General features: G+C 44.9%; 1 protein-coding gene across 2 annotated transcripts; it reads right to left on the bottom strand.

Moving 5' to 3' along the window:
• Window positions 1-62,782: 62,782 nt before the first annotated feature.
• Window positions 62,783-128,197, bottom strand: LOC129700839 (alpha-synuclein-like). Of its 2 annotated transcripts, XM_055641592.1 has the most exons (5): window positions 127,788-128,186; window positions 126,731-126,772; window positions 113,920-114,065; window positions 68,267-68,359; window positions 62,783-63,614 (listed from the first exon to the last, which is right to left on the bottom strand). In XM_055641592.1, exons 1-5 carry the CDS (start codon window positions 127,906-127,908, stop codon window positions 63,582-63,584), a joined length of 435 nt encoding a protein of 144 aa, XP_055497567.1. In that variant the 5' UTR covers window positions 127,909-128,186; the 3' UTR covers window positions 62,783-63,581. The 2 variants fall into 2 exon arrangements, with proteins under 2 accessions (XP_055497567.1, XP_055497576.1); XM_055641601.1 differs by lacking the exon at window positions 126,731-126,772 and having other exon boundaries at window positions 127,788-128,197.
• Between the last annotated feature and the right edge of the window lie 15,982 nt (window positions 128,198-144,179).

Below are 144,179 nucleotides of genomic sequence, written 5' to 3'. Positions count from 1 at the left end.
GTTTCATGTATTTTGTGTTTTGTGTGTTGTGTGTTTTTTTTACTGTTGGAAGATCAATTTCCCTCCTGGGATAAATAAACATATTGTAACGTATTGTATCATAGCTGCAGATGCTGGTTTACATGGAAGATACGAAGTGCTGGAGTAACTCATCTTGTCAGACAGCATCTCTGGAGAACATGGATAGGTGACATTTTCATTCAGGACCCTTCTTTAGACTGAAGAAGAATTCTGACCCAATGCCACCTATCCATGTTCTCCAAAGATAATGCCTGAGCAGATGAGTTATTCCAGCACTTTGTATCTTTTCTTCTGCTCTTAAACTTACCAGGCTCCCAGGAAAATAAATTATGTGTAATTTAATGGAAAAAAGGCAATTTAAAAGCATGTTGGGTATTAATAAAAACAATATCCAATAATGTGGAAAATCTGTCAGCCCATGGTGGTTTTACTGAGTTTGGCAATGACTTGCAGGATGTGAGGAATGGAAAAGAATATACCTTACTTTGGAATATCTCCCCCTGCACCTGCCTTCTGAATTCACAGCCCATTCGTAAAGCAGAAGATGTCAGGTGCATTCATACAGTGGTAGAACATGTCTTCTGCTGTCATCGTACATATGAATGTTAGTTTGATCATCGTTTTCCTGCTATCGATAAGAATCATTTGCCACTCTTTGTACAATTTGACCAGTCGTGAAACCTATTGCCACAAGGGGGCAGTGCCTACCCTAACGGGACTGACTGAACCACTAACTCACTTCACACAGTGGGTGGTGGGTGTATGGCATGAGCTACCAGAGGAGGTGCTTGAAGCAGGTACTGTAGTAACATTTCAAATACATTTGGACAGCTACATGAATAGGAAAGGTTTAGATGGACATGGTCCAAACGCGGGCAAGAGGGCCATGTGGGCCATCCAGCGCCAGAGACCCGGGTTTGATCCAGACTACAGATGTTGTCTGTATGGACCTGCTGTCAATGAAGTTAGATTTGTCGATAATAAAATCATAAGTTCATATGTTCTAGGAGCAGAATTATTCCATTCGGCCCATCAAGTCTACTCTGCCATTCAATCATGGCTGATCAATCATTCCATCTCAACCCCATTCTCCTGCCTCTACCCATAAACCCGGACATCTTTACTAGTGAAGAATCTGTCAATCTCCGCCATATCTATCATGTTTAGTTTAGTTTAGTTTGGAGATACAGCACAGTAACACACTCTTCTGCTCACCGAGTCTACACCGACCAGCCAAAACCCGCACATTAACACTAATGTACACACACGCTAGGGACAATTTACATTGATACCAAGCTAACTAACCTACAAACCTGTACGTCTTTGGAGTGTGGGATGAGACCGAATATCTTGGAGAAAACCCATGCAGGTCATGGGGAGAATGTACAAACTCCGTACAGACAGCACCCGTAGTCGGGATCGAACCTGGTTCTCTGGCATTGTAAGTGTTGTAAGGCAGACAGACACTTTGTGCCGGAAGGCAGCAACCCTACTGCAGCAACTCTGCCACCGTGCTGCCCTATTTCTATTGACTCGGCCTCCACAGCCATCTGTGGCAATGAATTCCACAGATTCACTAAAGAAAATTCTCCTCATCCCCTTTCTAAAGGTACGTCCTTTTATTCTGAGGCTGCGCCCTCTGGTCCTAGACTCTCCCACTGGTGGAAACATCCTCTCCACATTCACTCTATCCAGGCCTTTCACTATTCCATAAGTTTCAATGATGTTCCCCCTCATCCATCTAAACTCCAGAGAGTACAGGCCCAGTGTTGCCAAACACTCATTATATGTTAACCCAATCATTCCTGGGATCATTCTCGTAAACCTCCTCTGGACCCTCTCCAATGCCAGCACATCTTTCCTCAGATATAGTGCCCGAAACTGCTCAAAGGACTCCAAATGTGGTCTGACCAGTGGCTTATAGAGCCTCATCCCTGTTTTTATATTATAGTCCACTCAAAATAAATGTTAGCATTACATTTGCCTTCCTTACTACCGATTTGACTTGAAAATTAACTTTTAGTGTATCCAGCACCAGCACTCCCAAGTCCCTTTGCTCCTCCAAATTTTTGAATTCTCTCACCCTTTATAAAATAGTCTATGCCTTTATTCCTACATGAATCTATTCTTGATTAAATAATAATCATTTTAATCTGTAATTGAGACCTAGTTTGTTACCCAATTAAGTATTTCTGTAAACCCCATTCGGTAATCAAGACCTTGTTTTACTGTTAAACAAGTTTCTGTGTAATCTTGTCAGCTGAGAATTCAAAAGCTGTACCAAAGTCACGCTCAGCAGACCAGATTTGACCGGTCTCCTGGTGCACACGGGTTTTAATAAATCACCCATTACTTCAAACACCAACACCACGGCCTTTCCATTTGCTCCGATAACATTGGTGATTATTTGCATTATGGGCTCAGATGCCTTCAATGTGACTTCAAACTAAAAATGCTCTCATTCATAGAACTTGTGCCAACCCAAGTCTGACACTGGTTCAGATGGAACAGTGCAGCACAGGAACACGCCCTTTGGCCCACAATGTTAGTGCCTGCTTAAACTAATCTCTTCTGCCTGTTTGTGATCCATATTCACCCGTATTCATGAGGCAATCTTAAAGCCTCATAAACACCACCATTGTATCAGCTTCCACTGGCAGCCCTGGCAGTGCACTACCAGCAACATCCTTTCAGAATGGCAGGCAGTAACTTTCAGAATGGCAGGCAGTGACTAGTGGGGTACCGCAAGGCTCGGTGCTGGGACCGCAGCTATTTACAATATACATCAATGATTTGGATGAAGGGATTCAAAGTAACATTAGCAAATTTGGTGGCAGTGTGAACTGTGAGGAGGATGCTATGAGAATGCAGGGTGACTTGGACAGGTTGGGGGAGTGGGCAGATGCATGGCAGATTAAGTTTAATGCGGATAAATGTGAGGTTATCCACTTTGGTAGCAAAAACAGGAAGGTAGATTATTATCTAAATGGCGTCAAGTTGGGAAAAGGGGAAGTACAATGGGATCTGGGGGTCCTTGTACATCAGTCTATGAAAGTAAGCATGCGGGTACAGCAGGCAGTTGTACAGAGCCCTAGTGAGACCACACCTGGAGTATTGTGTGCAGTTTCGGTCCCCTAATTTGAGGAAGGACATTCTTGCTATTGAGGGAGTGCAGCATAGGTTTACAAGGTTAATTTCCGGGATGACCGGACTGTCATATGCTTAGAGAATGGAGCAGCTGGTCTTGTACACTCTGGAGTAAAGAAGGATGAGAGAGTATCTCATTGAAACATATAAGATTGTTAAGGGCTTGGACATGCTAGAGGCAGAAACATGTTCCCGATGTTGGGGGAGTCCAGAACCAGACGCAACAGTTTAAGAATAAGGAGTGAGCCATTTAGAACGGAGACGAGGAAACACTTTTTCTCATAGAGAGTGGTGAGTCTGTGGAATTCTCAGCCTCAGAGGGCGATGGAGGCAGGTTCTCTGGATGCTTTCAAGAGAGAGCTAGATAGGGCTCTTAAAAATAGCGGAGTCAGGGGATATGGGAAGAAGGCAGGAATGGGGTACTGATTGGGGATGATCAGCCATGATCACATTGAATGGCTGTACTGGCTTGAAGGGCCAAATGGCCTTCTCCTGCACCTATTGTCTATTGCGTCTTGTCTATCCTCTCTGAACCTCCCCCGCTCTGTACATAAAGCCATTTCCTCTTTGACGTTTCTATCCTGAGAAAAAGGTTCTGACTGTTACGAACTTCTATTAGGTCTCTCCTCAGCTTTCGATGTCCAAAGAAAAAAATCACGTTTGTCCAACATCTCCAAATAGCTAATATTATTATTATTACACTATTATTGTATTTGTTTGTTTTATGTGTGTGTATGAATATGTAAAATGTGTATCATTATGAATACATATATATACATATATGTATGTGTGTATGTATAACAAAACAAAGTTCAGTATACACATATATATATAGATATATATACAGTATATGCAGTATATATTGAACTTTCTTTCATCTTTTTATTGTTTACAGAACATTGTTTGCATGTTCGGTTGCGCTGCAGCAAGTACAGTAAGAACATCATTGCTCTGTTTGAGACATATGACAATAACACACTCTTGATTCTCAATAAACTCCAATCCAAGCAGCATCTTGGTAAACCTCCTTTGTGCCCTCCCTAAATCGTCCAAATCTTTTCTGTAATCAGGTGACCAAAATGACACACAACACTCCAAATACAGCTTAACGAAAGTCCTATAAAGCTGCAACATTACTCTCTGACTTAATACACTGATTGATGAAGACAAGCATACCAATATGCCTTCTTTACTGCTTTTTTTATCGTGTTTAGTTGCCAGATTCAGGAAGCTATGGACTTGGACCCCAAGATCTCACTGTACATCAATACTGCAAGGGGTCCCCATTTACTGTATATGTAATTAAGATGATTATGCAGGCAAATTAAAACGAGGCCTGAGAGAGGCGATAGTAAAGATGGGGAAGGTATATGACTGGAGTGAAAATACATTGGGTTGAGCAGCTAACTCATAAATAGTCATACTAGGCTCTCAGGATTACATTCAGAGAGTTTTCCACTCATCTATGGGCAGTGTGCAGGTTGAGTCTCCTACTTGGATTCAGTCCATGACTAGCTATCACTGGTTTGATTAAATTACATAAATAAAGAAGACAGGAAGATTATTGCTCCCAATAAACTGTTCTAGTGTTTCAGTTCCTGACAGATTCACTGCAGTGCTAGTTTGAGAGACAGCCCAAGAGTTTCTCCTGAGATATCAACATGTAATATCGTGTTAAGAGTCATACATTGTGGAAAAGAGACCCTTCGGCCCAACTTGCCCACGCCAATCAACGAGTTCCATATACACTAGACCCACCTGCCTGTGTTTGGTCCATATCCCATTAAACCTATCCTATCCATGTACTGTACCTGTCCAAATGTTTTTTAAGTGTGATTGTACCTGCCTCAACTACTTCTTCCGGCAGCTCATTCCATACACCCACCACCCTTTGTTTAAAACGTTTGCCCCTTAGGTTCCTATGAATAGGAAGAGAACAAGGATGGCACAGTGGCGCAGAAGGGGCAGCACTGTGGTGCAGCAGTAGAGTTGCTGCCTTACAGCGCCAGAGACCCAGGTTCCATCCTGACAATTGGTGCTCTCTGTGTGGTGTTTGTACGTTCTTCTTGAGACCACATGCATTTTCTCCGGGTTCTCCGGTTTCCTCCCATACTTCAAAGATTTACAGATTTGTAGGCTAATTGGCTATGTTAAAATTATAAATTGTTCCTGTTGTGTGTAGGATAGTGCTAGTATACGGGATGATCGCTGGTTGACGTGGACTCGGTGGACCGAAGGGCCAGCTTCCGCACAGTATCTCAAAAGTCTGAAATCTGAGGGATGGGTTATACATTATTGGATGGCCAGTCAGCATGGTTTTACAATAGACAATAGACAATAGACATTAGGTGCAGGAGTAGGCCATTTGGCCATTCGAGCCAGCACCGCCATTCAATGTGATCATGGCTGATCATCCCGAATCAGTACCCCGTTCCTGCCTTCTCCCCATATCCCCTGACTCCGCTATTTTTAAGAGCCCTATCTAGCTCTCTCTTGAAAGCATCCAGAGAACCTGCCTCCACCGAGGCGTATTTACAAAATCATTAATGACTTAGATGAAGGGATTCAAAGTGACAATAGCAAATTTGCAGATGACACAAAGCTGGGTGGCAGTGTGAACTGTGAGGAGGATGCTATGAGAATGCAGGGTGACTTGGACAGGTTGGGTGAGTGGGCAGATGCATGGCAGATGCAGTTTAATGTGGATAAATGTGAGGTTATCCACTTTGGTAGCAAAAAATAGGAAGCCAGATTATTATCTAAATGGTGTCAAGTTGGGAAAAGGGTAAGTACAACAGGATCTGGGGGTCCTTGTTCATCAGTCAAAGAAAGTAAGCATGCAGTTTACAAACCCACACATCTTTGGGATGTGGGAGGAAACCAGAGCACCTGGAGGAAAACCACGCAGTCGCAGGGAGAATGTGCAAACTCCACACAGACAGCACTCCAGATCATGTTCGGAGCTGTGACTCTGTTGTTGTGAGGCAGCGGTTCACCAGCTGCACGACAGCATTGCCTAGGTTGAAAGTGATGTGATTTCATAATGTTTATTATATGTTTTCTCACCTTGTCCACCAAAGATGGGAACAATGTCAACAGAATGTTAACACAAGCTAACACAACGCTGGTTTACAAAAAAAACTAAACAGATCAGGCAGCATCACAGGAGAACATGGATAAGTGACGTTTCTTCAGACTGATTGTGGTAGTGGGGGAGAGAGCTGAAACAGAGGAGGGGTCTGGACAAAGCCTGGCAAGTGCAGCACGGTGGTGCAGTGGTAGAGTTGCTGGCTTACAGCACCAGAGATCCGGGTTCAATCCTGACTGCGGGTGCTTGTCTGTACAGAGTTTGTACGTTCTCCCTGTGACCTTTGTGGATTTTCTCTGGGAAGCTCCGGTTTCCTCCCACACTCCAAAGCCATACAGTTTTGTAGGCTAATTGACTTGGTATTAATGTTAAGGGCCTGTCCCACTTGGACGACCTAATCCACGAGTTTAGAAGACCCTAGACGAGTTTTAAAAAAAGGTCAATGTCGTGTTGACTCGCCGAAGTAAAAGGCCTCCTGCGACTATATCTACAACCTTCTTTGACTGTGTCTACGGCCTCCTACGACTATGTCTACGACCTCCTACAACCCTCCTCGACCTCAGTCTTCCACACCTAAGACCAGTGGCGGATTGGGTCTAAAAATATTGGTTGCCAGGAGACAAAGGGGGCCCACTTCATCAGGGGCCCACTTGCCATCAAGCAAGCTGACACTCTGGCTAGTCCGCCACTGCCTAAGACCAACTACGACTCGCTATGAGTGGAAATGATCACATCATAAAATGATGTCATGTTTGCATTTTTTTCTCTGGCCAGTTACCGACCTACGACTACCATCACGACCTACTACGACCGACCTACGACCTACCTACAAGTAAAAAGTGTCAATTTTTTCCATATCGACCTTTTTTTTACTCGTGGACATTTTTTCATCAGGGCTGGAAAAAAACGCCGCGACCTACTTGAGGCCACGAGTACGCGGAGACCACTCACGAGCACGAGGAAGAGTTATGAAGACCTCCTACGACCTCGTGGTGACCATGCTGCGAGTATGAGTCAAGGGCAAACTCGGCAGAGGTCGCCAATTATGATGTGAAAGTGGGACAGGGGCTTAAATTGTCCGTGGTGCGTGTAGGATAGTGTTAGTGTGCGGGGATCGCTGGTCGCGTGGACTCGATGGGTGAAGGGCATGTTTCTTCGCTGTATCTCAAAACTAAACTAAACTTAAAAAGGTGATAGGTGTATGCAGGTGAGCTGGTCTTCCACCTATTCCAGCTTTCTTCCCCATACTGGGGGCAATCAGTCTGAAGAAGGATGCCGATTTGAAACATCACCTATTCATGTGCTCCACAGATGCTGTCTGACCCGTTGAGTTACATCCGTACTTTGTGCCAATAAAATGTTTACTGTCTGCTGTTTAGGATTATTTCTGTTGTCCTAACAACAAAGCTTCATTCAACAATGATAAATTGCCAAGGTTTTTCCACTCTCCCACTCACCCCTGAGATCACTGAACCACGACATTACATTGCGCTAGTTTCCCTCTCATTATCTTAAGCTGAAAGCAGTTTGTTTTACCTTTGACAGCTTTGTGCAGCCTTCCAGGAGAAGATTACAACATACCCGTGTCTGATTATAATCAGTCCAACATTAGATTTAATATCCTTGTCAAATCCACAGCAGTAAATCATGCAGAGCAGAAGAGATCAATGGTTCAATGATAGGAACAAAGAGCTGCAGATGATGGCTTATACCAAAGATAGACCAAAGATGAGTAAACCAAGGAGTTGCAGAGGGAGCAGTCCCTGCGGAAAGTGGAATGGGGTGGAGGTGGGAAGATGTGATTCGTGGTGGGATCCCTTAAGAGGTGATGGAAATGTTGGAGGACAATGTGTTGGGTAATGGGTAACCCTGGGCACTAGGAGCAATTATGAGTGACCAATTAACCCACAGATCTGTACGTCTTTGGAATTCGGGAGGAAACCGGAGCACCCATCAAAACCCACATGGTCACAGAGAGAACGCACAAACTCCACACAAACAGCAACGGAGGTCTGGATCCAACCTGGGTCTCCGGCACTGTAAGGCAGAAGCTCTACCGCTGCACCACTCTGCCACCTTGAAAGGTGAATGGGATGTAGCAACGGGTATCACATTGTACAATATTCTTGCTCAAGGTCTTAAATGGGTTCTAGAATAGATTCTGGCCCAAATTCACCAGATCATCTCCCTCCAGAGGAGGGTATGCCATAGAACCTCAGAGATGTGTTAACATTGAATTGTTTTCCAGACAGGACACATAGTGTAGATAATAATTTAGTTGGAGCAGCCTGAGAATGGTATACCATTAAACATGTTGCATCATGGACCTGATCTCTGACCACTGTAATCTGAAGCCACTGTAATCTTTCCTAAATAAATGAAACAAAGACAGAAACTGCAGATGCTGGAATCTTTAGCAACGTACAAAGTGCTGGAGTAACTCAACGGGTCGGGCAGCATCCCAGGAGGATATGGATTGGCCACGTTTTGGACGGGACCCTTATTGCTGAAGGAACGCTGCAGGTTAGGCAGCATCTGTGGAGGGAATAGAAAGAGGACATTACGAGTCGGGACCCATCATCAGGAAAAAGGCTGATGATCTACTGGTTGTAGGATCTTGCCCAGGGAGCTCACTGGAAAAGTATTCCTCCGTTTGTGCCGAATATGATGCCAAGTTGAACTGATCTCATCTGCCAGCATACGATCAATTTCCATCTATTCCCTGCACTTCCATGTGCCGATGTAAAAATAACGTAGATGGCACTATCGTATCTGCCTCCACCACCTCCCCTTGCAATGTGTTCCAGGCCCCCACCACGCTCTATAAACAACTTGCCCCACATATCTCCATTAAACTTTCATCCTCTCACCTTATAGCTATGCCCTCTAGTGTTGGACTGGGGAAAAAGTTTCTGAGTATCTACCCTATCTATGCTTCTCATCATTTTATTTACTTCTGTCAAGTCTCTGCTCAACCTGTGATGTTACATAACATCCAGGACCTCATTGCCGGTAGCATTAATTCCTGAAACTCCCTTCCTATGTACACTCTGAAAGCCCATTCAGTGGAAATACAGTGGCACGGTGGCGCAGTGGTAGAGTTGCTGCCTTACAGCGCCAGAGACCTGGGTTCGATCCTGACCTCGGGTGCTGTCTGTGTGGAGTTTGTATGTTCTCCCTGTGACCGTGTGGGTTTTCTCCGGGTGCTCCGGTTTCCTCCCACACTCCAAAGACGTGTTGGTCTGTAGGTTAATTGGCTTCTGTAAATTGTTTCAAGGTGTAGGGAGTGGATGGGAAAGTGGGATAACATAAAACTAACGTATAGGTGATCGTTGGTCGGTGTGGACTCAGTGGGTCGAAGGGCCTGCTTCCCTGCTGTATTTCTAAACTAAACTAAATTAAACTACTACACCTGTTCAAGAAAGGTATTCGCCTTCTGCTTCTCCCCAATGCAATTGGGGATGGGAATTAAATGTTGGTCTTGCCTGTGGCACCTAGATCACAACAAACAAATGAAGGCAAAGAAATCCATGGTATTGAACGTTTTTTTCAAAGTGGCAGCATAGTGGCGTAGCGGTAGAGTTGCCGCGAGACCCAGGTTTGATCCTGACTATGGGTACCATGTGTAAGCAGTTTGTACGTTCTGCCCGTGACCACGTGGGTTTTCTCCGGTTGATCAGGTTTCCTCCCACACTCCGAAGATGTACAGGGTTAAACGCTTAACACGATTTGGTAAAATTGTAAATTGGCCCTAGTGTGTAGGATTGTGCTAGTGTACGGGGTGATCGCTGGTCGGCACGGACTCAGTGGGCTGAAGGGCCTGTTTCCACGCCATATCTCTAAAGTCTAAAGCCATATTCTCCTGTATAATTGCTGGAGTGAATTATCCAGGAGAGATCAATCCATTAAGGAACCTTCATTAACAAGTTGTTGTTGCCAATGGTGTGAAGTTAATGAACCTGACAGCAGGGGAAACGCGAGTTGATGGAGAGCTGAAAGAACAGGATATCCAATCCTCCTGGATTGAACACAATGTTAATATTAATTAAAACAGGGCTGAGTAACTTGCCCCAGCTGCTTTTCCCCTGAGACTTACAATGTCCGGCACACACAAAAGGTCAAGTTGTGCTTCAGGCAGACCTGATCTCTAGCAAAACACAAAGTGCTGGAGGAACTCAATGGGTCAGGCAATATCTTTTCGGAATGGACAGGTGACGTTTCAGGTCGAGACCCTTCTTCAGATTTATAACCATAAGAATTAGGCCATTTGGCCCATTGTCTGCTCTGCCATTCGATCATGGCTGATCTAATTTTTCCCTTTTAACACCATTTCCATTGCTTCTCCCTGTAACCTTTGACGCCTTACTAATCAAAAACTTATCAACCTCAGTTTTAAAAATAGCTCCTATTATTGGAAACATGATTGTAGATTCAGAGCAATTGATCTTTATGTGGAACCAAATGTAGATTTGTAAATGTTAACTTTCTCAAAAAATCTGCAGCTTCATCACAGACCTGGGTGCACGTAGAGCTACTGCCTTACAGCGCCAGAGACCTGGGTTCGATCCTGACTAAGGGTGCTTGTCTGAACGGAGTTTGTACGTTCTCCCTGTGACCTGCGTGGGGTTTCTCCGAGATCTTCGGTTTACTCCCACAGTCCAAAGATGTACAGGTTTGTAGATTAATTAGCTTGGTATCAATGTAAAATTGTCCCTAGTCTTTATGGGGCAGTGTTAATGTGCGGGGATCACTGGTCAGCACAAACAGGACCGAAGGGTGTGTTTCTGTTTCTGCGCTGTATCTCTAAACTAAAGTAAAGTAAACTAAACCTTGGATGTAAAGATGCTGAGTTTTGTACACAGAATATGCACGAGGAAATAAATGGAGGTTTAAAATTCAGACAAACGTGTTATAAGATTGCATTTTGTATAATTTAGTTTAATTTAGTTTATTGTCACGTGTACCGACGTACAGTGAAAAGCTTTTCTGTTGCGTGCTATCCAGTCAGCAGAAAGTCTCAACATGTTCACAAAGAAGCCGTCCACAGTGTACAGATACAGGATAAAGGACATGATGTTTAGTGCAAGATAAAGTCCAGCAAAGTCCAATAAAATATAGGTCGAGGGTCTCTAAAATGTTGGTTGGTCAGGACTGCTCTCGAGTTGTGGATGGGACAGTTCAGTTTCCAGATGACAGCTCAAAAGAAATGCCCCTGTCCCACTTAGGAAACCTGAACGGAAACCTCTGGAGACTTTGCGCCCCACCCAAGGTTTCCGTGCGGTTCCCGGAGGTTTTTGTCAGTCTCCCTACCTCCTTCCACTACCTGCAACCTCCGGCAACCACCTGCAACCTCCGGGAACCGCTTGGAAACATTGGGTGGGGCGCAAAGTCTCCAGAGGTTTCCGTTCAGGTTAGCTAAGTGGGACAGGGGCAAAACTGTCCCTGAATCTGGAGGTGTGTGTTTCACACGTCTATACCTCTTGCCAGACGGGAGAGGGGAGAAGAGGGAGTAACCGCGGTGTGACTCATCCTTGAATGTGTTGGCGGCCTTGCCAAGGCAGCGTAGATGGGACAATGGAAAGCAGGCTGGTTTGCGTGATGGTCTGGGCTGCGTCCATCATTCTCTGCAATTTCTTGCGGTCTTGGATGGAGCTGTTCCCAAACCATGCTGGGATGCAATCCGATAAAATGCTTTCCATGACGCATCTGTAGAAGTTCATGAGAGTTTTTGGGGACGTGCCGAACTTCCTAAGCTTTCTGCAAACTTCCAATAATATCCTTAAATGGCAATGCACATGTAAGGGCTGGTCAACTCCATTTGTAAAAGTAGGACAAGATTAGAGGACTTCCTTTCTCTTGCTCGGGGTCCTGAGCAACTGATGAATCCTGCTCAACTTGAAGAATCAAAGTGTTTAATTGTCATATGTACTGAAAACAGAATAATGAAATTCTTACTTGCAGCAGCATAACAGATCAGTAAACACTCAATGATAACACAATAAATAAAAGAAAAATCAATGTCTTGAAAATAAATCCTACCATTAGTGCAAAACAAATGTTGGTGGCACAGTGGCAGAGCTGCTGCCTTCCAGCGTCAGAGACATGGCTTTGATCCTGACTACGGATGCTGTCTGTATGAAGTTTGTACATTCTGCCACGTGGGTTTCCTCCGGGTGCTCCGGTTTCCTCCCACATTCCAAGGACATGCAGGTTTGTACATGGACTTCTGTAAAATGACCCTAGTGTGTGGGGTGGAACTAATGAACGGGTGATGGTTGGTCGGTGTGGACTCAGTGTTCCAAGGGGCCTGTTTCCATGCTGTATCTCTAAACTCTAAACTCTAAACTAAACTAAACAATAGCCCAAAGTCCCTAGTGCAACCAAAACAGTATGTAGAACAAAGTTTAGTTGGTAGACACAAAATGCTGGAGTAACTCTGGAGAGAAGGAATGGGTGAAGTTTCAGGTCAAGACCATTCTCTCGATTCAAAACGTCACCCATTCCTTCTCTCCAGAGATGCTGCCTGTCCCGCTGAGTTACTCCAGCATTTTGTGTCTATCGTCGATTTAAACCAGCATCTGCAGATCTTTCCTACAAGTTTAATTGGTGTTTGTAGTGTTCAAGAGCCTGGTGGTTGTTGGGAAGAAGTTTGCCTGAACCTGGAGGTCATGGTTTTCAGACTCCCATACCTTCTTCCTGATGGCAGGAGTGAAATGAAAGCATGGCCAGGGTGGTGTGGGTCTCTGATGCTGCTGGCTGCCTTATTGAGGCAGCGTCGACTCCTATTGGTCCATTCGACGGTGGGGTGATCAGTACCTTTGTTGAGTGACTGCTTGGCACATTTTCTCCCTGGATTATTTTTGACACTGTGATGCTAGATTGGTTACTTATAGACTTTAAACTTTACTTCAGAGATGCCGCGCCAACCAGCGATCATCCCGTACACTAACATACTAGGAACAATTTACCAAAACCAATTACAGGGGTGGCACGGTGGTGCAGTGGTAGAGTTTCTGCCTTACAGTGATAGAGACCCGGCTTTAAAACTGACCACATGTGCTGTCCATATGGAGTTTGTATGTTCCCCCCATGACTGCATGGGTTTTACAATAGTCAATAGACAATAGACAATAAGTGCAGGAGTAGGCCATTCGGCCTTTCGAGCCAGCACCTCCATTCAATGTGCTCATGGCCGATCATCCCCAATCAGTACCCCATTCCTCCCCATATCCCCTGACTCCGCTATTTTTAAGAGCCCTATCTAGCTCTCTCTTGAAAGCATCCGGAGAACCGGCCTCCACTGCCCTCTGAGGCAGAGAATTCCACAAACTCACCACTCTCTGTGAGAAAAAGTGTTTCCTCGGTTCTAAATGGCTTACTCCTTATTATTAAACTGTGGCCCCTGGTTCTGGACTCCCCCAACATTGGTTTTGACTGGATGCTCCTGTTTTCTCCCACATTCCAAAGTTGTACAGGTTTGTAGGTTAATTGGCTTTGGTAAAAATTGCAAATTGTTCCTAGTGTATAGGATAGTGCTAGTGTACAGTGGTCACTGGTCGGCGTGGAGTCGGTGGGCCTATTTCCGTGCTGTATCTCTAAACAAAACAAAACAATTAAATTAAACCCTGTATGTCTTTGGAGTGTGGGACGAAACAGGTGCACCCAGTGTGGACAAAACCCATGTGGTCACAGGGAGAACGTACAAACTCCGCATAGACAGCACCTGTAGTCAGGGTTGAACACGGGTCTCTGGCGCTGTAAAGCAGCAACTCTATCACTGCGCCACTGTGCTGCCCTTGACTTTATTAAGCAGGTTTCTGATCCATCCTTCAGCCTGTTTGCATTCTGTGAGTAGATGTGGCCTATGTCATTTAATAGTTTTAGAAAACGCACAGAAAGCAAAGAACTAAAATGTTCCAACAGTAATTTTGTAATACCATGTTGTAAAACAGGAAGCGTATAATGCTCACCTCTACCCTTATTCAATATCTGTTGATTGTTTGAGCAATAGTCAAGAGTCAAGTGTCCAGGAAGTGTTATGAGTGTTTAATTGTCATACGTACTGACAACGGAACAATTACATTCTAAAGGGCCTGTCCCACTTACGTGTCCTTGGCACCCATATTACACAACCTCGTGGCTGCGTTGAGGCGTTTGGGCATCGTATGGCCGTGCGGGGCCGGTCCCACTGAGAAGCGCGGAGGGGTATGTAGTTGTGCACGACATCGTGCGGGGCTCTGAAATTTTTGTAGCGAACAAAATCTTTGCGCGCCAACGGCCGGTCGCGGAACTGACGGCCAAAGTGGGACAGGCCCAAGACCCTGGCGTGACGCAACGTCTCACCTCCAACAGCAGCAGAAGCAGGAAAACGATCGCCGAACTCGGCCTGGGACTCAGGGCTGTTGCGGACCGGATCCGCCTCCACTTCTGCTCCCAGAGCGGGGCCAAGAAAATTGAAGATAGACACAAAATACAGGAATAACTCAGCGGGACCGGCAGCATCTCTGGAGAGAAGCAACGGGTGATGTTTTGGGTCAAGATCCTTCTTTCAGACTGAAGAAGAGTCTCGACCCGAAACATCACCCATTCTTTCTCTCCAGAGATGCTGCCGGTCCCGCTGAGTTACTCCGGCATTTTGCGTCCATCTTCAAATGACGTCACGCACTCCAGACGGCTGTGCGGGCGCATGAAGTCGCGCGCGACCTTCACGGGAACGTCGCGCCTCAACGCAACCACGAGGTCGCGTAATTAGCGTGCGAAGTGCACGTATGTGGGACAGGGGCTTTACTTGTTACAGCGTTACAGGCCCATTAGTAACACAAGAATAAACAGGGAGTAAACCCTCATTGAAGGGCCTGTTCCTGTGCTGTACTTTAGACTTTAAATTTTAGAGATAGAGCATGAAAACAGGGGCTTTGGCCCACTGAGTCTATGCTGACCAGTGATTATCCCCTGCATTAGCGCTATCCTATATGCTAGGGATTATTTACAATCTACAGAAGCCAATTAATCTTCAAACCCACATGTCTTTGGTGTGTAGGAGAAAACCGGAGCACCCAGAGAAAACCCACATGGTCATAGGGAGAACGTGCAAACTCCGTACATGCAGCACCCATTGTCATGATTTAATCTGGGTCTCTGGTGCTGTAAAGCAGCAGCTCTACCACTGCACCACTGTGCTGCCCAAAAATCTATTGATTTATTCCCAATCAACAAAGTAATAACGGATTGGTTTATCTGATTACATTAATAACCGGATAAATTATTTATGCATATATCTGCAGAAATGTCAGAACTTATGAGTGAATAGAATAAAAGATCAGTGATAATATTTGCACACACATATAATGAAACCAATGAATATTTCAGTACACTTGTTAATCAGGGATGTGCTTAGGTATGGCAATCCAATGCTGAACTATTTGTAAGAAAATAATTTCACTGTGCATATGCACTTTGCACATCTGTCAATAAAAACACCATTGAACCATTAAATATATTTGATAATACTTTGATAAATCTTTACTTTGATAATATTTCCACTTGAAGCAAATTCCTTTGATTTGATATTTTCAACTTTGATTTGATATTTTCTACTTTGATTAAAATTTGATGTATCACCACAGGGCATTTTCTTTATGACAGACATCTATTTTATATATTCCATTCACAGTTGGTTTGACATCAATGCTATGCCAAAGGTTAGTGGCTGAATACTGCTGAATGCTGCTGCTGGCATCCGGGTAAAGGAATCACAGCGACTTCGGTATAAAGCTGGGGAGCGGGTCAATTGATTGGCTTTCTCAATGGGCTGGCATGTGGCAAGACGGGCAGAATGGCCCTCGTGGCGCTGGAAGAGTGAGAATTTCAGCAGGATACTGATCCCTTAATGTGGTGAGAATGCCGCTCAACTTTAATCCCGTTGTTACCTCAGAAATAGATGTAGCTTAAAAATATTCAGAGCTCACACCTGCTTCCTGTTCGAACTGAGGAAGGGGAAAGTAATTGTTCTGCAGATCAATATTTATCCCTTTGGGAAGTCTTTTGAAAGACCTTCCAAGCTGCACAACGTACTGGAGGTGACCTTGCAGGCACTGCACATACTTTAGCCCAGAGTATTTATCTGGAGACAATTGCTCAACAGTCATATATTATTGTTCGTACATTCTGCGCAGGACATGTTTGCTTGAGAAAGCATCCTCTCTGGAGACTACTTTCTTCAAAAGCTCATATTTCAGGATACAATGACAGGCTTTGGGGTTGTTTGTCAGGGACTGATTCATTGCATCTTTCGTATTTAGATCTGAAAAGCATGAAAGGCTCAGGTGCTGGGAGCTGATGCTCATTGCTGAGGTTTCGAAGGACTCTCCCGTTATTTGTTCAATTCACTGCATTCTGTATTGTTTCTTCCGTAACCAGACTTGCCTCTCATTAACAGTCGAACCATGTCAGTGAAATGTGACACTAATATTACCTACTTCATTAGGTTGGCGTGGCCAGTGAGTGCAAAACGGCAGAATCAGAAGTAAATGTGCAGAGAATTGATTGTTAAATTGATCGAAAGACACAGCATGGAAATAGGTTCTTCTGTCCACCGAGTCCATGCCGACCATTGATCACACGTTCACACTAGTTTGAAGAAGGGTCGTGATCCGAAACATCAACTATCCATGTTCTCCAGGGATGCTCCCAAACCAGCTGAGTTACTCCAACACATTGTGTCTTGTTATGCACACTGGCTGTATGTTATCGCACTTTCGTATCCACTCCTTGCACGCAAGGGGGATTTGCAATTAGAGTAACAGTAGTGATTTGCCCAGTTGTTTAGTTTAGAGATACAGTGTGGAAACAGGCCCTTCGGCCCACCGAATAAACGCCGACCAGCAATCACTCCCTCACACTGGTTCCATGTTATCCAACTTTCACATCCGCTCCCCTCATATCAGGGGCAATTTACAGAGGTCTGTAATCCTACAAACCTGCACGCCTTTGGAATGTGGAATGGAATCGGGGAACCGGGAAAAACAACATGCAGTCACAGGGGGAACGTACAAACTCCATATAGACAGAACCAGTAGTCAGGATGGAAACCAGGTCTCTGGCACTGTAAGGCAGAAATTCTACCACAGCGCCACCATGTCACCCAGGTCTCTTTTAAGGTTTAGAATAATTGGACAGCTGGACGGGAGAAATGATTTTTATTTTTGTAGCACTGGTGACAATCTTAGAGCATCCCCAAATCCTACATAATCATGAAGTTCTTCTGGCATTCAGTCACAGTTGTCGGGGCAGGCAATGGACAGGTGATATTTTGGGTGAAGCCAAGGTTATGTTGAGTAGTGATGTAGGTATCAGGGGCCGAGGGGCTTATTACTGCTCATGTTCTATTCGGGGATGATCAGATCCCAACACAGTTCCCCAGCTGTGACCTAACTAATGTTCAAGGTAGACAAAAATTCTGGAGAAACTCAGCGGGTGAGGCAGCATCTATGGAGTGAAGGAATAGGTGATGTTAAGGGTCGAGACCCTTCTTTAGTTTAATGTAATCATTTGTTTAATGTAATCATTTGTTGACTTACTGATAACATTCATATCCAGATTGTTATAGATTTATACAAGAGTGGCACAGTGGTAGAGTTGTTGCCCCACAGTGCTAGGGACCCGGGTTCAATCCTGACTACAGATGCTTGTCTGTACGGAGTCTATACATTCTCCCATGATCGCGCAGTTTTTCTCCAGGTGCCTCCCACATTCCAAAGATGTGCAGGTTTGCAGGTTGATTGGCTCCTGTAAATTGCAAATTGTCCCTAGTATGTAGGATAGTGTTAGTGTACGGTGTCATCACTGATCGGCAGAGACGCAGTGGGTTGAAGGGCCTGTTTCCAGGCTGTATCTTGAAAGACTAAAGTCTAAATAGCTAAGTTCCCAGTACCCAGTGCTACACCACTGGTCACAGACACATAGTGAAGCCAAATGTAACTGACAATATGACCACTTCAAAGAGGGAGAAGAGGAGGGAAGAGACTGCAGACCTAAGACTTTTGCCTCCATCACAGTGAGGAGATGTTGGTGGCCTCACTGTGGTGGATGTTAATATGTGTTTATTGTTGTTTTTTATTGTATGTATGACAGCTTAAATTTCGTTCAGACTTCGGTCTGAATGACAAATAAAAGGCTATTCTATTCTATTCTATACATAATTAGCTTCATGATGCCTCAGGATGTCCTGTGGTCCTTTCATGACTTTAATGCTCAGCAATTCTGGCGGCACGGTGCAACAGCGGTAGAGTTGCTGCCTTACAGCGAATGCAGCGCCGGAGACCCGGGATCGATCCCGACTACAGGTGCTGTCTGTACTGAGTTGTACAGTTGTACGTTCTCCCCATGACCGCGTGGGTTTTCTCCACGATCTTCGGTTTCCTCCCACACTCCAAAGACGTTAAGGTATGTAGGTTAATTGGTTTGGCAAATGTATAAATTGTCCCTGCTGTGTGTAGGATAGTGTTAATAATCGCTGTTCGGCATGGCCCCGGGGGGTCGAAGGGCCTGTTTCCGTGCTGTATCTAAAACTAAAACTAAAAAACTAAAACTAAAAACAATTTGAGAGCAACTTAGTTCACATTTTTTATTTCCTGCTATTCATCAACGATCAGGTGTTTGAGATGTTGGCCGTGCACCATTTGGAGTACTGTGTTCAGTTTTGGTCACCCTGCTATTGGAAGGATATTGTTATGCTGGAAAGGGTGCAGAGATTTGCAAGGATGTTGCTGGGACTCGAAAGCCTGAACGCGAGAGTGAAGAGATTGGGAAGCTAGGACTTTACTCCTCGGAGCACAGAAGGCTGAAGGGGTGATCTTATAGAAGCGTATAAAATCACAAGGGGATTTAATAGGGTATCTGCACAAAGTATTTTACCTAAGGTAGGGGAATCAAGAACCAGAGGTTTAAGGTGAGAAGGGAAAGATTTAATTGGAACCTAAGGGACACCTTTTTCACTGGGTATATGGAATGAACTTCCACAGAAGATAAGGGTTTCGGCCCGAAACGTTGCCTATTTCCTTCGCTCCATAGATGCTGCTGCACCCGCTGAGTTTCCCCAGCATTTTTGTGTACCTTCCACAGGGGATAGTTGAGACAAGTACTATAACAACATTTAAAAGATACTTGGACAGGTACATGGATTGGGGAGAGAATATGAACTAAATGAGACTAGCTTAGATGGCACAACTTGGTCGGCATGGATGGGTTGGGCTGCAGGGTCTGTTTCTGTGCTGCATGACTATATCACCAAGATTAGTAAAGATGGAATAGCTTTGCTCCAGGTACCAGTGGGACAGTGATTGGAGTCTCTGGAATGGGCATTCAGAAGTTCACATTCATAAGTTCTAGGAGAGGAATTAGCCCATCCAGCCCCATCAGGTCTACTCCACCATTCACGATGGCTGATCTATCTTTCCATCTCCTTGCTAAAGTCATGTCCATTTATACTGAGAGTGGCCTCTGGTCCTAGACTCTCCCACAAGTGGATAAAATCCTCTCCACATTCACTCTATCCAGGCCTTACATTACTAAATACAACAGCACATATTGCTGGAAACCCTTGGATAGTCCAGCGCTGTTCAGTCAGTTCTCATTCACTGGCTCAAAGCTCTGATGTGATCTTCAAAGCCTGCTGTGATGCTAGTTTGATTCTTTGAAGCAACTGTAGGTCATGTTATCAGTCTTCATAGGACAAGCAGCACACAAGGTCCTTGGAAGCTGATCTCATGCCTTAACCGGCGGCACGGTGGGGCAGTAGTGGAGTTGCTGCCTTATAGCACGAGGGACCAGGGTTCGATCCTGGCTACGGGTGCAGACGGTACAGAGTTTGTACGTTCTCCCCGTGACTGCTCCGGTTTCCTTCAGGTGCTCCGGTTTCGTCCCATACTCCAAAGACATAGAGGTTTGTAGGTTAATTGGCTTTGATAAAAATTGAAATTTGTCCCTAGTGCGTAGGATAGTGCGAGTGTACAGGGATCGCCAGTGGGCATGAACTTGGAGGAACGAAGACTCTGAATTCATGCAGTACTTGAACTAAACTAAACCATCTAGCTGTTTTCATTTGGGTAGTGATGGAATGATGCTTTTCTGAAAAGAGGTCAGTGAGCAGTGGTGTACCGCAGGAATTGGTGTACCACAGTGCTGGAACATGCTATTTGTGATATACATTAACCACTCAGATGTTATTTAGGGGGTGTGATAAGTAAGTCTGTGGATGACAGTTGGTGGTTTAGTGGCTAGGAAAGAAAATTGTCGAAAGCCACAACAGGATAGATTGAATACAGCATGGAAATAGGCCCTTCAAACCACCGGATCCAGGCCAACCATTGATCACCCATTCACACTTAAGCCCCTGTCCCAGTTAGGAAACCTAAACGGAAACCTCTGGAGACTTTGCGCCCCACCCAAGGTTTCCGTGCGGTTCCTGGAGGTTGCAGGTGGTTGCCGGAGGTTGCAGGTAGTGGAAGCAGGTAGGGAGACTGATAAAAACCTCCGGGAACCGCACGGAAACCTTGGGTGGGGTGCAAAGCCTCCAGAGGTTTCCGTTCAGGTTTCCTAAGTGGGACAGGGGCATAACTCTATGTTATCCCACTTTCTCATCCGCTCCCGACGAGGCCATCAGAGGTCATTTCCAGAGAGCAATTAACCTACAAACCTGCACATCTTTGGGATGTGGGATGAAACCCACACAGTTACAGGGAGAACTTGCAAAATCCACTCAAACTGCACCCGAGGTCAGGATCAAACCTACATCTCAGGCGCTGTGGGGCAGAGAAGATTCATGAGGATGTTGCCAGGTCTATAGGGCCTGAGCTTCCGAATAGGGAGGTGTTGAGCAGGCTAGGCCTTACTCCTTGGAGAGCTGGAGGATGAGTGGTGATGTTATAAGATCATGTGAGGAATAGATAAGGTAAAAGCACAGAGTCTTTACCCAACATATCGATCAAAAACATAGGTTTCAGGTGAGGGGGTAAAGATTTAATAGGAACCTGAGGGCAACTTTTTTTTATTCGAAGGGTGTTAGGAATATAGAACAGGCTGTTGGAGGAGGTAGTTGAGGCAGTACTATCATAATGTTTAAGAAATATTTGGACAGGTACATGGATAAGATAGATTTAGATGGATACGGGCAACATACAGCCAGTTGGGACTGATGTAAATGGAGCATCTTATCTGGTGATAGCAAGTTGGGCTGAGGGGCCTGTTTCCACACTTTATGACTATGACTCTATTTAATGTGGACAGTGGGATTCTCTTGTTGCATACAATTCAATAGCAATCCTACTATATATTAGACAAAAATCATCCTAAATATAAGAGTGTAAGAAAGTGGATGACAACACATGAATCGGCATTGCGTAGCCTTCAAGTGTGAAAATTAAAATAAATTGTTAACGTGGACATAAAGGCCCGTTGTCCTGGTGGCAGCACTGAGTTTGAGTTGCAGGGGTAATCCAGGCAGGGTAACGTGTCGATGTCCTTCACCGCTGTTCCGCCACTATGTGCCGCTGCACACTGTGTCTGCTCCACATGCCGGTCACTTGGAGCAGTTCACGATCAAATGGAGCTGCAGGATGCTGCAGGGATCCTCCACAGGCAGCTCATCCCATGGGTGAAGCATGGGTGAAGCTCAACAGATTTTGTACTGGAGTTGGGCATTTCAATGCCAGCATGTGGAGATGGGGGCTCCACCAGAGCCCAGCCTGCGAATGCGGAGCTGGAGAACAGACATCCAACCATATCATCTCTGAGTGCCTGCTCTACCACCCACCAAATGGAGCTCAGGGCCTGGCAGACATTGACGCAGAGAAAACAACCTGGCTGCTCAACACCCGGCTTGATATCTAACTATTCCTTTGGTTTATTTATGTTTCATTCGCAAGAAGAAGATGAAGTCCCACACGCACATCACCCTTTGTGTAAAAACGTTCCCCCTCAGGCTCCTATTAAATCTTTCCCCCCTTACCTTAAACCTATGTCATCTGGTTCTTTATTCCTCTACTCTGGGCAAGAGACTCTGTGCACCTACCCAATCTATTCCTCTCATAATTTTGTATACCTCTTTAAGATCACACCTCATCCTCCTGCGCTCCAAGGTATAGAGTCCTAGCCTGCACAAGCTCTCCATGGAGCTCAGGCCCTCGAGTCCTGGCACCATCCTCGTAAATTTTATCTGTATCATTTCAAACTTAACAACATCTTTCCCACTACAGGGTGACCAAAACTTAACACAATACTCCATATATGTCCTCACCAATGTCTTCTATGGCATAAAACATTTAGTCAGGATAAACATTTCTGGCTAAGGTGGGCTGAATTACCTTGGTAAATTACTGGGATTCCAGAAGAATGATTACTTCTGAATTTGAATGCTCACTGAGTCCCGAGCACCGTGAAAGATTGTGGCGATCAGGACAGTTGGCATAGCAACCAGATTGTCCTTTGTAGTAACTCTGCTAAATCAATTCTTTTTTTTTTCCGCCAGTTAATACAATGAATGTGAGCTGTGCTGCGTATTTGTAGTTGTCATTGCCAGGGAAGAATAAGGGGCTGTAATTTTGTGAAGTCCAATACAATGTGACAACTATACTGCCAAATGCAGTGTCAGTAAACTCCCCTTGATTCTGTTCTCTTGCCCTTTCTGAAATAAACTTCTGCTGCTCGTCTGAACAAATTATATCTAAAAGGCTGCACTTGGTGACCACATGATGGTGTTGGTTTTTTATTTTGTCTCGTGTACCGAGATACAATGGAAAACTTTGTTTGCTTGCTGTCCAGTCAAATCATACGATGCATGAGTACAATCAAGCCACATCAAAATACACCAGGTAGTGCCATGGTGAAAAAAACCCATGAGAGCAGAATATAGTGTGGCAGCATTATGGCGTTACTGCTACAGAGAAAGTGCAGATGAAGAAATGGCTTCAATGTACTTGGAGAGGAAAGATGCGGATGAATCTGGGCCATCCTGGTTAGTCAACTTGGTCTGAGGCGGCGAGCATTCATTAAGGCTAAACAGCATACAGCTCGGCAATAGACCATAATTCAAAGTATTTTAATTTTATTAATGTGAACTTGATGATGACAGTAATTCCCCTACAGGCTCGATCAGATTTGTTAGTGCTGGCGACTCCACAGTATTCATTAGATGCTCATAAATTTTTAAAAATCGGTTGTTAAAAAAATTCCCTTGGACACTTTACGTTCCTTGAGTGTATGATAATTGGACATTTCTCGAGGCTTCAAACTGTCTGAAGATATTAATGCTTTGACAATCAGCCTCACGATCATTTTCTGCTGCGTATTTTTGTATGGCTTGGATCACAGCTTAAAGAAAAAATCAACATGTTTAAGAGGAATGGGGTTCCTATATCGGAGATACCGCACATTGATTGAAATTGTGTGTCATGTTGATAAATGGTGTTTACATTGGGAGCGTGGGGGCTTGAATTAAACAGCTCAAGGCATGCTGCATTGTTGGTGGACTTCTGGCTCCATAGCAACCACTGAATTCACTTTCAATCTGTTTAAGATGCAATGGTATAAATTGGACAGGAAAGCGGGCATGATAGTAAGTAAAAGCAGAGAATGCTGGAAATGCTCCGCCGGTCAGGTGGAGAGAAACGCTGCAAGTCAACCTCAAATGTGGGAAACATTAGAGATAAAATGGGTTTAGCACATACGGGAGGGAGAGAGGGGAAGAGAGAAAAGAAAGGGAAGATGGACAGGAAAGATTCAATGATAGATTTATAGATGGAGATTAATTTATTAATCAAATGATCTTCACATTTTTCTTCCCATCATGATGCGTGTGTACCTACAAGAGGGTGGGTTCACAGGTTATAGGAGCAGAATTAGGCCATGCGGCCCATCAAGTTTACTCCTTCCATTCAATCATGGCTGATCCACATTTCCCTCCTAACCCCATTCTCCTGCCTTCTCCCCGTAACCTCTGACACCCGTACTAATCAAGAATCTGTCAATCTCCACTTTAAAAATATCCACTAACATGACCTCCATAGCCATCTGTGGCCATTGAATTCCACAGATTCACCAACCTCTGGCTAAGGAAATTCCGCCTCATCTCCCTTCTAAAGATATGTCCTTTTATTCTGAGGCTATGAGCTCTGGTCCTAGACTCTCACAATAGTGGAAACATCTGTATCACGCTGTACCTCTAAACTATATATATTTTTAAAATGTAAACATAGTACTCAGTAACCATTATCAACAAAAAAAAGTTCAATATATAAAAGATTTGCCACAAAGACAATGTCGAAAGTTCCTTGTCCAGTCAAGCCAGTTTGTAGTTTTGAGTTTAGTTGGACGTCATAGTGTTTAATAGCCTGATGGTTGCAGGGAAGCAGATTCCCCTGAACCTGGACGTTACAGTTTTCAGGCTCCTATACCCTTTTCCCGATGACAAGAGTGAAATGAGAGAGTGACCAGGGTGGTGTGGGTGCCTGCATAGACACACAGGAGGATGTCATATGTTCATCAGTTCATAAATCATAGGAGCAGAATTAATCCATTCGGCCCATCAAGTCTACTCTGCCATTCAATCATGGCTGGTCTATCTTTATCTCTCAACCCCATTTTTGCCTTCTCCCCCTAAGTGCTGACACTTTCTAATCAAGAACCTGTCAATCTCCACTTAAAAAATTGACTTGGCCTCCACAGCCATCCGTAGCAATGAATTCCACAGATTCTGACTAAAGAAATTCCTCCTCATCTCCTTTCTAAAGGGGCAACCTTTTTATTCTGAGTATGTGCCCTCTGGTCCACTAGTGGAAACATCACCCTCAACTCACCCCATCTCATGCCAGACCCCAGGTCTTTCACTCGTCTCCATGACAACCATCGTGCTGCTCTTTTGCACGTGCCTTGAGAAGAGAACTTTAAGGTCTGGCAGGTTTCCTGGTGACATGCTCCTTCTTATGGAAATTGTAATAGTGGATTTTAGTGTACGATTCTGCCTGCAAACCAGCACAGTGAATGCTTCAACGTTTTTACTTCAATTTGACAAACTTGTTCTGATTTCACGTCTGACAACTCCGTCTCCTATCCTTTCCATAATTCCACGCACAGTGAATTGTCCTGCTGAGCTGTCAGATTAAATTAACACCTGCCCCTTCATGCACCATGTGCAGGGCCTGCTGGTGGGCCAATTAATGTCCCACCAGACGGATTTGGATGAAACTAAGCAACACATGGTAGATGGAGCAATATCTAATTTTTGGGCACTAGTGTCGAGGCATGTTGGCTTGCTTCAGTTGTTGCCTCGAAAGGAGCCGCTTCCCAGGTCCTGAAGATGCTACAGAGGGCGGTCATTACCTATTCACAGTTTGGGCATTTGTCACGTGATATTATTTAGTTTGGTTTACATTAGAGATAGCTAGGAAACAGGCTCTTCGGCCCACTGAGTCCACATTGACCATCAATAACAACCTGTTCACATTAATTCAATGTTATCTCACTTTCTCATCCACTCCCGACCCACTAAGGGTTAATTTACAGGGGCCAATTAACCTACAAATAAGTACGTCTTTGAGATGTGGGGGGAATAAGAACGTGCAAACACCACAGAGACACCACATGAGGTGACGATCGAACCCGGGCCTCTGGCACTGTGAAACAGCCACTCTATAAGCTGCACCATTGTGCTGCCCTTGTATCGAATATCCTCTGCTCGCCTGGCTGCAATCTCCATCGCCTTGGCAACATCAAATATCTTCCAAAATCCTCTTTTGGGAACAGGCTCCTGGGATCCAGATGCAACGAGTTTTGTTCAATATAATTTTAAGCAATGTCTAATATTAGGATGAGATGATTTTGAATCATGTCTACAGATATGTACAACTGTTGCAGAACTGTTCAAGACGTGAAGTACTGGAGTAACTCATCGGGTCAGGCAGCATCTCTGGAGCTTATGGAAAGGTAAAAGTTTTTGTTGGAAGTCTAAAGAGGGGTCCTGACCTGAAACGTGACCTATCTATATTCTCCAGAGTTGCTGCCTGACCTGCTGAGTTACTCCAGCACTGCGTCTTTTATTGTAAACCAGCATCTGCAATTCCTCGTGTTTGCATTGGATAGTTTATGGTACTTAAAACTAAGTTGAATCTTACTGTGATTTGTATACAGTATCATTGATTTTTATTATAAGAATTAAATAGTTTGTTGCTTTCCAGTTGCTCCTCACCTCTTGAGTGTTTTGTTTTTAGACAGGAGGATGTACATTGTGACATGTGCAAGGATGCCTACATCTGGGGTGGCACGGTGGCGCAGCAGTAGAGTTGCTGTCTTACAGCGCTTGCAGCGCCGGAGACCTGGGTTAGATCCCGACTACGGGTGTTATCTGTACGGAGTTTGTGCGTTCTCCCCGTGACCTGCGTGGGTTTTCTCTGATATCTTTGGTTTCCTCCCACACTCCAAAGACATACAGGTTTGTAGGTAAATTGGCTTGATGAATGTAAAACTGGCCCTAGTGTGTGTAGGATAGTGTTCATATGGGGGGATCGCAGGTTGGCACAGACCCATTGGTACCAGCAGTGGCGGACTGGCCAGGGTGTCATCTTGCCCGATGGCAAGTGGCCCCTGATGAAGTGGGCCCTATATAACAAGTGGGCCCCTGATGAAGTGGGCCCCCTATAACAAGTGGGCCCCTGATGAAGTGGGCCCCCTATATCAAGTGGGCCCCTGATGAAGTTGTCCCCTGGCAACCAATATTTTTAGACCCAGTCCGCCACTGGGTACCAGAGATCCATGTTCAATCCTGACTATGGTTGCTGACTGTATGGAGATTGTGCATTCTCCCCATGACCACATGGGTTTTTCCCAGATGCTCTGATTTCCTCTCACACTCCAAAGACGTACAAGTTTGTAGGTTAATCGGCTTCAGTAAAAATGGAAGAATTGACCCTAGTGTGTGTAGGATACAGTTAGAGTACGGGGTGATTACTGGTCAGCGCAGACTCGGGGGGCCGAAGGGCCTGTTTCTGTGCTGTATCTAAAATTAAACTAAGCTAAACTCCATGACAACCTCCTCACCACCCTGTAATTCAATTAAATATTGTATATTAAAGATGTGCTGCAGATCACAGCTCTGATCAATGAAATGATTGATGATCCTGAACTTGATATCTCCCTGGTTCTCTTTCTTTTAATGTAAGTCTCTAGCACCTTATTCTGCCAAGTACTTAGAGGTAAGAAATCTTTTTTTTCAAATTGATATTAATTAAGAGTAAAGATCCAATGACAAAATCCAAGCAGGAATGTATGCAGGTTAAATTAACGCGTTTCTTTGCCCATTTATGTTCAAGACCTGATGACCTCTACCCATTGAGAGTAATTAGATATCCATTTGTAAAAGGCCTGAAGCTTTCCCTTGTGTATGAAAGATTGATGATATTATTATAGGATCAGATAAACACATACAATTAATTTCTTTTTGTTAGAAAATATCTAATACAAATGGGCTGCCACCTTAAAACCTCTCAATCAATCAAATTAGTCTCAAAGTCTCAATCAATTTAGCTGCAAAATGATTTGGATTTTGAAAAAGGAAGACTTGATTTTTTTACTGAGTTTTTAGAACGGAGACGAGGAAACACTTTTTCTCACAGAGAGTGGCGAGCTTGTGGAATTCTCTGCCTCAGAGGGCGGTGGAGACAGATTCTCTGGATTCTCAAGAGGGAGCTAGATAGGGTTCTTAAAAATAGCGGAGTCAGGGGATATGGGGAGAAGGCAGGAACTGATTGGGGATGATCAGCCATGATCACATTGAATGGCTGTGCTGGCTCGAAGGGCCGAATGGCCTACTCCTGCACCTATTGTCTATTGTCTATTGTCATATCCCTTTCAAAATGGTTTCGTTTAGTTTAGAGATACAGTGCGGAAACAGGCCCTTCGACCCAATGGGTCTGTGGTGACTAGCGATCCCCGCATATTAACACTGTCCTACACACACACGGGACAGTTTTTACATTTACCAAGCCAATTTACCTACAAACCTGTACGTCTTTGGAGTGTGGGAGGAAACCGTAGATATCAGAGAAAACCCATGCCGGTCACGGGGAGAACGTACAAACCCAGGTCTCCGGTGCTGCAAGCGCTGTAAGGCAGCAACACTACCGCTGTGCCACTGTACCTATTTTATTTATTTATATATTTATATTTATTAACTAATTTACACTTTATTTTGTAACTAATATACATTATGACTCATCATGGTTCCAAAGTGCTGTCTGTATGGAGTTTATATGTTCTCCATGTGACTGCGTGGGTTTTCTCTGCGTGCTCCAGTTACCTCCCTAGTTCCAAAGATGTGCAGGTTTGTATGTTAATTGGTTTCTGTAAATTGTCCCTAGTGTGTAGAAGGGAACTGGTGAATGGGTGATTGATGGTCGGCACGGACATGATGGGCCGAAGTGCCTGATTCCATGCCGTATCTCTAAAAGAAAAACTAAAAAACTTTTGGGGCAATTTACAGAGGACAATGAATCTATAAACCCACATGTCTTTGGGATGTGGGAAGATATCAGAACATCCATTGGAAACCCACACTGTCTGAGGGAGAACATGCAAATTCCACACAGGCAGCAACTGATGATGGAATAGAACCTGGATCAGTCTGAAACTTTTGAGCTCAAATCTCTGAAGAATCTCTTTATGAAATTGGGATCTCCCTTCCTGAACTTTATGAATGGCAGGACAATTGATCCCTTCAGGACTAAGATTGGTTATTGTTTGTTGGAAATGGGACTTGATGGAATACTTGTGAAATAGCACAGATCATCCATTTACAAACTGAAGCACATGGAAGGTTTGAGGAAATTAAATTGTCCACACCAGTTTCTAATGTTCCAACGTGACTCTGAACCTGAAGAACAACAGATTTTTTGACATAAGCTAGTTCCATATGCCCATCAATACCAGTTCTTATTCCCAATTTAACATCCCATGTTTACAGTTTAGAGTTTAGAGATACAGCATGGAAACGGGCCCTTCAACCCACCGTGTCCGCACCGACCAGCGGGTGCTCTAGTTCTATCTTACACACTAGGGACAATTTACAGGAGCCAATTAACCGAGAAAACCAGCATGTCTTTGGAATGTAGAAGGAAACCGGAGCTGCCGGAGAATACACACATGGTCACAGGGAGAACATACAAAGTCCATGCAGACCGCCTCCATAATGAGGGTCAAACCCAGGTTGGGACATTTCTTCCGACTGATGGAGCAGAAGGGAGATAGCTGGTATAAAGAGGTGAAGAGAAGAGGTGGGGCAATGGGTGGCACGGCGGTAGAGTTGCTGCCTTACACCGCCAGAGACCCGGGTTTGATCCTGACCAAGGAGTTTGTACGATCTACCCGTGACCTGCGTGGATTTTCTCCGGGAGCTCTGGTTTCATCCCACGCTCCAAAGATGTACAGGATTGTACGTTAATTGGCTTTGGTACAATTGTAAATTGTCCCTAGTGTGTGTAGAATAGTGCTAGTGTGCGGGGTGATCGCTGATCGGCACAAACTCAGTGGGCTGAAGGGATTGTTTCTCTGCTGCACCTCTAAATTAAAATGAAAAACGAGAAAGCTGAATCCAAATGCAGAGTAGTTGATTGGCAGATGAGTCAAGTGGGTGAGAAATGTGGAGAGAGTAACCAAGGTGATGATAACCAAGGAGTCTGCAGAAGGGTTCTCATCTGAAAGGTCACGTATTCCTTCTCTCCAGAGATGCTGCCAGACCCGCTGAGTTACTCCAGCATTTTGTGTCTTTCTTCGATAACCAAGGAGATGATAAGTGGAGAAGATAAAAGAGTACAAACGGTGGATTCTGGAAATGGGAACAGTTTCTCACAAGTCAGTGTGTGTTTCCAAGAATGTTGTTATTCTTGGAAGAAACCGAAGCTTAACGTTTATTGTGGATGCATTGGTGGAAGTTTGACTCATTAGCTGGATGGTGTTCATTGTTTGTTTCATTTTGCTGCTGTATGTAACAATGGGGGATTTTGACTAAAAATAATTAAAAGCAAACTAACGCCAAAGGGATGTGAAAGAGGGAGTGGTTTGAATCAGTCGTTGGTCCATGAACAAAGGATGGCACTGATGTGAACCTTGTCATATTGACTGATCAGATAGCGACGACTAAATACAAAAATGGAATTGGAAAACTAGCATAATTAACAGATATTTAATTGAGGTATGGGGCTAACCCAAATCAAACAGCTTCTCAGGATCAGTGGCAAAAGGTGATTGATCCCTCCAATTTATTTGAATTGTTTTGGAATTTTTTGATAATGTCAAAGTCAAAGTCAAAGTAGCCTTTATTGTCATTCAGATCTTGCGGTCTGAATGAAATTTTGTTGCCTTGCAGTCCTACATATAGTAAAAATGACAAAAACACACAATAAACACAAATTAACATCCACCACAGTGAGTTCACCAGGCACCTCCTCACTGTGATGGAAGGCAGAAATCTTAAGTCTTTGTCTCTTCCCTTCTTGTATTCCCTTCACTTCTTATTCTCCCTCTGCGCCGAGGCGATCCAGGCTTCAGATGTTGTGCAACATGTCGGCGCAATGCAACATGTTGGCGCAGCAAATGGCTGATTTACACGTCGAGCGTTGTCAAAAGTCCCAAGAAGCTTAGAAAGAGAACATTTGTGAAAGATGATAGAAAGGTTCCTGCAAACTGGCTATCCTCTCCGGCCCTTGAGAAGAGAATACAGAACATAGAACAGTACAGCACAGGAAGAGGCCCTTCTAGCCACAATGTCCATGCCGAACATGATGTTAGGTTAAACTAATCTCTTCTGCCTGCACATATTCTTGATTCTTGACTAGTATGGGTGTCAAGGGTTATGGGGAGAAGGCAGAAGAATGGAATTAGGAGAGAGAGATATAGATCAGCCATGATTGAATGGCGGGGTAGACTTGATGGGCCGAAAGGTCTAATTCTGCTCCCATCACTTATTATCCATACCCCTCCAATCCCTGCATTCCTGCATCCATATGCCATATCTAAAACCTTAAATGATACTAATGTATGTGCCACCACCACCGCCCCTGGCAGCATGTTCCAGGCACCCACCATCCTCTGTGTAAAAGAACTTGCCACGCACATCACCTTGAAACGCTTCCCCTCCTACCGTAAAACAATGCCCCCTGGTCTTTGACATGTCCACTCTGGGAAAACAGTTCTGACTATCTACCCCATTTATGCCTGTTACATTTTATATACTTCTATCAGGTCTCCCCTCAGCTTCTGCCATTCCATAGAAAACAGTCATAGAGTTTGTCCAACCTCTCCTTATAGATAATAGCCTCTAATCTAGGCAGCATTCTGATAAACGCCTGGAAAAGAAAGGGACTGATGATGTTTCAATTCTCATGATCTTGGTGTGATCCTAAATGCTTTATAACACTTAGAATACCTTTTGTAGTGGCAGTTGTGTTGAGTTATGCCCCTGTCCCACTTAGGAAACCTGAATGAAAACCTCTGGAGACTTTTCGCCCCACCCAAGATTTCCGTGCGGTTCTCGGAGGTTGCAGGTGGTTGCCGGAGGTTGCAGGTAGTGGAAGCAGGTAGGGAGACTGACAAAAACCTCCGGGAACCTCCGGGAACCGCATGGAAACCTAGGGTGGGGCGCAAAGTCTCCAGAGGTTTCCGTTCAGGTTTCCTAAGTGGGACAGGGGCATTAGCCTTTAATCTTATTTTCCCATAAACATACAGATGCATGTGTGACGTAACACAACACATAAGAATTAATTTCATCAAGAAATTATGCTATTCTTGTGTACAGTAATTAATTGCACTGAGCACTTTAATCCAGACATTTTGTTGGCATTCACAGGCAAACTGACTCATTGCACAAGTTGACATTTCATTGTTTAATTAACCACTGCTAGGTCACACACTTTCCAATTTACAGTCGAGGCCAATGTGTGGGCAAAGATGTGCCCATCTGTGGTGGTTAATAGTGGATATTAACAAATGAAGAGAAGTTTTGTCAACCAGGATCTGATGTACTGCAAATATATTTGGAAACAAAGTCAGGGTTTGAAGTTACAGGAAGCAATGATGGCACATCTAAAAATTAGATTGTTTATTTTTGATTTATCTCGAATCCTCTCCAGCTCTCTAAATGTGGCACAATTGAAGCTGACATTACGAATTGAAGGAACAATTGCAATGAGTAATTATTAGACAGAGCTGGCGGGGTCAGTAAATAATGTCAAATTTATTTAATAATATTGCGTGGCATGACTGAAGAAAGATTTAAGAAAGCTAAATTGCATTTTAGCCTTTCCTGCTACTGCGTTATTGGATCTGACAGTAACATCTCTGTGGGTTCAGTGGCATTAAAAGTTGTGTGGAATGTCGGGGATTGAAGGGACCCGAGTAATGTGCTAGTGCATAGAGATCTAGGGGTGCAGGTAGATAGATTCCTGACAGTGGCGTCACAGGTAGACAATATGTGCAGGAGGAGGCCACTCGGCCCTTCAAGCCAGCACCTCCATTCACTGTGATCATGGCTGATCATCCACATCAGTACATCGTTCCTGCCTTCTCCCCATATCCCTTGACTCCGTTATCTTTAAGAGCTCTATCTAACTCTCTCTTGAAAGCATCCAGAGAATGGCCTCCACTTCCATCTGAGGCTGAGAATTCCACAGTGTCACAAGTTTTTCCACATCTTTGTTCTGAATGGCCTACCCCATTCTTAAACTGTGGCCCCTGATTCTACACTCCCCCAACATCGGGAACATGTTTCCTGTCTCGAGTGTGCCCAATCCCTTAATAATCTTATATGTTTCAATAAGATACCCTCTCATCCTTCTAAATTCTGGCGTAAACAAGCCCAGTCGCTCCATTCTTTCACCATATGACAGTCCAGACTTCCCGGGAATTAATCTTGTGAACCTACGCTGCACTCCCTCAATAGCAAGAATGTCTTTCTTCAAAATTGGAGACCAAAACTGCACACAATACTCCAGGTGTGGTCTCGCCAGGGCCCTGTAAAACTGCAGAAGGACCTCTTTGCTCCTGTACTCGCCTCCTCTTGTTATGAAGGCCGACATGCCATTAGCTTTCTTCACTCCCTGCTGTATCTGCATGCTTACTTTCAGTGACTGATGTACAAGGAACCCCAGGTCTCATTGTACTTCCCCTTTTCCTAAGTGGATAGGTTGGTCAAGAAAGTTTTTGGAACATTAGGCTTAGGAGTATTGAGTATAGAATTTAGGATGTATGTTAGACTTGTACAACACATTAGTGAGGTAGCATTTGGAGTATGGTATTCAGTTTTAGGAACGATCTTGTTAAACTGGAAAGCATGCAGAGAAGATTTACAAAGATGTTGCCAGAACTAGAGGGCATGAGCTATAAGGAGAGGTTAGGCAGGATAGGAACTTATTTATTGGAGCACAGGATGCTGAAGGGTGATCTCATATGGGTGTATAAAGTCATGAGGGGGATTGATAGGGTGAGTGCACAAAGTGTTTTACCCAGCGCATGGGAATCAAAAACCAGAGGACATAAGTTGTAGGTGAGAAGGGAAAGATTAAATAGGAACCTGATGAGCAACTTTTCACACAGAGGGTGGTGGGTATAGGGAATGAGCTGCCAGTGGAAGTTGTGGAGCCAGTTACTATAACAACAGTTAAAAGACAAATGGACAAGTACATGGATAGGAAAGCTTTAGAGGAATATTGGCCAAATGCTGGTAGGGTGGGACCAGTATAGATGGGGCAGCATGGACAGGTTGGGACAAAGGTAGACACAAAATGCTAGAGTAACTCAGTGGGTTAGGCAGCATCTCTGGAGTAAAATAATAGGTGACGTTTTTGGTTGGGAACCTTCCTCAGACTAAAAGTAGGGGGTGCAGGGGTGGGTGGGGGTGAAGAACTGGAGGTGAAAAAAGGCGTTTCTGTGTTGTATGACTGTGGAATGTAACTGTAAAAATCCAGTGATCAAGTTGCTATGTTTGGTTTGAAAGTTAGGTAGAATTACTGCCGAGAAACAGGCCAGTTGGCTCAATTGATCCGTGCTAAGTCCCACATGGGTTTCTTCACACCTTTCCTAACCTTATCTTCCTCTCGCTATCATGTACTTCCCCTTAAGTGCATCCATGCTCAAGCACTCTGGTAGTGAGTCCAGGTTTCTGCCATTCTCGAATGAAATCTTCCATCAATTTCTTTGTGGGTTTTTGTTGACAATCTCATTGAGAATAAAGGTTTTAAGGAACAAGGACCAAATGCAAGCAAATGGGACAACATTGGATGGGACATCTTGATCAGCATGGACAAGTTGCGCTGATCGGGCTGTATGACGCCATGACTCTGCCTCATAATTACGATATCTGCATTTGGTCTTTCCTTCCCATGTGGTAATTAGCTGTCATTCAGTCATTCTTTGACTGGAGTTAAGACACTAATATCCAAGTTCTATTTTCTTGCAAATACTTGCGTTGAGGGAACACTGATTATGGAAGGTGCCATCTTTTGGTTGCTTCACCAACCCAGGGACCCCATGGCCTTATTGAAAGAGGAACAGTCGAGTGTGGTGACAACAGCAGAATGTGGGGCCAACAAGTCACAGGCTTGGCAGCATTTGGAGAATAAATCACTCAAAAATAACTTTAAACTAACTGATGCCACCCCGTTAATCAAAATAGGGAAGTTAAGGAGTCAAAACAGAATACAGCCCTTGCATAAATAAAAATATTGGTGTTCCTGTCTGAATGGTGGAAATGCAACAGCTCAGCGGGAAAGATTTTTCACTAGGTTTCAGCTGAACAGTCTGCACCCAAACCACACACCAGAATAAATTGCAAAACGTTATTGGAAACGTTCGTGGAATGTTCCAGAATTTAGGCCACGATAGCTGATTGAGTTAGGAAATCTGCTAGAGGCCGGATATGAAAGAATAAAGTCGCGTGCTGCAATATCATAGAAACATAGAAACATAGAAATTAGGTGCAGGAGTAGGCCATTCGGCCCTTCGAGCCTGCACCGCCAATCAATATGATCATGGCTGATCATCCAACTCAGTATCCCGTACCTGCCTTCTCTCCATACCCCCTGATCCCCTTAGCCACAAGGGCCACATCTAACTCCCTCTTAAATATAGCCAATGAACTGGCCTCAACTACCCTCTGTGGCAGAGAGTTCCAGAGATTCACCACTCTCTGTGTGAAAAAAGTTCTTCTCAGGTCGGTTTTAAAGGATTTCCCCTTTATCCTTAACTGTGACCCCTTGTTCTGGACTTCCCTAACATCGGGAACAATTTTCCTGCATCTAGCCTGTCCAACCCCTTAAGAATTTTGTAAGTTTCTATAAGATCCCCTCTCAATCTTCTAAATTCTAGAGAGTATAAACCAAGTCTATCCAGTCTTTCTTCATAAGACAGTCCTGACATCCCAGGAATCAGTCTGGTGAACCGTCTCTGCACTCCCTCTATGGCAATAATGTCCTTCCTCAGATTTGGAGACCAAAACTGTACGCAAATACTCCAGGTGTGGTCTCACCAAGACCCTGTACAACTGCAGTAGAACCTCTCTGCTCCTATACTCAAATCCTTTTGCAATGAAAGCTAACATACCATTCGCTTTCTTTACTGCCTGCTGCACCTGCATGCCTACCTTCAATGACTGGTGTACCATGACACCCAGGTCTCGCTGCATCTCCCCCTTTCCCAATTGGCCACCATTTAGATAATATCGTCTGCCTATTTCCATCCACAAATGATGCCTGACCCGCTGGGTTTCTCCAACACTTTGTGTTTTCTGCAGAATTTCAATATCTGCAAGTCTCTTGTGTCTCCAGAGTTCTTGGAGATTTGTAAAGCCGTAGAGAGATGGAGAGGCATGGTGGGGATGCAGCAGTGTGGGGATAAAACCATGTCAACACTAATGAGAATTTTCTAATCAAAGTCATACTCGCCTGGGAGCCAATGTAGGTTAGCAAAGCTCAGTTTATTTTTTCTATACATTTGTACTGTATCTAAGATGTGCTTATGTATATTGATACATACTGAATGTATACAAAAATGGATTTCATTCTACCTCGATACGTGGAAATAAAGTACCACTTAACCATTGAACATGCACACAGACATAATCGGACACAAATTTGTATACACACATCTGAAAATGCATGTAAACTCGCACATACACACACACACACGCATGCATGCTTGTGCACGCACCGACACACACTGCAAACATATGCATACATGTGCATACACACATGCACATGCATGTAACACACACACACACATGCACGCGTGCACCTAGCATGCATGCCATGGGATATTTCAAATTATTTCCTTTGTGTTACAGCTTAGCCAGCATTGTGTCTGTGAAATGGTGATGTATCTCAATATTTATGTATTATCAATATGCATTAATATTCCCTGCTGTGATGAGTGGGACATAAACAAACTTGCCACTTACGATTGAGAAGGAATGTGTTCATATTTAGTTACCAAACTTTTAGCAGGACACTGGGCTTGAGGGCTCAAAGATATGGAATTGACTTGGGAGGAGGAGTTAAGGGATATGGAGCAAGTGGGTGCAATGGGGGATCAACCAACAAGGACATGAATGCGAGAAAGCACTTCTGCTCATGGGCAATTTCAAGCTTATTATTCACTGATGAAAGTCAGGATGCATCGCAGCTAGATTTGGCAACAACTCTGCCCTTGACTGCCAGGAATCGCAAAGAGTTGTGAACCCATCCCAGTCGATCACCCAGACCAACCTCCCTCCCCATTGATCCCACCTATACTTCACACTGCCTCGGAAATGGAGCCAACATAATCAAAGATTATTTATACCATGAGCATTCAATATTCTCCCATCTCCCATTGAGCAAAATTTACAAAAGTTTGAAAGCACATACCACCAGATTCGGAAACAGCTTCCCCCCCTCTGTTATCAGAACACTGAACAGTCCTTCTATAACCTACCACACTTTCGACCCTTTCACACTTTCTTTTTTCATTCTGTACTTCCCCTGCAGTTGTAACGGTGTAATGCTGTAGCACTATAATTCAACACTGGTTATTTTTCTCTTTGCACTACCTGTTATTCTTATGTATGCTTGATATATTCATGCAGGAAGGAGATGCTAGTTTATACTGTTGATAGACACAAAGTGCTGGATTAACCTATCGGGTCAGGCAGCATATCTGGAGGAAAGGACGGGTGACGTTTTGGGTTGGAACCCTTCTTCAGATGTGACACATGCATGTTTAGTTTAGTTCAGAGATACTACCCTTTGGTCCACTGAGTCCATGCCGACAATATTATATGTTACTAGACCAAGGGGGACCCGTTGGGTCCCGTCCCCTCAACTCGCGGTTGCGGGGGGGAGGGGGGGCTGCGGCGCCACACACACACTAACCACCCCCCACACATACAGGGGGGGATGGATGGGGGTGTGAGAGAGGAGGGGGGGGTGAGAGGCAGGAAGGGGGAAACGGGGGGGGGGGGGAGAGGGGAGGGAGGGGGGGGGAAAAGGGGAGGGGGAGGGGGAAGGGGAGGGGAAGGGGGGGGGCTGGAGGGGGGGATGGGGGGAGAGGGGAGGGGAGAGAGGGGGAAGGGGGGAGAGATTGGGGAGAGGGTTGAGTGGGGGGAAGGGAGTTGGAGGGAGGTGGAGGGGGGGAGGGGGGGGGGGGAGGGGGGGAGGGGAGGGGAGGGGGAGGGGGGGGGGGGGGGAGGGGGAGAGGGGGGGGGGGTGGAGGGGAGGGGAGGGGAGGGGGTGAGGGAGGAGGGGGGAGGGGAGGGGAGAAGGGGAGGGGAGAGTGGGAGAGGAGGGGAAGGGGAGAGGAGGAGGGGAGAAGGGGGATGTGGAGAGATAGAGAGAAGTAGCAATGTTGCAAAATTTTGTGATTTAAAAAATCAAGTCTGCAATTTAGCCCACCAGATAAAGCATGAAAAGAAGTTTAATTTGACACCTAATTCACTTTCATATCTCAAGTAATAAACAAGTTATGGCCATTTTCATACTCGGAAATTAGCATCTTGTTCCCTATTGCTTTTCCATTCATAACACAAAAGCTGTGATCGAGGACAGTCTAAAGCCCATAACTTTCTTAAAAATTAAGAGAACTGAAAGAAATGTTCAGTTATTATAGATTGAAGTATTCTGAAACAAATATGAAACAATTTTACTTGGATGACCTGAAATTTAAGCATATAATTAGTTAGTTACCTAATTGTAGCCAATTACAAAATTCAATTACTAGATCTAAACATCTATCCATTTCTTAAGAAAATATTTTTAAATACCCTAAGTGTCCAAATAACATTCACACAAGAATTCACAATGTAACATGATTTTTAAATCTCATTGTCATGAATTTATAGGCCAAATGGAAGGAATTTAGTGTTTAATTTACGGGAATTAGACAGAGGGAGAGGGGGGTGGAGGGGAGAGGGAGAGGGAGGGGAGGTGGGGGAGGAGGGGAGGAGAGGAGAGGGAGGGAGGAGGAGGAGAGAGAGAGGAGAGAGAGGAGAGAGGGGGGAGAGAGGGGGGCTGAGAGGGGGGGCATGGAAGGGAGGAGAGGGGGGGGAGGGTGGAGAGGAGGCTGGGGTGGAGGGGAAGGGGGTAGGGGATGGGTGGGGGGGGAGGGGGAAGGGGTTTTAGGGAAGGGAGGGAGGGGGGGGGAGGGGGGGGGGGGGGGGGGGGGAGGGAGGTAGAGAGAGAGAGAGAGGGAGGGGAAGAGGGGGGGGAGAGGGAGGGAGAGAGAGGGGGAGAGAGAGGGAGGGAGAGCGAGTGGAGAGAGGAAGGAGCGAGAGGGGGAGAGTGAGATGGAGAGAGAGAGAGAGGGAGAGAGAGAGAGAGAGAGAGAGGAAGGGAGAGAGAGAGAGAGAGAGAGAGAGAGAGAGAGGAGGAGAGAGAGAGAGAGAGAGAGAGGAGAGGGAGAGAGAGAGAGCGAAATGCAACTGTGTGCGTCACGCTTTTAGAATGTTCTGGGAATGAAGCGTGCGCGTCTCATGCACGAAAGTTGTCGGCAGCTCTACGGAATTCAGGGGAAATATATTTAAAAAAATCCCCGTTTCGGCATCTGGCTTTCGTGGAGACGTTTCAAATGAAAAATGAAACACACACACACACACATGCCTATCCCCCTCCCATAAAATCCACCCCTCCCTGTCCCCCTCTCCTTCAACTCCTCCCCCTCTATCCCACCTTGCCTATCACCCCAGTCCCCTTCTACCACGCTCCCTAACCCCCTCCCTACACCCTACACTCCACACCACCACTCTACCCACCCCCCTCACTCTCTCCCCCCCCCATCCCCCCATCCCTCCCTCTCCCTCCCTCCCCCGCTCATACCTCTCTCCCCTCTCCATCCCTCATCCCTCTCTCCCCCTCCTTCCCTCACCCCTCTCTCCTCTCTCCCTCCCCCCTTCCCTCCATCTTCTCTCCCCCTCATGTGCTGTGGGCCGGCCAGCGGTACTCCCTCTCTCCGTGTAACAGTGCAGTGTGTTAGGACCACTCCCGGTGTCCGCTCCCGCGGGCAGGAAAAGCTGGAGTGCTGCCCATCCCAGGACCCATGGTGTCCCTCGCCAGTGGGTAGAGAGCAGGGCTCGGCGCTGCCAACCCCCCCCTCCCATCTCCCTCTGTGTGGAAGCGACTGACAGCAATCTGCGCATGCACTGTTTTTATGATTTTTAAACCTCAATAAATTTTACAAAATACCATCGATCGGAACAAAACTTGTTGCACTCACAGCACAGGAGAACGGTGAGTAAGCTGGCAAAAAATCATAACGCTATTGCATACCGTTTTTGCGCAAATAAAAAAAAACACACACACCGGAAGAGCACAAGATCAGAGTTTTAGTTATGTACGAGATATGATATGATCATTTGACTGGGGAGCATGCAAAACAAAGTTTAGTTTAGTTAGGAGCATGGAATCAGGCCATTCAGCCCACTGAGTCTGCATTGACCAGTGATCTCCAGCAGACTTATTTCATCCTGCACAATAGGGAACATTTTACAGAAGCCCATTAACCTACAAACCTGCATGTCTCTGAAATGCAGAAGGAAACCAGAGAAAACCCATGTGGTCACATGGAGAGGCAGCATCCGTAGTTAGGATCAAACCCAGGTCCTTGGTGTTGTCGGGCAGCAACTCTACCACTGTGCCACTATGCCGCACCACAGATTTAATTGGAGTGACAATAATAAACCAATGCCAATATTGATGACTTGTATAAATGTACTTGTATAATTTTATCATGGAACTAGAGCCAACCGTGCCAGGCACCAAAACCAAATGGCATCAGGATACCACCTGCCTTATACTACCTGGAAAGCCCTAAACCGCCTACGCACTGGAGTGGGACATTGCGGACTCAACCTGAAGAAGTGGGGCTTCTCGAACTCTGACAAGTACAACTGTGAACAGACAATGGCCCAATACTGACTTGCGGTGGAGAGGCATGCACTGCGGACGATATCCGCAGAGGCACAGATGTGGCACTGGCTGTGGCAAAGCGATAGCAGAACATCGTCTGACACTCGAGCAAACGAACCCGAGCCAATTAACCTACAGACCTGTACATCTTGGGAGTGTGGGAGGAAACCAAAGCACCCAGAGGAGACCCACGCGGTCCCAGGGAGAATGAATAAACTCCGTACAGACAGCACCCATAGTCAGGATCGAACCCGGGTGTCTGGTGCTGGAAGGCAGTAACTCTACCGCTGCACCACTGTGCCATCCCTTCTTCTTCCATAGCAACACATGCAGGCACTTTATACAGGAACACATCTACCAGAGGCTGTGAAAAGGCAATTTTCCTGGAGCTAATATCAGAAGAACACCTTTTTTCAAATTAACTTATTCTTAACTCAAATATACGCCTCCTCAGTTAGAATGGGTGAAGTCAGCACTTGGTAAATTCAGTTCCTTATTGGCTTTGTTCAGGAGTAACTCACACTGCTGATGAGCAGAAACACAAAGTAATTGCGACGCAGTAGAGGGGCGATAATTAAATGCAATTTGGTAGCACGCTGCTTGCTGAAAATCTTGGCCATCTGTGATTCTGACACTCAGGTTAATCTTTGCCAAGGTGAAAGACAGCAGCGCACATGCTTGTGAGATAACCTCTGAGGACAGGAACGACTGTAGAAATGATTTCTGAGGATTTGTGCATCCATGGTTTTGTTTAGTTTAGAGGTACAGCAAGCAAACCAGTCTTTCAGCCCACCAAATCCACTCTGACAATTGATCACACGTTTACACTCATTCTACATATAAGAAAACAGTCTAATCCAGTGTTTTGGTTGATTGAGAGACACAGCATGGAGACAAGACCTTTGGACAAGACAAGTCCACACCAACCATCGATCACACGCTCACAATAGTTCTGTTATCCCTCTTTCTAATAATAATAATAATAATAATAATAATATCTTTTTATTGTCATTGCACATAAGCGCAACGAGATTTAGCATGCAGATTCCATCCGATGTCATAACATAAATAACTAATAAAATTTAGATTTAGATACCCCGAGAACATGGTTTGTGAAAGAACAGTAAAATAGTCAAAACAGTTCAAACAGACTAAAGTGCAGATGTGTCTGTGCAACGTGACCAACCGAGGGAGACAGTCCAGGGGGGGTGGGGGGCACTCAGCAGGGCCGGTTCAGAGTCGCTATAGCTCTGGGAATGAAGCTGTTCCCGAGTCTGGAGGTTCGGGCGTAGAAGGCCTTGTGACGTCTCAACCATTCTCAACCATTCCCTACATTTTACGTACAAATTCTTCTTTTTACTACTTAAGCCCTTTGCTCCTCTAGGGAGCATTGGCCATTGACAAATGTCCTTCACCTCACTCGGTTTGTTGGCAGTTTTTTCGAGATCTCCCCAGTTGAGCCCACTCTCAGACATTTCTGTTTGGACACCTCTTCTCCAGCTGTTCCTGGGGCGTCCTCTTTACCTTTTTCCTTGGGGGTTCCATTTCAGGGCTTGCCGGGTGATGTTTGTGGCAGGTTTCCTGAGGGTGTGTCCAATCCAACTCCATTTTCTCCTTCGAGTTTGTAAGTCAATGGGCTCGTGGCTTTGTATTTTTCATATTGTATTGTATTGCTCATTCATTGTATTTTAACTTATTAAGTATTGAAGCTATCTGTGGAAATGTGTGGTGTTATGTCTGTCTTGAAGCTGTTGTGGCACTGTAATTTCCTGTAAAGGATTATTAAAGGTTATTCAATTCAATTCAATTCAATTCAATTCAATTGTTCTTGTGGAAGGCACAAATTACATCGGCCAATTAATCTACAAACTCGCACATCTTTGGGATGCAGGAGGAAACCAAAGCACCCAGAGGAAACCCACATGGTCAAAGGGAGAACGTGCAAACTCCACACAGACAGCACCCGAGGTCAGGATCAAACCCGTGTCTCTGTTGCTGTGAGGCAGCACGCCTACCAGATATACAGCTCTGCAACCCATTTGCCTGCATGGTCGCTAAGACTCTGAGACTTTACTGGTATCTTTGGGACTGGAACATTAAAGGCCCTCCATGCTGAGCAACTTGGGCGAAAAGCAATGGAAACCATTAAGCATTTGCCTCAATATATTGCAATCTTCAGTGTCTTGAAAGGAAGAAAATGTGTTTATTGTGTGAAAATATTTGGGAGAGGGTCTGGAGTGATGAATTCTTCAGGAATAGAGGTGATAACTCAAACTAGCAACTGGAGGGGACCTTTCAGATGCTGGATATGAATGTCATCAAGGTTAACTCAATGGCATAAAGGTTACTACAACATAAGGAACTGCAGATACTGGTTCACAGAAACAAAATAAAGTGCTTGAGTAACTCTGCAACACATGAAGAAGGTTCCAACCCAAAACGTTATCTATTCATTTTTTCCTGAAATGCCGCCTGACCCACTGTATGTCTGTGGCACTCTGTGTCCTTTTTGACAACAAGGTTGATGGGCATCTAACTCCATATGTCCACTGTAGCCAAATTCCCTCAACACATTTGATCAACTTTAAAAGAACTTGCATGGATATATGAATAGGAAAACAAAATAGAGGGCTAAGGGTCAAATGCAGGTAAATAGGACCAGCCCAGAATACCAACTTGGTCAGCTTGGACAAGGTGGGCTGAAGGGCTTGCTTCCATGTTGTACATCTCCATGACTCTGTGACTCCATAACAAAAGTCCAACAATCTCATCAAGTTCGCACTTGACCCAAGGTACATTGCCACGCCTGGAATAGTTCCAAACTTCTGCTCTGCCTCTCCATGAAGAATTATTTCTTAACTTCCCTCTTGGAAAGCTTCATTCCAATATTTAGCATGAGCCTGTTTATCAGCTGGGAGGACAAACGCACCAACATCAACGTTTTGGAGGAAGGCAACATGACCAGCAACTCCACCACAATAATGCAGCACCAACTTCGATGGACTGGCCATGTCATCCACATGTCCAATACACGTCTCTCTAAACAAATCCTGTACTCTCAATTGAAGGAAGGTCGGCGTGGCCCCGGCGGGTCAAAGAAATGCTTCAAGGACAACATCAAGAACAGTCTGAAGAAATTCCACATCACATCAAGCAACTGGGAGTACATTGCACTAGACAGGAGCTCCTGGAGGAAATCTGTGCAGGATGGAGCTCCATGTCATGAAATGGAACTACGCCGTGTCGCAGAGACAAAGCGACAGCACCGTAAGGAGAGAGAGAAGGGGGTTTGACGATTACCAACCAAGGCCAGTCTCCATTGCCCACGTTGCACCAAGGTGTGTAGATGGAGGATCGGCCTCTACAGACATCTGCAGACCCACAACTAGACGACCCTATGGAGAGGAGAGAGGACAGTCATACTCGTTTCGAGTGACCACCGACGATGAAGTCATTACCAATCTTGGGTGACTGAGGTTTGGGGGGTATTGCATTCTTTGGGGCGATCAGAGCATGAACTGGAAGATCATGACAGGAACTTTCCCCAAACTGTGTCCACAAGCAGTGTTAATATAAAGCATGGGACATGGTTCTGGGTCAAGAGAGGTCCCAAGTGATTCCAAACCCGAGCCAACTCCATTGACCAATGGTAAGGCAACCACCGTCTCTGGCAATGAATTCCGCAGACTCACCACGCTGGTTAAAAAAATTCCTCTCACCCTCATTCTAAAAGCACGTTCTTTTAATCTGAGGCTGTGCCTTCTTGTCCTCGACACTCTCACTACTGGAAACACCCGTCCCACATCCACTCTATCTAGGCCTTTCATTATTTGGGGCTATGCACCAATGTTTTTGGATTAGGTCAGCTTTATTTCCCAATTGTAGCCAAGTAAAATTGATAGGATCACCTGAGCGACCAGAACCTGTCAGTAGGAATCTCATCACATCGGTGCTTAGAACACTTACGTGGCAAATTAGTAAAGGGCACCTGAACGTTCTGCTCCGCTCCACACCTACACCAGCCATCCACACCTACACCTTCTTGCCCATCTTCTCTTAATCCCATATGGTTCCATTTTGACTATAACCTTCAATGCCTTCTCTTTAAGTGTCTGTCTAAGTGCCTCTTAGATATAATCATTATTTCGGGCTGCACGGTAGCGTAGCGGTAGAATTGCTGCCTTACAGTGCCAGAGACCTGGGTTCGATCCTAACTACGGGTGCTGTCTGTACAGAGTTTGTACGTTCTCCCTGTGACCGCGTGAGATTTCTCCAGGTACTTCGGTATCCTCTCACATTCCGGTTTGTAAGTCAATGGCTCGGGTAAAATTATAAATTGCCCTTAGTGTGTAGGATGGTGTTTGTGCACAGGGTGATCAGTGGTCGGCATGGACTCAGTGGGCCGAAGGGCCTGTTTCTGTGCTGATGTCTCTAAAATCTCAAAAGTCTAAATATCAGATTCCAATGATAAATGGTTCATATTAATCATTGGGACTATTCTTAAGGGTAATTAAAGTTAACTGTTGAGACTTCCTGATGGGGAAAGATCTGCCTTAAATATACTGTACCACCATGGTTGACAATAGTGTGGATTATGGTGGCTCATGAAAGACGGTGTCTAATTGATTTAAGATTTACGGCAGCAGAATTAGAAGCAGCATTGAGGGAGGGAGTTGTATCATGTTCACTTCTGGGGTGAGGATGTCAAGAGTCAAGAGTCAAGAGTGTTTTATTGTTTTATAATGAAATTCTTACTTGCTGAAGCACAACAGAATATGTGAATATGTAAACATTGTATATAATGGGAAAAAAGAAAGAAAAAAGTTCAATGTGACAATTATAGGGCAAATATCAAATAATAATAGTATTTTACAGTTCAGAGCTCACTTGTTGTGTTTAATAGCCTGATGGCTGTGGGGAAGTAGCTGTTCCTGAACCTGGACGTTACAGTCTTCAGGCTCCTGTACCTTCTTCCTGATGGCAATGGTGAGACAAGTGTGTGGCCAGGATGGTGTGGGTCCTTGATGATTTTGGCTGCCTTTTTGAGGCAGCGACTACGATAGATCCCTTCGACGGTGGGGAGGTCAAAGCCAGTGATGGACTGGGCAGTGGTCACAACTTTTTGTAGTCTTTTTCACTCCTGGACGTTCAAGTTGCCGAACCAGGCCACGATGCAACCAGTCAGAATGCTCTCTACCGTGCACCTGTAGAAGTTTAGGAGAATCCTCTTCGACATGCTGAAACTCCGTAATCTTCTCAGGAAGTAGAGTCGCTGATGTGCCGTCTTTACAATTGCATCAGTGTGCTGGGTCCAGGAAAGATCTTCTGATATATGCACGCCCAGGAATTTGAAGTTATTGAACCTCTTCACCATCGTCCCGTTGATATAAACAGGATTGTGGGTCCTCATCCTTCCCCTACTAAAGTCCACAATCAGTTCCTTGGTCTTACTGATGTTGAGAGCCAAGTTGTTGTGCTGGCACCATTTGGTCAGTCGGTCGATCTCACTTCTATACTCTGACTCGTCCCCATCTGTGATTCATCCAACCACAGTGGTGTCATCCGCGAACTTGATGATGGAGTTCGGCACTATGACCGGCTACGCAGTCATGGGTATCGAGTGAGTAAAGCAGGGGGCTGAGCACACAGCCTTGAGGTGCTCCCATACTAATTGTTACTGAGGATTAAGTGGTTCCTCCAGTTTGAACAGACTGTGGTCTGTGAATGAGGAAGTCGATCTGAAGATCAGTAGATCTGAATATATAAACTTTTAATATACAAAGATTTGAGTTTTTATGACATCTTTCCCATTCCTTTCAGATCATCTCAAACATGGGAGCGCACAGGGGAAAATCCACACGGTCACGGGGAGGACATGCAAACTCATCACGTGCTGGAGGTGTGAGGGAGAAGCCTTACTAGGTGTGTTTTGGCAATGATAGGTTCACATTTATTCCTCCTCATTCGTTGCCATGAAAAAGTGGTGATGTATCATTTTCTTGAATTAGACCATAAGCAAAGGAACAGAATTTGGCTATTCGGCCCATCGACTCTACACCATCATTTAAAAAATTTTCCCTGTACGGAGGTCCCCGACCTTATCTCTGTCGATTCTCCGTTGTCATTGGGGCCTAGCACCGTGGAGTGGCCTCCAACCGGAACGATCTGGGGCTCCAGTCGCGGAGCCTGCGGCGGACCTACTACCATCACGGAGCTGGCCGAGTTTGGAGCGGGTGGAGCGGTGGTGGCTCGCTGCTGCGGTCCGACCCCGGAGATTCGGTGGATGGTAACACCGGGAGCTCGCGGGTCCCTGGTTGGAGACCGCTTTTTGGGGCTTCCGCAACAGTGACTTCTCCCGCCCGAGTTGCGGTGTTGAGGATGACCTGGAGCGGGGCCCTGCCATTGCCCGCCGGGGGCTCCAACATCAAGACCCGGAGGGTGGCCCTGCATCGCCCAGCATGGATTTAATGGCCGCGAGACTTAGTTACCATCGCCCGCCGGGGGCTTTGTCTTTGACATTGGGAGGAGAATGGGGAGTACAGGGGAGAGATAAGACTTTGCCTTCCATCACAGTGAGGAGGAGATTCGCTGTGATGGATGTTTGTGTAAATTGTGTTGTGACTTTGTTCTTTTACTTGTTTGTATGACTGCAGAAACCACATTCCGTTTGAACCTCAATGAGGTTCAAATGAAAACAAATAAATTGTATCATTATATCATTGTATCAATATCTGGCAGAGGAGGCTACAGAAACAGGCAGAATTACGACTTTTAAAAGACATTTGTCCATATATATGGATAGGAAGACTTTAAGGGGCTGTCCCACTTGGGCGACCTAATTGGCGAGTTTAGAAAAGTTTAGGAGAGTTTGAAAAAATGACATCTTCTTCGACTATGCAGAAGACCTCCTTCAACCTCCTTCGACTATGTTGAAGATTGGACGCCGAATAGTGGAGGGTGAAGACGACCTCCTTCGATCTCCTTCAACCTCCCTTCGACTACCTTCGACTACTCTCAATTACCTTCGACTAACATGCCGATCTACTACGACCTACTACAACTAAACCTACGAGTAAAAAAAAGTATTGATTTTTTTCCATGGCGACCTTTTTTTACTAGCGGGCATTTTTTAACATATTGAAAAAAACGCCGCGACCTAGCTGAGGCCTCGAGTACACGGAGACCATTCTCGAGCATGAAGGAGAGTTACAAAGACCTCCTACGACCTCGTGTTGACTATGCTCTGAGTATGAGTCGAGGGGAAACTCGGCAGAACTCGTGGATTAGGTCGCCCAAGTGAGACAGCCCCTTCAGACCGCCATGGGCCAAATGCAAACAAATGCGACGCTCAGTTTGTCAACTTGGTCCACATGGACAAGGTGAGCCGACGGGCCTGTATACATGTTGAAGGTTCTACGACTTCATAAATGAATAATTACAAAGCAAAAATGCAGCTGTAGGAAATCTGAAATAAAATGTTCCACGAGAGGACTTTGCATCTGAAGCCACAACCACCAATGGTGAAGTAATGGTGGCATGGATGAGTTGGGCCGAAGGGCCTGTTTCCATGTGGTATGGCCATATGCCTCCAATTAAATCTGGAATTGCTCAAGGGGCCAATACTGGAGGAATGCAGATATCTTAAGAGCTTACAGAGTTAGAGAGGGGTAATGTAATGGAGAGATTTGAAAACAAGAAAGATAATTTGAAAATCAAGGCTTTACTTAACTGGGAGCCAGTGGTTATAGCTTTTGAATGAGATATCAAGTACAGGCCAGTCCTTTTTGAGTTTCTTATTATCCAAATCATAGGAAACCTATTAGAAATATATCGAAGAATGTTAGGCACAGATAGGGTGAACAGAACATTTTCCCAGGGTGGAAATGTTAAAGACCAGAGGGCATAGCTTTATGATGAGAGGGGCAATGTTTAAAGAATGTAGGTATAATTTATGTACACTTTTGTTTGAGTATATGTGCCTGTAATTCTGGTGCAAGTGAGCTTTTCATTGTATCTGTTCTCCATTATACGCGCTTATGACAATGAACTTGACTTGGCTTGAAGACGTTTCTAAGTACCTCGGTTTTAATCGACCAGCCCATACTCTTGAAAATATGTCCCCTCGTTCAAGATTTTCCCGTTGAAACCATCTCAACATCTCAGCCCATCAAGCCTCCTTTGTACCTTAAACACCAAAGAATACAGACCAAACCTATTCAACCCATCTTCGCAGAGTTATCCTCTGATCCCAGGAATTATTCTGGTGAATCTTCTTTGACAGCGGGGCAAGTTTTTTACACAGGGGTTGTGGGATCCTGGGAAGTACCAAGGGTGGTGGTAGGGGCAGATACAATATTGACACTGAGGAGATGTTTAGGTGGGTAGATGGAAATGCAGGGAATGGTGGGATATGGATCATGTGCAGGCAGAGGAAGGTTAGATTAAACTGCTATTATGTTTGGCATGGACATTGAGGACTTGTCCCTGTGCTGTATCTTGTATGTTCCAATATTTTTCTGATACTGCTTTGTGGTGGTCCAATTCTTCTTAATGCTTTATCTGCCAACTATCTTGGTGATTATCTGGGTCAAACTAGGCTTTGACTTGGTGTCAGTAATTGCCTTTACTTGAACGTACACAGCCTCGGGGGTTGGGTGGAATAGAGTCTTCATTCAACCATGAATTAGTTGAATTAGTCTTTTCTTTGCCAAGGTTTCAGTAGCAAATGGAGAGGGAAAGAATGAGAGTCATTGGACTCCTTTAGAAATGTCCTCACCATCTTCAGATTGATCGACCCACTCACAGTCATTCACTGTCAGACTAATAATGATTAAACACAACAAATTAACAAACTGATTGATGCTGGTTGCCAGAACATGCAGGATAAAAATTGAATTACAATCTTACAGACAATTGAACAAATGAGCTTGGAAAGTAATTAATGCTGTGTTATTTGGTGTCTAATTTGTTGTGATTTTACTACATTTTCAAATGCTTTACCCATCAATAAATGTAATGAAAATGAATAGCCTTTTTGTCAATATTATTTCTATTGAACATTGGCTTTTCTTCCCCGTGAAAGCATTTGACAAAAACTTAAGGGCCTATCCCACTTGGGCGACCTAATTCGCGAGTTCTGGCGAGTTTTCCCTCGACTCATACTCGCAGCATGGTCAACACGTGGTCGTAGGAGGTCTTCGTAACTCTCCTTCATGCTCGAGAGTGGTCCCGGCATACTCATGGCCTCAGCTAGGTTGCGGTGTTTTTTCAATATGCCATGGAAAAAATCGATACTTTTTTTACTCGTAGGTTTAGTCATAGTAGGTTGCAGTAGGTCGTAGTAGGTTGGCATGTTAGTCGTGGGTAATCGAGGGTGGTCGAAGGTAGTCGAAGGTAGACATAGAGAGTCTTCATCACAGTTGAAGGGAGGTCGAAGGAGATCGAAGGAGGTTGTCTTCACGCTCTACTATTCGGTGTCCAATTTTCCCGAAGTTAGTCGTAGCTAGTCGAAGCTGGTCTTCAATATCGGCGAAGGATGTCGATAGAGGTCTTCAACGTCGTTGAAGGATGTTGACGGAGGTCTTCTACATAGTCGAAGGAGGTCTTCAACATGTCCTTTTTTCAAACTCTTCTAAACTCGCCAATTAGGTCACCCAAGTGGGACAGCCCCTTTACAAATGTTGGTAGGGAGAAGATGTTTGCAAGCAAAGGGATTTACGGCAAGTGGGAGGCTTTTAATGTGAGATAGGTAGAGATCAGGGCCAGCGTATACCTGTTACATAGAAACATAGATAATAGGTGCAGGAGTAGGCCATTCGGCACTTCGAGCCAGCACCGCCATTCAATATGATCATGGCTGATCATCCAAAATCAGCACCCCGTTCTTGCTTTTTACCCCTAATCCCTTGAATATCTAATTCCCTCTTGAAAACGTTAGAGTGAAGGGCAAGGCTGGAGGTTACAGGAACCCTGGATGACGTGGTATATCAAGGCACTGGTCAGGAAAGGAGGCACATATCCAGTATAGGTAGTTGGGACCAAGTAAATCCCTTCATGAGTATCAGGGATGTAGATGAGGGTGATTTTATAGAGGTATATAAAATCATGAGGGGTGTGGATAAAGGGAAGGTGAATGGTTACAGTCCTTTTGCTAGTGTTGGATACTCTCAAAGCAGGGGACGGTGAGAAGGGAAACATTTAAAGGGGGCCTTGGGGCCAACTTTTGCATACAGAGCCATAGAGTCAGGGGGTAGCGAATCTGTGGAATTCTTTGCCACAGAAAGCTGTGGAGGCTGTCAGTGGATATTTTTAAGCCAGTGATAGATCGATTTTTGATCAGTAACAGGTGTCAGAGGTTATGGGGAGAAGGCAGGAGAATGCGGTTAGGAGGAAGAGATAGATCAGCCATGATTAAATGGCGGAGTAGACTTGATGGGCCGAATGGCCTAATTCTACTATTCCTTATGACCTTATGAGTCATGCAGCATGGAAACAGACCCTTGGGCCTAACTTGCCCATGCCGTCCAACATGCCCCATCTATACTAACCTCACCTGCCTGCGTTTGGCCTATATCCTTCCATACCTCTCTTATCCATGTACCTTTTAATGCCATTTAAATGGTGTGATAATACCTGCTTTAGCTATCTCCTTCGGCAGCTGGTTCCATATACACACCGCCATATGTGTAAATTACATTGCTCCTCGATTTCCCATTATGTCTTTCCCCTCGAACTTGTTCCCTCCTCTGGGGAAAATGCTCTGTGCACTTACCCTATCTATTCCCCTCATGATTGTATACATCTCTATAAGATCACCCGTCATCCTCCTGTGCTTCGGTGGCCAAAACTGAATACAATACTCCAAACATGTCTTATACAACTGTAACATAACCTCCAAATGTTGATACTCAATACATTGACTGATAAAGGCCAATGTGCCAAAAGCCTTCTTGACCACCCTATCTACATATGACGCCACTCCTGGATCCCGCAGCTCTACAACACTACCCAGAGCCCTGCCATTTACTATGAAGATCTTGCCCTGGTTTGCGTCCCAAAATGCAACACCTCGCACTTATCTGTATTAAACTCCATTAACCATTTCTCAGCCCACCTGCCCAACCGATCAAGATCCTGCTGCAATTTTTGATATCCTTCTTTATTCTTTCTACGATGCCACACACTTTTGTGTAATCTACAAACTTGCTAATCATGCCTTGTACATTCTCATCCAAATCGTTGTTATAAACCACAGACAGTAAAGGTCGCCGCTAGTCACAGGCCTCCAGTCCGAAAAACAATTCCTGCTAAAATAATTACTTCTGATGTGTCTGTGCCATACTGATCTACAGTTACCTTTGTTAATCTGAGTCTCCTTTCATATTCAATTCTGTAATAATTACACCATCACTGACTTCCTCATGTGTATCTCATTGAAATTATTGATCAGCTTCCAGACTTTTGACTTCTCCAATTCAAACAAGTTATTGTTTCACACTTGTACATTCTTACAGTGTTCCACTTCCACATCGATCTTCCTCTCTTGGACTATCTTCTGTTCTTTGAATCATTTTTCTTTGCTGCCTCCCAACAGGTTAGGATGTCAATCACAATGTTGCTTTTGGTTCAGTTACCTTCCCTCCAATTTCCTTTTTTTTAAGAGATACTTTAGAGATTTTAGAAATACAGTGTGGAAACAGGCCCTTCGGCCCACCGAGTCTGCACCGACCAGCGATCATCCAGTACACTAGCACTACCCTACACACTAGGGACAATTACAAATCTGTATGTCTTTGAAATGCGGGAGGAAACTGGGGCAACTGGAGAAAACTCACTAGGAAGAAAACTAGGAAGAATGTACAAACTCCGTACAGACAGCACTCGGACTCAGGATCAAACCTGGGTGTCTTGTGCTGTAAGGCAGGGACTCTACGACTGCACCACTGTGCAGCCCATTTTCTCTTCCAAGCTGCCAAGCAGTAAGCTCAAACTCGTCTGAAGTTAACAATGCAATCAAATGTCCTGTGCATGGCTGCCCAGCCAGCAGCTGTCTGTCTCTTCATCTTTTTTTTAATTTTTAGTTAGTTAAAGTGTTTTGATTGGAGGTCTAAACTTTTTTTATGGGGGGGGGGGGGGGGGGGGGGGGGGGGGGGGAACTGTCCTTCAGGGTCTCTACCTGGTTGGAGAGACAGCTTTTCTCCGGGCTGCAGTTTCGACCCATCCTCGCGGCCTACCAGCGGGCATGGAGTGGCGTTTCCTGTCGGGGACCACCCAGTACCACGGTTTCGGCGGCGGCACAGCGCTGGAGCGCTAACGCGGAGCAGGCGATGCCTTGCCCAGGTCGCCGGGCTGGAACTCCGGTATGCTGGGACCGGCGATAAAAAACATCGCGGAGCTGCGGGTCTGAGGAAGGGCCAGCTGCGGGCGGCGGCGCTGACTTTACATCGGGAGCCTGGGATCTCTCGCCGAGATCACCAGTTGTGGAGCTCCACCCGGCGCGGCCTTGTTGGCTTCGGAAGCCGCGGTCTCCAGTACGGAAGCGGCCGTTCCAGGGTTCCCATGCTGCTGTGAGGATTCTCCCGACGCCGGAGCTCCATCACCCGGCGAGAACGGCCTGGAACATCGGGCCTCCGTGGAGGCAACTGTGGAGGCCTCAATGGGCCCGACTATGGGTGAACTGGGGATGGGGACTGGACTTTGTGCCTTCCCTCATAATGGGAACCATTGTGGGGGGATGTTTTTATGTTTAAATGTCTTTATTGTTATTATGTCTGTATTCTTTCTTTATGTGCTGCACGGAGAGGACGCTGGCGCTGTTTGTTCGCCGCGTCTCCGTTTGCTATTGCCTGTTACTATTGTAAAGCGAATTTGAGTCTTAGAAAAGCGTTATAAAAATTAAATTTATTATTATTATTATCAATAGGTCGTCTGAGGTGAATCCTTCAACTTTCATATTGGCGCAGCGGTAGAGTTGCTGCCTCACAGTGCCAATAACTTGAGTTCCATCCTGACCTTGGATGCGTTGGTATGGAGTTTCCACGCTCTTCCTGTGACTGCATGGGTTTTCTCCGGGTTCTTTGGTTTTGTCCCACATCCCAAAGACGTGCAGTTTTGCAGGTCGATTGGCTTCTGTAAATAGTAAATTGTCCCTCTAGTGGGATAAAACTAATGTATGGGTGATCATTGATCTGCATGGACTCGGTGGGCTGAAGGGCAAGATTCCACACTGTATCTCTAAAATAAAATATTCTGCTGTATATTACTTGAATAAAAAGTCGACTAACCAATAATTCATGATTACACTCGAACAGCCATGGAAAGCTCACCTCCGCAAGACTTTCATAAGAATACACACAGACCGGAAGTAGGGTCCCAATCCGAAATGCCACCTATCCATGTTTTATAGAGGTGCTGCCTGTTGTGCTGAGTTACTCCAGCACTTTGTGTCTATTTTTGTAAAGCAGCATCTGCAGTTCCTTGTTTCCTCATACAGACCTATTGGCTGTACCGTGTAGAAATAATGAACAATGAACATCTGATGTCTTTGCATCTCATAAAGCCCACATATGTATAAGAGAATTGTGAGTCTGTGGAATTCTCTGCCTCAGAGGGCGGTGGAGGCTGGCTCTCTGGATACTTTCAAGAGAGAGCTAGATAGGGCTCTTAAAGATAGCGGAGTCAGGGGATATGGGGAGAAGGCAGGAACGGGGTACTGATTGGGGATGATCAGCCATGATCACATTGAATGGCAGTGCTTGCTCGAAGGGCCAAATGGCCTACTCCTGCACCTATTGTCTAATTTGCATCTATTGTCTATAAGAATTTAATTGAGGTCTTTCGACAGAAATTCTTCAAACTCGTCATTTACCAAACTCAGTCTTGGCTCCTCAATTGTACATTCATCTGTCGCAGAGACTTCAGGCTTTTACATTAGGATTAATATTTAGGGTTTTAAATAATATTTTTTTGTTTTTGTTTATTATGTTATGCTTGAGTACTGTGTCTACAGACCTGTTGTGCTACTGTAAGTAAGAATGTCATTGTTCGGTTTTCGGTACAATTATTACATTTAAACACCCTTGATTCCCTCTCTTCTTTCTCTCGACTCATGACTTGATTCATGATTCCTCATGTGGCTCTTTCCCAATCCTGGAGATACTGCCACATACTCTCAGCTCTACATCATATGGATACTCTGTCATTATACGTTTTTAGTCAACAAGGCACAACAGAGGATGTACTTCCTGCAGCAGCTGAGGAAGGACAATCTGCCACAGGCAATGAAGGTCCAATTCCACACGGCCATTGTAGAGTCTGTCCTCATGTTCTCCATCATGGTCTGGGTTGGCTCAGCCACCAAGCACCACACTCGGAGGTTGCAGCGAATTGTCCGATCAGCTGAGAAGGTTGTTGGCTGCAACCGTCCCTCCATTGGCGAACTGTACACTGCAAGGGTCAGGAAGCGAGCGGGCAAGATCATCTTTGACCCCTCTCACCCTGGCCACAAACTCTTTGAATCACTTACCTCTGGAAGGCGACTCCGGACTGTCAAAGCTGCCACAGCCAGACATAAAAACAGCTTTTTTTCACGAGTAGTAGCTCTATTCAATAACCAACAATCTGTAGCCTCCTTTTGCTCTGGTATTTTATTTAATTCACATGTTTAATCAATAATGTTTTATTATTAATGTTTAATGTTTTATGTGTCATTCCTAACTGTCACTGTATGTCGTTGTCACTTGCGGGTGGAGCACCAAGGCAAATTCCTTGTATGTGAACATACTTGGCCATTAAATGTATTCATTCATTCATTCATTCAATTCAATCATTCATTCATTTAATCCTTTTGCACTACTTTGATTCTGCACAGCAATCTTGCACCATTTTGCTGTTTTTCCATTGCTGTTGTATTTATTATTACTGTATGTATACTGTTCATTCTGTGAGCATGCAAACAAGGAACTTCAATGCACCTAATGTATTCAACAATAAAATGATCTGAAGCTGAATTCTTAGGTAACCAGGGACATGGTCGGTATAGTTTACTCAGGTAATATGTTTGAAATGCTTTAATTGACCAGAGAAGAGACTGTGGAAGTTTTGCTGTAATCAACTAATGACTGAATAGGAAGAACAGCAAAGTAAAAGGTAGAAAGTAGAAAATGTTCTGATGACGGGTCACGGACCTAAAACATGAACTGTTTCTCTTTCCTCACAGATGCTGCCTGACCTGCTGAGTGTTTCAAACATTTTAATATAGTTTAATTTAGAGATACAGTATAGAAACAGGCCCTTCAGCCCACCCAGTCTACACTGACTAGTGATCTATCCTAGGCACAATTTACAGAAGCCAATTAACCTACAAACCTACATTTCTTTGGAATGTCAGAGCCAACCGGAGCACCTAGGGAAAACCCACAAGGTCACGGCAAGAACGTACAAACTCCGTGCAGACAGCACCCATAGTCAGGATTGAGCCCAACCCCTGGTGCTGTAAGGCAGCAACTCTAATGCTGCACCACTTTTTATCAGTTTTCAGTTTCTATTTCAGATTTCATGTATCTGCTATTTTTTTTTCCAATGTAAAAAGTGCGGCTGTGGAATTTTTTTGTATTGGGACAATTGAAAAGACCTATGAGTTGTAAATGGTCCTTTGATCGTACCAACAGAAAACCTTGTATCGAAGGCAAACTCTCCAAGTCAAAAATCAACGATTGGGACTCCCCAACAAGGTAGCAGATGCTGCCTGACCCGCTGAGTTACTCCAGCACTTTGTGTCTGTGGAATTCTCTGCCTCAGAGGGGCCGGTTCTCTGGATGCTTTCAAGAGAGAGCTAGATAGGGCTCTTAAAAATCAGTCAGGGAATATGGGGAGAAGGCAGGAACGGGGTACTGATTGCAAATGGCCTGCTCCTGCACATATTGTCTATTGTTTATTGTCTTTTACTGTAATCCATTGTGTGCCGAGCACTTCTGACTGCTGGAGTTGTGAAAGGCAGTGCAGGGGTACAAGTGTTCCCACCTTTTGCACTCATTGGTTTAATTACCTGTTGAAGCGGATCCAACAGATGCTACAGCAGAGCTGAGCTCATTATTTGCGTCAATCAACCTTTGAGCTCATCTTGGACACTAAAGGGCCTGTCCCACTTGGGCGTCATTAGCGCATCACGCAGGTGAGATGCGCGGAGATTTTGTACATCCCAAAATCCTGGTGGCGCCGCGCGAGACCGCGCGTCACTGCCTATGTCACCACACACCATGCGCGCGTAATGCGCACGGAATCGTGACGTGTAAATGATGTCACGTAATTTACACGCAAATTACGCCAAAATGGGACAGACCCTTAGGTGCTTGAATAAAACCCCTGTCACACGGTACGAGTTCATTCCAAGAGCTCTCCCGAGCTCTCCCTGATTCGATCTCGGAGATTTACGGTAATGGCCACTCGTCGGTACTTGGGGTTCTCGTGGACATTTTTCAAAATGTTGAAAAATCTTCATGTCTTCCCGTGCTTACCTGTCGTTAGCAAGTCTTCCCGAGTACCTGCCGTTGGCGTTACGAGCGGGTAAGAGCCGTCCCTGAGCTCCGACGTACCCGCTACGTTCATTCTCCGTGCTTCCCACGAGTTTGATTTTTTTTAAAACTCGGGAGTGCTCCTGGAATGAACTCGTGGGACAGGGCTGTAACCCAGCAGGTCAGGCAGCATCTCTGGTGTGCATGGATAAGTGACGTATCGTGTTGAGACCCTTCTTCGTACTGATTGTAAGTGGAGAGGAGAAAGCTGGAGAAGGGGCGAGGCAGGACAGAGCATGGCAGGTAATGAATGGACACAGGTGAGGGGGATTTTGATAGGCTGGTGGCTGGAACAAAGGTGAGAGATAAGAGCAGAAGTTGTGGGACAGGTTTGTAGAATTGGGGACTGTGAAGCCAGGGGGAGAAAATTAGCGAAAATGACCCAAACGGAATATGAGGTGCTGTTCCTCCAGTTTGTGTATGGCCTCGCTCTGGCAATGGATGAGGACCAGGACAGAAAGGTTGGTATGGAAATGGGAATGGGAATGGGAGTTGAAGTGGTTAGCATGGTTAGCATTTTAACTTAATATTCAAAAAAAGGTGCAAAACCTCTATCCTAAATAATAGCAGCCAGCACCTATGATATTTAGTTTTGTTTTGTGTAGTTTAGAGATACCACGTGGAAACAGGCCCTTCGGCCCACCGGGTCCGAGCCGACTAGCGATCCCTGCAGAGTAACACAATCCTACACCCACTAGGGACAATTTTTACATTTACCAAGCCAATTAACGTACAAACCTCCAAATCTTTGGAGTGTGGGGGGAAATGGAAGATACGGAGAAAACCCACGCGGTCACGGGGAGAACGTACAAACTCCGTACAGACAGCACCCGTAATCGGGATCGAACCCAGGTCTCCGGCACTGCATTCGCTGTAAGGAAGCAATTCTACCGCTGCGCCATCGTGCCGCCCTAATATATTGCCATCCTCCTTGGCTTGGTGTAGTTTTATATGACACAAACTGGAAGTAATCACAAAATTTTCCCAAAGGTTTGCAGAATGTCAAATGTACCCACAACTTTTATTTTACCTGTTAATAAGGCTGATCGTAAGACTTAAACTGGCCCCTGATGATACTTGCAATGTTGTATTGCTGGTTAGTATTCAAATATAATTGCCCTTGTTATTCGAGTTTCAAGACTGGTCTGGGGAAGATCCTTTATTAGCTGAATCTGAAAGGCAAATTAACTGCAAATATTCTACATTCAACTTTCTGACAGAATGTGGAAACAGGGAGGCAAGGAGAATAAATTACAAGGGGATTGCTTGAGAGCTAGCATGGGCTTGATGGGCCAAATGGCCTCTTTCTACAACATTAAAAAAAACACACACAGACATGATCATACAAAGGGGATATATTTTGGACACAAGGAACACTGGAGCAGCAGTAGAGTTGCTGACTTACAGCGCCAGAGATCCGGGGTTGATCCTGAGTAGACATGCTATCTGTACAGAGTTTGTATGTTATCCCGTGACCGTGCGGGCTTTCTCCGGGTACTCTGGCATCCTCCCACATTCCAAAGAGGTTAATTAACTGTAAAATTGTAAATTGTCCCCTGTGTATAGGACAGTGCTTGTGTATAGCCATCACTGGTTGGCGTGGACTCGATGGGTTGAAGGGCCTGTTTCCACACCGTATATCTCAACTAAACTAAACTAAACCAAACTACACTAAACTGAACTAAACTAAACTGTTGATGCTGATTTACAAAAAAAGACACAAAGTGCTGGAGTAAGTCTTTGGGCCAGAAATCATCTGTGGGGAGCATGGATAGGTGACTCTTCTTCAGACTGATTTGGGGGGAGGGGGGGGGGGGGGGGGGGGGGGGAAGGAAAACTGGAAGGGAGGAGAGGCAGGTCATAGAAGGAGTTAATTTGAAGTGTATTCTTATCACAATGCTGAGAAAACTTTGACATTTAATTAAATAATAATCCAAGAAACCAAGATCTTTTGAGAAATCTTGGGTGTACCAATTCCGTTCATTTTATGACTCTGTTATGCTATATCACTGCACCCTGGGGAACTATCGTGACACAAGCACAGAACCAACTTAGATTCTAGGCGGAAGCTGTAAACCGTGTCAAAATTGTAGTTTCATAAACAAGCTGGAATGATCTGGGCCGACCGGACTTTGAATAATGACGCCAAAATGGCGGTGCCTGCATGTGTAATGTAGGTAAAAATAATTTGACTGTGTAGTAGCATATGTGACAAATGAAGCACGATTTTGAATCTACTATATCTATTGAATGATTCTTACCAAACTGCTTGTTGTTTTCATACTCAGATTTGTTTACCGTGATAAGGCAATCTATATTTTCATCCCATGAGGAACAGACGACCATGGATGTTCTCCGCTGTTGCTCTGAACGGCGTTTGATTATTAGTGTGCACGTCCATTATCCACCAAATGGAAGACTGCCCCTTCACAGAATCCCAGCCAGCTGAGAATGGTACAGCTATTCATCATCCCACTCTTCGTATAACGAGCCTCAAAGACTGGAACTAACTGGATTGCTCTTGGCAGGGAGCTGGGTCAGGCCTTTTCTTCAGGTAGTCAAACTCGAAATGGTCTTCAAACTCAACTCCCATTGGTTTATAACCCAGCCCCAGGTCTTCCATTGCGGAACCATTATGCACCACCCTCCAATAAATACTCACCAATGTTTAAAGGAAGTGCTAGGATGTGGGTTTGGCTGCGTAGACGGCAACCTGGTGCCAATATCTAATTTCCAACAAAGAAGTTTGAGTTGGATAGTAATGGTTTAGTTTTGGGCCAAATGCAGGCAGGTGGGACAAAGTGTAGATGGGGCATGTTGGTTGGCGTGGGCAAGATGGGCCAAAGGGTGTGTTCGATATGACTCTACTTTAGACTTTGCAATAGACTCTCAAGGCTCATTCTTCATATGCCCCCACTTACATAGAACCCCATGGTCTATGATTTTGTACAATACTAGATGCTGTTTCCACATCAGCCCATTCCTTAACAATCTCTATTGGCTTCATATCCATAACCATAATTCTGTAAACTCCAACCCTGTGCCCTGCAACCATGGTCATCTTTGTGTCTAGAGCAACCAGGGGAATCCCACGGTGTCACAAGGAGGATGTGCATTGACCACACAGACAGCACCCGAGGTCAGGATATGTGCATGGGCTGGGCATGTTACTGTGCTCAACATACCACAATGAAATGTGCTAACCTTGCTTGTGCTCTGTCTGCAAAAAGAGTACAGAAGGCTGTTGGATTGCGATGTGTTTCCCTGCACTTTATCATTAGTTGGGGGTGGAAAAGATTACTGTCCTGGACTCCAATGGTCCCAGTTGCAGAAGGGTGGTCACGGTGGCGCAGCGGTAGAGTTGCTGACATACAGCATTTGCAGCGCCGGAGACCCGGGTTCGATCCTGACTACGGGTGCCGTCTGTGCAGAATTTGTACATTCTCCCCGTGACCTGCGTGGGTTTTCTCTGAGATCTTTGGTTTCCTCCCACACTGGCATGGTAAATGTAAAAATTGTCCCAAGTGGGTGTAGGATGGTGTTAAGGTGCGGGGATCGCTGGTCAGCGCGGACCCTGTGGGCCAAAGGGCCTGTTTCACTAAACTAAACTAAACCAAAGGTAGACAAAAATGCTGGAGAAACCCAGCGGGTGAGGCAGCATCTATGTAGCAAAGTGCTGCCTCACCCGCTGAGTTTCTCCAGCATTTTTGTCCACGTTCGATTTTTCCAGCATCTGCAGTTCTTTCTTAAACTAAACTAATGGAAGGTTTATGTTTAATTTAGTTTAGTTTAGTGTCATGTGTACCGAGGTACAGTGAAAAGATTTTGGTTGCTTGCTAACCAGTCAGCAGAAAGACTTTACACGATTACAAATGAGCCAAAGATTATAAATGCAAGATCACGAATGTTGCAGGGAAATCAATGGCAAACCATGGACATTTTGTAGCCTTTCATAACCAAGTACATAGCTATCAGGACGCAAATGTGTGTTGTAGGCCCATGAGAATGGTGATGATTTGACATAAAACAAGACAAGGAAATAAGGAACTGGGTACAGTTGCGGTCTTCAAAAACTTTTACTTTTAAAATGACTAATTTGCTAAAGACTCAGTAAAATTTCCCTCTCAAAATCTGGATTGCAAAACAAGCAGCCAGGTTTAATGGTGAAGCTTCAAGCGGGTGGGAATTGATAGGGTGAATGGGTCTTTTACCCAGGGCAAGGGAAACAAGAACCAGAGGATATAGGTTTAAGCTGAGAGGGGAATGAATTAATAGGAACCTGAGGGGCAATTGTTTTCACACAGAGGGTGGTGGGTGTATGGAACGAGCCGCCAGAAAAGGCTGTTGAGGTTGGTACTTTTCAAAATGTTTGTTCCATGGCTGAGACAGACACAAAGACACTTATCCCCACCAGAGTGCTGAGATCGATCGCCTGTCATTTATGGGATCCATCCTCAGGGTGGTTCTTAGCACTGACAATCATAGGTGAATTTTGGCTGTTCCCAGTGACACCTTCCTTCATCCTTGAGATAGATCCGGTGTCTCTAGCATGATGGGAATGTACTGAAATAGTTTAGTTTTGTTTAGTTTATTGTCATGTGTACCGAAGTACAGTGAAAACCTTTAGTTGCGTGTTAACCAGCCATCGAGCCATCCACAGCATAGTGGTACAGGATAGAGGGAATAATGCATAATGGTGCAAGATAAAGTCCAGAAAAATCACATTAAAGATAGTCCAAGGGTCTCCAATGGGGGAGATAGTAGTTCAGGACCGCTCTTGAGTTGTTTATAGGATGGCTCAGTTGGCTGATAACAGCTGGGGAGTAACTGTCCCTGAATCTAGAGGTGTGCGTTTTCACACTTCCATACCTCACGCCTGATGGGAGAGGGGAGAAGAGGGAGTGACCTGGGTGAGACTGGTCCGTGATTATGCTGGTGACCTTGCCCAGGCAGCGTGAGGTGCAAATGGAGTCAATGGATGGGAGGTTGGTTTGTGTGATGTTCTGGGCTGCAGCCACATTCTCTGCGATTTCTTGAGGTCTTGGATGGAGCTGTTCCCAAACTATGCTGCGGCTGCATGTGGCAATATCTCCTGTGGCAATATCGTTAGAGATACAAATCCATGCATCCCAATAAAATGTTCATTTGTAGACATTGGTGGAAGTTGTTCGGGACATGCAGAACTACAAAAATCCTTTTCGAGAAGTAGAGGCTTTGGTGTGCTTTTGGGTGTCGGATGGCCCATATCGAAACAAAGGCCAAGAAAGCGCACCTATGCCTCTATATCTTGAGAAGGATTAGGAAGTTTGGCATGTCCCCAACAACTCTCAGCAACATCTACAGAAATAAGCACTTTAGTGCATCAATGCTACTTGCTTAAGTTTTCACATAGCACAATGTACAGAGGTATACCTTCACCATGGTGCTCCTTCTAGTGAATTGTAGAGGGCTGTGACATTGAAACTGACTCAACAGCAGAAAATGTTTTGTACATTCCATTTAATTGGTTTCACAGAAACACCAGATATTTATATACACTCATCAAAACACCAGCACAAACTGATTTTCAGTGTCACATTTGAATACCTATGTGCATAGCTCCATGCTGGCTATTGCAAACATTGTACACAAGACAAAGTCCTCAGCAAACAGTCATCTGACATGGAGAACATAGCAATAAATAGGTTGCACAAAGTTACGCACACAGACACGGAGACGCACGCGCACATACAGACATACACACACATGCACTCACACACGCACACACACACACACGCACACACAAAGTCTTTCATTTGTAGAATTATCACAACAGACAGTTTTGTAACTTTGGAGGTCAGAAATAGTGGGGTGTAAATTCATCCTCAATTATGTGCTTTACAGTGATAAAGGTATTTTGTGTTACATGTCTGAAATCCTGTTCCATTGACTTCAATAGAACCGAATTTTGGAAGCAGGGTACAGTGCAGCTGTTAATTGACAGCATGTGCAATTGTACAAGTGACTGAGGATGGATTCTCAGCCTAATATCCACAGAATAGAGAGGCTCTCTTTACCAGATCCTCATTGCATTGGAAGATGATCTCTGGGATGGAGCCTGGCCAAATCCACAACAATCTCGAATACAGCAAATGAAAGACTTCAAAGTACACCGTGAACAAAATCACATTCGGCGGGGGATTAAAGAAATAATTTTACAACTAGTCACATCTGAATTGAAGAACTGCCACATGGAAAAAGAGTAAAAGGGGGAAAGAGTTCTTGGTGCGTCCGTTCCTTTGATACTCACGCTTCAGGCTCATACTCTTGATATTCGTCCTACAGAGAGGAAGAGATTGGAAATGGAGAAAAATATCAGTGCATTTAACATATCTACTCCCCTCATAATTTTATACATCTCTGTAAGATTTCCCTCAGTCTAAATCCTGGAACTCCAAAGTGCTTGCAACATTTGGATGGGTACATGGGTAGGACAGGTTTAGATTGATATGGGCCAAATGCAGGCAGGTGGGATTAGTGTAGATGGGACATGTTGGTCAGTGTGGGCAAGTTGGGCCGAAGGGGCTGTTTCCAAGTGGTTTGGCTCAATGACTCAATAACTCTAGAACTCCCTTCTCAACAACTCAGCCAGAGTACCTTTACCTCTAAGGCCCAACAGTTTGACTCAGTGATTCAACAACATATTCTCAGGGGCAATTATGGATGGGCCTTGCCAGTACTGTCTGCTTTCCTGGGGTGAACAAATAGAAAGTGCACCTGTCAAATTCAACACAAGCGATCAAGGCCACAGTGGTGCAGCGGAAGCATTGCTGCCTCACAGCTCCAAAGACCCAGGTTTGATCCTGACTGCAGGTGCTGTCAGTATGGAGTTTGCACGTTCTTCCTGTGACTGTGTGGGTTTTCTCTGGGTGTTCCAGTTTCATCCCACACTCCAAAACCATGCAGGTTTGTAAGCGAATTGACCTCTGTAATCTCCCCCCAGTGTGTAGGATAGAACTAGTGGATAGTACAGATTTGTACATTCATTTGGCTTTGGAAAATTGTAAATTTGTCCTTAGTGTGTAGAATAGTGCTTGCGTACGGGGTGAGCACTGGTCTGCGCTGACTTGGTGGGCCGAAGGGACTGTTTCCGCACTGTATCTCGAAAGTCTAACCATTGCCGGCAGACTGGTGAGAGGATGTTGACGGTGATTGTCCCTTCTTCATGCGTGTAGAACAAGCCCCAATGGTCCTCAGCGGAGTGGGAACCCTGCAGCTCAGGCAGCAGTTGTAGGTCCCATTCCCAGCATCCCTGCATAGTGACCAGCACTCCCTGGTTGCTCTGCATTCATCACACCCCAGGTTAATTATTGAAAGCAGGTGCTGCTTGTCTGAGCTCCCATTCATTCAAAACCTTTGCAACCATCTGCTCCGAGTCATCTCCATGGATTACAGGCCATCTGCAGAGAGTTGTACTCTTCTCCATCCGCTGCATGTTAATTGCCTCGTTCTGCCCTGCTCCCCTTTGGCCTGCTTCCTCTCCCGTAACCCTTCAACCCTTTTCTTAGCTACACCATAGAACATAGAATAAGACAGCACAGGGACAGGCCCTTCGGCCTATAATGTTTGTGTCCAAACTTGATGCCAATTTAAACTGATCCCATCTGCCTGTACTTGATCCATATAGAAACATAGAAACATAGAAAATAGATGCAGGAGTAGGCCATTCGGCCCTTCGAGTCTGCACCGCCATTCAATATGATCATGGCTGATCATCCAACTCAGTATCCTGTACCTGCCTTCTCTCCATACCCCTGATTCCTTTAGCCACAAGGGCCACATCTAACTCCCTTTTAAATATAGCCAATGAACTGGCCTCAACTACCTTCTGTGGTAGAGAATTCCACAGATTCACCACTCTCTGTGTGAACATTTTTTTTTCTCATCTCGGTCCTAAAAGAATTCCCCCTTATCCTTACACTGTGACCCCTTGTTCTGGACTTCCCCAACATCGGGAATAATCTTCCTGCAATCTTCCCTCTGTTCCCTGCATTGCCAGCTGTTGTCAGGCAACTGAACCATCCTACCCCAACCAGAGAACTACTATCAACCCTCAGACTATCTTTGATCACATTTTACAGGCTTTACCTTGCACTAAACGTCATTCCGTTGTCATGTATCTGTACACTGTGAATGGCTCGATTGTAATCACATATTGTTGTTCTGCTGTCTGGATAGCAGGCCACAAAAGTTTTTCAATGTACCTCGGTACACATGACAATTAAACTAAATTAAACTGAAACTGAACTGATTTCCATGTGACCATCTAAAAGCCTCTTAAATGCCGCTATTGTATCTGTCTCCACCGCCATCCTTGGCAATGCGTTCCAAGCCCCCACATATCTCGACTCAACTTTGCCCCTCTGGTGTTGGACATTTCCACCATGGGAGAAGTTCTGACTGTCTACCCTATCTATGTCATTGCCAAGTGTTGCAACCAAGATGCGGCAGTGGATGCTTGCAGGAGTTCTGGAACACAGAACATAGAGTAGGAACAGGCTCTTCGGACCACTATGTCTGTGACCATCATGATGCCAAGTCCATCACTTATCTACCTGCACTTAACCCATTCCCTGCATATCCATGTGCCCAAAGGCCTTTGGAATGCCACTAACAAATCTGCATCAGCCATCACCAGCAGTGGGGCACCACTCTCTGCATCTGCTGTTTCTTGTGCCTCCTCCCTGACTTAGAAAACTGAACCATTTGCACTCGTATTTCTTTCACTAGATTACACGTAAAAAATTGATGTCTGCACACAAGGACCGTTAGATACTGGAATCTTGCCAAGAACACAAAGTGCTGGAGTTACTCATCGATTCAGGCAGCATCTCTGGAGGGCATGAACAGGCCATGTTTTGCCCTATTCACCCATCTTCGGACTGATTGAGGTAGGGGTCAGACTATGACAAAGAGTATGAATAAAAGGTCCCATCTGACACGTCTGCACACTATCCATGTTCTCTAGATCTGCTGAGTTGCTCCAGCACATTGTGCTTTTCTTTGCTAGGCAGCATCTGCAGTTCCTTATTGAGTAATAAAGTTATACAGTGTTGAAACAGGCCCTTTGGACCAACTTGCCCAAGCTGACCCATATGCCCCATCTATACTACTTCCACCTGTCCACACTTGGTCCATATCCCTCTAAACTATTTTATCCATGTACCTATCTAAATGTCTCTTAAATGTTAATACAAAAATATAAAGCCAGGGAAGTAATGCTGAGGCTTTATAAGGCACTGGTCAGACCACATTTGGAGTATTGTGTGCAGTTTCGGGTCCCATATCTGAGGAAGGATTTGTTGGCGTTGGAGAGGGTCCAGAGGATGTTTGCGACAATTATCCCACGGATGATTGGGTTATTTCATGTGATGAGCATTTGATGGTCTGGGCCTGTACTCACTGGAGTTTAGAAGGATGAGAGGGCACCTCATTAAAACCTACCGATTAGTGAAATGCCTGGATAGAGTGGATGTGGAGAGGATGTTTCCACTAGTAGGAGAGTCGTGGACCAGAGGCCATAGCCTCAGAATAAAAGGACATACCTTTAGAAAGGAGATGAGGAGAAATGTCTTTAGTCAGAGGGTGGTAAATCTGTGGAATTCATTGCCACAGAAGGCTGTGGAGGCCGAGCCAATGGATATTTTTAAGGTGGAGATTGTTAGATTCTTGATTAGTACGGGTCAGGGTTTATGGAGAGAAGGCAGGAGAATGGGGTTGAGAGTACCTCAGTACACGTGACAATAAACTAAACTGAAAGAGGGAAAGATAGAGCAGAATGGTGAAGTAGACCAGATGAGCCGAATGGCCTAATTCTGCTCTTTTAACTTGAACCTGCCTGAACTATCTCCTCTGGCAGCTTGTTCCACGCACCAACCATCCTTTGTGTGAAAAAATTACCCCTCAGGTTCCTATTAAATCTTTCCCCCCCTCACCTTAAATCTATGTCCTCTGGTTCTCGATTCCCCTACTCCGGGTAAGGGACGCAGTGCATCTACCTAATCTATTCCTCTCATGAAACAGGTAGCCTGGTACCTCAGTTACCCAGCGATCATCCATAAGGGTTTGCCTCCTCTTAGCTCATCCTTGTTTAGTGTTGCACAATAAACTTGCTTTTCGATTCCTGACTCCGAACTCGAAAAACCATCCAATATCATGGGATGGATTCCTCATGAGAGCCTCTTTAGCACCTCCACTGCACAAGATCAGCCAGTGCCTGGAACTCCACTAGCTATACCGGACCACACAGTTTCATTCAACTGAGCCAACTTTCCAGCATTTAGGCGGATCAATAGAGTCAGAGTGAAGCCAAATGCACATTGGTGGAAAAGCACCTCATATTTTGCGTCTGTCCGTCTGTCTGTCTGTCTGTGGCTGTCTGTCTGTCTGTCTGTCTGTCTGTCTGTCTGTCTGTCTGTCTGTCAGTCAGTCAGTCAGTCAGTCCTCCCTTCCTTCCTTCCTTCCTTCCTTCCTTCCTTCCTTCCTTCCTTCCTTCCTTCCTTCCTTCCTTCCTTCCTTCCTTCCTTCCTTCCTTCCTTCCTTCCTTCCCTCCCTCCCTCCCTCCCTCCCTCCCCCCTCCCTCCCCCCCTCCCTCCCTCCCCCCCCCCCCCCCCCCCCCCTTCCCCCCCCCCCCCCCCCCCTCCCTCCACTCCCCAATCGTTGGTTATCCCTAATACTGGACTTTCCACTCATCACTTTAATGTCATGTTTCATGTATCTTGTGTTTTGTGACTGTTGACTGACAAATTTCCCTCCTGGGATAAATAAACTCATATCGTATCATATGAATATTGATTTCTCTAACTTCAGGTAACACCTTTGCACCCCCTCTCTCTCCATCCCTCCCCCACCAGAGTCAGCCTGCTAGTTTCACTGTTCATATCCCTTCGTTTTGACCTCCTCGAGACATAACAAGAGCAGGTTCCACTTACCCCGGGCACTGCCCCATAGGTCTCAGCATCAGGATCCATCTGCAGCGCTTCTGTGCTATCCATCACACCTTCCTGTGGGTAGAAATCTTCATCCTGTCAACAAAGTGAGTCATTATTAATACCGATGCATTCAAAACACCTTTCAGTTTTACCCCTGTTCGTTAAAACACTCACTGTCTCCAGTATCAGATTAAAATGAATGTTCTCAGACTATGTCCGTTTATTACAAAGAGCAGAAGGCACAGAAGCTTGAAAGCACGCACCACTAGACTCAGGAACAAGAGCATTAGAACACAGTGGCACGGATAGTAGAGCTGCTAACTCACAGAGCCAGAGATCCGGGTTCAATCCTAATCTCAGGTACTGTCTGTGCGGAGTTTGCACGTTCTCTTTGTAATGTGTGTTTTTCCTCCAGGTGCTCTGGATTCCTACCACACTCCAAAAATACGTGGCTCTGTAAATTGCCCCTGGTATCTATAGATCGGATAAGAAAGATGAATAACATGAAACTAATGTGTCATTGGGTAATCGATGGTCAGTGTGGACATAAACATTAAAGCCATGAAGTGTAGGAAGTGACTGCAGATGTTGGTTTAAATCGAAGATCGACACAAAAAGCTGCAGTAACTCAGCAAGTAAGGCCTTTGGAGAAAAGGAATAGGTGACATTTCAGGTCGAGACCCTTCTTCAGTCCGAGAGTCAGGGGAAGGGGAAACAAGGAATATGGACGGTGATATAGAGAGATGTAGAAAAAATGAATGAAATATATGCAAAAAAGTAACGATGATTGAGAAAACAGTCCATTGTTATCCGTTGGCTAGGTGAAAATAAGTTACAGACAATGAAATTCACCAGGACAACAGTGAAACTAGGATAATGAATAGGTTGGGAACGGATAGTGAAGAGCTGCAAGGGTTACTTGAAGATAGAGAAATCAATATTCGTACCACTGGGTTGTAATTCGTTTTCACCTCGCCCACAGCTGACCTCCGTTGCTGTCTGTATGGAGTTTGCACACTTTCCTTATGGGTTTGCTCCGCAGATTTAGTACAGAAATAATTGAAATGATAGTTGGCGAGGACTCCGTGGTCAGAAGGGCCTGTTTAGTTTACTTTAGTTTAGTTTAGAGATACAGGCCCTTCAGCCCATCGAGTCCATGTGGATCATTGATCACCCTTTCACTAGTTCTACTCTAAGCACTAGGGACCATTTACAGAAGCCAATTAAGCTACAAACCTGCACGTCTTTGGAATGTGGGAGTAAACCAGAGAACCCAGAGAAAACACATGCGTCACAGGGAGAATGTACAAACTCATTTAAGTCAAGATAAAAACTGAATCTCTGGTGTTGTAAGGCAGCAACTCTACTGATGTGCCACTGTGCCACCCTGTTAATATGCCGTATGACTTCCTAACTCTATGGCAACCTATTCTACCTCAGTTTAGAATATGGAGGAGATCTGAAACTGTGTTGCTTTAAATTCACAGGTTAAAGGGCCTTGCTATGTTATGGCAGAGTTACTAGAAAGTGAACACTATGACACCAACAACTTGTACATACATAATGCCTTCAATCAAGTGAAAAATCCCACTGTGTTTTATCAATGTTATCGATGAAATCTAATGTCCTGTAACATCAGAGCTTTTTGGGCAGAAAACCAAATATGATTGAAAGACATAGGCTTTAAGGTGTGTCTTAAAAGGAAGGAAGAGTGATATAGAGAGATTTGGGAAAGTAATTCCAGAGTTTGATGGTTTAGCAGCTGAAGGTATGGCTATTTAGTGTAGTTTAGTTTAGTTTAGGGTTACAGTAATGGAATCAGGCTCTTCCGCTCACCGAATCCATCGACCCTGACCACTGATCACCTGTTCACACTAGTTCTATGTTATCCCACTTTCACATTCACTTCCTACATATTAAAACATAGAACATAGAACATGTTGTGTGTTTTACCGTTGGGGCAATATTCTTTGGGTTAAACCCTCAAACTCACACATTTATGGAATAAAGGACATAAAGTTCTGGAGTAACTCAGCAGACCAGGCAGCATCTCTGGAAAACATGAATAAATTACATTTCGCGACAGGACCTTTCTTCAGACTGTTCATCTTTGGGCTATGGAGGAAGCTAAGGGACCCGGAGGAAACCCACGCAGTCACAGGGAGAACGTGCGAAGTCCACACGTTCAGCACCTGAGGTCAGGATTGAACATGCCTTTATCAGCTGCTCTAATGTGCTGCCCTGCTAACCGGTGGGAAGTTGAATTCAGGGATATTCTGGAGACTAGGAATGGTGGAGTGTAGATATCCCAGAGGATGAATCAATGGCAAGAAGGCATATCAGGGATGATGGAATGGAGGGATTTAAAAATTACAATGGGAATTTTAAATCCGAGGTTTTGTTTATCCGGGAACTGAAGTGGGGCACTTACGCAAGGATGGTGCGTTGAAAGATAACAAAGGCAGCAGCGAGTGAGATGACCCTAAGTTACAAAGGATGGCTCACTGAGCTGTCAAATAGAATTACAATCAACTCCCTTCTTGAAGTTGGGATTATTGTAAGCCATTCTTTGACTCGTTGGACTCCTATCATTCTTGATAATGAGAAGTATTCTAACAAACCCAATGACAATGAATTCAAAATATGCTAAATATCTTAAACTGATGTGATGTGCAAATAGTATACTTAGTTGACCCACTAAAGCTACTTTAGGAAGGAAGAGGCGGGGACAGTAGGCTTGTGGGAGAGCTAGGAAGGGGGAGGGGAAGGAGGGAGAAAGCAAGAACTATCTCAATTAGAGAAGTCAGTGTTCATACCGCTGGGGTGTAAACTAGCCAAGCAAAATATGAGGTGCTGTTCCTCCAATTTGCACTAGGCCTCACTCTGGCAATGGAGGAGGCCGAGGACAGGGCCTCCAAAAGGTCAGATTGGGAATGGTAGGTGGAGTTGAAATGCTGAGCCACCGGCTGATCAGGTTGGTTATGACCGACTGAGCGGAGGTGTTGGTCGCAGCGATCGCCGAGCCTGCGTTGGTATCATCGCTGTAGAGAAGTTGACATCTGGAACAGCGGATGCAGTAGATGAGGTTGGAGGAGGTGCAAGTGAACCTCTGCCTCACCTGGAAAGACTGCTTGGGTCCTTGGATGGAGTCGAGGGGGGAGGTAAAGCAACAAATGTAGCATTTCCTGCGGTTGCGAGGGAATGTACCCGGGGAGGGGGTGGTTTGGGTGGAAAGGAAGGAATTGACCAGGGGATATGGATAGTTTAGGTTTACAAGTTTATGGGCCAAACGCAGGCAAATGGGACCAGCTTGCACTGCCTTGGAAAAGCAGCCAATACAATGAAAGATTTGTCTCCATCACAATCATTTCGTCTCCCTGCTCCCATCCGGCATAAGATACAAAGATACAGAAACTTGAAAGTGGGCACCACCAGATTAAGGGACAGCTTCTTTCCCTCTGTTATCAGGCTTCTGAATGGTCCTCCCATATGCTAGTGTACTGTTGGATTCACCTCTTCCCCACTGAAGACATTGGACTTTGTCTGAGGAACTGATGAACTACAATGTGCTACACAGCTCAGAACTATATTCTGTACTCTGTATCTTCCTCTTTGCTCTCTCTATTGTACTTGAGTCTGATGAGGTTTTTGATTAAATTGTTAGACAAAGACCAGAGATGATTACATATCCACCAAAAAAAAACATTGCCTCTGTTCACCTGTTACTGGCCATGGCCATGCTCTGTCCAGCCCCTCTGTCCTGCCCCTGTTCCCTTCCAGATTTCTGTACCTCTACCACACCCCCCTCCCCCCATGATGTCTGAAGAAGGATCCTCACCCGAAACGTCATCTATCCATGTTCTCCAGAGATGTTGCCTGACCTGTTGCGTTACTCTAGCATTTTGTGTCTTTCTTTAGTAAACCAGCATCCGCACCTCATTGTTATTACATTGAGTTATAGATATGTCACAGTGTACATACATGACTATTAATTGGTGAAAAGTTTAGAATTTTTTAATTTACTCCATCACTAGTATAACACATTCCAGAAAGCAAAATGTAAATAAACATTAGTCACTTCTCCCTCCCACACACATTAACAATATTTTATACTAGAATCTGACCTAATTATGAAACTTTAGCTTTACGATAAACAAATTTGCATTCTGACAATAATTTGAGCATTTGTCTGGAGCTGTAATGAAAATTGCTTCGGGATAAACATTTTTACAAAATATATGGCTTCAAACCTGGCATAAACACAAAAAATATGATTGCGCAAATATTGAGCATAGGCAAATATATTCTAATTGAAGCACAAATATAAAGAAGGAAACATGAAATAAGGATCATGATATGGTGGATAGTAGCATGGAAACAGGCCCTTCGGCCCAACTTGCCCATGCTAACTAAGATGACCAACCTAACTAGTCTCCCCTGCCCATGTTTGGCACAAATATCTATATACCTATAAAAGTCTTATCTTGTATGCGTGTTGTATATGTCTGTCTGTATGTTTTGTATCTTCCTCAAAATGCTACACGCTAGCGTTTAGATTTTCACATATTCTTACTCACATTTTTCCCGTCCACGCATAATCAGGTTCACTTAAGACTTCATCCTATATTTCACAAGCTTTTAATGATTACATTTATTTTAAAAAGCCAAAAACCGCTTCCCACAGAGAACATTTTTCCAGGAGCTTCCAGTGATGATGCCGCAATGCCACTCACAGTGCACCAATCACAATAGCCTCTCAAGCTGCCGAGTGCCACAATGACATCACACTAGGGCATTGCCAATGGTAACTGCAGCTTCTCACAGAGAGCCTTTTTCCAGGAGCTTCCAGTGATGATGTTACAATGCCACTCACAATGCACCAATCACTATGGGCTCTCATGCTGCCGAGTGCCACATCCCCAATGCCCCCCCACCCACACCCCCACCCCCTGGGTTATTCATGATTAAAGTTTCAATAAAAGCCAAAACCCCACCTTTTAAAACAGCAGCTTCCAGTGCCGTCACAATGCCCCCCCCCCCCCCCCCCCCACCTCCAAATGGTAGAGTAAAACCCTGACACATCCTTTTAAATCTTTCCTATCCATGTACTTGACCAAATGTATTTTAAATGTTGTGACTGAACCTGCCTCGACTACCTCCTCTGGCAGCTCGTACCCTTGAGTGTCTCAAAATAGAGGGTATAGGTTTAGAGCAAGGGGTAGGAGGTTTAGAGGGGAAATAAGGGAGAACATTTTCACCCAGTGTGGTTGTAATCTGGAATGTACTGCCTCAATGTGTAGTGGAGGCGGACTCTCATAACAAGTATCTGGACTAGTTTTTGAATTACCAATATGTGAAAGTATGGCCCAAGTAGGCTGAATGTCACGGAGTCATAGAGTGTGGAAACAGGCCTTTTAACCCAACTTGCCCACACCGATCATCATGCCCCAACTACACTATTCCCACCTGCCTGCATTTGGCCCATGTCCCTCTAAACCTATCCTATCCATATACCTGTCTAAATGTTAAACATAGCAATAGTACCTGCCTCAACTACGTCCACCGGCAGCTTGTTCCATATACACCACCCTTTGTGTATAAAAGTTGCCCCTCAACTTCCTATTAAATCATTCCCCCCTCACCTTAAACCTATGTCCTCTGGTTCTCAATTCCCCTACCCTGGGTAAAAGACTGTGTATTTACCCTATCTATTCATCTCATAATCTTGTACACCTCTATAAGATCACCCCTGATCCTCCTGCACTCCAGTGAATAAGGTCCTGGCCTTCTCAACCTCTCCCTATAACTCAGGCACTAAAGTCCTAGGAACATTCTTGCAAATACAACATTGTGATTAATACATAATAAGTACTCATTGGTTGACATGGACATGGTGAAAGGTTACAAGACTCTTTGATTCCAGTTCAATGCAGAACCTTCTAAATAGATAGGATTTAGTTTAGTTTTTTTCCAGTTTAATTTATTATTGTCACAGGTACTGAGGGAGAGTGAAAAACCTTTGTTTGCATGCTATCCAATCAAATAAAATACCATATATGATTATAATCAGTCCAGGGTGACCAAGGCTGGGAGCTGAACATCCAGGGATATTCAATATTCAGGAGGGATAGAGAGAAAGGAAAAGGAGGTGGGGTAGCGTTGCTGATTAGAGAGGAGATTAACGCAATGGAAAGGAAGGACATTAGTTTGGAGGATGTGGAATCGGTATGGGTAGAGCTGCGAAACACTAAGGGGCAGAAAACGCTGGTGGGTGTTGTGTACAGGCCACCTAACAGTAGTAGTGAAGTTGGAGATGGTATCAAACAGGAAATTAGAAATGCGTGCGACAAAGGCAAAACAGTTATAATGGGTGACTTCAATCTGCATATAGATTGGGTGAATCAAATTGGCAGGGGTGCTGAGGAAGAGGATTTCTTGGAATGTATGCGGGATAGTTATCTAAATCAACATGTAGAGGAACCAACGAGAGAGCAGGCTATTTTAGACTGGGTATTGAGTAATGAGGAAGGGTTAGTTAGCAATCTTGTTGTACGTGCCCCCTTGGGCAAGAGTGACCATAATATGGTTGAGTTCTTCATTAGGATGGAGAGTGACATTGTTAATTCATAAACAATGGTTCTGAACTTAAAGAAAGGTAACTTTGAGGGTATGAGACGTGAATTGGCCAAGATTGACTGGCAATTAATTCTAAAAGGGTTGACGGTGGATATGCAATGGAAGACATTTAAAGACTGCATGGATGAACTACAAAAAATGTTCATCCCAGTTTGGCAAAAGAATAAATCAGGGAAGGTAGTACATCTGTGGATAACAAAGGAAATCAGGGATAGTATCAAAGCGAAGGAAGATGCGTACAAATTAGCCAGAAAAAGTAGCATAACGGAGGACTGGGAGAAATTCAGAGACCAGCAGAGGAGGACAAAGGGCTTAATTAGGAAAGGAAAAATAGATTATGAAAGAAAACTGGCAGGGAAATTAAAAAACTGACTGCAAAAGTGTTTATAGATATGTGAAAAGAAAGAGATTGGTTAAAACAAATGTAGGTCCCTTGCAGTCAGAAACAGGTGAGTTGATCATGGGGAACAAGGATATGGCGAACAAATTGAATAACTACTTTGGTTCCGTCTTCACTAAGGAAGACATAAATAATTTGCCGGAAATAGCAGGGGACCGCGGGTCAAAGGAGTTGGAGGAATTGAGTGAAATCCAGGTTAGCCGGGAAGTGGTGTTGGGTAAATTGAATGGATTAAAGGCAGATAAATCCCCAGGGCCAGATAGGCTGCATCCCAGAGTACTTAAGGAAGTAGCTCCAGAAATAGTGGATGCATTAGTAATAATCTTTCAAAACTCTTTAGATTCTGGAGTAGTTTCTGAGGATTGGCGGGTAGCAAACGTAACCCCACTTTTTAAGAAGGGAGGGAGAGAGAAAACGGGGAATTACAGACCAGTTAGTCTAACATCGGTAGTGGGGAAACTGCTAGAGTCAGTTATTAAAGATGGGATCGCAGCACATTTGGAAAGTGGTGAAATCATTGGACAAAGTCAACATGGATTTACGAAAGGTAAATCATGTCTGACAAATCTTATAGAATTTTTCGAGGATGTAACTAGTAGCGTGGATAGGGGGGAACCAGTGGATGTGGTGTATCTGGACTTCCAGAAGGCTTTCGACAAGGTCCCACATAAGAGATTAGTATACAAACTTAAAGTACACGGCATTGGGGGTTCAGTATTGATGTGGATAGAGAACTGGCTGGCAAACAGGAAGCAAAGAGTAGGAGTAAAGGGGTCCTTTTCACAATGGCAGACAGTGACTAGTGGGGTACCGCAAGGCTCAGTGCTGGGACCCCAGCTATTTACAATATATATTAATGATCTGGATGAGGGAATTGAAGGCAATATCTCCAAGTTTGCGGATGACACTAAGCTGGGGGGGCAGTGTTAGCTGTGAGGAGGATGCTAGGAGACTGCAAGGTGACTTGGATTGGCTGGGTGAGTGGGCAAATGTTTGGCAGATGCAGTATAATGTGGATAAATGTGAGGTTATCCATTTTGGTGTAAAAAACAGGAAAGCAGACTATTATCTAAATGGTGGCCGACTAGGAAAAGGGGAGATGCAGCGAGACCTGGGTGTCATGGTGCACCAGTCATTGAAAGTAGGCATGCAGGTGCAGCAGGCAGTGAAGAAAGCGAATGGTATGTTAGCATTCATAGCAAAATGATTTGAGTATAGGAGCAGGGAGGTTCTACTGCAGTTGTACAGGGTCTTGGTGAGACCACACCTGGAATATTGCGTACAGTTTTGGTCTCCAAATCTGAGGAAGGACATTATTGCCATAGAGGGAGTGCAGAGAAGGTTCACCAGACTGATTCCTGGGATGTCAGGACTGTCATATGAAGAAAGACTGGATAGACTTGGCTTATACTCTCTAGAATTTAGGAGATTGAGAGGGGATCTTATAGAAACTTACAAAATTCTTAAGGGGTTGGACAGGCTAGATGCAGGAAGATTGCTCCCGATGTTGGGGAAATCCAGGACAAGGGGTCACAACTTAAGGATAAGGGGGAAATCCTTTAAAACCGAGATGAGAAGAACTTTTTTCACACACAGAGCGTTGAATCTCTGGAACTCTCTGCCGCAGAGGGTAGTCGAGGCCAGTTCATTGGCTATATTTAAGAGGGAGTTAGATGTGGCCCTTGTGGCTAAGGGGATCAGAGGGTATGGAGAGAAGGCAGGTACGGGATACTGAGTTGGATAATCAGCCATGATCATATTGAATGGCGGTGCAGGCTCGGAGGGCCGAATGGCCTACTCCTGCACCTAATTTCTATGTTCTATGTTTCTATAATCAAGTCGTCCGCAGCGTATAGATAAAGGATAACAGGTACAACATTTAGTACAAGATAAAGTCCGATTAAAGATAATTCAAAGGTCTCCAGTAGATGGGAGGTCAGGACTGCACTCCAGCTGATGAGTGATCCGTTCAGTTACCCGATTACAACTGGGAAGACAGTAACAAAAGTAAAGCAACTGTCATTCGCAGCCAAATTGTTTGTCAATATTCTTAAGGGGAGTTGGAGGGAAAAGGATTCTGGGGATAATTCTGTTACTCTCAATTGTGGAGCAACAGCGGGGTAGTATGTTAACCAAAGGTAGACATAATATGCTGGAGTAACTCAGCGGGACAGGCAGCATCTCTGGAGAGAAGGAATGGATGACGTTTCGGGTTGAGGCCCTTCTTCAGTCTCGACCCAAAATGTCACCCATTCCATCTCTCCAGAGATGCTGCCTGTCCCGCTGAGTTACTCCAGCATTTTGCGTCTACCTTCGATTTAAACCAGCATCGGCAGTTCTTTCCTACACATAGTATGTTAATCATGTCTTGTACCTAAATTCTGTGAACACCCACATTTATATTTCACTAGACTAAGTGGGACACATTTATACTTCAACCCAAACAACCATTAGCAGTGCATTTTTACTTCAACCCAAACAACCATTAGCAGTGCATTTTACTTCAACCCAAACAACCATTAGCAGTGCATTTTACTTCAACCCAAACAACCATTTGCAGTGCATTTTTACTTCAACCCAAACAACCATTTGCAGTGCATTTTTACTTCAACCCAAACAACCATTTGCAGTGCATTTTTACTTCAACCCAAACAACCATTTGCAGTGCATTTTTACTTCAACCCAAACAACCATTAGCAGTGCATTTTTACTTCAACCCAAACAACCATTAGCAGTGCATTTTTACTTCAACCCAACCATATTTTCATTTTCAAACCACATTAAGGGCACTCACAGTTGAGTAGACATGTGTTCAGTGTCATTCAGAGCTCAGTGAGATACGACCTTCTGGCTTCCTCCATCGTGCAGAGACTGAGTGAGGCACACCACTTCCTGGTTTTATAGCCCCTCCCCCTCCCTCCAGCAGAGGCAGCAGAGAGAATGGCTAATTTTGAAAAAAACATTAATATCTCTATGCTTTTTCATCGAGTGGAAAGATCCTCTGGTCCTGGAAGGTGGAGGGGGACTCTGAGCGAGGTGGCCAAAAATGATGGCCATAGGTGGTGGCGTTCTCTCGGAAATCGCACAGTGGGCCAAAAGCGGTCAAGATCAGACTTTTAGGAATATAGATATACTGGCATGGATAGCAGGTTGGCTGGATGGCAGAAGACAAAGATTGGGAATAAAGGAGACTTTTTCTGGTTGGCTGCCAGTGACTATTGGAGTTCCGCAAGAATCGGTGCTGGGGCCGCTACTCTTCATGTTTTATATGAATGATTTGGACGAGGAGATTGAAGGCTTTGTGGCAAAGTTTGTGGATGATATGAAAATAGGTGTAGGGGCAGGTAGTGTAGAGAATACAGGGACTCTGCAGAAGGACTTGGACAGTTGGGAGAGTGGGTGGAGAAGTGGCAGATGGAATATAATGTGTAGTGTGGTGTCATGCATTTTGGTTGTGGGAATAAAGATGTAGACTATTTTGTAAATGGGATGAGAATTCAGAAATCGGAGGTGCAAAGGGACTTGGTGGTGCTGGTGCAGGATTCCTGAAAAGTTAATCTGCAAGTTGAATCAGCAGTAAAGAAAGCAATCTCAATGCTAGCATTTATTTCAAGAGGGCTTGTATATAAAACCAGGGTTGTAATGTTGAGGCTCTATAAGGTGCTGGTAAGGCCAGATTTGGAATATTGTGAACAATTTTGGACAACATATTTGAGGGAGGAGAGGGTCCAGAGGAGGTGTACAAGAATGATCCCAGGAATGAGTAAGTTAAATTATGATGAGCGTTTGTCGGCATTGGGTCTGTACTCACTGGAGTTTAGAAGATGAGGGTGAGGGGGGACCTCATTGAAACATACAGAATAGTGAAAGGCTTGGATAGAGTGGATGTGTAGAGGATGTTTCCACTAGCGGGAGAGTCTCAGACTAGAGGTCACAGCCTCAGAATTAAAGGACGTTCTTTTAGGAAGGAGACGAGGAGAAATTTATTTAGTCAGTATTCTAAAAATTTCTTTAGAATCTGTGGAATTCTTTGCCACAGAAAGCTGTGGAGGCCCAGTCAGTGGATATTTTTAAGGCAGAGATAGATAGATTCTTGATTAATATAGGTGTCAGAGGTTATGGGAAGAAGGCAGGAGAATGGGGTTAGGATCAGCTGAGGATAGGATGCAAGATATAGATCAGCCATGATTGAATGGCAGAGTAGGCGAAGGGCTGAATGGCCTTATCTACTCCTATCCCTTATGACATGACCTTAAGCCAATTAACCTATAAACCTGCATAGCTCTGGAATGTGGGAGGAAAACGGAGCACGTTAAGAAAACCCACGCGGTCACAGGGAGAACGTACAAACTCCGTACAGACAGCACCTATAGTTAGGATTGAACCCGGGTCTCTCGCGCTGTAAGGCAGCAACTTTACTGCTGTGCCACCGTGTCACTCCTGGTGTAGTTCAACTGCAGAAGTCAGGAGCACTCTTCCAGAAAACTGCCAAAGCTAAGCCAGTTATAAAATGCAACACTGGTGTTGATTTATTTGTACTTGGATAGGCTAATGAGAGCACAGACAAGGATTGAACTGACTGAAAGTTGGTATTGAGGGCTGAATGGACTATTTTTCTTGCTGTGTTTTTTTTCCTTTCAAACTGTAGCTGTGAACCATTTATTTCTGGCCACCTCTATAATCACAGAATGCAAGCAAGCCCTACATCAGTGTGGGAAGAAGCTGCAGGTGCTGGTTTACACCGAAGATAAGCACAAAATGCTGGAGTAACCCGTGGGTCAGGCAGCCTGACCTGCTGAGTTACTCCATACATCAGTGGCTGAGCTGTCCATTGAATGTTAGGAATCGGGTTTGACATGGCAAATGAAAAGATGCCGTTAGAAAGACCAAGAGCAGTTGGCTAGATGCCAGTCAATTGTAGCTTGTTCTTGAGTAAGCCTCTCAGTTGGCATGGTGCCCAGTGTTGGTGGCAGGTTGCATAGCATGATGGACAAAGTAGGAATTATCTGCTGGTGAGAAATCATTCCTGCTGTATAGTTTGTGATTATATCTCCTTTGGTTCAATAGAGAACACAATGGGCCTCACCCGAGTGGCATTTCTTGCATTAACTTTACCATTGTTGGTAGCTCCATGCAATCGAACTTGATCCTGTCATTAAATAAAGGCCTCAGTGAAAGTTGCGGATTTTACATCTAATGTTTCTCTATATTTAGAGTCACCAGCTGCTCCTGCAGACAGAACTTACATCCCCAGTGATCTTATGGGCACTTTAATCTCCTCAATGTCAAGGCCATCGACAACCCCTAGAATCACATTGGACAAACCTTACACACTACAATGACAAAGAGTCATAGAATCAACCAGCACAGAAATAGGTTCTTCGGCCCAACTAGTCCATGCTGATCAAGATGCCTATCCACATTAACCCCACTTCCCTGTATTTGGTGTTGTTAAAGAAAACTTTAAAAACACAACACTAAGATTGGGTAAGACAATCAACACTTTATTTAAGAGAGTTTAATACACTGATCACTGGGAACAATCTCGCAGATTGGTTTGCCGAACAAAGATTCACCTGCTCCTTATATCCAGTCTGAAGAAGGGTTTCGTCCCGAAACATTGCCTATTTCCTTCGCTCCATAGATGCTGCTGCACCCGCTGAGTTTCTCCAGAATTTTTGTGAACCTTCGATTTTCCAGCATCTGCAGTTCCTTCTTAAACACCTTATATCCAGAATTTTCCTTTGAAGCGTTGTTCACTGTAGCAGGCACTTAAGCATTTTTCCTTCTTCCCAATGATCTTATAACAATTAAAAAACATGCACCTCCAAAAGACACAGAAGAGTAAACACAGCCCAATTTCACGCCATTACAGATCAGCAAATGTCCCATTATCTTTTTGACCTTATTTTATTGTTATACGATTGCCATTTGTCCTCTGACCACAGAGAACAGAATCGGACTAAAGTAGACTGCAGTAAATACCAGGTACACATGTTCAGTTTCAGCTTTCCTTAAAGCACAGAATTATTGAAGTCCACGTGAACTTTAAGTATTTTTAGGCATTCTACCTATTGCCATTCCTTGCTGTCTTCTTGAAGCTTTGCATTTAACTTTTGACAGTGTAGATACGTCTATTTATTTCATATCCATGTACTCATTCAAATGCTTTTAAAACTCTCTGTGATTATACCTGCCTCTTCCATTGCTTCAGGCAGCTTGTTCCATGTACCCACCGTTCTGTATGCCATGTCAAAGAATACTCTTTTGAACTTCTACAGGTATACAGTAGAGAGCGTATTGTCCGGTTGCACAACGGCCTGCTTCGGCAACTCGAACGCCGCAGAAATAAAGAAGATTACAAAAAGTGGTCAACACTGCCCCGCCCATCACAGGTACTAACCTCCTCACCACTGAAGGGATATACAGAAGTCGCCATCTCAAAATGGCAGCCAGCATCATCAGAGACCCACACCACCCTCGCAACACACTCATTTCACTACTGCCATTGGGAGAAAGTATAGGAGCCTGAAAACTGTAATGTCCAGGTTCAGGAATAGCTTTGCCTGACACCCATCAAGCAATTAAACACTACAACCTCCAAATAGACTCTGGACATTATTTTTGACTTTGTTCTATAGCTCGTGTAGGAAGGAACTGCAGATGCTGGTTTACACCGAAGATAGAGACAAAATGCTGGAGTGACTCAGAAATGGAATCTATTTATTTGTCTGTTTTTTAATATATATATACTGAACTTTTTTGTTGTTGTTTATTATGGGATTTACGGCTGACTGGTTGGCATGCAACTAAAACTTTACACTGTACCTCAGTACCCGTGACAATAAACTAAACTCAAACTCAGAGCCTCGAGTTCGGAGACTGAGGAGTTTCAGCATGTTTTTGGTGACTCTTACAACGCCCTACAGATGCACCATATAAAACATACTGTTGGGATGCATCACAGCTTGGTTTGGGAACAGTTCTGCCCAAGGTGGCAAGACAGCTGGAAGAGAGGTGGGGTCAGGACAAAGCCTGGCAGGAAATTGGTTGATACAGGTGAGGAAGGTTTTTGATAGGCAGATGGTTAATGGTTAGGGTTTGGCCAGAGGTCAAAGATGAAGAGACAGAAGGAGTGATACAAAAGGATTGAAGAATGAAGTGTGAAGTTAGATGAAGGAATGTAGGTTGATGGGGAGGGTAATCAAATACTCATTTTTGACTCCAGGACAAACTTGAGCCAAATGTCAGGAATTTAGTTACAATGTCCCTCAATTGACATGGAACATTGGACGGTAAAATATTGGTAAAGGGAACTGTAATGAATTGGGAAAATGAACTAATTACCAACTGCAGGAGTAATATATGGCAGTCATTTATAAACCAGTTCTTTTACTGATGCAGTAAAATCCTTATCAATATTCTCCTCAGTCTTTTTGTCTGTTTGTCACCATGACGGGGTGGGACATTGCAACCTTCACGTGGTCCGCCCTGTTTCGACGAATGCAATCAACCTGGCGTGCACAATCAAATAAGATCAAATAGAACAAGTTATCCAACAACTTTAGGCTGTGCACGCCATATGCAAGAAGAAGAAGTCACCATGACAACGACACACAGTTCTGGGTATCCTTGAACGCATATAATTTATAAGAATGTTGAGTTTTTCTGTTTAGTAAGGAATTGCAAATGATGGTTTATTCAGAAGATAGACACAAAATGCTGGAGTAACTCAATGGGTCAGGCAGCAACACTTGAGAAAAGGAATAGGTGACTGAGTTTTTCCGTTGATAATTTAATGCCACAGGATCTGCAGATGGGCGGCAAAGTGGTAGAGCTGCTGTGTCACAGTGCCCGAGACCCGGGTTCAGTCCTGACCTTGGGCACTATCGGTGCATAGTTTACACATTTCCTTGTGACCGCATGGGTTTTCTTCAGGTGCTCCGGTTTACTCCCACATCTCAAAGACCTGCGGGATTGTTGGTTAATTGCCAATTGTTACTAAATTGCTACTAGTGTGTGGGGAGTGGATAAGAAAGTGGATTAATGTTTGATTACGTTAGGTAATCGATGGTCAACATAGATTCCGTGGATTGAAGAAGCTGTTTCAATGCTATATCTCTAAACTGAATATGTCATCTTTAATTATCCAAATGTTACCAAAGAGACATGCTTCTGCAATTATTGAGTTTGTGGTGTTCTGAAGTAAAACTATTGATGTAATAGAACCTCAAATATGGCTATTTCTCCGGAAGAACATCCCTTGGGAAGTTACAATGTACAAAGCCTGCTGCTTTTAGGTCTATTGGGAGCACTGATTAAGGACTAGTGGGGAAATGTTTTAAATAAATGTGTGTTCAATTCAAGCATTGCACTTTACAATTACAACAAATAAATTAGATAATGCAGACAATTATCATTAAATTTTCAAGAATTAAAAATGAATAAAGTTTCTGAAAATAAACTTTACTTATTTAAATGCTATCATTGTGCAGAATCTAAAGCAGTTTAATGCAATGCCCTTGTTTAAATATTAAAGACTTTACTTTTTTTTGGTCTAGACAGTTTCCAGAAATCAATGAATCACAAATAAGTTGAATTAATCTGCAGGATTCATTGACTTTAAAGAGTTAAGGAGATTTGTGCCCTTGATAATGACAAAATAGCCAAGTAAACGATGACACAGCTGATAGAGCTGCTGCCTCTGCGCCAGAGGCCTGGGTTCGCTCCTGAGCTTGGGTACTGGATCAAAGACCAATGCCAATATATATATTATATACACATAAAACAAATAAATAAACAAGTATATATATATATACTTGCAAACAAAGATGTATACACACACACACATATATATATGTATGTGTGTATGTGTATATATGTCTATATATGGGTATATGTATATATGTGGGTGTGTGTGTGTGTGTATGTGTGTATGTGTGTGTGTGTGTGTGTGTGTGTGTGTGTGTGTGTATGTGTGTGTGTGTATATATATATATGTGTGTGTGTGTGTGTGTGTGTGTGCATATATATATATATATATATATATATATATATGTGTGTGTGTATGTGTGAGTGTGTGTGTGTATGTGTGCATATATATGTGTGTATGTGTATATTGAGCTTATTTTTCATGTATTATATTGTTTACAGTGCACTATGTTTACATATTCTGTTGTGCTGCTGCGTAAGAATTTAATTGTTCCGTGTGGAACATATTACAAGAAAACACTCTTTACTCTAGAATAGATCACCAATTAATAGGGGTGAGGAGACGTCACTTTATAACGCCACAATAAGAGAGTGCAGAATGAAAATGTGGGTAAGAGTGAGGTTGAAATTTGTATGTGCAAATACATTTGGAGATTTCTATATTTAGTTGGAAGTAGAATCGGCCTGAAGGTTCTATGGCCATGACCGTGTCAAGTTAAAATAATTCAGCTAGTCAAGCACTGAACCTCTGCCAAATTCTTGATTCTTACTGTGGAACAGCGAATGGCAGTATAATAATGCTCTTTTGAAGTTGGAACAGATTGAAGAAACAGCAAGTGAAGGAACAGCAAGTGAAGTGAAGACTTTAATCCTTTTTTTAGATATGTGCATGGGCGGTTTTGTCTTACTGTCATCCCTTGGGCCCTGAGAGGTGAATGTCCAACCTATTGTACCAGGAAGCTACAACAGGTGAACCCTGAATATCAGGGCGATGGAAAAATAAAGAGTATTTCAGTGCGGAAACAGCCCCTCATTATCTGCAGGTACACCTCATTATCTGCATCTGGCCCTTATCCCTCTAATATTTTCCCCTCAAGATGGTTCACAAGCTAGGCGCCTCTCGGCGTGCCAATCCCAGAAATTGATCTGCAATCACTCATTACAATCGCTCCACTGTTTTAAAGCTCAACTCCAACAGCAGCATTTGTCATGTATCTGTACACGACTTGATTATAACCACACATAGTCTTTCCATTGACGGGTTAGCACGAAACCAAAGGCCTTCCACTGTACCTCGGTGGACATGACAATAAGCTAAACTAAACAAAACTATCCATGCGTGTGTCCGCAAATGCTATTGTAGTAGCTGCCTCAACTATTTTCTCTGGATGTTTAATCCATGCACCCCCAATATGTTTCTGAAGAAGACACACCATGCTGGAGCACCTCAGTGGGTTAGGTAGTATCTCAGGTGAATGATCTTTTGTGTTGGGACCTTTCTTCAGATTGAAGAAGGGTTCTGACCCAAAACGTCACCTATTCATGTTCTCCAGAGATGTGAAGGTCTTTGAAAGAATGAATGAATGAATGAATGAGTTTATTGGCCAAGTATTCACATACACGGAATTTGCCTTGGTGCTCCGAAAGATATTTTTGGTTATTGAATAGAGCTACTACTTGTGGAAAAAAGCTGTTTTATGTCTGGCCGTGGCAGCTTTGATAATTCGGAGTCGCCTTCCAGAGGGAAGTGATTCAAAGAGTTTGTGGCCAGGGTGAGAGGAGTCAGAGATTATCTTGCCCGCTCGCTTCCTGGCCCTTGCAGTGTACATGGAGGGAAGGTTGCAGCCAATAACCTTCTCAGCTGATCAGACAATTTGCTGCAGCCTCCGGGTGTCGTGCTTGGTGGCTGAGCCAAACCAGACCATGATGGATAAGGTGAGGACAGATTCTACGATGGCCGTGTAGAATTGGACCATTATTGCCTGTGGCAGATTATGCTTCCTCAGCTGCCACAGGAAGTACATCCTCTGTTGTTCCTTTTTGACTGTGGAGTTAATGGTAGCCCCCCATTTAAGGTTCTTGGAGATGATAGTTCCCAGGAACTTAAAATACTCCACAGGTGTAACTGTGGTGTTGTTGATGGAGAGTGAGGTGAGGGGATGGGGAGCTCTTCTAAAGTCTACTATCAATTCCACTGTCTTAAGAGCATTGAGCTCCAAGTTGTTGCAATGGCACCAGGCAGCTAGCTGTGTCACTTCCTGTCATAGAAACATAGAAACATAGAAAATAGGTACAGGAGTAGGCCATTCTGCCCTTTGAGCCTGCACCGCCATTCAATATGATCATGGCTGATCATCCAACTCAGTATCCTGTACCTGCCTTCTCTCCATACCCCCTGATCCCTTTAGCTACAAGGGCCACATCTAACTCCCTCTTAAATATAGCCAATGAACTGGCCTCAACTACCTTCTGTGGCAGAGATTTCCACAGATTCACCACTCTCTGTGTGAGCATTCCTATCCTTGGAATAACGATTGGCAGATTCTTCCCCATCCTGGATCAGTCCAATCAGGGTTGTGTCGTCCGCAAACTTGAGAAGCTTGACAGAGGAGTCAATGCAGGTGCAGTCATTGGTGTAGAGAGAATAGAGGAGCAGACAGAGTACGCAGCCTTGCGGTGTTCCTATGCTGAGGGTTTTGCGGGTCCGAGATGCACCAAAGGAAAGTCTTCCTTTGGTGCCCAGCAGAGGTAGGAGGCTGAAGATTGGTGTTGATGCACACACAGCACAGACACCTCTAAGAACATCCAGGTCAGAGATGCCCCTCAGTTTATGAACTCAGTACTTCCATTCTTTATCAATATCACCATAATAATCCATTTCTTCACATTCCTATCCTTGGAATAATTAGTACTACTGCTCAAAATATCCAAGTCAGGTTCATTTTCCTGGTAAGATTGCCTCTTTGGCAATCCAAAAATCAGAATACAGCAGATGTAATAAACCGGAGGTGAAAATAGAGAATGCTGAAAACATAAATACATACAAAATAGGTGCAGGAGTAGGTCCTTCGGCCCTTTGAGCCAGCACCGCCATACAACGTGACCATGGCTGATCATCCACAATCAGTACCCCGTTCCTGCCTTCTCCCCGTATCCCTTGATTCCGCTAGCCCTAAGAGCTCTACCTAACTCTCTTTTGAATGCATCCAGTGAATCGGCATGCACTGTCTGCTGAGGCAGTGAAGTCCACAAATTCACAACTATCCGGGTGAAAAAGTTTTTTTCTCATCTCAGTTCTAAATGGCCCACCGCTTAGTCATAAATTGTGGCCCCCTGGTTCTGGACTCCCCCTACACCGGGAACATGTTTCCTGCATCTAGCGTGTCCAATCCATTAATAATTTAATATGTTTCTATAAGATCACCTCACATCCTTCTAAATTCCAGTGAAAACAAGCCCAGTCGTTCCATTCTTTCATCATGTGACAGTCCCGCCATCCCGGGAAGTAACCTTGTGAACCTACGCTGCACTCCCTCAATAGCAAGAATGTCCTTCCTCAAATTAGGAGACAAATCTTCACACAATACTCCAGGTGGGGTCTCACCAGGGCCCTGAATAATTGCAGTAGGACCTCCTATACTCCGATACTCAAATCTTCTCGATATGAAGGCCAACATGCAATTAGCTTTCTTCACTGCCTGCTGTACCTGCATGCTTACTTTCAGTGACTGATGTACAAGTGGACAACCTCACATTTATCCACATTATACTGCATTTGCCAAAATCACTGGCTGCCCACTGCCCTCCCTGAAGGACATCTTCAGCTCTTGCTGCCATGGCAGGACAGCCAACATCCTGAAGGACCCTTCCCACCCTGGACACAACCTGTTCCACCTGCTGCCCTCTGGCAGACGGTACAGGTCTTTCAAAACTCGCACAAACAGACTCAGAGACAGCTTCTACCACATAGCCTTACGTGAACTTAACAATGCAAAATAAGCAAAATAACACTCACATTCAACTGAATGGTTCTACCTCAGCTGCTATTGTTATTTATCTGTAATTTTTAAATTCACATAAACACTGCTCTTAGCTTGAACTCTAATTGGTGCCACTTTGACAGCCTTTCTCATGAAAGCCATTAGGATTGAGGGTAATAAATGCAGGCGTCTCGCTGCTGCATTAGATGCTGCTCATTTGTGATTCTGCCAGCATTGAACACCCGTGACCAGGAGTAAAGTGTATGAGTTATTGCTACAAATGAGGGAACATCTCTGTGTTTGAGCCAGTTTATATCGGAGCAACCCTTCAGGAGCTGTCCAAATTAAAGACTTACCAGGGAGGGTAGTTTCATCCACAGTATAAGTAATTCATTAAATGCCAATTATTAATAAAACACAGCTCTGTGGTCTTTCTTTACCTTATCCCCGAGGAACAGTCCTTCCGTAAATGAATGATGTGATATTTGAAAGCAGATTTATAATCATAGTTTACTTTATGTGTTTTATTTTGAGTTTGGTGGAAATATTGTATTCTTCAGCTGTCCTAGTGTTCCCCTTGTCCATGCAGGGACTGGCTTGCACTTTTTCCCAGGGTAGGGGAGTCAAGAGTCAAGAGTCAAGAGAAGGCTCTGGTTCAGGGTGGGAAGAGACAGATTTAATATGAATCTGAGGGGCAACTTATTCACACAGAGGGTGGTGGGTATATGGAACAAGCTGCCAGCAGATCTGGTAGAAGCGGGTACAATAACCACATTTAAAATACATTTGGCCGGGTACATTGATAGGAAGGATTTACAAGGCGGCACGATGGCTCAGCTGGTAGAGCCACTGCCTCGCCGTAGCGCCTTTTCTGATTTTTTGCTTGTTTGCCTTGAGCATAGTCACTGGCTGGGAGGTAAATCCCTCGGTTAATTATGAGGATATTCATGTCCCAGGTTTTAATCCCCCGACCCTTGTTTGACTTTGGGAGCAGATTATTAGGGTCCCAATCCCTCGTCTCACCCGGCACACCTCCACCTCGTGGAGATACTATTGCACTCAGAGTGATTAATAAGACCCTCCCACATGCCTCTCAGAAGAGATGGTGACACCTCTGCTGTTGACCACATCCCAGTCAGGCTAGCCTTTGCTTTTCTAGTTTACGTTTATTATTGTTGTCACATGTACTGAGGTACAATTTTTGTTGTGTTCTGCCCAGTCAACGAAAAGACAATACATGATTACAACCAAGCTGTCCACAGTTTACAGATACAGGATAATGGGGATAACTTTCAATGCAAGATAAATCCCAATAAAGTCCAACTGAAGATAGTTTGGCGGTCTCCAATGGGGTACATGGGAGGTGAGGACCGCTTTTTAGGTGGTGATAGGATGGTTCATTTGTCTGACAACAGCTTGGACGGGACAGTCCCTGTTTCACACTTCCATTGTCAATCAGTCTAACGATCGAACAGAATTACATAATAATTCGGCCCATCAAGTCATCTCCGCCATTCAATCACGGCTGATCTATCTTTCCCTCTCAACCCCAATCTTCTGCCTTCTCTCTATAACCCTCGACACCCTTACTAATCAAGAATCTGTCAACCTCCACCGTAAAAATATCCACTGATGGCCTCTGTGGAAATAAATTCCACAGATTCACCTCCCTCTGACTCAAGAAATTTCTCCTCATCTCCTTTCTAAAGGTAACGTTCTTTTATTCTGTTATTCTGAGACTATGGCCTCTGGTTCTAAACTATCCCAATAGTGGAAACATCTCCTCCTGGAGAAGGATCTCGACCTGAAATGTAGACACACACGCACACGCACACATCCATTTTCAGAGATTTTTGCAAGAATCTTAGAATACTGAATCACAATAAATCCCAGAATCAAAATTATACCACTTTGAATTTTACAGCACAACATAAGATCAATGTATTGATCGTGCCTGTGCTGGTCTTTGAATGAGCGATCCAATTAGTCCCACTCTCCTGTTCTCCCTTCTTATCTGCAAGTGTTTCCTTTGCAATTTTGCAACGGGGGAGGAGGGGAAGGGAGGAAGAGAGTTGGAATAGAGGAAGGGCAGACCAAAGCCTGGCAAGTAATATGTGGATACAGATGATGGATATGTTTGATAGCCAGATGTTTGGACAAAGTCCGGAGATGAAAATACAGAAGATGCGAGACAAAAGGATTGAAGAGTTTCAAAATGAGAAGACCTATAGGATCACGGAAGGATGACTGATACAAACAGAAAAATCAAGTTATCTGAAAGAAGTTAGAATTGAATATTGAATCCAGTTGGCTGAAATGTGCCCAGATGTTAGATTAAGTCCTATCCCTCATGGAATTGGGCCTCATTTTAACAGCAGAAGAGACCAGACCACTGGATCAGAGTGGGAGTGAGATGGAGAATTAAAGTGGCAGATAAGTTCATAGGTTCATAAGTCACAGGAGCAGCATTAGGCCATTTGGCCCATTGAGTCCACTGCACCATGGGAAGGTCAGGGTTGGCTTCCATATTTGGAGAGAGCAGAATTTAAATTTACAACATTAAACAATGTGGAGTTAAAAGGGCGGTGATCGTGAATCCACTAGGTTCTTGTAAAAACCTGCATGGTTTCTTAATATCCTTGGGAAAGAAGTCTATGGACCTTACCTGCTCTGACCTACATGTAATTCTGGGCACGCCTCCTATTAACTAACTGCCTTAGGTCTGGAGTAATTAGTGATAAATAATAAATGCTAATCTCATCAATTTGTTTCTCATGAATGAATTTGAATATTTTCTTTCTAGATTGAACAGCATCACAGATTGTTTTCTTCCACTGCAATTTTGTTACAGCTGGTCCGTGGGAATATGTGGACTATAAATGTCTGTGCCGAATATGATGCCAAGTCAAACTAATCCCCTCTGCCAGCACATGATCCATAACCCCAGCATGTCCATGTGCCTATTCAAAAGCCTCTTAAATAGCTCTATTGAAAACACATCCACCACCACCCCTGGCAGTGTTCCAGGCACCCACCACTCTGTTTAAAAATCTAACAGGCACATCTCCTTGCAGATGTGAGGTTATCCACTCTGGTGGCAAGAATAGGAAGGCAGATTATTACCTGAATGGTGTCAGATTAGGAAAAGGGGAGGTGCAGCGGGACCTGGGTGTGCTTGTACATCAGTCACTGAAAGTAAGCATGCAGGTACAGCAGGCAGTGAAGAAAGCTAAAGGGTCTGTCCCACTTGGGCTGTCATTTACACGACAGGCTGGTAGCGACCGTCGCGTGTCATCATGCGTCCGCACAGCCGTCTGGAGCGCGACGTCATTTGAAGATAGACTGAAGAAGAGTCTCGACCCGAAAAGTCATCCATTCCTTCTCTCCAGAGATGCTGCCGGTCCCGCTGAGTTACTCCTGCATTTTGTGTACATCTCCAAATGTCTTGGTCACGCTCTAGGAATTAGGAGTGGGGGTGGATCGGGACCCGCAACGGCCGTGAGTCCCAGGCCGAGCTAGCCGATCATTTGCCTGCTTCTGCTGCTGTCGGAGGTGAGACGTTGCGTCGCGCCAGGGTCTTCGGCCTGTCCCACTTTGGCCGTCAGTTACACGACAGGTCGGTGGCGCGCGAAGATTTAGTGCAGGGCGAAGTCCACACTCCTCCACGTCACTCCACACTCCCCCACACCACTCCATGCGCCCGTCCCACGCTACCCACACGCTAGCAGGTCGGGTAAATGGCGCGCGTATGACGGCCAAGTGGGACAGGCCCTTAATGGCATGTTGGCTTTCATTGAGAGAGGATTTGAGTTTAGGAGTAAGGAGGTCCAACTGCAGTTGTACAGGTCCCTGGTGAGACCGCACCTGGAGGATTGTGTGCAATTTTGGTCTCCTAATTTGAGGAAGGACATTATAGCTATTGAGGGAACGCATCATAGGTTCACCAGGTTAATTCCCAGGATGGCGGGACTGACATATGATGAAAGAATGGGTCGACTGGGCTTGTATTCACTGGAATTTTGAAGGATGAGAGGGTATCTTATAGTAACATATACAATTCTTAAAGGATTGGCCAGCCTAGATGTAGGAAAAAAAAATCCGATGTTGGGGGAGTCCAGGACCAGGGGTCACAGTTTAAGAATAAGCAGTAGGCCATTTAAAACTGAGATGAGGAAAAACATCTTCACCCAGAGAGTAGTGAATCTGTGGAATTCTCTGCAGTGGAGGCCAATTCACTGGATGTTTTCAAGAGAGAGTTAAATTTAGCTCTAAGGGCTAATGGAATCAAGGGATATGGGGAAAAAGCAGGAACGGGGTACTGATTTCAGATGATCAGCCATGATCATATTTAAAGGCGGTGCTGGCACGAAGGGCCAAATAGCCTACTCCTCCACCTATTTTTCTATGTTTCCTTGGAGTGTGGGCGGAAAACGCAGCACCTGGAGAAAACCCATGCAATCACAGGGAGAACGTAAAAACTCCTTGTGGACAGCACCCATAGTCAAGATCGAACCCGGGCCTCTGGCGCTGTAAGGCACCAGTTCTACCACTGAACCATTGTGCTGCACTTTGTGTCATGTTTTTGTAAGCCAGCATCTGCAATTCCCTGTTTCTACATCTCCTTTAAACCTTGCCTCTCCTCACGATAATACTATGCCCTCTAGTCTTTGTCAATTCCATTCTGGGAAAAGGTTTTGTCTATTTACCCTATCTATGCCTCCCATAATTTAATATACTTCTACGAGGTCTTCCCTCATTCTTTGATGCTCTAAGCTACAATGTGCTGAACAATGCCAAGTGACCATTTGGTCACCTTTCAGCTCTTTGCTGAGAAATGCAGTTTCCCATTGATCACATTAGTTCATGTTCATAGCCAAGTAAATTGCCTTTACATAGATCATTAATAAGGACAACGTGCTTGCCCATGTTGTAACAGTTCTAAGTACATAAAAGGGACGTAAATTGTAATAGCCATGCAATTCTTCTGGATGACAGCATGGCTGATCTGACCAGAGGGATAAAAGGAATGTTCAGACTTTTACATTTTAGACTTCAGAGATACAGCACGGAAACAGGCACTCCGACCCACTGAGTCCGTGCCGACCAGCGGTCACCCCGTGCACTAGCACGATCCTACAAACTAGGGGCAATTTACAATTTTCTTAACCAAAACCAATTAACTTACAAACCTGTAGGTCTTTGGAGTGCGGGAGGAAACAGGAGAACCTGGTGAAAACCCACGTGGTCCCAGGAAAACGTACAAACTCCATACAGACGGCACCCGTAGTCAGGATCAAACGTGGGTCTCTGATGCTGTAAGGCAGCAACTCTACCGCTGTGCCGCCTCTATTGTTTAGCTATAAGGCGTGGAAATAGGCCCTTCAGCCTACCAAGTCCATGCTGACCCTACATCGGTCACCCACTCACACTAGTTCTATGTTATCACACTATCTCATGTGCTCCACACACATTAGGGGCAGTTTACAGAGGGCTATTAGCCTACAAACCCACACATGTTTGAGATGTGGGAGGAAACGATCACCCGGAGGAAACCCATGCGGTCGTAGGGAGAACATGCAAATTCCACACAGGCAGCACCCGAGGTTGGGATTGAACTTGAGTCTCTGGCACTGTGTCGCAGTCACTCTGCCAACTGTGCCCTCGTTAATGATTGTTTAAACCTGGAAATCACAATCAAAGCATATTGTACTCTATCTTTGCAATGAATAGTACATACAGTATGCACAAACAAAGATGAACAAAAATTATCTCAAAGTAATAAGATCATTCCTATAGGGTGATTTCACTAAAGGTCACTGGAGCGTAGATCCGCACCCACGTGACCAAAAATCTCAAGTGGAGGACATTCTAGAGTTCCGGTACATGTTAGTGGACATGAAAACACGCACTTTCCCACCCGTTAAAAACGGGAAAACACGCTGACTTTCATCAAAAGTAAGTCAATAATGCCTTACTTTTGATGAAATTCAGCGAGCAAACGCGATAATTCTCGATATTTTGGACCTTCACACCTACACGGCAAATGTCGCCTGTTCACTTCCGCTGGATTGGCACCTTCAGCTTCCTCTTTAATTTACCTTAGTTTCTATCTTTTTTTTCCCCCTGTAAATCTAGGTAGCTGTGCCTCACGGTCACCCCGACTGGCACAATAAATTGCAGATCAAAACCTGGCCGTTTTCTATGTTTTTAACGGATGGGAAAGTGCGTGTTTTCCTATCCACTAACATGTACCGGAACTCTAGAATGTCCTCCACTTGAGATTTTTGGTCACGTGGGTGCGGATCTACGCTCCAGTGACCTTTAGTGAAATCACCCAATACCAGCATCTTGAAGGCGCCATCCAACAGCCTCGAAACCTGGCTGTTTTGCTTGTGCTGATGTAAGGATCCACAGAAACTATTGTTGGTGGGTCCAGCTGGTGACAATTCTGCACTGTTCCCCAAGCCAACAGTTTGGCACTCGCTCCCATTCCCAAACCCTCCCCCATCCTTTCTCCACTGTTCCCCATCCATTCTGCTCCCTCTCTCATCCCCACCCATTCTCCACTATTCCCCACCCCACCCATTCCACGACTCTCCCATCCGCAACTATTCTACACCATGTCTCCCATCCCCCACTCATTATGCACCCTCCCCATCCCCACCCGTGCCACACCCGGTTTCCTTCCCCCACCCATTCTGCATTCCCCCAACCAATTCCCAAGCACTGAGCATGCTCCTGGAGCATGTTCTAAATGAATGAAAGATGGTTTCACAAGGATGAAGGAGAGGGTGGAGTCACTACTTCAATGTTGACATGGCCACATTGCATCTTACAAGATGTTGGTGAGGCTGCATTTGGCGCATAGTGTCCAGTTTTGGTTAACCCGCTATAGTAAGGATATCTTTAAGCTGGAAGGAGTGCAGAGAAGATTTGCGAGGATGTTGCCAGGGCTTGAGGGCCTGAGCTATAGGGAGAAGTTGGACAGGCTAGGACCATATTCCTTGAAATGCAGGAGACTGTGGGGTCTCAGGTCATGTGATAGGAGCAGAATTAGGCCATTTGGCCAATCAAGTCTACTCCACCAGTCAATCATGGCTAATCTATATTTCCCTCCTAAACCCATTCTCCTGTCTTCTCCTATAACCCCTGACACATGTACTATTCAATAAACTATGTATCTCTGCCTTAAACATATCCATTGACAGCCTCCACAGCCTCCGTGACAATGAATTCCACAGATTCACCACCCTCACACTAATAAAATTCCTCCTACTCTCCTTCCTAAAGGAACGTCCTTTAATTCTATGGCTATGACCTCTAATCCTAGACTCTCCCACTAGTGGAAACATCCTCTCCACATCCACTCTATCCAAGCCTTTCACTGTTCAGTATGTTACAATGAGGTCCCCCCTCATTCTTCTGAACTCCAGCAAGTACAGGCCCAGTGCCGACAAACGCTCATCATATGTTAATCCACTCATTCCTGGGATCATTCTTGTAATGGGTGATCTTATAGAGGTGTGTATGACCATGAGAGGAATGGATAGGGTACATGCACAGAGTCTTTTACCAGAGTGGGGGAATCAAGAGCCAGAGAACCTTGAGTTAAGGTGAGAGGGGAAAGATTTATTAGGAACGTGGAGGCAATTATTTCACGCAGAGGGTGGTGAGTATATGAAACTAGCTGCTAGCGGAGGCACCTGAGGCAGGTACTATAAAGACATTTTATCAGATTCATGAATAGGAAAGGTTTAGAGGGATATGGGCCAAATGTAGGCAGGTGGGACTAGTGTATGGGGCATCTTAGTCGGCATGGGCGAGTTGTGCCAATGGGGGCTGTTTCTGTGCTGTGTGACTCTGTGATTCTATAACTAACTTGGTGCCTTGCATTGGAATTGGAGCAGGTACACAATGGAGGGTGCGGGCAGAGAGGAGGTCACAGGTCAATGTGGCTGTGCTGAATTGGCCTCAGTACCCTCGCTCAATGAGGCAGAGAGCCAGGACTCAGAGCTCTTTGCGGTAAAGGGTCTCAGTAGTCTAACTGCAAACTGTTCCTGTTCTGCACTGAAAGCCTGACCCGCTCAGAGAATTGACAGGATTCTAGGGCAAGGGAAGGGAAATATGATCAGGGTACGGTGGCGTAACGGTAGAGTTGCTGCCTTACAGCGCAAGACACCCGGGTTCAACCCTGTTGTCTGTATGTGGTTGATACGTTCTCCCCGTGACCACGTGTGTTTTCTCCAGGTGCTCCGGTTTCCTTCCACGTTCTAAAGACGTTATTGATTTGTAGATTAATTGGCTTCTGCAAATTGTCCCCAGTGTGTCGGATAGAACTAGTATCTGGGAGCCTGCTGGTCACTGTGCACTCAGTGGGCCGAAGGGCCTGTTTCCATACTGTATCTCTAAAGCTAAAACTAAAACCATACCAATATTGATCTGGTCTGAAGGAGACATGAGCAAAGAAACATTGTGTGCTGATTATCTCAAGTTCAACAGCAAGAAAAGAACACTGTGTACTGGTGGAAGGTTGCACACGTAGAGATGTGAAACCATGGGAACAGATGGAGGTCAGGGGTTGCTGCAATCAGGCCCACAAGCTGACACTACAGCGCATCAGAGCAGCAAGTGTTTTGGTTCTGCAGTTCAACCTAACCCCAGCGCACTGGAGCAGAGACACAGCAAATAATGACTGGTAGAAAGAGACAGAAACACAATAAACTGCAGGTGCCAGGATCTTGGGAGAAAAAAACAAATTGCTGGAGGAACTCAGCAGATCAGGCAGCATCTGTGCAGAACGTGGACAGGTGACGATAAGCACAAAGTGCTAGAGGCAAAAGAAAAAAACTGGAGAGAAAAAAACAAATTGCTGGAGGAACTCAGCGGGTCAGGCAGCATCTTTGGAGAAAAAGGATAGGTGACGTTTTGGGCTGGGCACTTTCTTCAGACACTTTCTTTCAGACCTGAAACGTCACCCATCCTTTTTCTCTAGAGGTAGTGTTTGACATGCTGAGTTATTCCAGCACTTTGTCTCTCTTTGTTATAAACAAGCATCTGCAGTTCTTTGTTTCTGCATTGACAGGTGACGTTTTGGGTTGGGTCTCTTCTTCAGACCGATTCAGTGGAAGAAAGAGAGACTTTGGCTTATCTTCATCATCTTCACACAATTGCGAACAAAAATAAAACAGCCAGCCATCTTATCTCTTTGGCCACAAGGAACTATAGATACTTGTTTACCAAAACAGGACCCAAAGTGCTGGAGTAAATCAGCGGGTCAGGCAGCATCTATGGAGAACATGGTTGGGTGATGTCAAGACCTTTCTTCAGTCAGAAAGAAGGTGAAGAGCTGGAGACAAGATCAGACCACGGCTGATCAGGGTCAGCCACAAATAACCCCAGGCCAGGCATTGTTGGTTAGGTAAGGAGTGATCTAAAGAGGGAAACAACGTGGAGAACTGGAGCTGGTAAAATGACACGGGTGGAGGAGGGGGGGGGTAAGATGAAGTCATAAAATATTTGAGGATTCAATGTTCATACCATTGGGATGTAAAGGGCCTGTCCCACGAGCATGCGACCTGCATGCGGCAAGCGCGACCTAAAGGGTCGGTCCCATCAGCATGCGCCTGCATGCGGCAAGCACGACCAAACCAGAAGCGGGGGCCGCGCGGAGGTCAAGTGAGTGAAATGAAGTTCGAGCGAAGTCCGCGGAATTTTGAAACACGGTCAGTTTTTTGGAGCTCCGCGAGATGTCGGGACCAGCTCCGCACAACTCCATACGGCTCCAGCGATCGAAGTGGGACTGGCCTCGCGAGGCCGTACGGCTCAAGCGACCACGTTAGGTCGCGCTTACCGCATGCAGTCGCATGCTCGTGGGACAGGCCCTTTAATTACCCAGTGAAATATGGGGTGCTGTTCCTCCACTTTGTGCGTGACCTTCCTGGTTTGAAGAAGGGGCTTGATCTGAAACGTTACCTATTCCTTTTCTCCAAAGATGCTGCCTATCCCGTTGAGTTACTCCAGCATTTTGTGGCTATCCTCGGTGTAAACCAGCATCTGCAGTTCTTTCCTACACATTATTAAAAACCAGTATGGACTCCATGGGTCAAATGTCCTTTTGTGTTTTCACCATTCTGTGATACAAATAGTTACTTTTCTTCTTGTACCAAGCCTTTGGTCAACTGTCCGAACCATCTTTTGATTCAACTTGGTGGTATTCTTTAAATCTTATTAAAAGTGGCATAAATTCAAGAATGTTGCTGTATCTCCAATGATCTAAATGGCCTGTTTCCGCGCTGCATTTCTAAAGTCTAAAGAGTTGCAGGTGAACCATGTGTGGAAGTCAGGGCTCTTGAAGGCGGAAAAAATATCTCCGTGAGACTGAACAATTTTGAATTAACTGTCCGCCAATGCAGCATAACGTTCGATGGAAAGCAATGGAAACAGACAAATCCGTCAAAATGACTAGCTTTCAGGAAAAGGGAGAAAATGTTGTGCCAGGTGAACTTCGACTACCTGCCAGTTAAACATCACCGTGTTGCAGCTGGTAGAGTTGCTGCCTCATAGCGACAGAGACCCGGGCTCAATCCTAAGCTCGGGTGCTGCCTGTATGGAGTAGGCCCGTTCTCCCTGTGACCACATGGATTTCCTCCCATTTCATAAGATCATAAGTTACAGTAGCAGAATTGGGCCATTTGGCATGTCTAATCCACCATTCAATCATGGTTGAAATATCTTTCTCTCCTGCCTTCTCCCCATAACCCCCGACACAACGAAAGACATGCGGCTTTGTAGGTTAAATGGCCTCTGTAAAATTGCCCCTAGAGTGGAGGGAGTGGATGTAAAAGTGGAATAACTTAGAACTAGTGTCAACGGGTGATCGATGGTCGCCGTGGACTTGATGGGCTGAAAGGCCTGTTTCCATGCTGTATTTTTCAGTCAACCCATCAATTATCTCCAGGCTCTAGGAGATAATTAGAGCTCTCGGAGGATACATTTATCTAATCCCTAACAGAAATGCCGGCAAAGGTGGAGATGAGTCTGCCAAGATTACATTGCGATGGGATTAAGCAGAGCAGCAGAAAAGCAATCCAGTTAGCAGATTTACAAGAATATCACCAGGACTCGAGGGAAAGGTTGGGGAGGTCTGAATTCCTTGGAGTGCAGGAGGATGAGTGTATAAGATCATGAAGGGAATAGAAAGGGTAAATGTTCAGAATCCTTTACCCAGGTTAAGGGAATGAAGAACCAGGGGACAGAGATTTAAAGTGAATAATAGGAACTTGAGGAGCAACTTTTTTATCAAAGAGGGTGGCGGGTATGGGGAATGAGCTGCCAGAGGGGGTAGTTGAGGCAGGTACTGTAACAGCATTTAAAATATATTTGTATAGGTACATAGATAGGAAAGATTTAGAGGTATCTGGGCAAAATGCAGGCATGTGGGACTAATGAAGATGGAGCATCAGGGTCGGTAAGGGAAAGTTGGGCCGAAGAGCCTGATTTGCTGCTGTGTGACTCTATGAGACTGTAACTATAGACCACAAAGAGAAGGCAATGATCAACTGTGTAGTAATCATTGAAGAGATGATCATTCTGCCTTGCAATGTCACCCTGGCTCAGCGGGTAGTTTCTGAGTCAGAGAACCGTGAATGCGCATCCCACGCCTGTATTTAATAACATAATCTTCCATTCTTGGTGCAATGTCTGGTCAAAACATCGTTTGTCATCTTCCCAGTATGTTTAAATCGATGAGTGGAACACAAAGTGCTGCGGTAACTCAGCCGGTCGGGCAGCATCTGTGGAGGGCATGGATAGTCACTGTGCGGAAGGGGGGGTGGAGCTGGAAAAGAAGAGTGGTGGCAAGATGGAAGATGCAACGCCTGTCCATGTACATTCTTCCTTCGTCTCCCTCCAGGGACCCTGACCCGACTGCCCATTCAGGTGAGGCAGAAGTTCACTTACACCTCCTCCAATCTCATCTACTTCATTTACTGTTTTCGGTGTGGACTCCTATATATCGGCGAGACCAAGCGCAGACTGGGCGATTGTTTCCCTAAACACCTCCGCTCATTATGCTTTGGCCTACGTGACCTCCCGGTTGCCAAATACTTTAACTCCCCTTCTCATTCACACACTGACTTTTCTGAGCTGGGTCTCCTCCACTGTCAGAGCGAGGCCAAACGCAAAGTGGAGGGACTGCACCTTATATTTCGCTTCGGCAGCTTACAACCCAGTGGTATATTTGTTTCTCTAATTTAAGGAACCCTTGCATTCCCTCTGTCTTCATCCCTCCCCCACCCTAGTCGTCCTGCTTAGTTTCACTGTTCGTGCCCTCTCGTTATCACCTCTTCCACAGCCAACAATGGAGCATTGTGGGCTCCACCTTTCCTTGATCATCCTTGCTGTCCTTGATGTCCTTTTCATACCTTTCATTCTTTTGTGTTTTGTAGTTCATATGGAGTAGAATTTGGTAATTCGGCCCATCATGCCTACTCTGCCATTCAATCATGGCTGATCTATCTCTCCCTCTCAACCCCATTCTCCTGCTTTCTTCCCATAATCCCTGTAAGTTTTCATACATCGAGTGTCTCTCCTCTGACTCTCGCACCCTGAGACATCATGAATTCCTTTTCTCCAGGGATGCTGCCTGACCTGCTGAGTTACTCCAGCTTCCTTGCTGTACAGTTCTACGACTTGCATTTACCTTCATAGACCTTAAATAGAGACTTAAAAAGGGCAGCACAGTGGCGCCATGGTAGAGTTGCGGCCTTACAGCGCTAGTGACCCGGGTTCAATCCAGACTACAGGTGCTGCCTGTATGGAGTTTGTACGTTCTCCTTGGGACCACGTGGGTTTTCTCTGGGTGCTCTGGTTTTCCCCTACACTGCAAAATTGTGCTGGTTTACAGGTTAATCGGCTTTGGTAACAATTGCAAATTGTCCCTTGTGTGTAAGATAGTGCTAATATATGAGGGATGATTGCTAGTTGGCATTGATTCAGTGGGCCAAAGGGGCCTGTTTCCACTGTATCTTCAAGGTAAGGAAACAATGTGCTTGATGTATGGTGCTTCGAAACTACTGAAAATGAAATTCCCTGAAAAAGTATGAAAACCCAGATAACCTCACAAATTTCAGATGCTGGATACAACAAACATTTTCATTGAAAATATAAATCTGGTGAATCAGTAGATAGGTTATAAACATTTTAGCAGCTCTTCAAGCAGATGAAGGGTAATTGCTGAGTGCTTGTTTCTAATGTGTCTTTTCTCCCACATTGTGAGTCATCTCCTTTCCGAAGGTTGGCTCATTACTTACCAAGGGAACCTGGAGTTACAGGTAGAAGTGAATGCAAGCTGTCACAGCCAGTGACGGTGCCCTTCAAACTGGAAAATCACATTGGAAAAACACGACAAGGTGAATCTCCACTCGTCAATCCTTCTTCCCACACAGTTACCGAATTCTGATCTTTCAGACGTACCTAAAATATCCTGAACAAAACACAAAGTGCTGGAGTAACTCAGCGGGTCTGGCACCATTTATGGAAGGAATGAATGGATAGGCAACGTTTCGGGATGGGACACTTCTTCAGACTGTGTCTCCATGAAAGATCCTGCATTATGTTTTGAAAAAAAAATGGAAGGAAAATGGGAGAGTTGCCCCTGTGGTTTAGAATGAGAGTCATGCTACATGGAAACAGGCCTTTTGGCCCAACCTGCTCATGCCGACCTTGAAGCCCCATCAACGCTCGTGCGTTTGGTCCACACCCCTCTAAGCCTTTTCAATCCATGTACCTTTAGAAACATAGAAACATAAAAATAGGTGCAGGAGTAGGCCATTTGGCCCTTCGAGCCAGCACCACCATTCAACATGATCATGGCTGATCATCCAAAATCAGTACCCTGTTCCTGCTTTTCCCGCCATATCCCTTGATTCCGTTAGCCCTAAGAGGTAAATCTAACTCTCTCTTGAAAACATCCAGTGAATTGACATTACTGCTTTCTGTTGGTGAGAATTCCAGATTCACAACGGGTGAAAAGGTTTCTCATCTCAGTCCTAAATGGCTTACCCCTTATTCTTAAACTGTGACCCCAGGTTCTGGGTTCCCCCGACATCAAGAACATTTTTCCTGCATTTACCTTGTCCAATTCTCTAAGAATTTTATATCTTTATATAAGATCCTCTCACATCCTTCTAAATTCCAGTGAATACAAGCCCAGTTGACCCATTCTTTCATCAAATGTCAGTCCCGCCTTCCCGGGAATTAACCTGGTGAACCTAAGCTGTACTCTCTCAATAGCAATAATGTCCTTCCACAAATTAGGAGACCAAAATTGCACACAATACTCCATGTGTGGTCTCACCAGAGTCCTGTACAACTGTCTGGCGGACGGCGGCACCGGTAGCCCGTGGGTCCCTGGAGACTGCTTTTCAGAGCTCCCGCAACGGTGACTTCTCCCGCCCGAGTTGCGGGGTCAAAGAGCTCCTGGAGCGGGGCCTTACAGCACCGCCCCGCGCGGCTTGGAGTGGCCGCGGGACTCTGCGAGCGCACGCCGGGGGCTCTAACATCAAGAACCCGGTGTGCGACCTCGCACCACCCGGCGTGGCTTTAATGGCCGCGGGACAATTGCCATCGCCAGCCGGAGGCTTTGACTTTGACTCTGACATCGGGAGGGGGGGGGGGAGTGCAGTGGAGAGATAAGTTTTTTTTGGCCTTCCATCACAGCAATGTGATGGATGTTTATGTAAATTATGTTGTGTCTTGGGTCTATTTGTTTGTAATGTATGGCTGCAGAAACGTCATTTCGTTTGGACCTCAAGGGGTCCAATGACAAATAAATTGTATCTTGCAGTAGGATCTCCTTGCACCTAAACTCAATTCATCTCACAATGAAGTCCTTCTTCACTGCCTGCTGTACCTGCATGCTTACTCTGTGAATGATGTACATGCACACCCAGGTCTCGTTGCACCTCCTTCTCTTAATCTGACACCATTCAGATAATAATCTACCTTCCCGTTCTTGCCACCAAAGTGGATAGCCTTACATTTATCCACATTATACTGCATCTGCCATGCTTCTGCCCACTCACCCAACCTATCCAAGTCACCCTACAGCCTCATAGCATCCTACTCGCAGCTCACACTGCCACCCAGCTTTGTGTCATCCACAAATTTAGAGATGTTAAGTTTAATTCCCTCGTCTAATTCGTTAATATATATTGTAAACAACTGGGGTCCCAGCACCGAGCCTTGCGGCACCCCACTGCCTGCCATTCTGAGAAGGACCCGTTAATTCCTACACTTTGCTTCCTGTCTGCCACTCAATACCATGTGCTCTAATTTTGCACACTAATCTCTTGTGTGGGACCTTGTCAAAGGTTTTTTGAACGTCCAGATGCACCACATCCACTCTCTCCCTTATCCATTCTACTTGTTACATCCTCAAAAAATTCCAAAAGATCAGTCAAGCAGGAAATCCATGCTGACTTTGACCGATCCTTTCACTGCTTTCCAAATGTGCTGCTATATCTTTAATAATCAACTCCAGCATCTTCCCCACACCGATGTAAGACTAACTATAATTCCCCGTTTTCTCTCTCCCTCTTTCCTTAACAAGTGGGGTTACATGGGCTATCCTGCAGTCCATAGGAACTGATCCAGTTGAGAGAACATTGGAAAATTATCACCAATGCATCCAAGATTTCTAGGGCCACCTCCTTGAGTATTCTGGGATGCAGATATCTCGCCCTGTGGACTTATCTGCCTTGAGTCCGAACAGTTTACCTAACACCATTTTCTGACTAATGTGGATTCTCTTCAGTTCCTCCCTCCTACTAGATCCTTGGTCCCCTAGTATTTCCAGGAGATTGTTTGTGCCTTCCTTAGTGAAGACAGAACCAAAGTACTAGTTTAACTGTAAATTCACCCGTCTCTGAATGTAAGGGACCTACATTTGGCTTCACTAATCTTTTCCTTTTTACATATCTATAAAAACTTTTAGTCAGTTTTTATATTTCCCGCAAGCTTTCTTTCATGCTCGTTTTTTCTCCCTCTTAATTTACCCGTTTGTCCTCCTCTGTTGAGTTCAAAATTTCTCCCAGTCCTCTGGTTTGCAGCTTCTTCTGGCCAATTTATATGCCTCTTCCTTGGACTTAACACTGTCCTTGACTTCCCTCGTCAGCCACGGATGAGCCGCCTTCCCAGTTTTATTTTTTTGCCAGACAGGGATGACCAATTTCTGGAGTTCATCCATGCAGTCTTTAAATCTTTGCCATTGTATCTCCACTGTCAACCCTTTAGGTATAATTTGCCAATCTATCCTAGCCAATTCCCACATACTTCTAAAGTCTCCTAAGATTGCTAACTAATCGTTCCTCATTACACAATACCCAGTCTAGTCGGTTCCTCTACATATTGGTTTAACAAACCATCCCGTATACATTCCAGGAAATCCTCCTCCTCCTCAGCGCTGTTACCAATTTAGTTGGCCCAATCTATATGTAGATTAAAGTCACGCATGATGACCGCTGTACCTTTGCATCCCTAATTTCCTGCTTGATGCTATCCCCAACCTCCCTACTGCTGTTGGTGATCTGTATACAACTCCAACCAGCGTTTTCTGCCCTTGGCTATTTTTGCAGTTCTACCCATACCGATTCTACAGCATCCAAGCAAATGTCTTTTCTTGCTATTGCATTAATCTCCTCTTTAACCATCAATGCCACCCCATCTCCTCTTCCTTTCTGTCTATCCTTCCTGAATCTCGAGCACCCCGGCATGTTTAGCTCCCAGCCTTTGTCACCCAGGAGCCATGTCTCCGTAATTCCAATTATATCATATCGCTTAACTACTAACTGCACATTCAATTCATCCGCCTTATTTCAAATGCTTCTCGCATTAAGACTCAAAGCTCTTCTTATCTCCCTTCTACCTTTTGCTTCTGTCCTCCTTTTATGGCCCTCTGTCTCCTTGCATTGGGTCCCGTCCCCCTGCCCTGTTAGTTTAAATGTGACCTTTCCTACACTCTCTTTCCCGTTAGCTGCGCGGATACGCGTCCATGTTGTTAACTCCACCCTCCCACTTTTTATTTTAAAGCCACCTGTGTAGCACTAGCAAACCTTGCCCGATAACCATCCAATAATCAACAGTGCTAAAGCGGATGGTTCTGTCATTACCAAATCATTATTTCATGGGAGTTTACTATATGCAAATTGGCAGTCACCTCTTCCACAGCCAACAATGAACCATTGTGGGCTGCACCTTTCTTGAGACATCGGTGTCGGCTCTGCTTTGTTCTGTACCTTTTCATACCTCTAGTTTCCCTCTCCTCTGACTACCAGTCTGAAAAGGGTCTCTACCCGAAACGTCACCTATTTATTTTCTCCAGAACTGCTGAGATGCTCCAACATTTTGTGTCTTTAGCAATGTTTCATTTGTTAGTTCAGAAACTATGTCATTAGGTTGAAAGTGTGTTGGGGGTATTCTCAGGTGATGAAATGCCTCCACATGAGCACCCTGCACTTTCTGAGGATTGCCTGAGATATTTGTACATGTGAATCCAAATGCAAATGTTTGATGCATGCCAATAAAACCCCCCTCACCTGTATCCACCTATCACTTGCCAGTCCTTGTCCAGCCCCCACTCACTTTCTCAACTTTCTCCCCCAGACTACAATTGGTCTGAAGAAAGGTCCCAACCCACCTATCCATGTCCTCCTGAGATGTTGCCTGATCTGCTGAGTTACTCCATCACTTGTGCAGGAAGGAACTGCAGATGTTGGTTTAACACAAAATGCTGGAGTAACTTCAGCGGGTCAGGCAGCATCTCTGGAGAAAAGGATGTCGGGTCGGGACCCTTCTTCAAACCTAAAGATAGATATTGACAGGGGAAAAACTGGAGGTGAGAAGCTGCCCCCCATGCCTATTTTTCAGTCTGAAGAAGCTGCCTGACTCGCTGAGTTACTCCAGCACTTTGTGTCTTACTCCATCACTTTGCATCTTTTTTTGTAACCCAACATCTGCAGTTCCCCGTGTCAGCAGCGTCTGGCTGTGATCCTTTTCTGTGCCCGGCAAAGTAACCGTGAGCAAAATAACCGAGCTCTAAGATGGCATGTACATTGTAACGAGAGAGATGAAAAAAAAAGAAAATCATTTATTCAGCTGATCACCTTTCATGACCTCAGGAAATCTCAAATCACCTTAGCATGTTTTACACAGCACACAACCTTATGATTAAGAGGCAACAGTGATATAAATTGAAACAACATGAAACCGAGTCTCGTTACTTTGGTGCTTATTTGCAACTGATTTCTCTGTAACCTACCACATGGACATCACAAACTTGAATCACTGTAGTATAATCATTGCATTTCACATGGCTGCAATACTTGTCAAACTGGTCTAACTTGTCTACTGATCACCACAGATGCACAGTAGGGCATCAAAGGTTTTGGGTAGAAAGCAGCAGAATGGGGTTGGGAAGGAAAAATAGATCAGCCATGATCAAACAGCAAAGACTTGATGGGTCGAATGGCCTGATTCTGCGCCTGTGTCTTATGACTATGGCATAGAGCACCCAAACAAATAGCACCTACAAAGGTAATATTATGAAGACCAAGCACAGAAAAGGCACGCTTGAATGGATATAAAGAATTTGCTTTAAAAGCACTGAAAAGTAAAAATACTTCTGCTGTAATGAAAAAGTTGGTTTCCAAAGAACCACATCTTATCGAAAATCACATTTAGTTTAGTTTAGAGATACAACGTGGAAATAGGCCCTTCAACCCACCTAGTCCACACCGACAGACGATCACCCGAAGGCTAGCACTATCCTGCACACTAGGGACAATTTACAGAATCCAATTAACCTACTAACCAGCATGTCTTTGGAAACCGGAGCACCCGGGGAAAACCCATGATGATGCAGGGAGAATGTACAAACTCCGTAGAGACAGCACCCGTAGTCCGGATTGAACCCGGGCTGGCGCTTGCAACTATACCGCTAGTGTGGGAGGACTGCAGCAAATTGTCCGATCAGCTGAGAAGGGTTGTTAGAGAGGCTGTAACCTTCCCTCCATAAAAGTCGAGCTGTACACTAAAGCTATGTATTAATTTGTTTAATAAAGCCAATAGAAGTGATTATTCTTAATTTCAATGATCACCGACTGCGTTCTTAAGGTAAGATCATCTCTAACCTACAAACCTGTGCGCCCCGAATCTCCGATCAGCTGAGAAGGTTGTTGGCTGTAACCTTCCCTCCATTGACGAGCTGTACACTGCAAGGGCCAGGAAGCGAGTGGGTAAGATCATCTCTGACCCCTCTCACCCTGGCCATAAACTCTTAGAATCATTTCCCTCTGGAAGGCGACTCCGGGACTGTCAAAGCTGCCACAGTCAGACATAATAACAGCGTTTTTTCCCCACGAGTAGCAGCTCTACTCAATAACCAAAAATATGTAGCCTCCTTTTGCTCTGGTATTTTATTTAATTCACATGTTTAATCAATGTTTTATTAATAATGTTTAATGTTTTATGTGTCATTCTTAATTGTCACTGTATGTCATGTTGTCACTTGTGAGCGGAGCACCAAAGCAAATTCCTTGTATGTGAACATACTTGGCCAATAATCTTATTTATTCATTCAAACTGGAGTACCTGGAGAAAACCCACACAGTCGCAGGAGGAACGTACAGACTCAATACGAACCGCACCTGTAGTCAGGATCGAACCCGGGTCTTTGCCACATAAGGCAGCAACTCTAAACGCAGCACCACCCTTAATACAAGGCTCCACTGCGCCGCCCTTAATGCGTAATACAAATAGCATTTCATAATTCATCAATTGAATTATATCTGATTTGTGGTATGAAAACACATACAGGGTATTACCTAACACATTATAGAATACCAATAAATATTGCATCCAAATTGCACCCTAACAAGATACAACAAGAAGCAAGTTGATCATGAGTAGTCTACGTGATGCTCACTGAACAATAAATATTGGCTGAGACGATGCCAGCGTGCCAAGACTTAATTAGAAATGTTTTTTATCTGCCTAAATCTCAGAACAATAAGAAGAATATTGGCCAGGACACCGTGGAGAATTGCCCAGGGAAACAACAAATCTCGTGCCAATTTCCAACCAGGTTCTGGTATCCACACACATCCGGGAGTATTTATGTTCACTTCATGCACTGATTTCATGGAATCATATTTAAACTGGATACCAAGCTGAACTCTGCAGGATATGGTGTAATCATCTTCTTACCATTTCAAAGCCTGTGACTACAGGAACCCTTCAAATCCGAAGGCATTTATTGTCCAAACACCGACAGCATATTTAGAAAAACAATTTGCTGTTAGGGCAGCACAGTGGTGCAGCGGTAGAGCTTACAGCACCATAGACCCGGACTCGATCCTGACCACAGGTTCAGTCTGTATGGAGTTTGTACGTTCTCCCTGTGACCGTGTGGGTTTACTCAGGGTGCTTCTGTTTCCTCCCACACTCCAAAGACGTGCAGGTTTGTAGGTTGCGTAGAAAGGAACTCCAGATGCTGGTTTTTATTTTCAAGAAGGGTCCCGACCCGAAACGTCACCCATCCATTTTCTACAGAGATGCTGCCTGACCCGCTGAGTTACTCCAGCACTTTATGACTATCTCAGGTTTGTAAGTTAATTAGCTTCTGTAAATTGTAAATAGTCCCTAGTGTGTAGGATGGTGCTAGTGTACGGGGTGATTGTTGGTCGGCATGGACTGGATGGGCTGAAGGACCTGCTTCCACGCTGTACCTCTAAAGTCTGGTCTAAATTTCTTCCCTAATTCCAATACTTTAATCTTCAATATTCATTGTGCTGGAAAGGCAGTGGAGTATTATCTTTTTGTTTCAAGGTATGCTTGCTTTTCAGTGCCTCGATTACAGTACTTACGGTTGAGAAGGTAAGCCAAGAGCAGATCAAGCAGCAGACCATATGTGCAGACGTTCGTAAACCTACCACCGTTAGAATCTCTCAGCAGGTATCGAGATGCAGAGTTTCTTGCCATCTGTGGCAAGGGCAAACTTCTAACCCAGTGTTGATAAATATGCATTATCCTCAGATTAGGACCATGACTTGGTCCCAGTTAGCATTGCAATGGGAGCTCAAATGTGGGCACATGCACAGCAAACAATGATGGAGCCATTGTACACCATGAGCTGCCCGTTCATCTCCACTCCAGGAAAAGAACAACATTGCATTGGATAGCTTCCCAAAAGAGATGTGGAGCATTATCAGAAGAAGAGTCTCGACCCAAAATGTCAGCTATCCATGTTCTCCAGAGATGCTGCCTGACCTAATATTTTTAACACAGACGGTGGTGGGTGTCTGGAACGCACTGCCAGGGGTGGTGGTAGAGGCAGATTTAATAGTGGTGTTTAAAAGACACATGGGTATGCAGGAATGGAGGGATATGGACCATTTGCAGGTAGATGAGATTTGTTTATCTTGACATCATGTTTAGCACAGATATTGTGGGCCGAAGGGCCTGTCCTTGGGCTGTACTGTTCTATGGCATGATGGGCTTTTAGTTTAGTTTGGTTCAGAGAGACAGCACAGTAAAAGGCCCATCGACCCACAGAGTCCACACTGACCAGCGATCCCTGCACACTAACACTAACACTATCCTACACACACTAGGGACAATTTTACATTTATATCAAGCCAATTAACCGACAAACCGGTACGTCTTTGGGGTGTGCGAGGAAACCGAAGATCTCAAAGAAAACCCACGCAGGTCATGGGAAGAACGTACAAACTCCATGCAGACAGCACCCGTAATGAAGATTGAATCTGGGACCCTGGTGCTGTAAGGCAGCAATTCTATCGTTGCACCGCTGTGCCGCCCTAGTAGTTAGTAGATTGTGCCAGGGCTCTACATGGGTGAGCAGTGAATGTGAAATCAATGACTGCCAAGGAGGTGACTGTCCCTGGCTTGAAAACTTGTTTAAGAAAGAACTGCAGATGCTAGAAAAATCGAATGTATACAAAAATGCTGGAGAAACTCAGCGGGTGAGGCAGCTTCTATGGAGCATCTAAGGAATAGGTGACATTTCGGGTCAAGACCCTTCTTAAACTGGACTATCTATCCAAATCAGCGCACTAGCAGATAGACACAAAATGCTGGAAAAAAATCATTTTCTCCCGAGATGCCGCCTGAGCCACTGAGTTACTCCAGCATTTTGTGTCCATCTGTGGAGTAAACCGGCATCTGCAGTTCCTTCCTGTACATGTTGTCAGGGCACTAGCAGACAGATTTAACTTGCCCTGCTTCTAAAAGAGTGGCACCTCCTCCCACCACATCGCAGGCCCTGTAGAGAACTGTGGGGCAGACTGCCATCTGCCTGGATTGGTACAATGCCAACCACAAGCAAGGTTTTGACAGAGCCGCCGAAGATAGACACAAAATGCTAGAGTAACTCAGCAGGTCAGGCAGCATCTCTGGAGAAAAGGAAACTGTTGATGTTTCGGGTCGAGACCCTTCTTCAGACTGAGAATTAGGTGAGAGGGAAACTAGATGTGACAGAGCCAAGCTGAACTTAACCCACTGAATTTCATTGTTATCAGGTAAAGGGCCTGTCCAATGGGCATGCGACTCCATGCGGCAAGCACGACCTAAAGGGCCGGTCCCACCAGCATGCACCTGCATGCGGCAAGCGCGACCAAACCAGAAGCAGGGGGCGCGCGGAGGTCGAGTGAGTGACATGAAGTGCGAGCGAAGTCCGCGGGAAGTTCACGCGTGACGTACGGCATTGAGGTGGCTGCGGGCCGGCGGGCCGTTGCCGTGCAGAATATTTGGACAGTGTCAGTTTTTCGGAGCCCCGCGCGATGCCGGGACCAGCTCCACACAACTCCATACGCTCCGGTGATCCAGCGAAGTGGGACCGGCCCCGCGAGGCATTACGGCTCAAGCGACCACCTTAGGTCGTGCTTGCTGCATGGAGTCGCATGCTGGTGGGAGCGGCCCTTTAGGTTGCGCTTGCTGCATGGAGTCGCATGCTGGTGGGACCGGCCCTTAACTGAACCATCCTACTAACTAGAGAGTGGTCCTGAACTACTAAATACCTCATTGAAGACTCTTGAAAATATATTTGATAGGACTTTACTGGACTTTATCTTGCACTAAACATTATTGCCTTTATCATAGAAACATAGACATAGAAAATAGGTGCAGTAGTCGACCATTAGGCCCTTTGAGTCAGCACCGTCATTCAATATGATCATGGATGATCAAACAAAATCAATACCCCGTTCCTGCTTTTTCCCCATATCCCTCGATTTCTTTAGCCCTGAGAACTAAATCAAACACTCTCTTGAAAACATCCAGTGAATTGGACTCTACTGCCTTCTGTGGCAGAGAATTCCACAGATTTACAACTCTCTGGGTGAAAAAGATTTTCCTCATCTCAGTCCTAAATATCCTACCCCTTATTCTGAAACCGTAACCCCTGGCTCTGGACTCCCCCAATGTGGGGAACATTTTTCCTGCACCTAGCCTGTCCGATCCCTTAAGAATTGGACTGTATCTGTACACTGCAGATGGTTCGACTGAAATCATGTATTGTCTTTCCGCTGCCTGATCAGCATGCAACAAAAGCTTTTCACTGTACCTCGGTACATGTGACAATAAACTACTCGTAGCTCTGTCCCACGGTACGAGTTCATTCCAAGAGCTCTCCAGAGTTTGCCCTGATTCGAACTCGGAGATTTACATTAATGGCCACTCGTCGGTACTCGGGGCTGTCGTGGACATTTTTCAACATGTTGAAAAATCTTCACGAGTCTTCATGTGGTTACCTGCCGTTAGCGAGTCTTCCCGTTAACCTGCCGTTAGCGGTACGAGCCACTAAGAGACGTCCCTGAGCTCCGACGTACCCGGTACGTTCATTCTCCGTGCTTACCACGAGTTTGATTTTTTTTTAAACTCGGGAGAGCTCTTGGAATGAACTCGCACCGTGGGACAGGGCTATCAAACTCAATGCAACTCAGCTGTGGCTCTGTACCGCAGTAAATGGGTTAATGGGCACATAAGCAAAATTAGGTGATTGGGAAATAATTGGGGAGGATAGAACAGATGGTCTTGCTGAAAGAGCTGACAGACTCATTGGCAGCCTCTTACTGCGTCATAAGAAAATATAAAGAAGATGAAATATGATTTTGCATTTATGGCTCTGCTGTGTGGCTTTTTGTTTTGTGTGTGTGTGTGTGTGTGTGTGTGTGTGTGTGTGTGTGTGTGTGTGTGTGTGTGTGTGTGTGTGTGTGTGTGTGTGTGTGTGTGTGTACACACTGAAAATGTGTTTCTCGTTTGTGAGATTGTTTACAGAATACTATGTTTACATAATCTGCCGTGCTGCTGCAGGTAAGAATTTCAATGTTCTGTCTGGGACACATGACGATAAAACTCTCTTGACTTGAACCTGAATCAAAAATGACCAATAGTCACAAACCAGCCTTAAGTGACAATGTAAATTGTTTTGTGTCATTCATTCTGTGTGAGTTTCCCAATTCAGGGCACTGCAGGCATTATATTCAGTCCTGGTCAAATGCTCCCCAGTGAAAATGATCCTTGTCTGTTCCGTAGCAATTCCCTTTGTCTCTGAAATAAGCCTATTTCAATAGCAATAAAGGAGAGGTTGGACAATCTTGGATCATCTTCTCTGGAGGCTGAGGGAACACCTGAAAGCAGTACATAAAATGAAGTGAGGAATTGACAGGGTAGACAATCAGGGTGGAGATATCAAAGGCTAAGGTTTAAGGACAGGGAGTTAGTCTAAAGGAGAGGTGTGGCAAATGTTTATTTATACAGGTGGTGGATGCCTGGATCGTGCTACCAGGGGTGGTGGTGGAGGTAGATATGATAGTGGCATTTAAGAGGCTGTTTGATGGACACATAGGTATGAAGGGATGTGGATCATGTGCAAGCAGATAAGATTAGTTTACGGTGGCATCATGTTCAGCACTGACAATGTGGGCTGAAGGGCTTGTTCCATTAGACTTTAGAGACATCGCATGTAAACAGGCCCTGCAGCCCACCAGGTCCGTGCCGGCCAGCAATCACCCTGCACCCTGCTAGCACCATCCTACACCAAGGTATAATTTACAATTTACAGAAGCCAATTAACCACCAAACCTGCACGTCTTTGTATTGTGGAAGGAAACCGGAGCACCTGGAGAAGACAAATACGGGTCACAAGGAGAACGTACAAACAGACAGCACCCATGGTCAGGATCGAACTATGGTCTCTGGTACTTTAAGACAGCAACTTTACCACAGCGCCGCTGCGCCACCCTCGTGGTGGTGTAACGATGTGGTCCCTGCTTATGTGCCATGTTTACTGTGAAAATCTTCCCTTTTTCTTTTCTGCTCCAACTCCTCCTGCTTCTAAAATGTGCTGATTTCTACAGCTCATGTTAACGTATTCACTAAAACTCACTGATGGTTGGAGATTACAAGGCTTCAAATCTCCTCGGACTGAAGAGCCCAATTAGACCAAATTAATTGTCAGCTCAACACAGCACACTAGTTGATGCAGACCAGGGAGTGAAACATTCTCACATGGTCCGATGCATTTGCAAATTCAAATAATTCAGCCTACATTCCAGCTTAGTATTTTCAGCTTCTTTGAGCTCCATGTCGGAGATATGTTTTTTAATATAAGCATTCAGTGAGCAATATTGCTCGGCAGCCTATGGACTTGCGCGTCCCTACATAGCCAGGAGATTCGATTGAGAAGCTGGTGACGTCAAACACACACACACAATCTGATGCAGAAATGGATAAATCATTTAACAAATCCCACACCACAACCACGAGAACAGAGAGGAGTGTGTGTCTTGTGCATAGTAATATCAGAGCCTGGGGGAAGGAGAAATGAAATGAATTTTTGAAAAGCCAACCTGCTTCACGAGCTGTTCCTTCTTCACCAGTCCGGTGGCTGCTGCTATGTTCCCAGCTCCTTCCACTGTCTTCTGAGCGACTGTGGACATTCCTGTCACCATGGCTCCTCCGACGAGCGACGCCTGCTCCTTGGTCTTCTCCGCCACTGATCAGAGATAAACAAAAACACAGGGGACGTTCTGACTTACTGCACACTCTCAGCTCAAGATAGGGCATGCTTTCCAATCAAACACTGAACACAGAACAGGACAGCACAAGGACAGGCCCTTCTGCCTGTTTGACCATAAGTTCTTAAGTCACGGGAGCAGAATTAGGCCATTCGGTCCATCGAGTCTACTCCGCCACTCAATCATGGCAGATCTATCTTTCCCTCTCAATGCCATTCTCCTGCCTTCTCCCCATAATCTTTGACACCCTTACCATGATGACAATCTGAATTAATTCCATCCACCAGCACATGAATGTATCCGTCCATTCCTTGACTGTTCATGTTTGTGACGATGCGCCTCTTAAATGTTTTATATCTGTTTCTACCATCACCACTAGCTGTGTGTTCTGGGCACCTATGTAAAAAAATGTACCTTTTTCATTTTAAAGGTATTCCCTCTAATAATGCACATTTCTACCCTGGGGTGGAATAAATATCTATCCTGTCTGTATCTCTCATAATTTTATATACTTCTATCTGGTCGCCTCTCAGCCTCCAATACTGCGGGGAAAACAATACAAGTTTGTCCATGTAGATGCAAGGAACTGTAGATGCTGGTTCACAAAAAGGACAAAAAGTGCTGGAGTAACTCAGCGGGTCAGGCAGCATCTTTGGAGAACATAGATTGGTGACATTTCAGGTCGGGATCATTCGTCAGTTTGTCCAATGTCTCCTTGTAGCTGATTCACCCCAATCCAGGTAAAATCCTTGTGAACCTCTTCTGCACCGTCTCCAGAACCTCCACATACCTTCCTGTAATGGGGTGATTAGAACTGCACTACACCGTCCAATTGTGGCCTCACCACAGTTTTATTCAGCTGCAACATTTCATCCCAACTTTCATACTCAATGCCCCAACATGCCTTCTATCCACTTGTGTTGTAATCTGTACAGAGAAAAATGGTTCCGTGCACTCGTCAAAACCACTTATCCAGTGGGTTTGTTTTTAGTAAGTGTCGCAACAGCATGAGAGAGTGCAGAGGAGTTTTACAAGAATGTTATCAGGCTAACACAATGGTACAGCTGGTCGAGCCGCTGCCTTACAGCGCCAGCACTTGGGTTCATTTCTGACCACCAGTGCCAACTGTGACAGTGTGGGTTTTCTCCATGTGCTCCAGTTTTCTCCCACATCCCAAAGATATTCAGGATGAAAAGTTAATTGCCCACTGTAAATTAAAGAAAGGAGATGAGAAGGATTTCCTTTAGCCAGGGGATAGTGAATCTGTGGAATTCATTGTCACAGACAGCTGTGGAGGCCAAGTCATTGGGTATTTTTAAGGCGGGGATTGACAGATTCTTGATTAGTAAAAGGCCTGTCCCACTTTACGAGGTAATTCACGAATTCTCCCGAGTTATTCATGAATTCTCCCAAGTTTTCCCCTTGATTCAAACTCGCAGAATGTTCCGTAACGGGTTCGTAGGAGTCTGTAGATATATCGTAGCGGCTCGTTATGCCAGCCGTAGGTACTCGGGGCATCAGGTAAGTCGGGACGTTTTTTCCAGCCTGATAAAAAATGTCCACGAGTAAAAAAGTAGTCGGGTGGATGCCCCAAGTACCTACGGCTGGTTTACGATATATCTACAAGCTCCTACGGACCCTACAAACATTCTGCGAGTTTGAATCAAGGGGAAAACTCGGGAGAATTCGTGAATTACCTCGTAAAGTGGGACAGGCCCTTAAGGGTGTCAACGGTTATGGGTAGAAGGCAGGAGAATGGGGTTGAGAGGGATAGGTAGATCAACTATGATTGAATGGCGGAGTAGACATGATGGGCCAAATGGCCTACCTCTGCTCCTATGACTCATGAACTCATGAACCCCGAGTGTGTCTGTGAGTGATGGCATCTAGAGGGCTTGTTGGTGATGTGAGGACAACAGAAACATTTGTAGTTCTGGATTAGTGTAAATGGGTTCTTGATGGTCGGTGTGGCCAGCTCCATTGGATTGAAGGTCCTGTTTCCGTTTCACAATGGCTCTGTGGCTGCAAAATTATAGCTATAATTATAGACTGGCTCTGTTGGAGGTGGGAGGGGGGGGGGGGGGGGGGGGGGGGAGAGTAGGGCTTATTTGTTTCTTTGCACCAAAGGAGAATGAGGAAATATTTACTTGAGTTGTGTGTGAGAGACTGAGGCAGGGCAAACCAAAATAGGTAGAGGTGTCAGTGATGGTGGGCAGATGTACGTTAATTGATAGAAGAGTTAGAGGGGATCTGAGATTTTAAATAATACTAATTCACTCCACAAGTGGTGAGGGCCCAGAACTCACTGCCTTGAAGGGTTGAAGGGTGGTGGGAAAACAAAGAACTATGTTGACACTTAAATAACTTCATCCAACCAAGAATAGGACGTGGGTTTAACCACATAAACTCGTTTTTTGGCTAGCATAACTATGCCGGGGCCAAATGGCCTGTTTCTCTGTTATAAATTTGTATGATTCTGACAATGCAATCATTTACAAATACTCATATCAACAGTAACTTGCATTAATATAACGCTTTAAACCCAGTAAGATCTTTTCCCAGGTGCATTAACAAACGCAATGTGATGCAGATATTAAGCCACATGATCAAAGGTTTGATAGACAAGTTTCAAGGGGGAAGAGAGAATGGAGAGAGATTTTCCAAGTATTGCTGCTCAAAGACAGCCGATCAATATCTATCCCACAGCTCTAATCATTGCTAGAACAATCATGTTATCTTTTTGATAGACATCTGTGAAAATTACCCTTCCCATGAAAATGGACCCTCAGCCACAACCTCTCTGTGTCTAAACTAATATTATTTTGGAGACACAAAGAACACTAGATGCTGGAATGAATAAACACAAGTTGCTGGGGTAACTCAGAGGGTCAGGCAGCATCTATGGAGGACATGGATAGGCGACGTTAAGGATTGCGACCCTCCTTCAGACCCGTCCTCCAAGAGATGCTGCCTGCCTGACCCACTCAGTTAATCCCGCAGGATGGGATGGGTGACCCAAAAACCCAAACACTTAAAGTTGGGGGTGGATGGGGGGGGACTGATGGTAAGACGAGGCCAGAACAAATCGGGGCCAACAACAGATGACCAAGGAAGGGTGGAGCCATAATCGCCAGAGCCATTTACCTATTTCTATATAATGATACTACCTACAGTATTTCTATGTTTACTCATTCACTGAAAACCATTCTAATTGGATCAATTGGGAAGTTGTTGCATACTGCAAGCACTGCTTTTCAAATTTCAGCACAGGTACGTTGAGCTGAATGGCCTCTGTCAATACAGTACCATTCTGCATTTCTAGTCATAGATTTGTTGGCAGCTGATGCGACCATTAATAACTTGGATGATGGGTGCAGCAGTTCAACACATCATATTTGGCCCCAACACATATCGCTACAAGTGGTAAGGTGTACTGTAGGTTATGCTCTAAATGGAATTGAATTGTAGATAGACTTGCTATAATAGACTTGACCTAACTCTGCTCCTATTACTTATGATCATGATTAATTCATCCACCCAAATTGATAGATCCACTGAAGTATTAGAAAATGGGCACTCGATCAAGTTTCAGTTTTGGCATCTACCACTTCATCCCAATTGCTGGCTGCTCTGAAAATTTGACCTGGCATTCACATACCATCTCAGACATTACCGTCTTACCAATTTTAAACATGCCTTACCCATCTCTCCCTTCCCCTCTCCCTCCATTCCTTCCTCTAGCTACACAATTCAAACCTTATCAATCCTCTGAGTTTGACAATTTGCAACTCCATAATTCTTTTGTTTCACACTTTGTGTGTGTTCATCTCTGGGTTTTGTCCAACCACATGCTTATCGAAACCCCTACCTTCACTGTGTTCACCTTTGACCTGCCGTGCTTTGTCCTGCACCTCCATTCTTCCAGCTTTCTTTTTCCCCAGCCATACATTCTGTCTGAAGATGGGTCCCGATATGAAACGTCACCCTATCCATGTTCTCCAGAGATGCTGCCTGACCTGCTGAGTTACTTCAGCATTTTGTGTCTTTTCATAAACATATCATCTTCTGCTGGTGTGTTGCTTTAGTCCTAAAGTCCCTCTTTGTGAACTACCCTTTGCTCTTCAGTTTGTTATATATAATCACCCCCCTTCAAGGCAAGATGGGCTGCAGTCCCAGGATAGTTCATGCTCATAATTGATAGGAGCAGAATTAGGCCATTCGGCCCATCAAATCTACTTTGCCATTCAATCATGGCTGATTTATCTTTCCCTCTCAATCCCATTCTCTTGCCTTCTCCACATAGCCCCTGATCTTCCTTGCAATCCAACCTTGAGGCCATTCTCAGCCACATCCATCTTATCTATACTGGTATGTTGGTCGGAACATTGCTCTTGTGGTCGAAACAATACAGAGTGAAGTCCTACCAGAGAACGGAGTGCTTTTGGCTCGTCAAGTCAAACTCAACTGAGATAGCAATAGAACTAAGCATATCGTATTGGCTCATGTCTAACAGGATTAATCCCACAAAGCAATGATTTGAAAAGTTTGGAGACACAGGCAACTGCAGGTGCAGGAATCTTGAGCAAAAAAAAACCTAAGTGTAGGAGGAACTCAAATGGACCAGGCAGCATCTGTGGAGGGAAATGGGCAGACGACATTTCAGGTCAGGACCCTTCTTCAGATGGAATAGGTGGAGGAAAGCTGGAAGAGAGGCAAAGTCTGGCGAGCAATAGATATAGATACAGGTGAGGGGGAGGTGAGGGGGGGGGGGGGGGGGGGGGGGGGGGGGGGGGGGGTGCTGACAGATGGGTGTGGACAATGAAAAGGATAGATATAGAAAGGAGACAAAGCAACATCACATAAGGAAAACAATGTAATGAAATGTAAAGCCCAATGAAAGGAAATGAATGGATGAGGGCAGGGTGGAGTGTGAAGAGAGGAAAACTGAGTGCCCTGAGAAGGGAGAGGTGGCGGATGGATGTAAGGAGGTGGGGGAAATGAACAGGGTGATGGGTAGTGGGAGATGGTGGGAAAATGTGTGTGTACCCGGTTGGGGGATCTGGAAAAATAGCTTCCTGCCACTCAACTTTTCATACAGGCCAATTGTTCCCTTTTTAGGATCCCAACAGAGGATAATGTTGTCAAGTCCTCCGCTGAGCATGGTCCTCCAAAACTCAATTCACTCGTCTCCCCGAATCAATCTTCTATCATTCAACTTCCAATATTTTCCTGACTGTTACTGGCGAAGAAATGGTTGCAGATTATTACTTCCTATTTCCGGAGCACTGAATGCCCTTGAGGAGATATTTTTAATTAAATCAAACAAAATGTAGCATGATGGGCTGCAGCACTGAGTTTATTGAATGTGTGAAGGACTAGTAGGAATATGGAAATATCGCTACATGTCCATCACTGATTTCCCTGCACATAGAAACATAGAAAATAGGTGCAGGAGTAGGCCATTTGGCCCTTTGGGCCTGCACCGCTATTCAATATGATCATGGCTGATCATCCAACTCAGTATCCTGTACCTGCTTTCTCTCCATACCCCCTGATCCCCTTAGCCACAAAGGCCACATCTAACTCCCTCTTAAATATAGCCAATGAACTGGCCTCAACTACATTCTGTGGCAGAGAATTCCAGAGATTCACCACTCTCTGTGTAAAAAATGTTTTTCTCATTTCAGCCCTAAAAGATTTACCCTTTATCCTTAAACTGTAACCCGCTTGTTCTAGACTTGCCCAACATCGGGAACAAACTTCCTGCATCTAACCTGTCCAACCCCTTAAGAATTTTGTACGTTTCGATAAGATCCCCCCTCAATCTTCTAAATTCTGCACCTTGGTTCCTGAGCTTGCCGGATTATCCATTTTGCCGGACCAACAGAGGCCTCATAATAATAATACAACAAAACACCTCTGGCCCACTAATTATACCCCACCCATGTCTATAAAGCACCATGGACTGCTAGAAACTTCAATAAAACAAATATTAATTGTAAATTAAATGTGCTTATGCGTGATATCATGTCTGTCACTTGGACCTGGATTAGAAGCCATAGCTAGGGATAAATATAAACAAAATAAGCTCACCGAGGGATCACCACCAACAACTGCAGAAGTAAATAAATAACTCTATCAGGATGGAAGGACATGTCCTGAAAAAGCACGCACTACACACAATGCCATCTGTGGCCGCCCAAGAAATTTTAAGTGCGTTCTCGTAATTTTGTCCTGATTAAAGGCGGTGCCGGATGATCAGTTGATATAAAATTGGTGGTGGACCTGTACTTTCATAATCAGGTGATAAAGCTGGTCAAGCTGCTGCCTCACAACACCAGCAACCTGGGTGCAATATCTGCCTGGAGTTTGCTGTGATTGCATGAATTTCCCCAGGCAGTTCATCTTACTCCCACAGCACTGGAGCTGCTGCCACATGGCACCAGAAACTCCCAGGGTGATCCCGACCTCAGCTGCTGCCTGTGTGGAGTTTGCATGTTCTCCCTGTGACCGTGTGGGTTTCTTCTGGGTGCTCTGAATTCCTCCCACTCTCCAAAGAAGTATGGGTTTGCAGTATAATTGGTCTCTGTAAGATTGCCCCTAATGTGGAGGATTGCAAAACGTTGAACTTGTGTGAATGGATGATCACTGGTCGGCGTGGACTTGCCAGGATGATGGACTTGTTTCCATGCTGCATCTCTAAACTAAAGTAACATAGTTCAAGTGATGATAATAAACTTATACCAACACCAATGTCACTTGGTAGGGTAAATGAACACTGCAAATTGCCCCAAATGTGTGGAGGTGAGTATTAGAATCTAAAGAGAGTTGGTGAGAATATGGACAGAATAAAAAATGTGATCAGTGTAAATGAATGGCTATCGGCTGATGTGAATTTGATGAGCCGACTGGTCTGTTTCCATGCTATCTCCGTCTCTCTATGACAATAGGCGAGGTAAATACTTGTTTCCTATTGAGCTATTTATCCATTATAATTGCATTTGTATGTTTACCGACTATAGTTTAATCACAATAGAACTGCGTAAGCATTTGTTGTTGAGAAATCATCATTTTTTATTGAAACATGTGGGAGACAATATTCAGTGGTCAGGCCAAAATATGGGTCCTTGTTGGGAACCTGAAGTGTTGCTGCCTTTGAATGGCTGCCCTATTTTGAAAGGATATGGAGTCAACTGGAGGCACTTCTATAAAGGGTGACAAGGAGGTATGTCCTGCAAACAATTGCCACCCGCACCGGAAGAGAGGTGGCACGATGGTGCAGCGGTAGAGTTGCTGCCTAACAGTGCCAGAAACCCAGGTTTGAGCCTGACTACGGGTGCTGTCTGTATGGAGTTTGTACGTTCTCCCTGTGATACTTCACACTGTATCTCTCATACTTCAGAGAAACAGCGTGGAAACAGGCCCTTCCGCCCGCCGGGTCCGCGCCGACCAGCGGATCACCCCGTATACTAGCACTATCCTACACACACAGGGCAATTTACAGAAGCCAATTAACCTATAAGCCTTCTTTGGAGTGTGGGAAGAAACCTGCAGCACGTTCCAGATACTCACCATTCTCTGTGTAAAAATGTTTGGTAAAAAGTTCGGACGTACCTTTAGAAAGGAAATGAGGAGGAATTCATTTTGTCAGAGGGTGTGAATCTGTTGAATTCATTGGCACAGACGTCTGTGGAGGCCGAGTCATTGGGTAATGGTAAAGCAGAGATTGACAGGTTCTTCGTCAGTAAGGGTGTCAAAGGTTACGGGGAGAAGTCAGGAGAATGGGGTCGAGAGGGAAAGATTGATCAGCCATGATTGAATGGTGGAGTAGAATCAATGGGCCAAACGGCCTAATTCACTTCCTCTGACTTACGGACAGGAAAATTCAGCCAAACAACAAGCATTGGCGTATGTCTTATCTTTGATATATTTACTTGTTCATGGGGTTTTGAACCTCACTGGAAATGCTGACAGTTATTGTCCTGACAACCCCGGAATTAAGAGACATTGATGAATCTGGAGTCGCATGTAGGCCCTGCTTAGTAAATCTACTCTGATTAAGGCTTGTATGGCAATCCAATACATCTGTGGTTGCCATTATTGATATATTTATTCAAGTAATTGGGCTGAAATTCCACAGCAGCTGCTTTGGGATTTGAACTTCCATCCCTGGATCAATAGTTTAGACAACTGGATGGTAGCTCGGTAACCTAATCTTCATGCTACCTCATCCCCGCTCACTCCCGCTTCTCCCCTCTCCTATTAGACAAGAGGTATGGATGTGTGAAACTGCACACCTCCAAATTCAGGGAGAGTTTTTTTCCCAGCTGTTATCAGGCAACTGAACCATCCTATCATCAACGAGACAGTGGTGTTAAGCTATGATCTACCTTATTGGAGACCCTCATATCTACAGTATCTCTGATCAAACATTACTGGACTTTATTTTGCACTAAACATTATTCCCTATATCATGTATCTGTACAGTGTGGATGGTTCGATTATAATCATGTATTGTCTTACCGCTGACTGGTTAGCATACAACAAAATGCTTTTCACTGTACCTCGATACAGGTGACAATAAACTAAACTATATTCTTTAAATATTTATGTGCATTGCTTCAGAAACAATTGCGTTCAATTCTATGCCCTGGTCCTCTGTGGGAGAATCGATTCTATTGGTTACCAATAACTCTTGACCTATTGCCAGACCTTATTATAAATTCACAATTAGCAGCCTCATTGACAAAAAGATCAAGTCGCCCTTACACATTCCCTGCAAAAATCTACAATCACCTGAGTTTCATGTTCTACTTTCTCTGAAAGGTTTTTTTGTGAGAGCATTAACACTAGAAACAAAAGCACAGATAATAAAATTGGTGGATGAAGTTACCTCTATTTTATAATTTAATGGGACAGTTATCAGATCAAGACAATCTTTGTCACACAGTTCCTGGTTGTAGATATTCTCTCTCAATTTCCTCACATATTATATATGTATGTGGGTATGTGCGTGTGTGTCTATCCATGCTCCTATCTAACAGCCCCTTAAACACCAGTATTGTATCTGCTTCCATCACCACCACTGACAGCGGGTCCCAGGCACCAACCACCCATAAAAACGTGGACCGCAAAACTCCTTTAAACTCTGCCCATCTCACCTTAAACCTGTGGCCTCCAGACTGCAACAGTCCCACCCTGGTTCTGACTGCATCTCATACTTTTGTGTATATCTGTTAGTTCTCCCCTCAGCCACCAGCACTCCAGAAAAATAATCCAAGTTTCACCAGCACATAGTGGGGCTTAAACCATCACAATTTGCGCATCCAGTTTTTCTCAAAGGCACATTAGCAAAATCATAACTTCCATTCCCAGTGATGAAGGGGGGAAAAAAAGCAAAGAGACTCCTTTGATTTTTGCGAAGGTTTTGCATTTCGCCACAACATCATTTTGCTCACATATTCTCTTATCTCCCTTTCACTGCACAGTGCTGTACTCGGGACTTAATTTCAAATTAAATCAACCGGATTCCACGTTTCTGCTGAAGAACGATCGCAAGAAGAAACATGGGGAATATTGTATAACCTCCACTGCATCCAAATTCGCGAGTGGAGAGGCCGAATTAATGGGCAGAGCTGGCAGGTGGAAGCCGAAGAGAAACATTGCCTCGGGTCAATGTCTCGTTAGCTCGTAATTCTCCGATACAGCTTGACACACCGATCGTTCTGCTCCAAATATGTATTGAGCCCACTATTCTGCACAGCAGTTAGTCACATAACCAATGATAAAGCAGACATGATGGAGAGCGAGGAAGCATTTCACCCCCCTCCCCCCCTAATAACTTATTAGGCGTTGTGTGTGTGTGGGGGGGGCGGGGGGTTGAAATGCTTCCTCACTCTCCCTCATGTCTACTTTATTAAATAAGGATCATACGGATCAGCCTTGGTTAAAGTCAGAGTGCTTTAATTTGAGAGCATTCTTGGTCAAACCAGATGCCAAATGTTGGGGGAAAAAAAGACACAAAGTGCTGGAGTAACTTAGCAGGTCAGACAACATCTATGGAGAATAACGATAGGCAACTTTAGACTTTAGAAATACAGCGTGGAAACCGACCCTGCGGCCCACCATGTCAGTGCTGACCAATGATCACCCGGACGCTAGCACTATCCTATACACTCGGGACAATTTATAATTTTACAAAGTCAATTAACCTACAAACCTGCACATCTTTGGAGTGGAAGGAAACTGGAGCTACTGGAGAAACCCCACACAGTCACGGGGAGAATATACAAACTCCATAGGGACAGCACCCGTAGTCAGGATTGAACCCTGGTCTCTTGGCGCTGCAAGGCAGCAACTCGAATGTGCCACCTGCCTGTAGCTTCTCTGGTTCGGATATGAACTCGGATTTCTAGTCCGGGGAACAGGTCCTCTCTGGGTTATGAATGCCTGACTTATGGACACCCTAGACAAATGATTGGGCATTTGGGAGACTGGTGGGAAGGATGAGGGTGGATTTGTTCGCTGCTGCAGGCATCTTCTGCTGGGTGGGAATGAGGCATTTCAGCAATGTCTTGTCCACACCCCCCCTCCTCCACCGTTCCCCCACCCCAGCAGCAGCAACAATCAGGGGGCTGAGTGGAGCTGAGCAGAGCTGGGAGTGCTGAGTAGACTCACTCCTCACTCACAGGGTCAGTGATGCCCACTCAAGCACTGTGTCTTTTTTTTTTTATAAACCAGCATCTGCAAATCCTTGTATCTTATTTTTTTTTAATAAACATACATTTTAAATTCCATTTGGAATATTTTTTGGAGGACCAGGAAACCAAGAAACCAAGAACCTGCAGATCCCTGTGTCCATGTTAAACATCTAGTGCAGATGATGTATCACCATTCTGACCCTCTACATTATTATTTCACAGTAGCCCACGGTCTGACTTGCAAGATGCTGCCCCATTGATTCTGGTCACAACCCTGAAAAGTCAAAATCTAATAAATTAATTATTCTTTGCAATGACATCTTTGTTGAAGTTTGTTCTTTTCAGTCTGTTTTTACTTAATTTGTATTTACATCAAGACATGGCCTCAGGGAATTAACAGATGAAACATAAATATCAAAGAACTGACCTACTGGCTTGATTTAATCAGTACTTGTTTGGCACTGGTACCATGGAGAGCTCCACACAGCCAGGTAGATGCCTCCACAGTGCATATGTACTTTAAAATCCAATCTTAATGCACTAATCCAAATCACTTTACCTTCTAATCTCACTAATGTTGGTGGTGCCCTGCATTACAACGAATTACATATAATTAATGCTTGTAAAAAGTACTATCATAACATTTAAGAGACATTTGGACAGATACATTGATGGGATGGGTTTAGAGGGCTTTGGGCCAAGCACGGGCAGGTGGGACTAGTGTGGATGGGGCATGTTGGGCTAAAGGGCCTGTTTTCACGTTGAACAACTCTATGCATACGTGACAAGAGAACCATTGGCTCTAGAGCACTCTATGTTTCTATCTTACAGCAAGCAGCTGGCAATTCAGCCCAACACATCCATTCTTCTCACCTGCTTTATGGATCACAACACCAGTGAAACACCAAAGATGAACACATGTGGTTCTGCTGATAGTTACAGAGGCCAATGAGCCTTTGAAACCTTAGTTGACATCTGCAACAGCAACACTGTAAGAGCTACAAAGTCCAATATGACTAGTTGGAACATCTTGTTAGCTCTTTCCCCACGTGAGAGTCTACATCGAAGAAAAGCACTGTGCGACTCTGTGGGGAAATAAAATCAATACTCTTCCTGATGCACCTTGCACTTGAAATGGATTTACAAGGGCAGTTTGCATAGACACCGCCTATATTCCCTTCAGGGTAAATTATGGATGTGGATCATTGGTGTTGTATGATTAAAGGATCTGAGTGGAAAGTTAGGGAATAGGAATCTCTCTTTTGGGAAGAGGTACAATGTTAGAGTAAGGTTTCTCAAGATGATCCTGGATAGTGATGGGATGAGAGAAACCTTCTCCAAGGTCTTTCGGTGTGTGGGGATCATAGTAATAGAGTCATTGGGTCATAATGTCATACAGCATGGAACCAGGCCCTTCAGCCCAATATCTACACTAGTCTCACCTGCCTGCATTTGGCCCATATCCCTCCAAACCCACCCTATCCATATACTTGTCCAAATGATTTTTGGATTTTGTGATAGCACCTGCCTCAACTACCTCCTCTGGGTCTAAAAAAAAAATTGCCCCTCAGGTTTTGATTAAATCTTCCCTCCCTCCCTCCCCTCCCCCCCCCCCCCCCCCCCCCCCCCCTCCCCTCTCCCTCCCATTATTACACTGATGATGTCCTCTCGTTATTGACTCCCCTACTCTGGGTAAAAGGCATTTATCCTATTTATTCCTCTCAACACTGGATGACTTGAAGATAGATTTATCTTGCATTATGGATGTTCTAAGGAAGAAAGGCAGGTTGATGGGGGATAATGCAACCAATAGCATTCATTGAGGGAATGCACTAGATGGGCTGAACGGACTTTCCCTATCATGTTCGCCCCAACACCAAGAAAGAGACCAGCACACACAAAGGGACAAGCACAGACATCTAGAAACTATTAGTCGGTGATACCTGAGGACACTCCGTGAAACACCCCTTCTTTAGTCTTGGAGCCTGAAAATAAATACATTTTTAAAGCAAAATAAAGAGCCCCGTTAGCATTTTGGAAAAATGTCACAAATCAGTGAACTGATTCCTCTCCCCCTCCCCCCCAACCTTTCACTTTCCCCCATCAGATCCCCAAGGCGCTGCAAGCAAGCGTGAGGGCTGCTGGTGGTGGGGAGGGGAGGACGGAAGGCAGATTAAGATCAAGACTTGTAGTAAGGGTCGCCCTGACAGATGTGACTGCGGTGATCCAGGGTTGGAGGGGTGAGGTGGGGAGGGGGTGGGGGTCATGTCGCGTTCGGGTCAACAAAAAGACAGCCCACAGCCACCACGCAGGACAGCAAAGGGTTAAACGCGCCATTACCACATTCCTCCAAACCCCCTTCACAAAGCACCACCGCCGGGGAGCAGTAATGTTATCCCGCACAGCTCAACGTGGGAGACGATAACACAAAACCCCTCTAACATTGAAATCTAGGATTTCATTTTAAATATTGTAATTGGCCAGGAAAGAAAATCAGATTTTATTTTATGTTAATCCCTTTAGGTGGAATAAAATCCTGTTTATTATTTTCTGTAACTCACTTCGAGTTTCCCTCTGATCTTAAACCAGGAGCCCTGACCTTGGGATCTCAGTTCTTATCCCACCCAATGCAGTCTTTCCAGACGGGGGGGGGGGGGGGGACTAAATCGTCTTTGACCCCAAGTAGAGAGAGAGAGGGAGCTTTCTTTTTTTACAATTACCTTTCAGCTTGCAGTGACAATTTACAATTACCCAACAGCTTGCAGTTAGAAAGCGCGAACTCTCAGCTAAATACTATGGACATTATTGTCCATCCTCGCCAGACACTTGATGCTCTTTTTTTTCCAATGACTTCCACCATCATCATCCTTCTCCACACTATCCTCCCTCTCTTGTGATTTCCCCGCACGGAGTATTCTCCTCCACGGCCATACCCGCTCCAGGAAAAACATCACCTTGGAGGGATTTGAAGCTGTATTTCACGATTGCTGTTCTACCTACCCACGTAAAGCACCCCATCCTTGGTCTTCCCCGCCGCCTCTGCCACTCCTTGCTTTGTTTTCTCTGCCGCTGCCACCACCCCGTCTTTGGCTTTGGAAAGCCCTTTCATGAACATATCCATGGTCACCGTGTGCGAGAGGGAGAGCGAGCAATCGTCTTCACCCTGTCTGTTTCACGAGCAAAACCATCAACCTCCAGCCGCACGCTGCACAAGTTGACTTCCTTCCTTCCCTCCCTCCTCTTGTATTAATTGCTCGGTCTATCAGCACATCGCTGTCTTGTCGTTGGTTGGAGAGGCGAGGTCGTGTAGAGGCGAGGGCACCGAACGCTGAAGGATGCTCTGCCGGAGCAGATTGCAATGACTCGGGCTCAGGCGCGTCCCAATCTCGGCAAGCGGGCGTGCATCCTGATTTGTTGGTGCGAGGGACTTTCATCTCCCTGCTGCTCCCGACCCTATTCGGCTCTCTCGCTCTCTTCCTCTGAACTCTTCCAACATTGATCAATAATGCATCATCGATGATTGGTACTTTTTTTTCGTTTAGTTTAGTTTATTGTCAAGAGATGGATAAGGGCCAAACGCAGGCAGGTGAGGCTAGTGTAGATGGGACATGTTGGCCCGTGTGGGCAATTTGGGCTGAAGAGCCTGTTTCCACGCTGCGCTGCATGACTTTATCACCCCATGGCTCTACGACGTGTACCGAGGTCCAGTGAAAAGCTTTCGTCGTGTGTTAACCGGTCAGTGGGACGACTACATGATTTCAATCGAGCCATCCATGTTGTGTTGATACATCAGGGGCTGCATGGTGGGGCCCCTGTAAAGTGACTGTCTTGCAGCGCCAGACACCTGGGTTCCATCTTAATTCCTCCCACTTTCCAAAGATGTGCAGGTGTGTTGGTTAATAAACCTCTGCACATTGTCCCTAATGTAAAGGATAGACCTAGTGTATGAGTGATCACTGGTCGGTGCGGACTCGGTGGGCCGAAGGGCCTGTTTCATGCTGTATCTCTAAACTAAACTAAGCTAAACTAAATTAAATGATAAGGGAATAACATTTAGTGCAAGGTAAAGTCCAGTAAAATCCGATTCAAGGTACACAAAAAATCTGGAGAAACTCAGCGGGTGCAGCAGCATCTATGGAGCATTTAAGGAAATAGGCAATGTTTCGGGCTGAAACCCTTCTTCAGATTCAAGGTAGTCTGAGGGTCTCCAATGAGGTACATGGAAGCTCAGGACTGCTCTCCATAGTATTGTTCAGTCACCTGATAACAGCTGGGAAGAATCTGTCCCTGAATCTGGAGGAGCGCATTTTCACACTTCTGTACCTCTTACCTGATTGGAGAGACAATAGACAATGACAATAAACAATAGGTGCAGGAGTAGCCCATTCGCCCTTCGAGCCAGCACCGCCATTTACTGTGATCATGGCTGATCATTCACATTCAGTACCCCGTTCCTGCCTTCTCACCATATCCCCTTACTCCGCTATCTTTAAGAGCTCTATCTAACTCTCTCTTGAAAGCATCCAGAGTATTGGCCTTCACTGCCTTCTGAGGCAGATAGTTCCACAGACTCACAACTCTCTATGTGAAAAAGTTTTTCCTCATCTCTGTTTTAAATGGCCTACCTCTTATTCTTAAATTGTGGCACCTGGTTCTGGACTCCCCCAACTGGGAACACGTTTCCTGCCTCTAGCGTGTCCAATCCCTTGATAATCTTATATGTTTCAATGATGCCATCTCATCCTTCTAAATTCCAGAGTATACAAGCACAGTCACTCCATTCTATCAACATATGACTGTCCTGCCATCCCGGGAATTAACCTTGTGAACCTATGCTGCAGCCCCTCAATAGCAAAAATGTCCTTCCTCAAATTTGGAGACCAAAGCTGCACACAATACTCCAGGTGAGGTCTCACTAGGGCCCTGTAAAACTGCAGAAGGACCTCTTTGCTCCTATACTCAACTCCTCTTGTTATGAAGGCCAACATGCCATTAGCTTTCTTCACCGCCTGCTGTACCTGCATGGCAAGATGGAGTGGTCAGGGTGCAACTTGTCCTTGGTTATGCAAGTGGCCTTGCCGAGGCAGCATGAAGTGTAGAGGGAGTTAAAGTGTAGAGGAGGTTAGTTTGTGTGATGGTCTGGGCTGCATCCACAATTTGCTGCAATTTCTTGCAGTCTTGGATGGAGCTGCTCCCAAACCATGCTGTGATGCATCCCGAATAAAAGCTTTCTTTGGCGCATCTGTAGAGGTTGGTGAGAGTAGCTGGGGACATGCCAAACTTCCGTGAGATGTTGGAAGCGGAGGCTGGGTTTTCTCATCATCAGAGCTGCCACACTATGGATGGAAGAATCAGAATATGTCAACTGACTAGAAATTAAGTTTTGCGAAACAGCATGGAAACAGATCCTACAGCCCACTGAGTCCATGCTGAACATTGATCACCTGTTCACACTAGTTCTATGCAATCCCACTTGTAATCTTAACCACTGCCTTCATACTAGGGACTATTTAACAGAGGGCAGTTAACCTACAAACCCACATGTCTGTGGGATGTGGAAGAAAACTGGAGAAAACCCATGTGGACACAGGGAGAATGTGCGAACTTCACATAGGCAGGATTGAAACCGGTTCTCTGGTGCAGTGCGGCAGTGACTGTAGTAGTTGTGCCACTGTGTTGCTCTGGAATAACTAGAATTCATAACAATATAAGTTGAAAAATGGACATGCCATTCAGCCCCTTGCTCCTGCTTTACTATTCCATAACACCACCATAGAACATAGAACAAAGCAGACAGTGCTGATGTCATTCACCATGTCAGGCAGCATCTCTGGCGAAGATGAGTAGGCAACTGACAACCTCCCCTGGACTAATCACAATCCCTCCAAACACCACGGCTATCTGGCCAGGAAACGGAGGAGATAAAGAAAATGAGATTCATTTCAGCTATCCCTCATTCCAGGTCTACTGAACATAGAACATAGAACCCAACCTGAAACGTCACCTATCCATGTTCTCCAGAGATGCTACCTGAGTTACTTCTGCACTTTGTATCTTCCATTTCAAAACCACCATCTGCAGTTCCTTGTGTCTACAGAGAATAGTTTCCTACAGGCCCTTCAGCCCACACCTGTCTAATTGTTTCCAAAACATTGCAATAGTCCCTGCCTTCACTACCTCCTCTGTAAGCTTGTTTCATACACCCACCATCTTTAGTGTGAAAAGGTTACCCGTCAGATTCATATTAAATCTTTCCCTTCAGAAGAAGGGTTTTTACCCAAAACATCACCCATTTCTTCTATCCAGAGATGCTGCCTGTCCCGCTGAGTTACTCCAGCATTTTGTTTCTATCTTTAGTGTAAACCTGCATCTGCAATTCCTTCCTACACACCTCCTATACTCAATACTCTTACAGATGAAGACCAACATGCCAAAAGCCTTTTTGCCCAACTTATCTATTTGTTACGCCACCTTCATGGAACTATGTAGTTTAGTTTAGTTTAAGTTTATTGTCACGTGTACCGGCGCACTGTGAAAAGCTTTTGGTGCGTGCTAACCAGCTAGCGGAAAGACAATACATGATTACAATCGAGCCATTCGCAATGTGCAGATACATGATGTACCTGCACTCCTAGATCCCTCTGCTCTACAACACTCCCCAGAGCCCTACCATTCACTGTGTAGGTCCTGCCTATGTTAGACTTTCCAAAATATCCTTATCTTATTTATCTTTACCTTGAATGGACAAAGCTTTACTTTGAGTCTGTGACCCCTGGTTCCAAGGGAAATGTCATCCTCAAATGCACACTATAAAGTCCCCTACGAACTTTATGTGTTCAGCTAAAGCTCCCTCCAGCTTTACATTTCAATCCCCCTCTCCTCTCCTTATCTGACATCCTTTTGTCTTTGAATTGATGAATGGAAAGATGCAGTATGTAAACAGGCAACACATTTTTTTCAATGTTTAACAGGTAACACGGTGGTGCAGTGGTAGAGTTGATGCCTTAAGGGGCTGTCCCACTGCGCCGACCTAATCTGCGGGTTTTGAAGAGTTTGCCCTCGACTCAAACTCGCAGCATGGTCGACACATGGTCCTAGGAGGTCCTGTGAGGTCACTGGAACTCTCCTTCATGCTCGAGGGAAGTTCCTGCATACTTGCAGCCTCAGTTTGGTCGAGGAAAAATTTTCAGCATGTTGAAAATGTTTCCGCAAGTAAAAATGGTTGTTTTGATCTCGTAGTGCAGTGGAGTGGGATCGCTACGTAGTTACAGGCAGTCGAGGGCAGCCGTAGGCAATCTCCTTTGCCAACCGGGCATTTTAATTGGCTCATTGGAGTTTTCAGGACTAAGGAAAACCAGTTAAATGCCCGCTTAACTTTATTATAAGTTGTCTGGCTTCTTAAAAGTGTCTCCACTCCTTCTTCCCCCCTTCTCTCTCCCTTCTCTCCCCCCCCCCCCCCCCCCCCCCCCCCCCCCCCCTCTGCACTCTCTAAAGGACTTACCGTACACTGTGCAGCCATCTTTTACCTTCCTGTTCATCGCAGGTGTGAATTTCAAACAGGGCTCCCCCGCTTTCCCTGGCCCCCCGCCTTTGCGATGTGTGTGTGTGTATGTGTGTGTGTGTGTGTGTGTGTATGTGTGTGTGTGCGTGCGTGTGTGTGCGTGCGTGTGCGCGTATGTGTGTGTGTGTGTGTGTGTGTGTGTGCGTGTGTGTGCGTGCGTGCGTGCGTGCGTGCGTGTGTGGTCGGTTGATCCAGCTCGCGGTTTCATCGCTGACGGTCGATCCACATCGAGGTTTTTCAGGCGAATGCCCTCGAGCTTGAAGCTTCAAGACAGTCGCTGAAAGGTCGCGTCAGGTACGGTGGCCTGATACTGACAGGTGCTGTCTGTACAGAGAATGTACGTTCTCCCCGTGAACATGTGGATTTTCTCCGGGTGCTCCGGTTTCCTCCCACATTTCAAAGACTTGCGGGTTTGTAGGAGAATTGGACTCTGTAAATTGTCCCTCGTGTGTAGGATAGAACTAGTGTGCGAAGTAATTGTTGGTCAGCTTGGACTCAGTGGGCCGAAGGGTTTGTTTTAATGCTGTGTCTCTAAACTAACCTAAAAAACAAAAAAACAGTCCCTTTGGCCGATCGAGTCCATGCTGTCCTTCGATCACCTATTCACACTAGTTCTATATTCTCCCACTTTCGCATCCACTCACTACACACTAAGAGCAAGTTACAGAAGTTAATTAACTAACAAGCCATTTTCACCTGGTCTTCTTTTCACCTCTAGCCTTTGTCACTTACTCCACCTATCTGAATGAAGGAATACTTTATTGACACATGTTACAAGTCACAGTGAAATTCTTTGTTTGCTTACCCAAGGTATGCCCCATAATGGTGATAAAGAGCGCTCCATGCAGGGCGCCCCATAAATCTGCCAACCAACACTCTCCCCTCAATAGGAAGCGTCACCTGTCCATTCCTTCCACAGATGCTGCCTGACTTGGCTGTGTTCTTCCAGCGCTTTGTGTTCAACTCAAAAGCAAAGGGACTGATTTTCTTCACCACTTCTCATACAATAAAACTAACATCTCTGACATAGATCTGGTGAATCTCTGTTGAGTCTGACGATGGGTCTTGACTGGAAAACTTACTTATTCCTTTTCTCCAGAGATGCTGCCTGACCCGCTGAATTAATCCAGGTTTTTGTGTCTCTCGACCTTTATTGCACGTTCTCTGCCATCAATATATCATGAGGAAGACCACACATGTACACAGTATTCCAGATGCAGTCTTATCTGTGCCTCATTCTTTCTCTCATTGAAGAGGGTTCTGAGGTTTTAATTTATTTTCTTTTGGCAATAGAGAAGCAAAAAAAAAAAATGGCTGTTTCTGAAAGATATGCATTAATTGCAATTTTCCTGTAGGTTGCAATAAAAATATACCCTTTTTGACCTGCAAGCTGCAAGCCTGCAGCACATTCGTGGCAATTTTAGGGATAATTTGTTTTAAATATACTGTGTGTGGTGTCACAATGCGAAATCTCACAAAAACAGGCACGTTTTGCCATCTGGTGAAAGTGTAAATGTTAAATAGAGCAGAAAGAGATGGTGATCAAATTGATCAATGGTTGTGAGAGCCTCTGCAAATTCAGATGCAGACTTCACCATGAGAATAAAAAACCCTTGCACATTATAATGAGGCCCCCGAGGTTTCATAAAATTTTATGGTTGTTGAAGGAATTCAATGCTCTTGCGATATTCTGTCCTTTTTATGACATGGTGACGCCAAGCCGTTAATGTGTGGGGGAACACAAAGGCAACAATAAGGTTTTCCCTGCACAAATACTCTGGCAAACACCGTGCCACCCTCAACAAAGAGCAGCGTGGTGGCTGCCTTACAGCACCAGAGACCCCGGTTTGATCCTGACTCCAGGTGTTGTCAGTATACGATACAATACGATATTACTTTATTGTCAGAGCAAGTCTGAAATTTGTTCTTGCATACAGCCATACAATAAAATAAAGAACACAACACATGATAGAGTTCAACATAAATCATCCCCACACAGCAGAATCAAAATGTTTCCCACTGTAAGGGAAGACACCAAAGTCAGTCATCTTCCTCTGATGTTCCTGATGTGGCCGGGGCCTCCGGAGTCCTCCGCAGTTGCCGCTATGGGCGGCCCGCTCGCCGGGATGATGGAACTCCGATGTTGGAACGGGAGGCAAACCTCAGCGGCTTGGACCCCCGAGTAGGCCGCTGCCCACCGGAGTCCATAGCTCCCGATGTCCCCAGGCTGCACTGGGCGGAGATTCACGCTGGAGGCCCTCGACAAAGGGCCCCAGGGGACTCCGCGATGTTGCTCAGCGCTGCCCGTGCTGGGAGCTCCGCGAACTACAGCTCCGCGATGTTGGAGCAGCGGGACCAATGCTCCGCGGCTCCAAACGGCGATCCAGGTAGGTATCGCCCGCTCCGCGGCGAATCCAGCGCTGTGTCGCTGCCGCTGCCGAAGCTCTGGTCCGGTCCCCGGTCTCCGGTAGGAAAGGCCGCTCCGATCCAGCTGGTAGGCCGCGAGGAGGGGGGCAAGGACGCGACTGAGAAACAGTCGCATCCTCGCCAGGAAGTGATTGGGAAGTGGTTTCCTCCTTACCCTACCTCCCTTCCCCACATAAAAAACTAAAGACATCTCAGATTCAGATTCAATTTTAATTGTCATTGTCAGTGTACAGTACAGAGACAACGAAATGCATGTAAAGACATCTCCCAGACAAACTATTTAGACAAACTAAAATGGGAAAAATTAAAAATAAATTAAAAATGTTTAATAGAGTTTGTTAAGTTCTCCCTGTGACCGCGTGGGTTTTCTCTGGGTGCTCCAGCTTCTCACCACATTCTAAAGACGTACAGGTTTGAAGGTTAATTGGCTTTGGTAAGTATTGTAAATTGTCCCTAGTGTGTAGGCCAGTGTACAGGTGATCGCTGGTCAGTGGGGACTCGGTGGGTCAAGGGGTCTATTTTTGCACTGTATCTCTAAACTAAACTAAACTAAACAAATCTTACAAATTATTGCCATGTAAATTCTCAGCTCCACTCAATTAATGTTAGCGATTTATTTCTTGGTCAACATTATGTCAAGGTTTTTTTTATCCTGTTGGAATCTGCATCAGCATTTCCAGAGGCTTTCAATTCCATTTGCATGTATGAGAGAGAGAGAGAGAGGTTTAATTTGATCGCCATCTCCTTCTGCTGAAATATCGACCATACTTCTATTTTAGAGCGCCCATCTCAATATTAACTGATGTCAAAAGCTGGTAACAGGTGTTTGTGCAGTGAAATTGCCCCAACAATGTCATTGTCAATGTCCTTTTAATCTCAAAGTGACATTGAGAGGCTTTAGAACAGCGGGACCTGAGATACAGGAGCATAGTTCCCTGAAAGTGGCATCACAGGTACATAGAGAGCTCAAGAGGTCATTGGGCAAAAGGTATAGAAGTGTGAAAACACACACCACCAGATTCAGGGACAGTTTGTTCCAATCTGTTATCAGGCCACTGAACCATCCTATCAACAACTAGAGAGCAGAACTGAGCTACTATCTACCTCATTGAAGACCCTCAGACTATCTTTGATTAGACTTTACTGGACTTTATCTTGCACTAAATGTTATTCCCATTATTCCCTTTATCCTGTATCTGTACTCTGTAGATGGCTCGGTTGTAATCATGTATTACCTTTCCACTGACTGGTTAGCACACAACAAAAGATTTTCACACTACCTTGGTACGATAAACTAAACCCAATTCAACTCTACTCAACTCAAGAATGTTTTTGGTACGCTGGGCTTAATCAGTCGAGGTTCACTTGGGCAACTTTTGCCCCATTAGTATGAACATTGATTTCTCCACTTTCAAGTAACCCCTGCATTCTCTCCCTCCCTCCCCTCCCCTTCTCAACCACCCTAGTCATTCTACAAGTTCCACTGTTCGCATCCCTGTACAAGTTCATTATCACCTCTTCCCCATCCAACAATGAGACATTATGATGTTAGGGAAGTCCAGGACAAGGGGTCACAGCTTAAGGATAAGGGGGAAATCCTTTAAAACCGAGATGAGAAGAACTGTTTTCACACACAGAGAGTGGTGAATCTCTGGAACTCTCTGCCACAGAGGGTAGTTGAGGCCAGTTCATTGGCTATATTTAAGAGGGAGTTAGATGTGGCCCTTGTGGTTGAGGGGATCAGGGGGTATGGAGAGAAGGCAGGTACGGGATACTGAGTTGGATGATCAGCCATGATCATATTGAATGGCGGTGCTGGCTTGAAGGGCCAAATGGCCTACTCCTGCACCTAATTTCTATGTTTCTATGTTTCTATGTGCTCCATCCTTCTCTGATCATCAGTTTCTGGCCTTGATTTGTTCTGGCCTTTTCCTACCTACAGTCCCCGCACCCCCCACACACACTTTCAGTCTGTAGGGTACTGACACAAAACATTACCCATCCTTTTTCTCCAGAGATGCTGCCAGGCCTGTTGAATTACTCAGTTTAAGAAAGAACTGCAGATGCTGGAAAAATTGAAGGGTCTGAAGATGAGCCTCAACCTGAAACATTACCTATTCCTTAGCTCCATAGATGCTACCTCACCCACTGAGTTTCTCCAGCTTTTTTGTCTACCTGTTGAGTTACTCTAGCACTTTATGTCTATCTTCGGTATAAACCAGCATCTGCAGTTCCTTCCTACACATTGGATGTATACATTGGGACATTATGTTACAGTTGTACAAGATATTGGGGAGGTCACACTTGGAGAACTGTGTTCAGCTTTGGTCACCCCGCTAGAGGAAGAATGCCATTAAGCTGGAAAGGGGGCAGAGATTGGATGGTGAAATCTGGAACAAAACAAACTGCTGGTAGAACTCAAAGGGTCAACTAGCACAGGTAAAGCCAACATAGAGTCATAGAGTCAGAGTTTACAGTGGGGAAACAGGCCCGTCAGCCTAACTTGCCCACATCGGCCAACATGTCCCATCTACACAAATCTTGCCTGCCTGCGTTTGGCCCATATCCCTCGAAACCTGTCCTATCCATGTACCTGTCTAACTGTTTCTTAAATGATGCGATAGTACCTGCCTCAACCACTCCTTCCATGGCATAAGTTACCCCTCAGGTTCCTGTTAATTCCTTCCCCCCTCACCTTAAACCTATGTCCTCTGTTTCTTGATTCCCCACTTTGGGCACAACATTTTGTGTGTCTACCCAATCTATTCCTCTCACCCAACATTCTGGTTCGAGACTGAACCATCAACCATCCCTTTGGTGCCACAGATGCTGCTTGACCTGTTGAGTTCTTCCAGCAGTTTATACTTTGCTCAATGTGAACCTTATTTACTGCCTTCATCAACATTCTTGGTTACGTACTTCCTCAAAGTACTTGATCAGATTTGTGAGACAGCATTACCCCCGCACAAAACAAGCTGACTTCAGAATCTTAACCCACCTATTTCCGTAAAGCTGGGGTAAGACTCACCGGTTGGAATTTTTCAGGCTTATCCTTACTGCCCTTATAAAAAAAGGCACCAACATTTGCTATTCTGTAGACTTCAAGAATATTGTCCAAGGCTACTGAAGATGCAAAAAACTCCATTAGCGCCCGAGCAATCTTCAACCTTGCTTACCACAGCATTCCTGGAACAGATGCCATCAGGTCACACCATTCTGCCATCAGAATAGATATTTATCAACCTAAAAGTGTGCCAATATTTTTAACACTTCCTCTTTCCTGATGCAAACATGTTCCAGAATGGAGGAGGGTCCAGACCCGGAATATGGCCTATCCATGTTCTCCAGAGACGCTTGTTAGCTGAGGGGAAGGTGACAATGAGGCATACAATCAGTAAAACTAATCAGGGGGACAGTGAAACTAGTCGGAGAACTAGGGTGGGGGAGGAACAGAGAGAGGGAAAGCAAAGGTTACTTGAAGTTAGAGATATCAAATTCATACCGCTGGGTTGTAAGCCACCCAAGCAAGATATGAAGAGCTGTTCCTCCACTTTGATTGGGGGCTCACTCTGACGGCGGAGGAGGACAAGGACAGAAAGGTCAGTATGGGAGTGGGAAGGGGAGTTGAAGTGTTCGGAAACCGGGAGATCGCATAGGCCAAGTACTCCAGCACTTTGTTTTCAATGAAAGATTCCAGCAAGATTGCTGTTGGTAATGGTATCAGACAAAGGTCATTTAAAGAGGAGGCATGCTGTAAATAAGGCCCGGGCTATAACTCTGTGCAATTTATGCGAACATGAAAATGTAATGAAATCAACAAAACGTCGCTTGAATGAACATAATTCCTTCACTTACTCGATAATCAGTAGGTAGACCTATCCTTGTTCTCCAGAGATGTTGCCTAATCTGCTGTGTGACTACAGCACTCTGTCTTTGAGTAATCCGCTGAGTTACTCCAGCACTACAGAATAAAAGGATGTAAGATGGAGATGAGGAGCAATTTCTTTAGCCAGAGGGTGGATTGATGATTGGAGGCAGGTGATAGTGGTTGTTATCTGAATGGATATCTGTAAGCATTGGTGTACTGCAGGGATCAGTGATGGGAATTTTACTTGTTTTATGTATAAATGACTGGGATGAGAATGAAGATGATCTGATTAGTGAATTTGCTGATGAGACAAACAGGAGTTATAGATAATGAGGAGGATTGTCCAAGGATAGAGAGAGAGAGACATAGATCAACAACAATGCCTCTAATTTCTTAGAAGGCTTAGGAAGTTTGGCATGTCCCCAGCGACTCTCACTAACTTCTACAGATGCGGCGTAGAAAGCATTTTATCGGGAGTGCATCACAGCATGGTTTGGGAACAGCTCAATCCAAGCACGCAAGAAATTGCAGAGAGTTGTAGATGTAGCCCAGACCATCACACAGACCTCCTCCTTTCCATTGATTCCATTTACACCTCACACTGCCACAGCAAGGCCACCAGCATAAACCAGGACAAGTCTCAACCCGGAAACGCCCTCTTCTCCCCTCATCCATCAGACAAAAGTGTCTGTGAAACGCATACCTCCAGATTTAGGGACAGTTTCTTCTCACCTATTATCAGGCAACTGAACCGTTCTATCAACAACAAGAGACCGGTCCTAACCTGCTATCTATCTCATTGGATACCTTCAGATGATCTTTAATTGGACTTTACTGGACTTTATCTTGCACTATACGTTATTCCCTTTATTATGTATCTGTACACTGTGGCTAGCTCAATTGTAATCATGCATTGTCTTTCTGCTGACTGGATAGCAAGCGACAAAAGCTTTCCACTGTACCTCAGTACACGTGACAATAAAATAAACTAAACTAAACATATTTAGGTGGAGTGGTATTATGTGAAATTTAATTCGGACTAGTGCGTGGTAATGTAGTCTGAAGTCTGAGTCTGAAGAAAGGTTCCAACCCAAAATATCACCTATTCCTTTTCTCCAGAGATGCTGCCTGATCCGCTGAGTTACTCCAGCATTTTGTGTCTGTAAACATATAACAATAGTTTGTAAATATGCTCCTAAAACTTACCCCCCTTGTCTAGTTCAGTAAAAAATACTGACTCAAGCACTGGACCAACTAAACTTTATTTTTAGAACGAACAGCAAATTCCCCTATACGATACTTAATCCACCGCGGGTTCGATCCTTGTCTCTGCCTTCAGCCTCATGCAAGCAGACTGCTCAAAAGGTCATGCAGTCCCATGTGCCCTTCCAGAAGATCGCCACCGATCCAAAACGGGGCAATGTTTTATAGGTCCACGGACCTTGAGGGGCCGAACTACATAGGGATGGTCTCCTTACAATCCAATCAAAAATATTAATTACATCAATACATTATTGACCGATCCCCAATCCAATTACAGAGAGTCTTATACAATGTTTCATACAGAAGCTTCTGGAAGGAAGCAAGTTCACTTAATAATGCAACATTTACCCTGGAACTCAAAACAATTCTGCTTGGGCTTAACACTTTGGCCAATCAACAAACAGTGGGGTAAGTGTCTTGCAACATTACATTCATTATTTACAATCCCTTTGCAGTAATCCAATCAAACTCATGCATTTACAAAACTTGGAGGTGCTCTGCAAAATTCACATACATACTGACAATTGCAGTGTCTCTTATCTGAAACACTGATATTGGACCTAGACTTCCTGGCACCAGCCAGCAGCCTGTGGCTTCTTATACTGAAATACAAAATTGTCCAAAATGGCCTTGTATATGCATAAATCCTCTGCTTTATTTTGGCTCTATTCTGGCTCTGTTTTGGCCAGGATTTACAAATTCACTCAGATTACATTGAAGAGTCAGGTTTTGGTGCCATTTTCCAAATCCAGTCCCGTGCACATGCTCGGTCTTCTGGAGCAGTGCCCGATCCAGATGAGCCCAGGCTGCTGCATGGCCTCAAGCCGTCCCTACCGTCCAGGTAGTCCAGTGAACCATCGTCCCTCTCCTTTATGCCCGGGGGCGCCTCCTGCAGCCGTCTTTGAGGGCAGGGAAGGTACGACCCCGGTTCACTCTCCCACTGGCCCTTGATCCTCGTGTCCGCTGTCGCCGGCTCCCTCCATCCTCCTCTCCGGTTCTCCAGTCCTTGGGGGATGAGCAGGGACCGGGTTCAGTGGCTCCCTTAGTGGCAACGGCCCGCCACTTCCTGCATGTATAGTATGTTTTAACTGGATAGCACTTCTCTGTACCTAGGTACACGCGATGAGAAGAAATTAAACTAGACATTTTTGAAATGGAACAATCACATCCCAATTATATTCATTTTGCGAAACACAGGGAATTGCAGGTGATGGTTTACAAAAAAAGGCACAAAATGCTGGAGTAACTCAACGGGTCAGGCAGCATCATAGTTTTAGGTTGGCTTAGAGATACAGCGTGGAAATAGGTTATTCGGCCCACCAAGTCTGTGCCAACCAGCGATCCCCGTACACTAACAATATTCTACACACTAGGGAAATTTTGCAATTTTACCAAACCGATTAACCTACAAACCCGTACGTCTTTGGAGTGTTGGAGGAAAGCGGAGCACCCGGTGAAACTCCATGGGAGACGAACAAACTCCATACAAACAACACCGGAATCTGGATTGAACCTGCGTCTCTGATGTTGTAAGGCAGCAACACTACCACTGCGCCACTGTGCTGCCACAGGGTCGCTGGAAGACACGGATAGGTGACGTTTCGGGTCGAGACCCTCCTTCAGACTTTATTTTTGCATTAATTTAGAAATCCAATGCAAATACTAAGCTGGAAACAAATTTTCAAATGACTGAATGGCACATACTGTAATTGAAGTTAATTGTTTGGAAAAAGCAGCATATGCATTGGTAGACTTTGGCCAGGGATGCCTCAATATGTTTTTATAAATTTACAAGGTAAATACATTAATTTGGAAAGCTGATGATTCAAAGTGTATAAGAAGTGTGTAAGAAAGAACTGCAGAAGCTGGTTCAATTCGAAGGTAGACACAAAATGCTAGAGTAACTCTGCGGGACAGGCAGCATCTCTGGATAGAAAGAATGGGTGACGTTACAGATCGAGACCCTTCTTCAGACTGATTCAAAGTGTATCATATTTCTAAAATCTGAGTCGCAGGGTATGAAAATAAATGTAGCAACATGAATTTATATTTAGACAGAAGAGAGATAGAGAAATTGTGTTTTTTTAGATTAGCACAGCAATTGTGCAACAATATTTCCCACAATCTGTGCTGCAAAGACATATACAGCAGGTGAGGAATTTTATCAATGCTTGTGGGTGAAACCATGCTGGAAGAGAAATAACTACCATAGTAAAAATAAGCTGAACAACGGTTATTTATAGTGGATACAAGGAACTGCAGATGCTGCTTTACAAACAAAGGCAAAGTGCTGGAGTAACTCAGTGATGAAAAAAACGGAAGTCATGAGACAAAATGATGAAGAGTTGTGAATTGTGAAGCAAGAGGAAGAAATGTAGGTGGAATGGGAGGGGGAGGGGAGAAATAGGTGCGAGACCAGGTGGGGCACAGGGCTGGGGGTGGAGGGGGAAGGGTTAGGGGGCAAGAAGGGAAAGGGAAAGAGTTTTATTAGTTACCTAAAATTGGAGAATATAATGTTCATACGCAAGCGGAATATGAGGTGATGTTCCTTCAGTTAGAGAGTGGCTTCACTCTGGCAATGGAGGAGGCTCAGGATGGAAAGGGCACTGTGGCAATCAGAAGATAAGTTAAAATGGTCAGCAACTGGGAGATCCTATAGGTAGGCCAAACGTAAAATAAACTGTTTGGCAAAAGGTTGCCGAGTCCACGCTTGATCTCACTGATGTAAAGTGATGTACAGTGATGTACATTGGGAACACCAGATGAAGTAGAAGAGATTATTTATTTATATGGAATGGAATGCTATTTATTGTCATTCAAACCTAGGTTTGAACGAAATTACATTTACTACAGTTTTTTACATTACAAAAAAAAACCAAGATCCACACTTAACACAGTTTACATAAACATCCATCACAGTGAGTCTCCAACACCTCCTCACTGTGATGGAAGGCAAAGTCTTATATTTTCCCTTTATTCTTCACCCGCAGTCCAACTGCAGCGTCTAGGCAAACTGGGCTCCGATGTTAAAGCCCCCAGCGGGCGATGGTAAGTCCTGTGGCCATTTAGCCACGCCGGGCGATGTTAGGCCCCGGCTCCGTGTCCTTTAAACCCTGCGGTTCCAGTGGGAGAAGCTGCCGTTGCGGGAGCTCCGAAAAGCCGTCTCCCACCAGGGATCTGGAGCTCCCGATGTTCCTGACCACCGGGCCTGCTGCCAGAGCTTCCGAAGCTCCAAAGTCGGGTCGCAGCCGAGCGCCACCACAGCTGTCCCCGCTCCGAAGTCAGCCAGCTCCACGATGTCAGTTCCGCAGGCTCCGCGACTGGAGCCCTCAGGTTGGTCCTGGCCGGCTACAGAATGTTAGGCCCAACGACAACGGAGACCCGACAGGGAAAAAGTCGGGTCCCTGTACAGGGAAGAGACTAACGGTTTCCCCCACATCCCACCCCTCCACCCCCCACATATACACAGCTAAAAAATAATAAAAACTAAGCTCAAAACATACATTTAACAAGACAAATAAAAAAAGGACAACTATAGTCAAGCCGCTGCCGTTATGTGCCGCCACACCACACCATATCGAGGTATATTGAAAATGTGTAGTTCATAGGCTAAGTGTGAAAATCAAGAGTGCTTATGTACAGAAGAGCCGGAACAATGAAAATTTTCCTTGCTGCAGTTTTATTGGCATATTAGATGCAGGAACAACAATAAAATTATCAACTGATCTAAATAAGCAAGAAAATGTAGAGTTGTGGATGTAGCCCAGTCCATCACACAGACTCATGGCCTTTAGCATTCATTCATTCCAATGTACACCCTCCCTGCACCATGTTATATTTGCAGCAACTTTAAAAGCCAAGACCTCTGTCACCTAGAAAGATAAAGAAAAGGGCAAGGCATGGCTACACCATTATCCACATTTTATGAGGAACATCACATACAACCATTGGACATATTGGAGACACAAGTTTAGTTTAGTTTAGTTTAGTTTAGTTTATTGTCATGTGTACCGAGGTACATTGAAAAGCTTTAGTTGCGTGTTAACCAGACATCAGGAAGACTGTACATGATTACAATCAAGCCGTCCACAGTGTACAGATACAGGATAAAGTGAATAATGTTTAATGTAAGATAAAACCCAGTAAAGTCTGATTAAAGATAGTCCGAGGGTCTCCAATGAAACATAGAAACATAGAAATTAGGTGCAGGAGTAGGCCATTCGGCCCTTCGAGCCTGCACCGCCATTCAATATGATCATGGCTGATCATCCAA

This window comes from Leucoraja erinacea, chromosome 1, assembly GCF_028641065.1.
Source record: "Leucoraja erinacea ecotype New England chromosome 1, Leri_hhj_1, whole genome shotgun sequence".
NCBI classification, from domain to species: Eukaryota; Metazoa; Chordata; class Chondrichthyes; order Rajiformes; family Rajidae; genus Leucoraja; species Leucoraja erinaceus.
This window is presented reverse-complemented; position numbering and strand designations above follow the sequence as displayed.

Excerpts from the sequence above, each read along its gene's own strand:
- LOC129700839 (XM_055641592.1), bottom strand. The coding sequence starts at position 127,908 with ATGGATATGTTCATGAAAGGGCTTTCCAAAGCCAAAGACGGGGTGGTG. Across the intron at positions 126,773-127,787 it reads GGATGGGGTGCTTTACGTGG|GCTCCAAGACTAAAGAAGGG; the intron begins GTAGGTAGAACA and ends ATTTATTTTCAG. Across the intron at positions 114,066-126,730 it reads GTTTCACGGAGTGTCCTCAG|TGGCGGAGAAGACCAAGGAG; the intron begins GTATCACCGACT and ends ATCTCTGATCAG.